The following is a 128565-nucleotide window of genomic DNA, read 5'->3' on the forward strand; positions in this document are numbered from 1 at the left end:
TTGAAAATTGTCCTTTGTGTATTGTCATTTTCTCGACCCTTCAGATGGCTGGGGTTAAAGAACAATTCTCCTGAGATAAGCAAAATTTCATTCTAAATTAGACAAGTAAATGCCAAGTATTTATATTATTGTTAGATTTGTGATATTTGAGGCATTTGGAGGATTAATACGGAATTCCAGGGAGACAAGTGAGATACTTAAAAGTCTAGCAAATTGATTTCTGCATGTAGGGTAAAGGACTGAGATCTTTTGGTTCATGTAAAATAGGACTGGCAAGTACCATAGGTGTCTGAAATTATATCGCATGAAGTTACAAAGTGGTGTCTTGTACCTCTTCCCTGTATCACCCTTCTTCTGGTGCTTAAAGTAGGAACACTGCTTTGATATTTTTCTAGAGTAACCATTGGATGCTTTGTTTTCTTTCTTCTGGAGAAATTTGTGATAGAAATATAGCTTACAGTGAGTCTTGCAGGGATTGAAATTAGACAATACGAAAATATTTTAATGTGAAAATTCCTTCGCACCTATTAATATTTAATAGCAAAAGAGCTGGAGGGCTTTACAGATATCATACTTGAATCCCTTCTTCATGTGCATCATCCTGCTTTTCTATTGCATATCTCAGAATGAATCAACTCCTTTCCATAATTATTTGATGATTTAAGCAGCAATTACAATGTACAAATCAATTTTGCTCCTGTGCTTTGCTATCAGGCATCAATTATTTACTTGCAGAAAGACTTTCACCTAACTTTACTGCAGATTGCCACCCCCCCCCCCAGCTTTACTGAGGTAAGACTGACAAAAAGTATACATATTTAACATATACAATGCAATGGTTTCATATACATTGTGAGATGATGATCACCATTAAACTAATTAACATAACATCACCTCACATACCATTTGTGTGTGTGTGTGTGTGTGTGTGTGGCTAGAAAACTTGAGATTTAGACTCCTAGAATATTTCCAGTATACAATGCATTGCTATTAACTGTAATCAGTCACCATGCAGTACATATCCAAAATTTATTCCTCTTATAACTGAAAGTTTGTACCCTTTGACCAACATCTCCCCATTTTCCCCACCCCTAGCCAGGTAACCACCATTCTACTCTCTGTGAGTTTGACTTTGTAAGATTCCACATATAAGTGAGATCATGAAATATTTGTCTTTCTGTGTCTGGTTTATTTCATGTGGCATAATGTCCTCCAGGTTTATCCATGTTGTCACAAATGGTAGGATTTCCTCCTTTTTAAGGTTACACAGCCAATGGTTATACATAAAGACCTCAGTATCACTAATTATTAGGGAAATGCAAATCAAAAGCACAATAAGATATCACTTCACACCTGTTAGAATGGCCATTATCAGAAAATCAAAAGATAACAAGTGTTGGCTTGGATGTGGAGAAAAAAAAAACAACCCTGTGCACTGTTGGTGAAAATGTAAATCCGTGTAGTCATTATGGAAAACAGTGTGAAGGTCCCTCAAAAAATTCGAAGTAGAACTGCCATATGATCCAGAAATTTCATTTCTGGGTATATATCCAAAGGACACAAAATTAGTATCTCAAAGAGTTATCTGCACCCCTATCCTCACTGAAGCATTATTCATAGTAGTCAAGATATGGAAATGGATAATTTTACTGCAATTTAAGAATTGAGAGTGGTCATGGGGCACCTGGGCAGCTTATTCGGTTAAGTGTCTGTCTTTGGCTCAGGTCAAGGTGTCACCGTTCCCGAGTTTGAGCCCCGTATTGAGCTCTGTGCTGACAGCTCAGATCCTGGAGCCTGTTTCAGATTCTCTGTCTCCCTCAGTCTCTGCTCCTCCCCGCTCATTCTCTGTCTCTCTTTCTCTCTCAAAAGTAAATAAACATCAAAAAGTTTTTTTTTAATAAAAAAATTTTACAGTGGCCAGATTTTCACAAGAAACTATGATCTTTCATAATAATTTCAGGCTTTGATTCTTTTCATTGTGGCAAAATTGTTATTTTCACCTTCTTTTGATTCTTTGCTTGAGAAAGTTGAGGTTGAATCAACCAAAGCTGTATAAAAAAGGACAAAATACTTGGAGCAAATATAGTCAGTTGTGTGTATATGTGTTGTGTATGTCTGTGTGTGTGTGTGTGTGTGCGCGCACACATGCGAGAGTGTTAGAAAAATCACATGGAAATAGGCCTTTTTTCATAGATCATTCTGTAAGCAATTCTGCCTTACCTGGATCCAGAGACTAGGATAATAATACCACATAACTTTTGTCCACTCTGTTTAAGTAATTAAGAGATTAAGTAGAAGAACTGTAAACAGAAGCTAGTTTTTTTTCTTCTTCTCTAAAGGTATTATCCAATTATAGATAAACAATTACATAATTTTTTAATGTGTGTATATACTAGATATTGCATGGGACATACTTATTAAAATATATGATTTGAAATTCAAATTTACTGGATATCTTGTTTCTCATTTATTTATTTTTGCTAAATCTGACAACCCTACACATGAGGAAACATCCAGAGGAGACGAGGATGCAAACTGTGCAGAAAATGAGCATTCCAGGCAAAGGGAACGGTAGGTGCAAAAGCTATGAGTTGAGAGCAATATCCATGGTGTTCAAAGAATAGCAAGAAGGCCAATGTGATTGAGTAAATGAAGCCAAGGGAAGATATGGTCAGAGGGTTGAGAGGAACTGACATTTGAAGGGACTTTGACTTTTATTTGGATATGGGAATTTCTTAGAAGGCTTTGTGCAGAGTGACAGGATATGGCTAGTATTCTGAAAAGATCACTGTGGCAACTATGTTGAGAATAGGTCCTAAAGGGGAAGGATGAGCAAGCAGTGCAGTACTGGGGCTACTGTGAAACTCAGATGAGAAATGATAGTGATTGTGACTAAAGTCCTTGTAGTGTATATTATGACAGGTGACTGGATTTTGGATATTTTGAAGATGTGATTTACTCATGATCTCATATGTGACAAAGAGAAGAGTAAAGGATGACTAGAGTAATACTGTTCTTCTTTACTGAGATATAGAAGGTCATGTATAGAGCAGTTTGTGTGTCTTTGTAAGACCTGAGGGGAACACCTCAGATTTTTTTTCCAACAATAAGATCTCTTTGTAGTAATCTTTGTACTCACTCTTTGTAGTGAGTTTCAAAATTACAAGTTGTGTACATTTTTTTTTGTACGGATGTGACACTCCAATGAAATATTTGAAAATAAATAAACACCCAACAGCAACAAGAAAAACTCAAAATGTTAAAATATGTAAGTCCTGCAAATAAGATCTGAGACTTTATTAAATATCTAAGTATGAATGCTTATAAACCAGCACAAAACTGAATGCAAATTCAGAAAAAAATCACAGGGCAGTGTTTTAACATATCCACCGACTTTATGTCTCCAGATTAAACTAACAACAACTGGGATGTGGGAAGAATAGGTAAGACCTGGTGACTGGTGAGATAAAGGAGGAAGGGAATGTGAAGTCAAACTCCTGTCTTACTTTGAGCCACTTCAAAGATGGCCCTGCCCTTCCCTGAGATGTGAAATGTAGGTTAGGCATAAAGGAGTAGGGAGAAAGTCACCACTGATAGCTTCCTCCCCACCTGCTACTTCCTGTCTTCTTTCAGGGGAGGATGGTTTAGGGAAAAAAAAGAACAAATTTAAATGAAGTAATTTATACAGCTTATTTATGAGCTGCATTTATCATCCAGAAAGTTTATTGTTTCACATATTTTCAATTCTAACAATTATCTTTATAGGTATAGAGTTTTTCCTTAAAAGAGAACAGAAGAAAACCCATATATGTAATCATTATTTTTGGAATTAAGCTGACTGAAAAAGAGAAAGCAAAAGAGACATATTTTGATATAGAATCAGAAATAAACTTTTAAAGAAGAAATATTTTATTTAGATTTTATTTCTTCATCTCTGAAAAAAAGAATAATGTTAAGTTGGTATTTATGCCATATATAAAGTCTCAAAAACGGAATTGGAGTTTCTCTGACTTTATAATTTCAACATTTTCTTTTTTCTTGTAAGTTAATGTTTCTTACATAAACCCCTGAGAGTCAATAGCCTTTTAAAATAACAGAATTGTGATAGGCTTAGGCATTGGAAAAAATTTAGAACTTTCTTTGTATTTTAGTGATTCATATCTGGATATGCAGCATGTGTGCTTTCTGATTATCTGATCAACACTATGTACTCATATTGTCGTTGGAAACTTATACTTGATGAACTTTCTCTACTTCATATTGAGATTCTTTTCTAAGAAGCTTTAAAAAAACTATTACAAATGAATAGTAATCATATTCATTTTCCTTAACTAAGTATAGATTCTGTCTTAAACTGTTTAATATTATCTTTTGTAATACAGTAAGAATAATCAAAAGAAAAAAGAATATAGCGATTGTCATGAGTTAATGACTTTCAGGGTTTTAAATCACTGGAGCAATGTATATAGTTAGAACTCTCATCACTGCTTTAAATCTGTGTTTGAAGTATACTTCAAGTTACTGATTCCTACTCAGCAGAGATTTTCATTTGCCAACAAAGACGCATAAAGCTTTGCTGTTTTCCGGCAATGAATAATTGTAAGTAAATATAAACTGTTTGTAGAGGGATGAAGGAACAGGACATAGAATTAGAATGGCCAGATTGCCTCTGTGTTCTTATTGATAACCTTGCTGCACAAGTGTGGACTCTGGACCAGCAGCATCAGCATTGCCTTGGATCCTGTTAGAAATGTAGAAAGTCAGGTTCCACTGCGGACCCACTGAATCAGAACCTACAAGGTCCCTGGGTGATGTTTATGCCAACTGGAAAAGCACTGGAGAGGGAGCGGCAGAGGGAGGGTAAGGAGGAACAAACGGAAGAGAAGAGGGATAGGGTAGGGGGAGGAAGGGAAGGAAAGAGATCTGGGTGGTTGAGATTGGGATGGGGATTGAGGAGGGATTTGTAGAGAGGAGGAGGGAAAAAGGAAGGGTTATAGATGTTTTAGCTCTGTGTAGTTTTAGTATATATTTTACAACTGTGGTTCTGAGACAGAGGCAAGTATGAGGAGCAGGTATTGGGTTTTTATAATGTGTATGACCCTCAGATGGTTACTCTTCCCTTTTATTCTAAATTTATTTATTTATTTTTAGTAATCTGTACATGCAGGGTGGGGCTCTAACCCACGACCCTGAAATCAAGACTTGTATGCTCTTCTGACTGAGCCAGCCAGGCGCCTCTGGTTACTCTTCCTTTAAGTTGATAACTAATATTTTTAAATATTATAGTAATAATTTCCTTGGATTAATTTAAAGAATAACTTTAATTTTGCAAAGGTGGACTGGTTCTTTCCAGATGTAATGAATTAAAAATTTCTCCACGTATTCATGAAGTGAGTCCATAATCATTTGTCTTCTATAGTTTATGTCCTCAACATCCTATTCTCTTCCTTTATTTCAGTAAAAATATCTCAACAGCTGTCATTAATGCCTGGCCCAGTGGTCTTTTCTGAATGTAAAACTTCGTCTTTTAAACTGTTTTAATCCCATCATCCCATCATCATGTATGATTTATGGAAGTGCCATAGTTTTCTCTTTTATAGATATTTTCTGAACTTCTATGACCAAAAGAAGAATTTTTATATTGAGAAAAATGTGGTTTATTTATAGTACTGAATCAAAGAATTTCAACTAGTCACTCTTTGATAACATATTTTGAGTCCTGTGATATCTTCATATTTCATATTAAGGATAAATATAGCTTGCCAGGAGCTGAATCTTTCTAAAATAGAGATACCGTCATAACATTTCACTTTATGAAAGTCCTTAATAACTTTTTTTTCCCTGAAGGAAACATTTCAAGGCATGTCGTGGTCATCCTGGCCTCCTCTACTCTGGTTCTTGTCAGTCTTAGACCCTTTCCTTTCTGTGCTCATGTGAACCACCTGCCCTGGTGAACCACAGCCCTACCCAGATAGCTAGATGTGTGCTTTGAGCCAAAGAAGCCACTCAGGAAGTGAATCATTGAGAGAATGGGTGGGAAGTTAACAGGCATACAAGATGAGGAAATGCTACCTAGGGAAGTAGACATGAACAAAGGCAGAGAACAAGAGAGGAAGGTAAGCTAAATTTCTGTCAAGTGTTTATTGTCCCTCACCTGATTGTGAGGTCCTCAAGGCCAGAACCATGTCTTATTCATCTTTTTAGTCTGGTCACCCACTTTTCAGAAGCATGTTCAAACAAAGTGGGTTGAGTGATGCATTTTGAGGGAAAAAGTGAAAAGTTCCAACTTCACAGTTGCTTATCATACTTTGAAAATGTAGGTAAATAAGCAATGTTTGCTTGAGACCCAAGAATTCTGAGTTTCATCTTTGTAAACCTGTTAGAAAATAGCAGGGGTATTAGGTTGGGTTAAGAATTTTTGGGGGCGCCTGGGTGGCTCAGTCGGTTAGGTGTCTGACTTCGGTTCAGGTCATGATCTCACAGTTCGTGGGTTCGGGCCCCACATTGGGCTCTGTGCTGAATGCTTGCTCAGAGCCTGGAACCTGCTTTGGATTCTGTGTCTCCTCTCTCTGCCCCTCCTCCACTCATGCTCTGTCTCATTCTGTCTCTCAAAAATAAATAAATGTAAATTAAAAAAATTTAAAAAAAGAATTTTTCAGGAAAAGTCAGATTTTTTTTTAATGTTGCACATACTAATAGGGTTTATTCTAATCATAATTTTCCAGATTTCACTGCAGGCTCATTTTGTTTTTATGCTGGGAGCCCAGCATTTCATTATTTGCAATATCTATGTATTCAATGAAGTACTTTAAAAGTTTTATATCAAGTCTTTAAAATATGATCAACTCTATTGAAATTTTTCAACAATATGTTTATATTAATGCAAATCCAGTTTTTAAATTTATTACTTAGAATTGTAATAAATAATTTTAATTTATTATAGTGTTCCCAGTTTGGAATATTTATCTTATTTATAATGTTAAACATGGGTTTGGGTATAAAGTAATGATCTTGCTTATGTTTCATTGAGTTTCTCAAGAAGAAAACATTGTTTATATAAATGAGTAAATTGATATAATGAAATCAGACACTACAGAGAACTTTTGCAGTCTTAGGGAAAAGATGGAAAGCAATGATAGTTCTAGGCATTTCCACCACATCCAGCCACAGAAAGAAAATAAGCATTTTAGAATTACTTTCTTAGATTATTAAAGTTAACATAATTGCACTGAAGAATTTGGATCGTTTTAGTTGGAAAATCATGTGTTTTTTTATTAAAAAAATTTTTTTCTTAACGTTTATTCATTTTTGAGACAGAGAGAGACAGAGCGTGAATGGGGGAAGGTCAGAGAGAGATGGAGACACAGAATCTGAAACAGGGTCCAGGCTCTGAGCTGTCAGCACAGAGCCCGACGCGGGGCTCGAACTCACGAACCGCTAGATCATGACCTGAGCCGAAGTCAGACGCCCAACCGACTGAGCCACACAGGCGCCCCACAAAATTACGTTTTAAAAAGCTAGAGACTGAAAAAGCAAAATATGTATCAGTGTCTTAAAACTGCATGTTATATCTTCAAGAGAGAAACTTGGAAAGCAACACATTTTAAATTTATTGAAAAACATTTCTATTCTGCTCTCTGCTGACACACAGAATGAATGGAAAAATCGTTAAAAGAAAACTGAATGCATTTTATATTTGATAGTAAAAGAATTCTTGGTTTGGTCTCATTTAAAAGGCATTTGGCAGAGGGTTTAGTAGTTGGCACACTGATCTGTGGCCTGTGTAGAAAACAAAGTAGAGTGATACTGAATGAGGTGTAGAACAAGACCATGCCGCGATGAAATGATACGTTATTAGTATGTGGATTCTGTCTGTTCTTAGCAATATCAAAATTGTACCAATCTGTTTTTCTCTCAGAATAGCCAGCATCATAGCACCTATTAATTCATATGTAACGGTTTTGTGTCACGTCTAGAATTCATAAATAATTTTTTTAAAGTGTTGGGGCATCTGGGTGTCTCAGTCGGTTGAGCATCTAACTCTTAATTTCGGCTCAGGTCATGATTCCAGGGTCATGGGATTGAGCCTTGCATTGGGCTCCGCGCTGAGCATAAAGCCTACTTGGGATTATCTCTCTCTCTCTCTCTCTCTTTTTCTCTCTCTCCCCCTCTCTGCCCCTCTCCCTTGCTCATGCTTTCTCTCTAAAATAAAGTAAATAAATAAAAAATAAAGGTGTAGTGTAGCATGAAATACAATAAATATTATTTAATATAAATATTATTTCCTGTACACATATTCTATATAACATGAGATGTAATAAAGTTTTCCATTATAATGTTTCCATTATTGCATCATACATGATTTGTTGGCAAATATTGTATTTAAAATACTTCACTTTAGTAATCTAATTCAAATCTTCAGTAGGTGCTTTAGGAAAAAATTGATCATTTTCAAGGGTGAAATTTAGTACAGTGTAGTACCAGAATGTCATTCTATATTAAGCCTCTCTCATATACTCAAATAATTAAAAAAAATTTTTTTTAACTTTTATTCAGTTTTGAGAGACAGGGAGAGACACAGTGAGAATGGGAGAGGGGCAGAGAGAGAGGGAGACACAGAATCCCAAGCAGGCTCCAGGCTCTGAGTTATTAGCTCAGAGCCTGACACGGGGCTCAAACTCACGAATGGTGAGATCATGACATGAACTGAAGTCGGATGCTAAATTGACTGAACCACCCAAGCGTCCCCCAAATAATTTAAAAAATAAACATAAAGCCACAATGCCTGGTATATATTAGTACCTCAGTAAATTGTTAATTGATAAACATAGTCTCTCAGTGGTTTTAATCTGTGTGTTTGTTGTTCTTTTGACTTTAAATTCCAGAAAAATACAGACTTGAGAGAGGGATTATTCTTTTCCAGACATTTTCTAAGCATTAAAATTCTAGTTTTCCTTTGAGTTTATTATATAGAAGTTTTAAGTTCTGTTAAGTGACTTTTTTTATATTTGAAATTATGTTGGCAAACTGTTAATAATTTCTCAGCTTGTTAAACACAATAATATATGTCAATGTAGTTAGTAAAAAATAATAGCAAATTACTTCAATCTGAGAAATACAGTAAAACCTTGGATTGTGAACAGTAAAAACTTGTTCTTCCAGTGTTCCGCCAGGTGAGCAAACATTGCTAATAAATTTTAACTTGATAAAAAGCGAGGTCTTGCAATACAAGTAGTACTTGATGCCAAATGGCACATGATCATAGTTGAGCCAATGGTTCTTGAAATTTGCTCTGATATACAAATGCTTTGGATTACAAGCTAGTTTCCGGAATGAATTACGCTCACAAACAAAGGTTTTAAGTGTATCAAAAGTTATAGTAAGGGGCGCCTGGGTGGCGCAGTCGGTTAAGCGTCTGACTTCAGCCAGGTCACGATCTCGCGGTCCGTGAGTTCGAGCTCCGCGTCAGGCTCTGGGCTGATGGCTCAGAGCCTGCAGCCTGTTTCCGATTCTGTGTCTCCCTCTCTCTCTGCCCCTGCCCCGTTCATGCTCTGTCTCTCTCTGTCCCAAAAATAAATAAACGTTGAAAAAAAATTTTTTAAAGTTATAGTAATTGATGCTGAAAGGAATATGCAGTAAGTTTTTTATTTTCAAGAATGTGTTCAGATTACTATGTTAATGTACCATTTTAACAAGCTGTCCTTGCACTCTCATAAAAGGCAAATATAGAGCTTTATAGCACCAATTTGTTTTCAAGAACACTTCCACGTATTTCCAGATCCTAAGTGCTTGTAGCATGAAGTTCCATGATTAATTTGGAAAGTTGTTTACATTACCTACTGAAGTTGAGCGTGTACGTACTTTACGACCAAGTGATTTCATCTCCAATATAAATGACTGATACGTTCAGCAAAAGACATGTACAAGGATGTTCATAAAAGCATTACTCACATAAATGTAAAATTGGAAAGCACAAATGTGGATACATAACTTGTGGTATTTTTACACAATGGAATATTACACAGCAATGAAAATAAATTATTGTTCAATGCAAAAGTGTGCCTGAATCATATAAAATGAAGGAACCAGATGTACAACTGTATTTACAGTATTTTTCTATTTATGTAGAGTTTAAAAATCATATTAGATGTCAGAATAATATTTCTTTTCTGTTTATTATTTAAAAACTCCTAGATTTGGGGCACCTTGGTGGTTCAGTCAGTTAAGCATCCGACTTTGGCTCAGGTCATGATCTCATAGTTCATGGGTTTGAGCCCCACATGGGGCTCTGTGCTGACAGCTCAGAGCCTGGAGCCTGCCTCAGATTCTCTCTCCCTCTCTCTCTTTCTTTCTCTCTCTTTGTCTCTCCCCCTCTCCCACACATGCTCTGTCTCTGTCTTTCAAAAGTGAATAAACATTAAAAAATTTTTAAAAAAGCTTCTAGATTTTATGTGAAAGCATCAAATATAATGCCTGGAAAACAGTAAGCAAATAAAATTTTTTAAAAAGGTCTCTTCCTATGGGAGAGCAGAAGTGCAATTTGGTGCTAAACTGTATCTGTAAACATTCTCTATTATATTGTAGACAAGTCATAAGGTTAGACCAGAAATGACTATTTTTCCATACTCAATTGATTTTATTTACTCAGCAAAGAAATATTTTGGAGGAAAAATCCCATTGATATTTAAAATGACACAGCAATAACAGGAATTAGTATGTGCTTACTAGATTACAGATATATTACATAATGTCATATGACATACACAATACTATTAGTTGAGAAAATAGTTGAGAAATCAATACTAGTTGAGAAAATCAACACCAGAGAAATTTAATAATTTGCTTTGAGTTACAATGTTTTTATTTACTGAACCTGGGATTTGAACCTATTTTATCTGATTCCAGCATCCATACCATATAATCATTAAACCAATACACTGTGCACAAATATTTACACATATTTAATCTGAGTTTATTAAATATTTAAAAGCAAAACAACTTAGAACCTATTTTTATATAATCAGAAATAAATCATAAGTTACCTTGTATCTGTTAATAGTGAGCCTAAATCTGAAGTATATCGGATTACCAGAACATCAGGGAGAGTCTGTTTTATAGTCAGGTGTTCAATACGATTATCACTCTAATCATGTTCATTTTTATTTAAGTACTAAGGAAATTATAGAAAGAAGTATAATATCTATGCTGATGAGTAGAATAACATTCTTTCACATGTTTTGCTGATTTTAATTCTAGATCCTCAAATAAATTCTATCTTTGCTCATTGGTGATACTGGTACCAATGCCCTCTGCTATGAAGGCTGAAAGGTTACCCTTATCAACCCTTTAGAGATTTGTTGTGGATAATGGGCAGGCAGGATAAAAACTCCCACCCTATTCTTTCCTCCATTGAATTTTCTTGGCAGATATATTGGAAACCAATTGGCTATGAATGTAAGACCTTATTTCTGGACTCTCAATTCTAGTCTGTTAGTCTATCTGTTTATCTTTATGTCAGTGCCATGCTGTGTTGATTAGCTTTGTAGTAAACTTTGGAATTGGGAAGTGTGAGCTAACTGTTCTTTCACAAGATTGTTTTAGCTATTCAAGATCCCTTGCATTTACACATGAATTTTAGAATCGTCTTGCCAATTTTTCCAAAAAGGGCAATTTTTCTGGGATTATGAGAATAATTACACTGAATCTATACATCAATTTCAGGAGTGTTACCATCTTAAAATATTGTCATTTGATCCATGAACATGGGATATCTTTTCATTTATTTAGGTCTTTAAATTGTTATTTCAATGATGTCATCCTTAGGAATGATAAACTTGATATCTAGGTTTCATTCAGATCAAGAGATAAAATAAAATGCATAGAAGAGATTTGGAATACAGTGGATTTGCTGGTGACTGACCATGAGTTTCATAGGGTATACTGGAAGGGTCTCAGGAAAGGGTATCAGATGGTTCAGAAAATGAAATATATTAAGCCATGTAGGGATTAAGGTCTAAGGGAAAAGTAAACATTTCTATGGTAAGAAAGGATGTTAATTAACTTTTCATAAATTTATTTTCTATTTAGTTATATTATTTTGAGAAATGGCAGTTTACATATTGTTCCTATTTTATTGGTCTCTTTGTCATTTTCTTATTGATTTATAACCATAGATAGTATATCTATACTAGAAATAAGGTCTTTCTTTTATACACTATATATGTATGTATATGTGTATATTATATATTTATGTAAACATAGGTTTATATAAATTTATATTCATAAATATTGATTTATATTTACTGATATATATTCATATATTTTTTCTTCCTGATATATGGTTTGAGTTTTCATGTTCTTAATGATGATATTTAATGAAAAGTCTTTTTGCCCTTTTAAGTGGATTCCAGTATGTCAAGTTTGTTGTTTGTGCTTTACTCATTTTGTCCAAGAAATCTTTACCCTACCCAAGGTCAAGAATAGCTTCTATGTCTTCTTCCAGAAGCTTTATCTTTTAGCCTGACTTTCAGATTATGATATAATGCAAATTAATTTTTATGTGTTTGAGGTAGAAGACAGTGTTTATTTTTTTCATGCAGATATCCATTCCTTTCAACATCATCTATTAATTAAAACATTCATCTTTTCTTATGAAAATCAATACTTTGTCAATAATTAAATGACAAGATATATGTGGGCCTATTTTTGGAGTCTGTTTTATTCCATGATATCTTTACATATTCACATATTGCCTTATATAATATGCTTAAAATTTGCTAATATACATTCTCTATTTTGTTTTCCTTTTTCAAACTTGTTTCAGCTACTCTATGTTGTGTGTTTCCATATAAATTTTAAAAATAAATACGTTAATCAAGTTCTACCCAAAGAACCCCAATGGGATTTTGTTTATGACTGCATTGAAAGTAAAGATCAGTTTGAAGAGAGTTAGACCATAAAATGTAAGGAAGAAGATAGGGACAAGCATAAATAAAAGCCTAAGAATGCAGTCAAGAGTTCCTGTAAACATTTTAATGCAAAAATTGCAAATGTATTTAAGTTTTTGTTAGAAAGATCCCTTCCCATCAATGGAGAGTAGATTGAAGAGAAAAGGGCTATTCTGGAGAGACTGAGTGGGCTAAAAAAAAGTGTGTGGAAAGGAGAATGAAATCAGGGAGAACTACTAATAGGTCCCTTTCAGTGAGAAGAACTGAGGCAGGGTCAGTGAGAATGAAGTGGGAAAGGACTGATAGAGACAGCTGGAGATTATAGAAGAGACAAGATGTTGTTATTGATAATATTTATTACTTCCCGCCATGCTCAGTCATGATTAGGAAATTTGGATGGAGTTTAGGCTAAAAGTTTGTTATGGAAGTACAAGGTCTCTGATGTTAGTGGATTCAAATTTAGGAAGCAGTGTGTTGATTTGCATTCTGGATGCATCCTTATTTCGTTATAGAGTTGTAACAAAGTTCACCAAAAGGTGGCTTAAGAAGTACCAATCTAGATCATATATCTAATACAATTTTATTTGAATAGAACTTTTCACTGTTCTTCCCTAAGAACCATACACATATTCAGCTACATATTCCACATCTCTACTTGAGTGTCTGCTAGCATCACCTATTCACACGATCAGAATAGATTTTAATCTCTTTTTCTCCCACCCCAAACCTAATTCATTAGCTAATATTCTTTCTCTGCTTTCTCATTTTCACCATCTCCATTTTTATAATCTCACCTGCTACCATCCAAGGCCAAACCATCAGAATCTTCCATTAGACTGTTGCAGTAACTGTGGAACTTGTCTTTGTTTCACCCTTATCCCTCCAGGAGAGAATCTGATGTCCACCCAGCAGCAGAAGTAATTAAAAAAAAAACTTTAACGTTTATTTATTATTGAGAAACATAGAGAGAGAGCATGAATATGGGAGGGGCAGAGAGAAGGAGAGACACAGAATCTGAAGCAAGCTCCAGGCTCTGAGCTGTCAGCACAGAGCCAGATGCGGGGCTTGAAATCACAACACTCCAGATCATGACCTGCTTAAGTCAGATGCTTAACCAACTGAGCCACCCAGGGGCCCCATTAAGTAATTTTTAAAGTGAACATCAAATCATGACACTACTCTGCTAAAAGCACTCTAACGCTTTCTGATTGTAAGTCAGACTAAAATGCAGCACGTGTATACCTCTCTGTCACATTATCTTTTGCTTTTCTTTCTCCTGTTCACTGCTCTAGCCACACTAGTGTTCTGGCTTTTTTCTGAGCTTGGCTGGCTGTTTCTTACTTTGGAGCATTTGTACTTTCAGTTCTCTCTTGATGGAGTATTCTCCTAGAGTTGTATATGACTTACTTCTCCCCTCCATCCAGCTCTCTGCCCAACCCTCACCTGCTCAAGGAAGCTTTCTTTGACTTCCAAAATTATACAGGCTCTGTGCCAGCTTAACTTGTTTTATGTTTTTTCTTCATAGGTTTTAAAAATACATACATTTTATTGCAAATTACTTGTTTGTTGCCTGAGTGCACCTCCAGAATATAAGGTGCATAAGGCAAGGATCTTTGTTTTACTGCCATAGATGATTATCTCCAGCACCTCTATTACATGCATGATGTGTAACAGACACTCAAAAATATTCATTGAATAAATAAATAAGGAATGAAGTGAAGGTAATTTTCTGGCAAATGGATAAAAATTACGGAGATTTACTGTATTTTGCATACTGAATGACCCATAAGACATTAACATTTTTTATATATATCATATATGACAAAGAGAATCTTAAGAGGTATCCAATTAAACATTTCTCTCTGATTCACTGAGAAGATCCAGATAATGTGCTCCTACACAAAAGTGTATTATTAACAATGCTTAAATTTTTGTGTCAAAGTATTTTGAAATTTTCCAAAACTCCCTGTCACAGGACCATGTTCTAGTTTTCTAGCATCTGTTTTATCCTAATTTCTTCGAATGAAATAAATTCTTATTTATTTATCTTCTGCTTAGTGCCACTGTAATGTAGTTTCAATGAGAGTTGGCTCCTTGCTATTTTAGTTCACACCTATGTTTCCAGTATCTAGAATAGCTCCTGGCACAAAGGAGAGTGAAAAGCTATTTAAAGGAGAGTGAAAAGCTATTTACTTAATGGATATCTTTGGAGCAGAGCTTAGAGAATATCATGGTGGGGTCTTATTCCTTTAGATATGTTACTTAGTCTATGATTTGCTATTGTTGGGTCTTTTGTTTTGCAGAAGAAATGAGCTACACTTAGAGAGTGGTAAAGGGTGTGACACCGTATGTGATACACGTATGATAAAAACAAATGGTGACATTAAGGGCAAGCCAAGCAACTAATAATAACCTTGACTGCTGTAGGTAAATCCTCTGGAAATTAAATAAACATGTCAACAAATTGTATGCTTGCAAGAGAGATTTATTAGTGAAAGTAAAGAAATTCAAATTCCAGAGCTGTTGTTATCCATTTCCTTTGGTAGACATGATATAATCCACAGATGCTATCACAGTAGAACCAAACTCATGTGTATAGAACATAGAGTAAGAATTTGATTTGTTAGATGAAGTATATACATCGATGTTCAGGAAGGAGATGTTTCAAAGACCCATATCTGAAGATAAAATATTATTTGGTGTTAGTAACTCAAAATATAAGAGTTGCATAATTTCACTTGACTGTCCTTCAAATTCTTCTCTCCCCACATATTCACTCTACTACTACATCACTATCAGACACTGTTATTGTTGCAAAGAGAGTAAATGCTCTATTTCTCCTGTTTTTGGCTTCATTGCAGGATGGATAGAAATGCATGTCTAGTTCTGACCAGTGGATTCTGAGAAGTTACATGTGCCATTCCTGGTTGTGGCAATTAAGAATGGGCATTTTGCCTCCACTCTGTCTTACTCTGACGTCTGGGTTTTGGAGGCCATGTGTTCTAGAGGTAGTATCAGAATGTGATGTGAGTGAGGAAGAAATAATCTTCTATTATGTAAGACACTAATATTTTCAGGAGTTGTTACCATAGCATGATGAGCCTGTTACAAATAATACAGTGACTTAATTTATATCTAAATAATGGTATATTCAATACCACACATGACATAAACATATATTATTTTTGAAATATAACATGACTAATAATCATGGAATCCCATTTACAGTTTTAAATAGAACTTATTTTATTTTTAAATGTCTATTTACTTTGTTTTGAGAGAGAGAGAGAGAGGGAGTAAGCAGGGGAAGGATAGAGAGAAAAGTCGACAGAGAATCCCAAGCAGGCTCCTTGCTGTCAGCACACAGCATGATGCAGGACATGACCTCAAGAGCTGTGAGATCGCGACCTAAGCCCAAACCAACATTGGTCGCTTAACCTACTGAGCCACCCAGATGTCCCAGAATGTTATTTATTTATTGCAAATATAATCTTTTCATTTTTATTCCACAATATTAGTGACTAAAGGGAAGAATTTGCATCTATCAAGAATAAACAGAAACCAAAAGCAGTTTGTGTGGGTTCTCTGTTGCCCACTAACAATGCAATTTCAGGCAAATTAGCCATCTGGGCTTTAGTGGGCTTATCAATAAAATGAGACAACAATACAAATGATTGTTGTAGGAATTTCAAATGGTAGTTCCAAGGAGAATACTTGGGAAATGGTAGGAGATCAATACATGCTTTGAAGAGATTATATCTGCTGAAAAGGAGAATTGTAGTTAGGTATTAAGATGTATCTGGAAGTATGCTGAATCTGTAATTTGGTATTTATGGGTTAAAGGCTTAGGAAAGAAATCAATATTCTTCTAAACTTACTGATCTTTCTTATGGTTTTATTTATTTTGCAAAGAGCTTATTGCAGGAAAAATGCTTACTTAAAAAATCTTGGAGCAATAATATTTATGCTTATGATTTGCTTACTATGTATACTTCATCTCATATGGTACTCATAACTCTATGGGTCAGTACCAGTATCATTCTTATTTTACAGATGAGGAAAACAAGGCACAAAGAAAGTCAATATTTCGCTTGGACTTTCCTCCTACAAAATGTTGATCCAGGGATATAGACTGACTTGGCCAGACACTAGCATCATAACATTCATATTTTGTATCCTGAAAATTCTATTCCTATCACACATATTCTGTTTGAGTTTATTTGCTTTGTCAAAAATCATTTCAGAGGAGATCTATTACATTCACAGATGAATATGAAGTTACCTTGTGTTCTTTAAATGGGTACAACATTTTGAAATCCATCATCTTCCAGAGAATAAGGCAGATTTTCTTCTAGAGGCTGGCGTTCAAACTGATCAACATTAAAGTCAATATCACTTAAAATCTAAAGATAAAATACACAAAGGAGAAGGAAAATGTTTCTGTTGGCGAAAATAACATTCTGACTGAAGGCTTGCTTATTTTGGTTTTGTGACAGAGTTTTGAATATATTCTTTCAGTGCTTATCAGAAGTATTGCTACCAGTTCTTTCTGACATGAAAACATGCTCACATTCCTATATAGGTTTTCCTGACATACGCCAATGCCTCTACATATTCTATGGGGCAATGGGTAGGCAGAATAAAAACTCCCACTCTGTACTTTTCCAGAAGGTGGCAGATGATAAAAAAGAAAATCCCTATGGGGAGAGAAATCCCCACCTCCCTAGAGAATTTTTGGACTCTTCTGATACCTCTCCAGAATGTTCCAAAACTCCAGGTCATATTACATCATAGTGGTATGATTACAAACATATCCTTGGAATAGAAATTTCTTATTCTTTTAAAAATTTTTAGAAGTTTGTTTTTTATTTTGAGAGAGACAGAGACAGTTCAAGTGGGGGAAGGGCAGAGAGATGGAGAGACCGAGAATCCCAAACAGGTTCTGCACTGATGCAGGGCTTGAACTCACAAAACTCTGAGATCATGACCTAAGGCCAAACAAAGACTCAAATGCTTAGCCAACTGAGCCACCCAGGGGTCCCAAAATTTCTTTTTAAAATGAGGACATTTAAAGGGGCACCTAGGTGGCTCAGTCGGTTGAGCATCAGACTGGATTTCGGCTCAGGTCAAGATCTCCCGCGTTCCTGGGATCCTGCATCAGGCTCTGGGTTGACAGCCCACTTGGGATTCTCTCTCTTCCTCTCTTTGTGCCCCTACACCCCTCTAAACAAACAAACAAACAAACAATTAAAAAAATAAAATGAGGATATTCACTAATGATTCCTGTAACTAAAAGGGAGAGTGTCCATATACTTGCTTTACAATGTCTACATCCTTTTATATCTCTTACAGTATTTTTTCAGTAAGTTCATAGTTTCATTTTAAGCTAAGTAATCATTTTTGTACCTGAATATATTTCCTTATCCAGATTTGAATACTAATGACATGACAAAGATATTCCATCACAGGCAACACAGTAATACTAAAGTTCTACTTTACTATATACCTTAAAATATAATTCATATATTTCCAAACAAGATGTACCATTGGTCCATTACCCAGTTATAAAAATAGGTAGATTGGTATTTCAATCAAGGAAAAAAACCATCAAAGCGCACAGGTAGAATTTAGCATTCATGTTGCCCTCTGATTTAAACTTAAGTGCATAAATAGGAGGAATTTATACATTATGTTGTCTTACAAAGAGCTCAATCAAAAGTAAAGGACTCTAATTAAGAAGCAAATGGAGGTGCCTGGCTGGCTCAGTCAGTAGAACATACGACTTTTGATCTCAGGGTTGTGAGTTTGAGCCCCATTTTGAGTGTAGAGATTAGTTTCAAGGAAAGAAAAAAGAAAAGAAAAGAAAAGAAAAGAAAAGAAAAGAAAAGAAAAGAAAAGAAACAAATGGACTAGAATGAACCTATTTCAGAGTGCCAAATGAATGCATTGGAATACTCTGTGGAAAAAAATGCAAAAGACTCTATTGTCTGAATTTATATTAAAGTTTTTAAAGTTTAGGAAGATAGCATTAATATTATATCACCTAAACTTTTCACAGTAACTATAGTACATAAGTTTTCATAAAAGGATTTCTCTGAGAGTTAAGAAATTAGTTGCTGCAAATGTGGTATTAGAAAATATATAACTAAGAGTTATCTTTAAATGTAAATATATTAAAATGTTACCTCTTCGCTGAGGGAATCATAGTTGCCTTGAACATTTCCCCACTAAAAAAAAAAAAAAACAAAAAGTAGTATACTTCATTTAGTTATTTTAATATTTTAATTTTTAGCATATTTTCTATTAGAATACATAGTTATTTTATATTGAAAATGGCTACAGAAGAAATTGTTAGCAAAATACACTTGTCTGGGTCTCATAATTAATTACATTGTGTAGTCATTAAAAAAGATTATCTCGGAACACCTGGGTGGCTCAGTCAGTTAAGTGTACAACTCTTGATGTAAACTCAGGTTGCGATCTCAGGGTCGTGATGTCGAGCCCCTACCTGGGATCCACTCTGGGCATGGAACCTGCTTAAGATTCTCTCTCTCCCTTTCCCTATGCTTCTCCCCTTACTCCCCTCACACTCTCTCAAAAAAAAAAAAAGATAATGCATTGTGATGCTGATAGAAAATAGTATTTTCTCTGATAATTTTTAATTTCTATTTTGGATTAAGATTTTGACTACGCACACACATATATAAATATAATACACACATGGATGAGCACACCCTATTGTATTTTATTGAATACTCCACTTTTTAGCTGATACCAGACATAATTAACACAATATTTTTAGATGCCTGCAAAGGCCTTGAATAAGGATCATCAAGTTGATAGGATCATATAGGAAATACAGTCCATGTTTTACTCAGATATAATGCATTATATCTTTGATCTAGCATGACAACGATCAATTAAAGTGAAAGTATTGATCCATTGGTCAACGTGGATAAGTCTCAACAACATTAAGATTGGGGGAAAAAAGCAAGTTGCAGAAAGACACATACAATTGCATGTCTTGTTTATGTAAAATTTTAAACCCTCACAAACCCCCCTTTAAGTGCCATATACATGCACGGTAAATGGTCCCCTTAAGTGCCATATACACACATGCTAAAATGCTACAAACAAGCCAGGGGGGCATCTACACAGACTTCATAATGGTTGACATCTGGGATGAGACAAAGGACAATCAAATTTCCAGGGGAAACTTCAGCAGGGCCGACAACATGTGTTTCTTTCACCACGAACTATAAGGTTCAATGTGGTAAGTTGTTTACATTTGTACAATATAAGTGGTGAGAAAATGGATTTTTAGAAATTCCTTTCAAATATTCAGGTCAAAGCAATGCACGTTTCATTACTGAATTTATAACTTAAGACACGGTCTCACCATACACAAATTGCCTCCTTAGACATTTTTGAAAAAACAGTTGTAAAGGTCTCACTCATATTCTTCTTTTACTTACTGTTCTTTGCATGAGCACACTCAAAATACTAATCAAGACCAGGAATTTCATTGTAGATTTCTGTGGGGGAAAAACATTAACGTATGTGCTTCAATAAAGTGGAAATTTATACCGGCAGCAATCATCTGATTGCAAGGAACACAAAAGGGAGAGTTAAAATAAGAAAGGAAAATGAAATGGTCTCATGTGTACACAATGTTTTACCTAGACTTCCTTATTTCCCAAAGCACTTCACTTACGAGCTTTTTAGATGAGAGCAAATTAAGTAATGGATAAGGTCATGTCACTAGAAAATGATTTTCTCAACCTAAACTCTACCTCTTTAGAACTGTCATTGCTTGGGGGTACCTGGGCGGCTCAGTGGGTTAAGCATTCCAGTTCAGCTCAGGTCATGATCTTGCAGTTCAAGAATTCCAGCCCCCAGTGGGCTCTGTGCTGACAGCTCACAGCTTAGAGCCTGCTTCCGATTGATTCTGTGTTTGCCTCTCTCTCTGACCCTTCTCTGCTTGTACTCTGTCTCTCTCCCTCTCTCAAAAATAAATAAAAACATTAAAAAGAGAAAAGAAAAAAGACCTTCTATGGCACACCTGGTGGCTCAGTAGGTTAAGTGTCTGAGCGGAGCCCAGAGCCTGCTTCAGATTCTCTCTCTCTCTCTCTCTCTCTCTCTCTCTCTGTGCCCCTCCCCAACTCACACTCTGTCTCTCAAAAATAAATGAACATTTAAAAAAATAAAAAATAAACTTCTTAAAAAAAAAGAACTGTCATTGCTTTAACTCAGCCTTACCTTTCACTACATTAAAGAATAAATTCATTTCCCTATAGAAAATGCTATTCCATCCTAATTTCATGTGTGGCTAGATTAGCTGATGCTGGTGAACATCTCCAGAACACGTCCATTTTGTATGTTGCTGCCACTCATTTCTATCTACTCTTATTTTTTTTTTAATATTTATTTCTTTTGGAGAGAGCACAGGCTGAGGAGGAGCAGAGAGAGGGGACAGAGGAACCCAAGTTGGCTCTGCGCTGACAGGCTGACAGCAGAGAGCCCAATATGGGGATAGAACTCAGGAAGCCCGAGATTATGACCTGAGCTACTCAACCAACTGAGCCACCCAGATGCTCTATCCTCACTTTTTATACACGCACACGCACTCACAAACACATGTCACAACATTGGCCTATTTAAAGGGTAAATCCTTCCTATTAAGGATGATTAAGCATCGATCTTACACTCAAGAATAAAGGTAGGAAGTATTTTATTTATCAGTATTTCTCCCTATATACGCAAGAGTTTTCAAAAAGGAAGATATCTCTACAACTCACCCAGTGAAGAGAAATAAGCTAATGTAATTATTCTATAAACATTTTTCTGTCTGCCACTCAGAAAAATTAGGTTTCTGAAATTCTTTGATCTAACTGACTGCTTAGGGAATTGTTAAACTCCAGATATTTTGTAGATCTTATAATTACAAGGATTTCACCTAGCATATTTGAGACTACTTCTATAGTTATAATGCAGTTCTGAACATGTTCAGTGAGATTCGAAATATATATTTTTATAATACGTATAATATATTATATATATTTATATATATTTATTTATTATTCTATAAAGCTATACATGTCCTCATCCATGAAGGACCATTCTTTATGCATACTTTTATCCATACCAGCTAGACGCAAGGCTTGACACATGTTATGCCATTAAATAAATATTTCAGGAACATATAAATCAGCTAGCCCTGGTCTCAGTGAAAATATATATCTTAGTCGAATGCATTTGTGAAATTCTTAAGGAAAAAAAGTGCACAACTTCATACTTTATCTAAATTTTTCTATTTATGTGGTGCCCCCCCTCCACTTGGAATAAAACAATTTGAAAGTCCCTTGATGCCTCTCATATACCTGGAGGTAAGGCTATATGAAACTATTATTCACATGTCTGAGGAAAATTACTAGCACCTCTATAATTTATGCTGTGGATAAAGAAAGTTAAAATTCTTAATCTTTCATCATTGTCCTTGCTTCATCTTTTTTTTTAAACTTTTTTCCCAATAGAATTCATTTGGTGATATTCAATTTCACCAGTTCTTTGATGCACAATTTCCCACATTAGTGTCTCTGAAATTCCATTTAAAACATTTTACAATATAATTTTGTATTTAAAAAGTTATATTTCTTTAACACAGAAAGTCACAACTAGATCAAAACATTTCATGGTGCAGGGATATTATTAAACCTTCTAACTTAGCTTAATTGTCTGCATAGCATCTATCTATCTATCTATCTAATCTATTATCTACTTTCTATTTAATAGTACTTAAAGTAATAGTTTGTCATAGGTTGAATATGGAAATGTTATATCATAATTTTCCTTCTTTACTCATAAATGTCTAAACTCTCAGCTGTAAAATTTGATAGCATAATGTTTCTTTTTTTTTCCTTGAACAGACGACCTGCTGTCATCAGCAATAACCACCCTGACCCCGCTAGAAACCTGGAAGAATGTCTGAAAACAAATGCTGTTTATATGTAGAGAAAATAAATTCTAGCCATATTCATCAAAACAGCTCATGGGGGACAAATTAAGCTCTGAGTCGCACAACTTTCAGAGTTTACATTCATGTGAATTAAAAGCCACTTCCAATTTTAGCCATGAAAATATAGGTTCAAATAAAATGTTTATATGAGTACATAATGTAGTTATAGAACATTTTGAAGGAAGCATACAGAGAAACATATTAAGTTCATTGGGCCCATTGTTAAATTGTTTTAGCTGCCACTTTATACAAAATAATATGCTATGCACTGTGATAATTATGAAGAACAGTAAAATATTATTCCTATAACATTCATATTCCTTTCAGGTTTTAGAATCCCAAATTGTACCTTGAAATTGAATAACCGAGCAACAGTTACCATTTAAAAATGCTTTCTGAGATACCACAGAGGGCTTACCTTCTGATTTCACATTCCCCTCATCTACTTCAGAATTTGTCAAATAATTGCATATTCACTAATTCATGTTCTGTTTAGAGCAATGAATATAATGTTCTTATTTTCTTATAATGATCTTAATTTCCAACCAAAGATCTTATAATCTTAAATTCCATTCCTGGTATAATCAATAATTTTTTTCCTCCTGTAGAACATACCTAAAAAGGATTAGAGGTACTTAAATAATTTTTGCTAGTATTACCTGATTCTCAAGATCTGTAATAGGCAAAGAGTCTTTCCAATATGACCTGAGACTCAGCCCCACAGCTATTTAAACAGTTTTTTTGTGTGTGCGTAGGGCAAAGCTGTTATCTTTCTTCATGTCAATCTTTTCATTCAAGCATCCCCAGAACTTTATACGGTCAGTCAAGTAATCATTTCAAGGACCTTTATCTTTTCCTGAAAAGTTTCATCTTTCTATTATAATGAAGAATCATAGCAAGTGTAGGTTGAAACGTCCATTTATGCTATTTTAAATGGATCGCTCAGAGGCTAAGTCAGTGTTTTCTCTGCACAAATAAAGTGAAACATGTCCTCGGTAGAATAGTAGAGTTGCTTATTCTTACTGGAGAAAGGGCTTGCATCGATATCTAGTCTAGATATTTAATTTCTTTGAAATCTTTGTCATAATTTGGACAAGCTGTATATGGCAGTGAGCAGTATCTTAAACTAATGAGATCTGGTGGACATTTCATAGGATCCTTTTGAGTCTTCCATTAAAGAAGAATACCGAATGGGGTGTGATGTATACAGTGCTAGAAGCAGGGAGGCCAGTCAGGAGGTTGTTACAAAAATCTAGGAAATATGTCACAGTTGTATCAGCATGGGAATGTTGACAAACGACTAGATTCTGCATAATAGGAAGTTTCACCTTGATGGATTTAGTGAGAGATCATATGCATAATGTTAGAAAAAGAGCAGTCAAGGATAATACCAAGGGTTTAGTCTTCAGCAAATGGAAAACTAATGTTGGCATTTATTGAAAAAAGATAGAACGGGTAGGGTAGAAGGAAGATTGGGAGATTGGCATTCAGAAGATATAATAGTTGAGATGCTTATTTAACACACAAGTCAAGTCAGACAAGCAGTTAAATATATGAATCCAGAATTCAGAGGTTATATCCAGGTTTTAGATAAAATTCAGGAACCACCATCATGACAGTATTTAGGTGGCATTTAAGCCATGTGATGGGATGAGACCAACAAGGGAATAAGTATAGAGAGGAAAAGGAGAAGCCAAAGACTGATTATCCCTGAGACCCTGAAGTAGTAGGAAATCGGGGTGGGTGGCGGGGAATGGGGGGAAGAAAAGGAATCAGCAAATGTGACTGACACTGAAACCTCATGGAACTAGGAGAAAATGCATAAGAATGTCTTATGCTAGAAGATTGCTGAAGGATATATTTTAAGGTGGTGGGACTGCGCAACTTAAATGCTGTAGAAAGGTCAAGGAAGGTGAGAACCAAGACAAGACCACTGATTTGGTAGCATGGTTATCACTGGTAACTGGCCAGAAATTTGGAGTGAGGTTTAGTTTAGAAACCCTAATGGAGCATGCTTAAGGGAGATTCAGAAGCAAAAGGTCTAGGAAATATTTCAAGTGACAGAATGGCCACAGATATGTATCGAGCAGGGTCCAGTCAGAAGAGAAAACACAAGGATTTGAACAGAAGGAACATAATACAACTGATTGTGTTAACCAGGTAATTAGAGAAGTGAAAAGGCAAAAAAGAAACTTTAGGAAGCACCTACCATCCATGGGTTTAGGGGAACTGAGAGAGGACATGGTTTTAAAAGCTTACTGTTTTGGACTTAGGCTTTTTGGGGCTGGGACCCAGAATTCTGATGATGAGGCACAGACTGGCTACTGTCGCTACCTCTGAGAGGGAGTGATGAGATTGGTTTGGGGTGTAATGGAAAAATTGCAAACGTGGACCAAACGTGTTGCTACTACAATGATTTGTCGCTGCTGTGATAAAGATACATTGTTGGGGAGAGCTCATAGGCAGAGAAAGGAATAGAAGGAGTGTCTGTTACCTCTTTCTGAGTACCCGTTATGGAAAAAGTCTAGTAGATCACTGGCAGAAGGAGGAATGGAGTATGGTTTGGTAAGGTGTTCAGCCTTACCTTCGCAAAGAAGAGTACAGAAGGATGGTTGTGAGCTGAGAGAGTAGCTTAATGACAGTTACAGTTCATCTCTTTGGTTGCTCAGCATTTAACACTCCCTTATACATATATTTTAATTTCCTTACAACAAATGAACTTCATGCCTTCACTTAAGAAGGTCCAACTGTCCTGCATGTTTATTTTGCTTTCTGCTCAGGCTTCAGGTGATTGGGGCTCTTCACCTGAGTTGGGGAAGTGACCTAGACTTTTGTTTCTGGAAGGTCAGGATCCTCACTGGTCCCATCTCTTCTCTTCCATGTTATATAATTTTCCATTAGCTTTTCCTATTAGAAAAGAAGAAAAGAAGCACCAAAACACCCATCCGCACCCCTGGGCTGTAGGCTAAGTGTATCTTGGGACCACTGTCTAGGGAGACCTGATTTTGTGTCTCTCTGTGTGTGCTTATAGATTCAGTGGTAGTCTGGAGTTATCCCAAGTTCAAACTCAGTTGGAACATTTTGATTCTCAAGCATTTATTCTTCTCATGGGACATAAGATCTCTGAATCAGCAGAGTGCAGAACTATGGAGATGAGAAACAACACTTCTATTGACTGGTTCCTAAGCATCAAAGGTAGAGAAGCTACTCACAATTCCACCCCACTATTCCAGAAGCTATGTAGTATAATCATGGTGGAAAAGAATCGTATATTTGAAGCCAATACTGCAGCTTATAAGATAGAAGCTCATCTTTTGGGGAATCTTGGTCTACCAACCGGCACCATAACTGGTTGCTAGTAGAACATTCTATCCACTGTTCTATCAGGCCAGGTGCTTTTGACGATGGGTTACCTGGCAAGACCTGTGAATCCCTTGGCTGTTCTTCTTTTCCTGTGAAATGAGTCCTAGAAGGGAGATAGTATTATGTAGAATATAATTGTGTCAAATAAGGTATTTTGTAAGTCTGTGGATGATGTTGCTGGCAGAATATTATGAGACAGGAGAATTAGTAGCTATCAAGGATACAAACCTATGTCTGTGAGAACAAAACGTTGCTCCTTTCATAATGGGAATAGTCTCATAGAATCAGTCTGTCACCAGCTAGGCCCATTGATTTCTTTGGGGACTGACACCGTAGTGAGGGCTCGCTTTGGTCTCTACTGAGGCCAGGAGTAGTTGAGTCACATCAGACTATATATAAGTGAAAATCCATGTTTTCAACACCTTGTCGGCCTCCATCTGCCATTGTGGTCACTTTTGCCTGAGCCTCTTAAATAAGCTTGTGATGACTGGGGGAAAAGGATGGCCAACGTTCCCAAGCATGCCGTCATGTGCTGTTGAATATTGACAACTTCAAGCCCTTGATTGGCATTCACATCATTTTCCAGAAGCTAAATGGAACAATATACAGCAAAGAAAACTATAAAATTGAGATAACGCCCATAGGGAACTCTGCAAGTGTACTTTGCTAATAGTGATCAAAAGAAGCAAGAGTCAAAATAGGTATGTAGTAGCATTTGTTTTATAAAATGTTAAAAATTAGGCAAAACTAAATGATAGTAGTTTAGGGAATGCATCCAAGGTGGTAATATTAAAAAGAAAAACAGAATTAATTACCTTAGCCCACTAGAAGTTTTTAACTCTAGAGATAAGGAAGGGGGTAAATTGATAAAAGGACACATAAAGGTGTCCCATGAGGTGGTAGAAATGCTTTATAACCTGATGTGAAATTTCCAATTGGTGGTGGCTTCATGTGTCTTTGTGTTAGAATTGTTTACGGTAATGTATATCGAATGGACTTTTTTGAAGTGCCATGGATCTCAACAACAACAACAACAAAGCCTTAAAATGTAAAGCTAAAAGTTTTGACAATTTGAATGTAATAAAACAATGAGGGAGACAAAGAAATTGGAAAAGTTCCTAGTCTTCTGGTTTGGAGGAATTTCCTGTGTCTCAGACCTGATCCCTGTCTTCTCACTCCATGCTTTGTGCTTCACAAAGGACCTGACATCAATTCAGAGCATGAGCATTTACTTTTCACTCACCTAACCCCCGTCAATACAGTCAAAAGAGAAAGAGTGAACAGTAATGAAAGAAACCAAAATATTATTGTAATGATAGGTGTAACTCAAATTTCATACCCTCGCAAATAATGAATCAGAACATTTCACAGTACTTTGCAATAAAAGCATAAAAAAGATGACACTTCCTCTATGATAAAATGTCATGTTTGTTCAAAAATGCCATGTTCTGTTGGATGAAAACTTTTCTTCCACCCTATGAAAAGCTCAATGAAAGACTGTGTTCCAAAGGTGATACTATTATGTCACATAATGTTTCACTAGCAATTATGATTTGAGAAGGTTTTCTATTGTCTTGATATTTACACTTTAGTTCCTCTTCTTCAGCTTGTCTTTTAGCTGAAAATTCTTCCACAGGGCTGCAATTTATACCAAAGAAAAGAGCCCGAGTCTTGACAACAAAATCATGAAAACTGACTTCAACATGTGATCACTAATGTATCGTAAAATATTTAGAAGTGGATAGTGAATATATAATGAAAGAAAAGATACCATTATATCCGTCTTAGTGTCAGATTATTGGCTAATTCAAATTCAGATTAGTCCCTATTTGACTCTAGGACGGGGAGGCAAATTTATCTCAAACAAAAAATTTTCTTAGTTTCTCACTTAAAAAAAAATCTATCTCCTAATGGCTACACAGAATATTAGTGCTAATATTCTGATTCACCATAAGATTTGGGGCAAAATTACATACGCAAGAAATGTTCCTAAGAAATTATTTCAGACTAACTATACGATAAAGGTTTTTAAGAATCCCTTCCTCCTTCATTCCTTAAGTCCTTTTTATCTCATTCTTTCTTTCTCTCTCTCTCTCTCTTTTTGTTAATAAAAAGATATATCCCAGTATATCCCAGGCATTGTTGTCGACCCTGATAACAAAATGGTGAATAAGACACAGAAATTTCTGCCTTATGGAGCTGATTTTTGTGGAGGGTAGATGAGGCTGACAATAAGACAAATACGCAAATAAATAACAACTTATAAAAGGATACTCATAGGGGTGCCTGCCTGGCTCAGTTGAAGAACAAATGACTCTTGATCTTGGAGTCATGGGCTCGAGGCCCATATTGGGTGTAGAGATTACAAAAAAAAAAAAAGTAGACTTTAAAAAACAGAGAACTACTTGGGCGCCTGGGTGGTTCAGTCACTTAAACGTCGGACTTCGGGTCAGGTCATGATCTCAAGTTCAGGAGTTGGAGCCCCGCATCAGGCTCTGTGCTGACAACTCAGAGCCTGGAGCCTGGTTTGTTTCTGTGTCTCCCTCTCTCTCTGCCCCTCCCCTGCACTCTCTCTCTGCCTCTTCAAAACAAATAAATAAACTTAAAAAAGAAAAAAAAAAGATAAGACCACAGGTAGAAAAGAAGAAAAGAGAAATCCACTCTTACTTCTTGCTTCTACTCTTACCCACCATAACTGCCCCCACATGAGCCTTATCCATTCTGCTGTAGAAATGATGTTAAATCAAACATTATTCAAATCATATCACTTCTCTACTTATAAGCCTCCTATGCCTTCTCTATTAACACAGAAGATACATGAAGCCACTCACCATGGACACAAGAATTACCTGTTCTAATTAATGACTTTTCTGACCTCGATTTCTGCCATATTTTCCATCTTGCTCAAGGTCTGAGGGATCTCTGTCTTTCTCCAACTGTTTTGTGTTTGAGCTTATCCAAGAATCTCTGCACTGAGTTTTAAATGGCCAGGTGCTTCGTTACCTGTGGGTCTTCCATAAATACCTTGTTTCTGAGGATCTCTAAATAAGTACCCACCAATCCAGCAGTTTTATGCTCTGTCACTGCCTTCTTTTCTTCATTGCACTATTAGTAGTTCTCTTTTTTTTATTAAAAATTTTTTTTAATTAATTTATTTTTTACAGCTAAAGAGATAGAGTGCGAGTGGGAGAGGGGCAGAGAGAGAGAGAGACAGAATCTGAAGCAGGCTCCGGGCTCTGCTCAGACACTTAACCTACTGAGCCACCAGGTGTGCCATAGAAAGTCTTTTTTCTTTTCTCTTTTTAATGTTTTTATTTATTTTTGAGAGAGGGAGAGAGACAGAGTACAAGCAGAGAAGGGTCAGAGAGAGAGGCAAACACAGAATCAATCGGAAGCAGGCTCTAAGCTGTGAGCTGTCAGCACAGAGCCCACTGGGGGCTGGAATTCTTGAACTGCAAGATCATGACCTGAGCTGAACTGGAATGCTTAACCCACTGAGCTGCCCAGGTACCCCCAAGCAATGACAGTTCTAAAGAGGTAGAGTTTAGGTTGAGAAAATCATTTTCTAGTGACATGACCTTATCCATTACTTAATTTGCTTTCATCTAAAAAGCTTGTAAGTGAAGTGCTTTGGGAAATAAGGAAGTCTAGGTAAAACATTGTGTACACATGAGACCATTTCATTTTCCTTTCTTATTTTAACTCTCCCTTTTGTGTTCCTTGTAATCAGATGATTTGCTGCCAGTATAAATTTCCACTTTATTGAAGCACATACGTTAATGTTTTTCCCCCACAGAAATCTACAATGAAATTCCTGGTCTTGATTAGTATTTTGAGTGTGCTCATGCAAAGAACAGTAAGTAAAAGAAGAATATGAGTGAGACCTTTACAACTGTTTTTTCAAAAATGTCTAAGGAGGCAATTTGTGTATGGTGAGACCGTGTCTTAAGTTATAAATTCAGTAATGAAACGTGCATTGCTTTGACCTGAATATTTGAAAGGAATTTCTAAAAAATCCATTTTCTCAGCACTTATATTGTACAAATGTAAACAACTTACCACATTGAACCTTATAGTTCGTGGTGAAAGAAACACATGTTGTCGGCCCTGCTGAAGTTTCCCCTGGAAATTTGATTGTCCTTTGCCTCATCCCAGATGTCAACCATTATGAAGTCTGTGTAGATGCCCCCCTGGCTTGTTTGTAGCATTTTAGCATGTGTGTATATGTATGGCACTTAAGGGGACCATTTACCGTGCATGTATATGGCACTTAAAGGGGGGTTTGTGAGGGTTTAAAATTTTACATAAACAAGACATGCAATTGTATGTGTCTTTCTGCAACTTGCTTTTTCCCCCCAATCTTAATGTTGTTGAGACTTATCCACGTTGACCAATGGATCAATACTTTCACTTTAATTGATTGTTGTCATGCTAGATCAAAGATATAATGCATTATATCTGAGTAAAACATGGACTGTATTTCCTATATGATCCTATCAACTTGATGATCCTTATTCAAGGCCTTTGCAGGCATCTAAAAACATTGTGTTAATTATGTCTGCTATCAGCTAAAAAGTGGAGTATTCAATAAAATACAATAGGGTGTGCTCATCCATGTGTGTATTATATTTACATATGTGTGTGCGTAGTCAAAATCTTAATCCAAAATAGAAATTAAAAATTATCAGAGAAAATACTATTTTCTATCAGCATCACAATGCATTATCTTTTTTTTTTTTTTTTTTGAGAGAGTGTGAGGGGAGTAAGGGGAGAAGCATAGGGAAAGGGAGAGAGAGAATCTTAAGCAGGTTCCATGCCCAGAGTGGATCCCAGGTAGGGGCTCGACATCACGATCCTGAGATCACAACCTGAGTTTACATCAAGAGTTGTTCATTTAACTGACTGAGCCACCCAGGTGTCCCGAGATAATCTTTTTTAATGACTACACAATGTAATTAATTATGAGACCCAGACAAGTGTATTTTGCTAACAATTTCTTCTGTAACCATTTTCAATATAAAATAACTATGTATTCGGGACACCTGGGTGGCTCAATGGGCTAAATATCCGACTTCTGCTCCAGTCATGATCTCACAGTTCATGGGTTCAAGTCCCAGGTCAGGCTCTGTGCTGACAGCTCAGAGCCTGGAGCCTGCTTCTGATAATGTGTCTCCTTCCCTTTCTGCCCTTCCCCTGTTCACACTCTATGTCTCTCTCAAAAATAAATAAACATTAAAAAAATAAAATAACTATATTCCAATGACAAATATTCTAAAAAGAAAAATATTAAAATAACTAAGTGAAGAATACCACTTTTTTCTTTTTCCTTGGTGGGGAAATGTTCAAGGCAACTATCTTCCCTTCAGTGAAAAGGCAACGTTTTAATATTATTATGTTTAAATATAACTTTTAGTTTTATTTTTTCTAATGCCACATTTGCAGCAACATTTTTTAAATCTCAAGAAAATCATTTTATTAAAGCTGATGTATTATAGTTACTGTAAAGATTATAACTAATGTAGTATTAATGCTATCTTCATACACCTTAAAAACTTTAAATTCAGACAGTAGAGTCCTTTTACTTTTTTCCCACAGAGCATTCAATTGCATTTATTTGGCACTCTGAAATAGGCTCATTCTAGTCCATTTGCTTCTTTTTTCTTTTTAAAGTAATCTCTATGCCCAGTATGGGGCTCAAAATCATGACCCCAAGATCAAAAGTCACCTGCTCTATTGACTGAGCCAGCCTGGCACCCCCATTTGCTTCTTAATTAGAGTCCTTTACTTTTGATTGAGCTCTTTGTAAGACAACATAATCTATAAATTCCTCCTATTTATGCCCTGAAATTTAAATCAGAGGGTGCAAAGTGGTAACATGAATGCTAAATCCTACCTGTGTGTTTTGATGTTTTTTTTTAATTGAAATATTAATCTACCTATTTTTGTAACTGGCTAATGGATCAATGGTACATCTTGCTTAGAAATATACCAGTAATTACAAAGGGCTGAACTTTACCACTCCTCTGTTCCTCAATGATGGGATATCTTTTCAGGTCATCTTTATTCAAATCTGGATAAGGAAGTATATTCACCTATAAAAATGATTACTTAGCCTCAAATGAAACTATGAAGTTATTGCAAAAATACTGTAAGAGATACAAAAAAGATATAGACATTGTAAAGCAAGTATATGGACACTCTCCCTTTCAACTGAAGGGATTATTAAAAAATGTCCTCATTAAAAAAATGTTTATTTATTTATTTTGAGAGAGAGAGAGTGAGCAAGCATGTGAGTGGGGTAGAGAGAGAATTCCAAGTGGGCTGTCAGAGCAGAGCCTGAGGAGGGTTTTGATCTGACAAATCGGGAGATTATGACCTGAACTGAAATCCAGAGTTGGACACTTAACCGACTGAGCCACCTACATGCCCGCAAACAAATGTTTTAAAGTAATTCAGGAAAAAAAGTCAGATTAATGGTGTCATATTTCCACATATTTTCCTTCAAGACTTTATTGAAGTCACCAGCAAATTAAGAGAGAGAAGCAGAGGGTAACAAAATTAATTTAGAAAAGGGCATTCAAAAAAAAAAAAAAGGAAGAAAAGGGCATTCAATATAGTCACTGGTATGTATAATTGACTAGAGGCAAATAGATCATATTCCTACAAGACTTTTTATTGAACTGGATTGTCAAAGAAATCTTGAGCTCAGACTAAAAAAAAAAAAAATCATTTGGCTATTTGAGATCTAAAATAAATTCCACAGCAGAATACAGGCATTGAAAGCCACCAAGGATGGAAAATCCACTTTAAGTGTGACTGAAGAGAACAATGGATCTAGTATTTATTTCCAGAGTGAAAGAAAAATCGGGGAACTTTCCTCATCTCAAGTCTTTATAATTTCTGCTGAGTGAGATTTTACTATTGTTATGGACAGTGATCATTATATCCAAATGGAGGTGTTTTTTTTGGTATTTTTTTTGTTTGTTTTTTTTTAATGCCCATCTCAGTTTTATCACTGTTTATTGGGTATGTTTGTGGGGCAGATAACCTGTCTTTTCGGTTCACTTTTCAGGAGCAGGAGGAGTCCTGAATTTTGGTAGAGAGTTGGAATCCTGAATTTTGTCTTACTTGGCAAGAAAGTCACAGTGCTTTATGCTTGGGAGGAAGAGTAAAATGGATGCTTTTTATTTAGTGAGGGGAGGTGTGCAGATACAGGTTCTATATTTACCAATCTAGTTTTTCTTAATCATCATTATTATTACATTGGGAACATGTGACTGCCTAATAAATAATCGAAGATGGGCAGAAGTGTAGTTCCTTTTTCAGTCCTGGCCACAAAACTTCTTGAAATCTTTCACTTCCTTCCCCTATCAGCTTCCATGGAAGCAGCATATTTTGAGATAATGACATACAGTGAAAGGAACACCGATTTTTTGATTCACTATTTGAAGGAAAAGCCCCTACCAGAACCATCCAACTTCCAATGGACTGTGGTATAATTGAGAAAAAATTATTAGGCGAAACTGCTGAGATTTGGGGTTCTATTTTATAGGAATCAGTTTAACTATTGCTGGAGAGAAGACGTAAGGTAAACAAATATATAAAATCATAAAGGTAGTGAGAAGTCCTGTTATTGCGGATAAGGATTAGGAATTATTCTGATACTGGGAGTCATGCAACTCTTTAGTTAGGGGAGTGACACGATCTAACCTCGGGTTGAAAGAGAGGATGGACGGGCAAAGGTGTCTGCAGGGGCAGCAGTTAGGAAACTGTTGCAGTAATTCAGGTAAGAAATGATGATGGCTTTGGACAGATGGTAGCAGTGGAAATGGTGAGAATGTGTTCTGTTGTGCACGGATCCCAAAGGTAGAACTGACAGTATGTACAGACAGCCTAGATGTGGTTTATGAGTGAAAGGGATGGGTAGAGGAGGCTCCAAGAATTGTGTGGCAGTTTCCTGACATGGAAAGGATAGCAAAAGAGACTGTTTGCCATGTCTTTAGAACACGAAAGGTGAGCAGTTCAGTTTTTACTCCTAGAAGGCTCAGGAATAAGTCAAACTGAATGTTTCTCAAGCCTACCTAGTTAAGGTTGACTTACGATCAGTGATTTAAAAAAAAATTGCACATTGGGGCGCCTGAGTGGCTCAGTCCGTTGAGTGTCCAACTTCAGTTCAGGTCATGATCTCCAGACAGTGAGTTCAAGCCCTGCTTAGGGCTATGTGCTGACAGCTCAGAGCCTGACACCTGCTTCGGCTTTCCCTCTCTCTCTGCCCCGCCCCTGCTCCTGGTCTGTTCTGTCTCTCAAAAATGAATAAACATTAAAAAATTTTTTTAAATGCACTGAAATTAAGTAATACAAATTCCTTCAAGTTATTAACCTCTCAAAAAATTAAATTTCTTTCTCCTTATAAAGTTATCTTTAAAATTAAAAAAAAAGACTCCCTCATTTTTTTATTGCAGTGAGTCTGAGCATTGCATTAGCCCTGCTGGATGGAGTTAGATCTTGTACTCAGCAACAGCAATCAAGGCCATAAATTCTCATTCTTACAGGTTTCCAAGAGAGTTCCCAGAAGTGAGTGTAGTGTTGAGCTCTGTCGTATTGCTTTTGCTTGTCAAAACTTAGTATGTCGGAGGATAGAGAGATAATGAAAAAACTGAAAAGATTAATGTTACCACTATTCTGTAGGCTAGTAGCTAGTTTGTGCCAGTTATTTTAATTTATAACTATGTAAGTGCTGTCATCAGGAGTTTCTCAGATGATTGTCACTTGTAGCTTCATCTATTTCATTGGGGGAAATTTTACCCATGTATATACAGTGGCATTGAGATTTCAAAATTTTTGAGTATTTTTGCATGTTGGGACATTGATGTTATTTAACTTTTATCCAAGGTTTCCTTTGTCCTTTTAGCGTTCCTCCCTCCATCTTTTTATTTAAATTTTATTTACTAACTTTGAAAGGGAGAGAGAGAGAGGGCAAGAGAGAGCACAAGTCGGGGAGGGACAGAGAGAGAATCCCAAGCAGTCTCCAAGCTCAGCGCAGAGCCCAATGCAGGGCTCAAACTCACAAATTGTGGGATCATAACCTGAGCCAAAGTCAGGAGTCCGATGCTTAATCAAGCATCCCAGCCACCCAGGTGCCCCCTAAAGATCTTAATCACATGTTTGTTGCTCCTTTTGTGTTACTAAATACACAATCCTACGATGAATCAAATTAAAGAGATGTCAAAGTTTGTGCCCTTTTGGGCCCCAAAGAATCAAAATTCAAAATCTTTTTCTCAGCCTCTGAATTTTCCGGGTCACTAGAAACCCATGTCACCATATGAACAGCAGGAACCTCACTTCTGGCACACTTTTCCACCAGAAGTAGTGTATGACTCCAGCCTCCCTGTGCCCTCAATTCTTCTACTATTGTATGCAGTCCCGGGGGAGCCTTAAAAATGTTAACTGATTTCTTAATTAAGTTTTTTTTCTTCCTACCTCATCTAGGATCAACTCTATTTGCAGGCTCTCAGTCGTTTACATTTTCTTTTCCCCTGATTATCAGGTTCAAATAGACTTCACTAGGAACTGATTTATGGGGATTCGCGTATTTGTAGATATGACACTGTGAGTTTGCCAAAGCATTTGTTCATTGCCCAAACAAATACAGTCCATCTTCTCATGTCTGAGTTACTCTTTTATCAGCCCAATACCTAATTTCAGCTTGAATTCTATCTGTTGTCACTGTGGTAGGGTGTGAAATGGCTCCAACTTTGTTCTAATCCCTGGAATCCGTGAATGTTACCTTATTTGGCAATACATAGGTCTTTGAGAGATGTGATTAAATGGAATTGTGAATTTAAATTTTGAAATGGAGAGATTGTACTGGATTATCTGAGTGGGTCCTAAATGTAATCAGAATGTATTCTTATAGAGGGAGGCAGAGGAAGATTTGAACACACCCAGGAGGGAAAACCTTGGGAAGCACAGAACAGACAGAGGTTTGATGGTGCATTCCTTGAAGACTGGAATGATGCAGAGGCAAGTTAAAGAACGCTAGCAGCCACAGGAAGAAGCTGGAAGAGCCAGAGCTCTCCAAAAGCCTATCGAGGGGTTCATGGCCCTGCCAATACATTAATTTCAGCCCAGTAAAGCTGATTTTCGACCTCCAGAACTGTAAGAGAATGAATTTTTGTTGGCTTATACCTCCAACTTATTGAGAATTTGTTGCAACAAAAAAATGAAGATAGCCATCATGTTTAACTTCATGCCAGTTTGTGTGTCTTCTAATTTCTAATAAAGTTCTAATTCCATGTACTTTGGTATGCTTTCTCATCCTCCTGCTGATACTTTTCTAAATGAGTAATCTTTGGTAAATCATTTATCTTCTCTGTGACTCATTTTCCTAATGTTTAAGATGGGAATGATAATAATATCTACTTCATGGTTATTATACAAGCTTAAGTTAATATTTGTTAGGAGCTTAGAACAGCGCCTAGCACTGGCAAGCATTATGTAAATTGATATTAAATACATGTGTTATATATATATATATATATATATATATATATATATAATTTATTGTCAAATTGGTTTCCATACAATACCCAGTGCTCATCCCAACAGGTGCCTTCCTCAATGCCCATCACCCACTTTCCCCTCTCCCCCACCCCTCATCAACCCTCAGTTTGTTCTCAGTATTTAAGAGTCTCTTATGGTTTGTCTCCTTCCCTCTCTGTAACTTTTTTTTCCCCTTCCCCTCCCCCCTGGTCTTCTGTTGAGTTTTTCAGGATCCACATATGAGTGAAAACATATGGTATCTGTCTTTCTCTGCCTGACTTATTTCACTTAGCATAATACTCTTCAGTTCCATCCACGTTGCTACAAATGGCCAGATTTCATTTTTTCTCATTGCCAAGTAGTATTCCATTGTGTATTAAACCTCATCTTCTTTATTCATTCATCACTTAATGGACATTTAGGCTCTTTCCAAAATTTGGCTGTTGTTGAAAGTGCTGCTATAAACATTGGGGTACAAGTGTCCCTATGCATCAGCACTCCTGTTTAAACAGTAGATGAAACATTTGGAGGGAAGGATAATGGGGGAGAGCCATGGAATGATGGTTGTCTCCCCTTTAACTGCCTTATGTCACATTTTCAAAAGAAATAATTTGGAAACAATTAAAAAATTCTATTTGTATGTGTGTGTGTTTTTTTTTAGATAGTGTTTATTCAAAAGAAAGACATATTGCCATCATATGTTTAAATCTCTAAAAATTATTTACATATTTAGGAAATAGCCATTTAAAATTTTGGATGGAAAAAGTACATCATAAACATCATTTCTATATAAATGAAGTCTGATGAAAAAATACCACAAGCCAATCAGTATGTGAGACTGGTGTTTTTAATATACTAAATAAAAGTCTTTGGAAAAGAAAGTAAATATTTGTAGATCTCATTGATTTCTGCAACGGAATCTGAAAAAAAGGAAAAGAAGATATTAATTTTATATAATAAAATTACAAAATTACTTACACAGCAAAATTGCTTTTGTTTTTTTATGATTTTAATGTTAAAGGACTCTGTTGAAACAAATCCATGTTATGATTAAAATGCACATTTAAGACAATCAAGTTTTTTCTTCTATCTTCTTGTATATATTATCACAGTCTTATAACAATTTATTTTACAATGCAATTTTAATTCAATATTTTTTATTATTAAAAAAATTTTAATGTTTATTTTTTTCTGAGAGAGAGAGAGAGAGAGAGAGACAGAGTGTGAGTAGGGGAGGGGCAGACAGAGTAGAGGAAGACACAGAATTTGAAACAGGTTCCAGGCTCTGAGCTGTCAGCACAGAGCCTGATGCAGGGCTTGAACTCAGGAATGGCAAGATTATGACCTAGGCCGAGGTCAAATACTTAACCAACTGAGCCACCCAGGAGCCCCTTAATTCAATATTATGTTTTATTTGCATGCATGTATATATTATACAGGATTCCTTTGTGTGAGGTCTTGGGTTCAGATCAACACAATTTTCTGATACTGAATGATTTGAAATAGAATTCCTTCTCTGCCTTGAGAGACTTTTAGAAAATAGCATACTTTCTAAGTTAGAAACTAAGTAAATATAGTAAGAAACTAAACATAAATGCTTACTGAAAATGTGAAATTATTAAATTTGTCTAATATCTTGAACTAGTTCATCAACAATAATCTTTGTCTTATATAATAATAAAATAAGTAAAAACCCAAGGAATATAGTAGTATTAAAATTTGAAGTCTTTTAATTTCCTTGGCAAGAGCTGTCATTAAGAGGCATCACCAACAGTATTAACTGCCATCACATTTGATTTTCAATTCTACTTTAACTGCTGATATCACTTCAGTAGAAATTCTGATTTGACTGACAGTAAAACAAAGCCTTGCCATTTTCCTGTCCAATTTTATAACAGTACAATTAAAGCCGATTTGGGAAGGAATGAAAGAGAACTTGCAATGAGGGTAACCAAGTTTTTTGTTCAACAAGAGTAACCAACTCAGGTGGAATGAGTCCAAATGAGCTTTTTGAACAATGCCTTTCTTCCCAGGACAATGTTTAATGGGGGATGGATGTAGTTTTGTGGGGGAAAGGGGTGGGACTGGGAGATTTCAGATCTAAATGTTTGTGTTTGTTTTCTGAGACAGTGGCTTTTGGTGTGGGGTAAGGATGGAACTTGATTGGGTAGCATACAGAACGATCTGTGACAACTTTAGCGATGGTTCCTCTTCTCCACAATTCAACCCCCATGCCTCCTATGGAAGTTTCTTCCTTACACAGACCACTATTATTTTAGAATATTTATCATAATCAATTTGGATCAGTTTAAGAAAGATCTATCTATGCAGTTCCTGAACTTCTTACACAGGACATGAGTTCATAATTGCAGAGATTTTCAGATACAGGGTATCAATGCCTGTCCACACTCCACTTTCTTGGTTTCATGTCATAAAAATATATTCCCAGGTGGTTTCAAATGATGAGATTTAGTCTATTTAATGTGTGATTTATTTATTTTAATGTTTATTTATTTTTGAAACAGAAGGTGTGAGCAGGGAAGGGCAGAGAGCTAGGAAAACAGGATCCAAAACGGGCTCCATGCTGCTAGCAGAGAGCCCAATGCGGGGCTCAAACTCTTGAACTCATGAACTGTCAGATCATGGCTTGAGCTGAAGTCAAATGCTCAATGGACTGAACCACCCAGGTGCCCCATAAGGTGTGATTTTAAATCTCAGTATCATATATGACTTACAGAAACAAATGATTGTTACTCTCTTCTCTAGAAAATTTCATTTCTTTACCTAAAAAATAAATGTCATGCATGCTAAATATACTTTATTTCATAATACTGGGCCTACATTTTCTGAATAATCTTTATTCTCTAAGAAATTGTATCCTGGTGATCTCTTTATAACTCGTATTTAGAATACTCTATATTGCCATCATATTTAGTTTTTGAAAACAGAGAGTTGTTCAAAGCATTCTTCTCAGTGAAGCTCCTTGATAAATTGCTATGACTACAGGATAAAGTCCAAGTATTTGGCAGTGTTTTCAAGGCCCATTTTTATCATATGTCCTGTTTCTTTTTATCCATACGCTCCAACATTTCCCCTCTACCCCCATGTGGGCCACAAGCCTATGCTTGTAAATGGAAAGTGCTTTAGGTCAAAGCAACCCACTGAATGACTATGTTAATGTGTGGAGCATTGTAGAATAAGCCTAGCTCTTTATACTCCTCTGGTGCCATGTCAAACCAGCTTTTAACTTGATCCTGATCTTTATCAAAAACAAAGGAACAGGAAGAGAATTTGTACCTCTTTGTAGGAAGCAGATGCTAAGAGTATTCCATTAGTGGCAATGTACTGAAGAAATTATTCGCTGGTGGATTTAAGCTCCCATTTCTTTTCTGCCTGTGCCCAGAATTTAGAGTATCTTCTACGTAGTTTGGAATCCCACTTTCCCTTTTATAAAATAGCCCAGTTGCTTGGACCACATATACTAAAACTTAGGGAATAGGTGCTTCCTAAAGATTTTTTAAAGACTGATTGTCTTAAAAAAGTCTAGAGAACTATACTTTAGGTCAAGATGAGTAACAGGAATTGGATTTACACCCTTACTTGAAGCAAATTTTTAAAAATGTACCACGTATATGAGAAACAACAGTTTCTCGAGATCTGAACATTAAGCTAGGAAAGACAGCGATCCCTAAGAGACGGGAAACAAATGAAGTGAACCCTACGATAGTCCTAGCTTACTGCTTGGGGAGTTTCCAGGCCCTCATTAAGGGAGATGGAGATAGGAGCCCAGGAAGACAAGGTACCTGAAATTCACAGGGCAGAGCATCGGAGCAGAAAGAGAGGGAGAAAGATATACATACAAAGATCTAAAGAGGTTATCCTCATATTTTCGACTAAGTATAGATTATTCATATGGATATACCACCTGAGGCCAGGTAAAGAACCACCTGAAAGACAAAATGGAACAATATCTGGTGTTCACATAGGGCAGGGGAAAGTTTTTGATCTCATAAGAGTGAAAAAAAAATCTCAAAATTCACAGGGAGTAAGCTTGAGTACTCAGAACGGTTTGATCCCCATAATGGGAAAAATTAGCCTTAGATAAGAATGTTCCTTTGTTCCTGCTTAATAAGGCTTGTAACCTAATGCCATCTTAAAATAAAGCCCTTGAATATGTGTATATGTGAAGACCAATGGTTTCCCCTAATTTCAAAATAATTACGCTGAGTGAAAGAAGCCAGACACAAGAGTATTTACAGTCTTGTCCTACTTCCGTGCAGTTCTAGAAAATGCAAACCAACCTGTGGTGACAGAAAAGAGGTTGGGATAAGAGAAAGGGGAGGGTGGGATTTTTTTTCTATTGATATGTACATATGTGAAAACTTATCAAAGTGTACCTTTTCAGTACCTATAGTGTGCTGTATGCTAACTGTATCTTAATAAAGCTGTTCAAAATGTTTAAGCTGATATTTGTTTGCTTATGGAGAGATTCAGTTTCTTTCTCTCTCCTTCAAATTCCGTGCATCACAGGAGTTAAGATTTAGGCAACCCACCTAGTCAAAAGTGGAAGGCTCAGGTTCTGGGGCAACAGGTTCGGCATCGTCAGGCTCAATCGCCCCAGGGTCAACTGCAACAGGTTCTGGGTTTGGAGGTGGTGTCGTACGTGTGGATACTTGAGGTATAGCTACATAAGGTTTGGCAGCAGTAGGCAGGGGAGCATTGAGTGAGAAGAAAAGTCCTTCGGGTTTATGTGAGTTAGGGACAAAGTGGGGAGATTCCCTAGGAGGAGGAGAGGGGATCCACCAAGCAGTGGCAGGAAAACTAGGAATGTGGTGGAAGGGGTCTCCAGGAGAGGTGAGAATCCAGGGAAATGAGGGCATCCCTGTATCAGGGTCAGGATTCCCAGGGTAAGGGGGGATTTTATTCTCTGAAGGACGAAAAGGAGGAGCAAAATCCCTGTCTGACATGGGATAAGGAATATTCAGAGATGGGTTAAGTGGGTAATGATTGCCACCATAATCCTAAAGGAGAAGCAAAGAAGTCAGTTAAAGTTTATTGTTTTTATCTATCCTATCTATATATTACTTACGTTATGACTGTAATGATATATGATGAGTGAAGATTATTTTTGTAACAATTCCAATGGAATCTCTTTCTCAAGGCTAATATGCTTCTGTAATTTTTGAATTAGGAGACTAATAATTTCTTGAGAAAACTGAATAAATCTCAATTTAGGGAGAAATATTTTGTGTTTAGGCAAATCAGAGTGTTTTAAACTGCACAATATGCCAGCTTAGGCCAGGACAAAAAGAGAAGGAGAGAGTGTGTGCAGTATAAGATTGGTATTTCCAGGCCTCCTTCTCTGTACCCTCCGCCCAGCGCACTGATCTCATTGCCCGCGCCTGAGAATCCCGAAGTGCCCCACCGAAGCATTCACTTTGTTATACCTCTTCCAGGTGCCCTTTTGATCTCCTTCCCATCCAGCAGCATCCAATTCCATTCATCAAAGCCTAATAACTCAAACTGTTAAGAAGGAAAGCAAACTGGATGTGGATGAGTGACTACTGGCTTTTTTTTTTAATTGAGATATAATTGACTATAGTTAATACTGTTGTATATTTGAAAACTGTTAGGACAGTAGAGCTTAAAAGTATTTGTCACACACACACAAAATAAATAAATAACAAAAGCTTTCACTACAAGGAAAAAGTTGTAACTATGTAGTAATGGATGTTAACTCAATGTGGTGATCATTTTGCAACATATACTGCTGGCTTTCATATTTAGTTTTCCCTGTGGTGTTTGTGTTTTAAATGAGATTATTAATGTTGCTGATGTATTTACTGTTAAATTTCACATGATTTCTTTCAGTATAAGTGTTGACACATTTTCCTCCAGTTGCTATCCAGATTTGTCTATTACATGTATGTAGGATTATCGGGGCGCTGCAAGGTCACAAAATTACGTAGAAATTTACAAAAAGTTAAGACATGTCTTGGTCTCATCTACATGACATTTTATTTCCTATCATAAATTTGTCAGTTTCCATGAGCAATTTTGACACATATTGGTTTATATATCAAGTTCCTAGATTCTTTGATACATTGCATAGTTCAATTACAATTAAGGAATTTAAATGTGTATAACAAAAATATTTTAAAATATAATAAACTATATATATAATATTCTTAATGTGTTTATGTTAATGCTTACCAGTTGATGAACTTATTTCATTTACATGTATACCAAGTTAACTAGTCAACAGCAGACACCATTTATGAACTAGATCCAATTTCATATTTGTTAGAAAATACTGCCTTCTTTATCATCAGTACTTTTCTATTATATATAACTTTATACAACTAATTTTCAGTTTAAAGCATTTAATCTTAAGTGCGGGGAGTGTAACTGGGCAAGATATCATGTATGAATAAGAAAATTACAGGATGTATAAACATACAGGTGCCTATTATTTATATATGCATTTTAAATGAGCCCATCATAGCAAGAAAAGAGAACATGTTTCTAAATTACTTTCCAAGCCTGTCAAGGAAAAACATAATACCGAATTACAGTAAAACCTTGGTTTCAGAGCATAATTCGTTCCAGAACAAGCTAGTAATCCAAAGCACTTTATATATCAAAGAGAATTTCAAGAATCATTGTGATCTTGTAACGTTCAGCATCACATACTATTCGTATTGCAAGACTTCCTCTCGTTTGTTAAGTTTAAAATTTATTAGAAATGTTTGCTCATCTTGCGGAACACTCGCAGAACAAATTACTCGCAATCCAAAGTTTTACTATATTTAACATCATTAGAAAATACTATTTTAAAAAGAAAATAAGAGAGAATGCATTTTAATATCTTGTAATACAAGCAAATATGAATATATTTTTTACCCTTTCACCAGATGTGAGAAATTTCTGAAACAACAAAGAAAATAGTGTTTTATTTTAAACTTCATGCCCCTGAAAAATATTGTTCTTTAGATCTCTACCTATATTCAGTGATCATAACTGACAAAACTCTCCAAGTAACTTGGGATTTTCTTTCTTAAGTGGTGCAGTTTATTTGCCTTGTTTTCCCGGACTATGTAGACTCTTCTGTTATTCTAAATACTTCTTAAAAACTAGATACTGAATAGCCAATATTAATGTTCTATTAGTGCCAATGTTTTCACACAATCATTAAATTTCTCATACATATTTATTTATAAACCTTCATACATAGGGCACCAAATATTTTGGCTTCAATTTTGTGACTAGTTGCTTGTATATACCAGTTATTTACATTAGAACATTATTTTGTTTTATCACAAAATCCCCTGTGACTAAACTAGGCTTTGCAATATAAATTCTCAGAAATTCACAGATGTTTTCCCTCAGCAGCTTTGGGATATATTTAAGCTTTTTGTAGAATGGATATTCAAGGATTTATTTTTTAAAAGTATAAAATGAGTGCCTACTATGTGCTCTCTGAGTGCTAGACATTGGGTTCCTAGGTACTGGAAAGAACAAACAAGGTTTCTTTGTTCAGAGATGATTTCTAGGCCTCCCAGCTAGTCCAGCTTCCTCATTAAAATTTAATATTGTATAAAAACAAAACACATGAATAAAAAGTAAAGTCAGATCTATAAATACAGAGAACAACAGTTGATTCTTGCCAGAGGGAAGGGTAGAAGGGATGGGTAAATGGGTGAATGGGAGAGGCGCCTGGGTGGGTCAGTCAGTTAAGCCTTGCCTTTGACTCAGGTCATGATCTGGCTGCTCATGGGTTTGAGCTCCTCATGGGGCTCTGTGCTGACAGCTCAGAGCCTGGAGCCTGTTTTAGGTTCTGTGTGTCTGGTCTCATTTTGCCCCTCCTCTTGCTCATGCTCTGTATCTCTGTCTCTCATAACAGTAAAAAAATTAAAATAAAAAAAAATGGGTGAATGGGAGAGAGAAGAGAGAGACTTATGAAATGAGTAAGTCATGGGAATCAATGGCACAGCATTGGGAACATGGGGAATGGTGTTACGTAGCACTGTTTGATGACAGATGGTGGCTAACACTGCAGTGAGCACAGCATAGCATACAGAGAAGTTGACTCACTGTGTATGTATACCCCAAACTAATGTAACATTGTGTGCCAACTATACTCCAATAAAAAAATTGACGAAAAAGAATTTAATATCGTATATGATATTTCTTTCCAATTTTTAGGTTTGTTTCTTGAATTACTGAGTTAAAAATGTTTGCTTATGCATCATATTTTCATTTTAAGGTATGATGCGTGATGCACAAGTGATACATGTTCCAGAGTGTTCACACACAGACAAATGTCAGTGAGTTGTATTTGTGACCACACAGTCCTAGACTCTCTTATAATTAAAATATCAATTCTTATAAGAAATTCAAAGTAACACCTCCTACTGTTCTCAATTTTAACGATTCCTTTGCCATATAGCTCATGGTATTAGGTCAAAAGTGTGCACATCCAGACGTATCTCTTGGCTTTCCTTTGCTGGATTGTCATGCTTCTCTACTGCATACTTGTAGATGGTACAAGTATAGTTTTTTCTTAGCACAACTCCTGTTAGCACTTGAGCAAAAATGACAACTTACAAAAAGTCATATACTAGTCAATCGATGAATGCTGTGCCTCATACATAGGGTAATTTGTGGGTATTTTCTGCACAGAAATCATCTAGCTCTTTGGGACACATTCTTCCTATTAGTAATTCCTAGATCATGCTATCTTCTACTGTAATCTTTCATACAGGCAAAATCTTTCTGGATTCATTCCTTAATTTGTTCAAATAAATTTAGTACCTTGTCATAAATTTTTATTGGGCATAAAGAAAATATTTATCACTCTGCAGAGGGAGTGCCCTTACTTAATACTTCTGCTCATTGAAAAGAAATAAAGACCCCATGGAAATACGTTAAACACAAATATATTTGTACTCCATAAACATTTTTCAATCAAATTTAACAGCAACAGTAGTCATAAAAATTGCATTGTAAAGAAATCCAAGACTTTTAAAATGTAAGATACACTTGTTTTTACACTTGTGTAAAAACAAGCACATTCATATGCAAAATGAAAAAAGTTTTACCTCGTTGAACATGGAAGAAGCACTTCTAAAACAAAGGAAAAATTAATTCCCTATGGTTATTTGACAACATCTGCACCCAGATTTCCATATTACTGAAGAATTTGTACAGTCTTATTAGTATAGTTTCTTTATTTTTGAAGTATGAATCACTAGTATAAATTGTTTGTTATTGTTATCAACATATGGTTTAGAACTAAGTACGTGCCCTCAAAATTTTACTTTGGCTGATGGATTTTGGTTTGTATTTTTCTACGTGTACATCAATCTTCCCAACCAACTGAAAGATGATTCAGCTGTTATTCATATACCTGGTTTTACTGCTCCCTTTCACCTCTCAGGTTTTGCTTGCATTATGTGTGTGTGTGTGTGTGTGTGTGTGTGTGCACTTGCACTTGTGTGTATATGTGTCACTTCTTTACAGTTGCAGGATCATATATTCAGTTGTTCTTCAATTAAGCTTCAATATATTTTAGAAATTCACCACAGATTATGCACAAGATAAGAATAAAAAATAGTGGAAAACTCATCATTTGCTATTTTAAGAATAGAATTTAATTAATTTTAAGAGATAGGATAATATCTTGAAATTTGCACAGGATGACAATAATAATTGTAAAATAGTTAACAATATCAAGTAGCATTTAGTTTCCTATTGTATCCTAAGTATTCTGCCAAGCACTTTAGATAATTATTTAATTCCCAAAACGATTTTATGAGGTAGGTGTCATAATTTTCTCCTTTTACAAAGGACGATGTTTAGCACACTCATTGGCTAGGATTAAAATTTTTCCTACAGCTATTTTTTTTTTTGCAGCACAGTCTCATTTGTTTATGCCACGTTGAAGGTTGCTATGTCCATTTAAGCATTAAGTATATTTAAGTATACTCCACCAAATATTCCTTATGACTCTACCTAAATACCTTCAGCAATGAAACATCATTCCCACAGGAAGCCCAAGCCAGCTTTCCATAATTTGAAGACATAGACTCTTAAAATAATCTACATGGGATTCTGATTCCATGTAACTTTATCTTCTCTAGCCCACTGCATTTTTGTACTAGCCTCTTCTCCTTGCTGGTAGCCATTTTCAGTTAACACAACTTTATTATTTTATTTTTTTAATTTCTTTTGAAAAGTTTGTCACAACTCGGGGACCTGGCTGGCTCAGTCAGTTAAGCATCCCAACTCTTGATTTCTGCTCAGGTCATGATCTCTCTGTTCCTGGATCCAGCCCCGTGTGTTGGACTTTCGCAGAGCCTGCTTGGGATTCTGTCTTCTGTCTCTCTTTTCTCCTCCCCCCACTCCTATGTGCTCTCATTCTCTCAAAATATATAAACTTTTTTTTTAAAGAAAAGTTTGTTACAACAAAACTCATGCCTATTAACATGTCTCTCTGAGCTGCACTATTATCAAGACTATAATAACTTATGTCATTAAACATGAATCCCTCCCTATCTACAATTATTCAATGGTTATACTGTGGCTATAATTTTAGAAGTCTATTTACTTACCTTTGTAAAAGCAACACACAAGATGCAGGGACCATAATAGAAGCTTCATTTTGAGTGATCTTATGAAGATTAATTGTATATAGTGGTTGTTTCAGAAAATATACAATATATATCTTAGTTATTTCTCTTTTCCTAGAGAGAGACAAAAGAATGCATGGCTTTATTAGTCTGAAGAAGCACCCTTAGCAGAAAATTTGGTCCTGCTATTAACTACTGTCCCCGTGACCTAACAGGAATGATGCTACAACTCAAATTACCTGCTTTTGCAAATGTCCTTCAATAATTAGGCTTCTAACCAAAACTTCTTTAAGTGGGAGTGAATTGATTTAGTTACATAGGGATACATTTTTGCAATTAATTTGTCATGGAGGGCTTAGCATAAACCATAACCAAGATATGTGCCTTGGTTAGGCTCAATCTTCTTCAAAGATAGTAAACTCAATCTCTAGTTGTTTGATTATTGGTTTATGTCTTCTAACCTTCTTCAAAGTCATAAATTATCTCCCTCTTAACAAAAAGTCAACATACAGACTTTTATATAATTTTATATATTAAATATTTAATAATATATTTAATATATTATTTTATTACTTATAATAATACCATACTATATATATAATTACACATTATTATATATTATATATTTCTTATTTATATATTATATATTATTATTAATATATATATTAAATAATGTATTATTTAATAATATATACAATTTATTTAATAATATATTACAATATATTTTTTATATTACAATATATTACAATATACAATATATTACAATATATTATAATATGTATTTATTATAGACCATTTATATAATAATTTATATAATATATATAATATATATATATTTATATTTATATATATATATTTATACATATATATTTATATATATATTATATATTTTATATATATTTTATATATATATGTATTATTATAGACATTTATATAATAATTTATATATATTTATTATATATTAATATATATATTTATATATTTATATATTTAATATATATATTTATATAATTTATATATATTTATATATAAAATTTATATATATTTATATATAAAATATATAAATTATATATATATAACTATAATATATAAATATATATATAAATATATATATAAATATATATAATATATATAAAAAATATATATAAATATATATAAATATATATTTATATAATATATATTTATATATTTATATATTTTATATATATATATAAATATAAATATATAAATATGTATATATATAAATATATAAATATATAAATATATATATAAATATATATAAATATATAAAAATATATAAAAATATATATATTATTATATATATATAAATATATATTTGTATATATTTATAATTTTTATATATTTTATATATATATATAAAAAATATATAAAATATATATAAATATAAATATAAATATATATAAAAATATATTTTTATATATATTTATATATATTATATATTATATATATATTTATATAATTTATATATATTTATATATAATTTATATATATTTATATATAATAAAATATATTATTTAATATATATATATTTATATATTATATATATTTTATATAATTTATATATATTTATATATAATTTATATATATATATAATATATATATTATAATATGTATTATTATAGACATTTATAATAATAATTTATATAATATATATAATATATATTTATATTTATATATATATATTTTATACATATATATATTTATATATATATATTATATATTTATATATATTATATATATATAATATGTATTATTATAGACATTTATATAATAATTTATATATATTATATATATATAATTTATATATTATATTATATATATATAAATATATATATAATATAATATATATATTATATATATATAATATAATTTATATAATATTACTTAGTACCTCAAATGTGAAAAAATATGAATGCCCAATACGAAGTAATTTATTAGGAATAATAATATCAGGTTCATGATATATTGCCAAATGAATATTCAGATGTTAAATATAGCTAACATATTTAATGGGCTATTTCTAGTTATGGGTGATTTTAAAATAATTTAAGTAATTCATTTTATCTTCTATAGTCTATAATGTTTTTTGTGAAGTGAAAATGTATTACTTGTATGCTAAGTATACAAGCATATTCTAATAATACTCAATGTTTTCAAGTTTTAGTTGAGACTGTGAATGCTTAATTACCTAATTGTAACAAAACCTAGGCTGCAAAATTATATTCATGGGCAAAGCCCTGGAAATTATATACTCCATCCATTTCTCAAAACATATTTTTTATTTTAGGTCACTTGTTTACCTGTTCAGCATGGTTTTGACCACATATTGGATGATCTTTGCTGTAATGTTCTTTGGTATTATACATCTGTTTTTTTGTTTTGCTTTGTGGTTTTTTTTTTTTTTTTGAGAGACTATGTATGAAAGACATCAATAGGTTTTATATTGTTTTTAGGTAGTAAAAATATAGGAGACAAAGATCTGTGCCTCATTCTCTCTCCCAATAAGTAGCACTGAAGAAATTCCTGACAGGCCCGAATACTTAGCTTTTCCTCAGCTATGGATACACTTTCATGTCCTAGATACATTGATATTACTTATCTCTTGTTTTTGCATTTATTTTTGTTTGTTGCTTACCAGCAATTTCATAGTCAAATATCTTGGCCATATTTAGAACTCTACAGGGCATGCGGCACCTCATTTGGAGATGCTTACTTCATCTCTGGCTTTATCTTATTTCCCCCAGTCTTGTTTTGTCCTCATCAAAATACTTATATCTTTTTTAAAAAATCCTGTTTTACTTATTTTGGAAGCTGTCTTAAGTCCTTTCAAAATGGGTTATATTATAAACAGAGGAACAAATTAACCAATCAAACAAATCTCCTAAAATTGTTTACAGTGCCAAAATTCCCCTCTGCTGTATTTTAACGTTTTTGTAAAAAGAACATAAAAATGTTAGTTGGTGAAACAAAAATATCATGAATTTATACCTAAAGAAGATAACATTGTAGCCTTCAATATAGACCAATTATTTTTAAAGTGGCCTGTGCTTCATGGTAGACCCTAAAGATTAACAATATAAAGTTAACTGATGTATTCATTGATCTCTCTAAAACCATTCCTTTTAGCTTTTTCTGGGTTTCTGAAACAAGAGTATTTATTGGCTGGTTCCAGATTTTCATATACATATTATATGACGAATGTCTAATTTGCCATAATACTAATTGTCATATTGTCTAATAATTATCTAATAATTTTCATATTACGTGGCACTAGAATAACTTAGAAGAACCCATCCCTTATCCCACTATTATTTTGGGAACCTATCAATTTGATTATATACAAAGGCTCCAAAACATAGATAAATATAGATTAAAAAGCTATGAGAAAAAATGCATATTCACCTTTTTAAATGTGGTTTGGAAAGAAATTCTATATTAGTAGTTCAAATAATGCCATCTTAAATTATTATATTACAGATAACCCAATAAGCATAGTTTTACTTAATTTATATTTTGTCTTAATGTGGGTATTAAATTAACAAAGCTCTTATGCATTAGCAATTCTATTAAAGATGAATAAGCATTTCTTCTTCATAAAGAATTTAAAGAATAAAGTTTTCCTATAAGAATAATAACAAAGGATAGCTCAATTATAATTTTAGAGTTCTAAAAAAATCAAAAATGGAAAAATTCCAGATTTATCAACGTTTAAAAATCCCTCCCTTGTCCCACTGTCTAAATTTATTTATCTACTCATATATCACTTGTGATTTAGTCTTTTGAATCTTCCAGAAGGAAAAAAAAAAACATTTATGTCTCATTCAATTAATAATTTTCCATTCTCCTTTTCCTCAATTTTTTTTTCCTTTGAATAGCTTTTAAGTGAGAGGGGATTATTTGACCCCACTCTTCAGTTCTTCAGAACATGAGAATTCCTAAGTAGAACAAATCCATCCTTTTAGGGTTTATGTGAACTCCTGAGTCCAGTCTGAACCTACAGAATAAAAAAAAAATCCTGTACTTAGTCTTCTCTTATGTAGTCTTAAAGTGATATTCAGATATGTGGTGGATTAGATTTACACACCACCCTGTGTTACTAACTTCTTCAAACCTGGAGAGAACGTAAATATGACATGCATTTATAGTCACCCTATTAACTGAGACCTAAGGGAGAATCTTTCAATAATGGAAGCATCTTTATATGGGGGTGGAGGGAAGGATACCTTGTTTCCAGGATGGAAACTAATGGCTGTAGATTTGATCTTGCTCTGGACACTGTGCCTCAGTCCCTTTCCTCCGGGGGTACTTATAAGAAGTCTTTAATTTAATGTTACTTCTTTTGTTTTGAAATAAATCAGCTTCATATCTGAAAAAATAAAAACCTATGAGTTTTACTTATTTGGCTGGAAATTATTCCCCTTATTTCACAGCATCATAAAATCAGGGAAATTCCCATAATGTGGCAGTAAAAGACAAATTGAGAACTGTATTAAACTTAAATACTAAATGCATTTTGAAATATTGATTACTGGATTATTGACATTAATTAGAAAGGGTGATGAAGGAATTTTATACTTTATTTTATGTTAAATACGGAATAAAATGGTTTAACATAAATATATTTTTAAAATACCAGTGTGGTGGGGGTGCCTGGGTGGCTCAGTTGGTTAAGCATCTATCTTCAGCTCAGGTCATGATCTTGCAGTTCGTAGGTTAGAGCCCTGCATCAGGCTCTGTGCTGACAGCTCAGGGCCTGGTGCCTGCTTCAGATTCTGTGTCTCCCTCTGTCTCTGCCCCTCCTCTGCTTGCTCTCTCTCTCTCTCAAAAATAAATAAACATTAAAAAATAAAATAAAATAAATAAAATAAAATAAAACAAAATAAAATAAAAGCAGTGTGGTGTCTTTTTCTATATTAGTGTTACAAACATGAATTACCAACTGTGAATAAATATTAAAAACTTAAAGAGCTCTTCTGTCTTGTATATTTATTATTGACAACCATGTATTTCTAGCAATATGCAATATAAATAAGAAATGATAAAAGACAGTACTGGCTGGCAGTGCCCAAGTCTTAAAGTAATGTGAAGTGATTTAGCTTGAATCATAGGACTGTAGTATTTGTTAGAATGAGAGTACCCTCTTTTCCAAATATGTAACTTTCTTTCTGTGGAATCAATTAGCATAAAACCCCCCTCACTAATGACCTCACAGAAGGAAAAGTGCTCACATACAACCATAAAAATTTTAACCGTATTATCTACTAAACTACAACATATTTCTGACATTCAGCCAAAAAAAAAAAAATGATGTGTGTGTGTGTGTGTATGTATATACATGACAAACAGGAAGGCAAGAAAGAGCAGTCTACAGATTAAAAAAAGCAATCGTCAGAACATGGGTGAGTTATTACAGTGACTTGTTGGAACCAACAAACAGAGAATGTAAATAATTTTGAATAATATATTGAAGAATCTAATGGTAAGGTAGACAAGACACAGTATCACATAGGTAATTTCAGCACAGAGAGGGAAACTATAAGAAAGAATGAAATGGAAATGCTATAAATAAAGGTTGACTAACAAAGAAAAAGAATGTATTTGGTTAGCTCATCAGTAGGCTCAGTAAGGCAGCCCAGGAAAGACACAGAAAACTTGAAGATAAGTTTCCTTCTTTCTTTCCTCCCTCCTTCCCTTCCTACCTCCCTCCCTTTCTTACTTCCATCCTTCCTTTTTTCTTTCTTTCCTTTCTTTTTTTTCCTTCCTTTTTTTCCTTCACCTGATCATTCACTTAGACACATAGTACTGTTCTAGACCCTAGAGAATATGAGAAATGCAACCCAGTGGATAAAAAATAATCTGGGAACAAAATTAAAATAAGGCCTTTGGAATTTAAAGCTCCAAAGATGCCACTTTTTTATGTATGAAGAAGTTAAAAAGGCATAACTTAATTAATACTCTATCTCAGACTGTTATACTAAAAAAATGGGTGCTATTAATTCTACTTCATGATTCAACAGGATGGGAAACCTATGGATTATATTTGACAGTTGGATAGAATGGACATGAAAAATAAGCTTACCAGTAGCTTTCTTTTGTTATATACAATATCGTACTTCACAAACAGTAGGTGATTTTAGAATAGTGATGGACCAGAACATACCTTGTGCTTTTGTAGTAATGGAAATAGGATGCCTTTTTCTCCGTTACTGACAGCTACTCTCTTGGAATGGTCAAGGTTTTTAATTTACTAGAGAAATAACAATATACTACTGGGGTATCTGGGTGGCTCAGTTGGTTAAGCATTCGACTTCAGCTCAGGTCATGATCTCAGTTTGTGAGTTCGAGTCCCATATTGGGCCCTCTGCTGACAGCTCAGAGCCTGGAGCCTGCTTCGGATTCTGGGTCTCTCTCTCTCTCTCTCTGCCCCTCCCCTGCTCATACTCTGTCTCTCTCTCTCTCAAAAATGAATAAACATTTAAAAAATATATATACTACTAAATATTATTGCTATAAGTGTGCAAAAATTGGCCATATTTTTGTCATGTTTTCCTACTTCAATATTTTCAAAATCTCTTCTAATCGCCAATGAAATAAACTTGGATCGGGAGAGACTGAATCGTTGACAAATCTTTGAAAATTATTTAGAAATCACCAAAAGGAGCTGTAATAGCTGCTATGTTCCAGTTTAATTTACTATAATAAAATATTAGGTCAGGGGCATCTGGGTGTCTCAGTTGAGTGTCTGACTCTTGATTTTGACTCAGGTCATGATCCCAGGATGGGATGGAGCCCTGCACCAGGCTTCATGCTGAGCATTGAGCCTGCTTTGGATCCCTCACTCTGCCTTCTCCCTCTCCCTCTGCCCCTCTCCCCCACTCACTCTCTCCCTCATGTGCGTGTCTCTCTCTCTCTCTCTCTCTCTCTCTCTCTCCTCAGATAAATAAATAAATAAATAAATAAATAAATAAATAAATTAATTTAAAAAATTAGGTCTAAAATATATAGAATAACTGAGACTTTATCTGAATACTGGATAATGTTTTGGCTACTAGGGAGTCAAGTGAAACTCTGCTTACACATTGATCCTCATATCGCTCACGTTTTAATTTGGGAAGCCAACAAATATATACATATTTAGGAGTCAGCTAGGTTCCCCTCCCTAAATTTGAGGGACAGCAGTTATAGAGCTGAATCTAGAGAACTGGGAGCTGATTTTAATTGGCTGATTACATGTGGCAATTAAAATGGTTAAAGTGGATAAGATCATATAGGAAAAAAATGTACAGTTAAAAAGAAGTGGTTGAAGTCAGAGTCCTAGAGAACATTACTGTTTTATACAAGGAGAGGAGTGCATGCAAAATACCTGGAAGAAATAGCTAAAGAAAGATTTTAAAAAATTACCAGGAAATAAATCTTAATTGATAGTTACAAATAGAATAGTGCCCTGGGGGCAATTCACTCATTTTCTACTACAATTTCCTCATCTGCAAGGAATATTAATCTTTATTAGTAATGTAATGGTAATATTAATAGTTGTAAGTTTAATTGAGGCAAATATATAAAGTACCCTGCATATAGATGCTCAGTCGGTTTCAGATATTATAATAATCCTTATTATTTTTGCCACAATCTATTAAAAAGGAGAGATTACAGAGGAAATTTTTAAAAGCATCAAAAGAGTTATTATCTTTAACATAGAGGAAGGTCACCATATTCGTAGAGACTTGAAGGAGACAGTTAAAGTCAAATTGAGAGTTATCAAGTTATTGATATATTGTACTAGGTAGTGGGTAGTATTTAGGCTGGATGGGCTCAATATAGTCTGTAAAATAAAAACGGAAGTTATTTTCTAGTAAGATGAATTGGAAGCGTAAGAAGAGTTGAGGAAGGCAAATAACTCTAATGCCAACAAGACAAAGTTTGATAAGTGGTCTTTGGTGACCAAAAAAGTTTAGAAAACTAACTTACTTTAGGATTCATCTGCTTGGATGGAGTGACAGTAGAAATCAAGTTCATGTTTGGGTGTTTTCCAGGTAAGACTAAGTGCAGAGAGGCAGGAGGGTTATAGGTACCATCAAGATAATATTTGAAATAAGGATAAAGTCGGGGCTGTATAAGAAAGGGAGTGAGGCCAATAGGGAATAGAGAGAATGGAATATAATCAGAGTGTTAAGGCATGGAGTATTCTGTGAAGACAAAGAACAATTCTCTTAGCTTCTTCCTGTTCCACCATTTCAAAGTATATGTCATATGTTACTTCCTTCTGAAAAAAACTTTGTGTTCGTATTGAGTAAGAAAGGACATGAGGATAAGAAGGATTGGATAGAATGGAGTATAATGGAAGGATTAAAAGATTGGAATATTCTATGAAATCAAAGGAAAAGTCTCAAATTTTCAAATCTTTTCACCAAAGACACATGTCGTATAATGTCACTATCCTGTGTACACCCCTCCCATGTCTTCCCATCACAACCAAATGCATAACACAAATTTCTAAGCTCAATAACCTTCATCTTTATCCCTTATTTTCTGATTTCTAATCTAGTTTTCTTTAACTTTCCCTTCCCTCTGTCTTCTCTGGGTATTTTCATCCAGAGTTTTTCCTTATAATACATGCATGTACCCACTTATTTGCATTTTGTGTTTCTTCATTTGTCAGATACCAATAAAACGGGGGTGCTTAGAAAGTTTGTGTTCCCAATGCCTGACTCCCTTCTTCAGTAAGACAATGTAAACTGAGAGGAGTGAGGGTTTGTGGTTGAGGCTATGGCAAGTTATGAGCATGAACGAGAGAGATGGTAGAATGATAGCTGAATAAAACTTTGAACCCAACTCTGTAATCTGTAGTGTTGTAATCTGTATGTATGTATGTATGTATGTACTGAATGTAATCTGTAGTGTTCCAAGTTATCCATTATGAGAAGTAAAATCTAAGTGTACAGTTATGTCAGTGAGCCAAGCTCATTTAAAGTCAATTGTTACAGGACTCTTTATAATATTAAAAGCCTAGTGGGCCAGTCTGAACAATGGAAATGATGATTACACACCAAAGACTGCAATTGAAATTTTATTTTGGGGGAAAAAAGTGGTTCTATAACTCAGAAAGAATGATGAAAATATCTTAAATAATCATCAGCCCAGTTTGTATGAAACCACAATACAGACCCAATACACTCAACATGAACTAACAGGAAAAGTATAAACTATTCGGGAAATATTCTGCACAGTCTTCCTTTGGCTCAACATTTCTGCCCTATTAATAGGTCTGTCCAAGCATGCTGGTAGTAATGAAGTAATATGGTAGATGAGAAAATGTAGAAGATAGATTTTCCAGCCAAACCTAAAAGAAAAAAAGACAATCCTGTATTACCTATTAGATTTATTTCCAGAAATAATGTATGTCTGTATATAGAACACACAAATATGCAACCATTCTCGTCTGGCAGAATGTTATTATTTATAAACATTTTTAGTTATTTTCTACTACCCAAATGATATCTAGCATGTAGTAGGATTTTAATAACTATTTGTTGAATAATTAATGAGTGGATGAAAGTTAATAGCCAGGTTCTTTAATCTAGCATACAAAAGTAATGTTCATATTTATTTATTAAATGGTAAACATTTACATTTTCAACCAACTTTAATGGAATACTTACTTTTATTTTCCAAAATGTTTATTAGTCATAAAATATTGCTGTTTCCTATATTTTAATTCTTTTGATCTAAGTGCAATATAGATTTTAGTAAAGGAATTTTATTATGATGAATGACTTTGGGCTGATATTTTAAGAAATCACTTTACAATTATTAAAGTCTTCAGAATCTATTGTACATTTTTTTTAGTTTCTCTGTTTCTTTTGTAATTATTGTAATTTTTCTGTCAATTCAGTATCTTCTGCCTTATTCCTGCCCCCCCCCCCCACCATTGGCTTGCTTAGTCTATTTCTAATTATATGAGAGGACTTAGTTGAGGACTTAACTCCAATACATCACTTGATCTTCCTGTACTACCATATCTTCATGCCTCTAACTTAGCATTTAGTACATTGCATTGTCATTTTTGCGTCCTTGTGTAGAACAGAGCTTAACGAGGGCAAATTTGGGATCTTATTTCTATCTCTTTCATGTGTCTCACATGAGAGAGCACATGATCAGCGTTTTAGAAATGTAGAAAATATATAAATGATGATAGCAAGGGGAGTATTGCTATTTATAAAATACAACTGTATTTTCAGCTCTTACCCATAGTAGTTACATTAGTATTTTGTAAGTTTATTTTTATTTATTTTGAGAGAGAAAGATAGAGAACATGTTGGGGAGGGTCAGAGAGAGCGGGGAACAGAAAACCAAGCAGGTTCCTTCTGTCAGTGCAGAGCTGGATGCAGGTTTAAACTCACGAACCATGAGATCATGACCTGAGTCAAAATGGAGTTGGACACTTAACCGACTGAGCCACCCAGGCACTGCTGTATTTTTCTCATAGAAGATTGTTTAGTGAATTTGTCTGACTCTTTTTCATTATTAGAAGGACAAAAATGACATGACAAAGCAAATCAAGTTTGTGACAATGTACCTAAAGTTAAAGTATCCTCTCAAAAAATAGCCTATCTGGACTTTGGGTACAGTGTGGCATTGGTCGTGGAAGGTTTGAGCCCTAGGGCCAGAAATCTGTATTAGACTCTTGGCTCTTCAACTTCTGCGGGGTGATCACTAACAATTTACTTAACCTCCATGGGCCTCAGTTTTCTTATTTCAAATTGGCTGATCATATTAACTACCTCATAGTTTTTTTTGTAAGCATGAAAGTAGTTAATGTAGGCAAAGGACTTAGTGACCAGCACATGGTAAATGCCTTAATACATTACTGTTATTCCTAATTTCTCTGAAGCCTACTTTGCTCTGCTGCGTATAAAAAGAACAAAGCGCTAAATTGAAGGAGACAGAATTCTAAGACAGGAAATAACATATACTGTAAGGAAAATATAAGAAAAATTAAAGGTGAGTACATAAAAGCAACACTAATGTTCATTGGTTTCCTTGGATCTCCACCATGGCTTTAAAGCAGTGGTTACAATATCAAAAAAGTAAACTAGGAAAAGTAGGTTTTGGGTATCAAAAAAAAAATGATGATTTTTTTTCCAGAGAAAATGATGCAGAGAATTTATTTTAAAATGGCTTGACTTGTGCAGGAAACTCCCTTGATAATTATGTATTTTCCAAACAGAAATGCTGAGTCTTCACTTCTTGGCTCAACTCAAAGATATGAGTAAACATCTTTGTGGACATTAAGTTTGTGACAGTTTCTGCCCAATGCCAATGCTTCTGGCTGAATGCATCATCAGCTACAGAGAAAATTTCTTATAATTTATTTTCTTAATTTATTTATTATATGTTTTATAAAATATTTATAAAACACATGAAATAGGTACACAGGTAACTTACATTTATGAATCAACAATTCTTATGCAAAATATAAAATACTTCACAAGCCAAATTATTATTTAATTAAAATTGAAACTACATTGCTTAACGATATTAAGGTCACATTCTTCACAAAAAAATTCTATTTTAAATAATTGTTTATGTTTTAAGCTAAAGGCACTTACCAAAAGAAGTAGAAGCTGTTAATTCAAGATTCTTAAAAGTGTCTCTTTAAAAGAGAAAGAAATGACATGTTTTAGCTAAATGTTTATAATAACAAACAAAAATAATATTTAAATCTCCATGGAAATATTTAGAACGGATTTTAGGCATCTCATAGTCAAACTATAGATACCAAATTCTTATTTTCTCTAATAATGTGGAAGATATCTTTAAATGCTACATGTATATCTAAGAAACTAAATCATGTTTTAAAAATATCTGAGGAATGAAGTGACTTACTCAAAATCAAAAGCTTAGTTATGTCAGGTCTTCTGACTCTAAATTCTATATTACTTATATTAAATTTTCAGTTCTCTGGTTCAATTTCTTGCTCTCTCATTTATTGTTCATGTTGAAAAAGAATGTTTCCTCAGTCACATTTTAAAAAAACAATTAAATGAAAGAGAAATGTTAAATAGTGCATGGACTACTTTTTAGAATTTCAGATACTTACGTAAAATGGAAACAGTATTCTCTGTTAACTACCGCTAAAAACTGCTGTAGGTATCAATTGAAATTTTATAAGCAAATACATCAGAAATTTAAATCTAATGTAAATGCAATTTATCATTATAATTATTTTTATTATAGCTGCATTTGCACCATATCATTTATAATTCAATTTCCAGCCCAGAAATACTTAATTTTGTTTTATCTTCTACTAAATAGAATCTGTTGGAATTTTATTTCTCTATTTCATTTCCTCAGCTTATTTTTACTACAAAAGATAAGTCCACTTTTTAAATTAAAAATGAAAAGGGAGAACTTACCAGAGTAGGGGTAATTTGGTAAGCATTTATCGTATTGTGATTCCATGGTTTCAATGCTGCCTGATATTGCTGAACAGTCTTGAGATATTGGGGCAGGGTGAACTTCTGATAATATTGGTTGATTTTGTTCTAGAAAAAAATGTAAGTAATTGTCCTAATATTTCATGTACCAGAGCATACCTGGACATAACCAAAAAACCCTAAAATTTGGTTTGTTTGGGTAAATTCTAAATGATACTAAAGGACCTAAACCAAAGAAAGCTAATTCATGAAATGTTATTTCTATATTTGCATTCATAGAATGAACTACAGAATTGAGAAGATTCTTGGTTAATTCAGGCTTCAAGCCCAAAATACTTAAAGAAGAAGTACTTGTAAGAAGGCAAGAGGATAATATTCTTTGCTAAAATAAGTTTCTCAGATTGTGGTTGCATTTCCAGGATCAGTAGAAAAACATGGTTTCCTTACAGTCGTATACATAGAATGTGTGATTAGATTTAGTAGAATCTGTGACACTGAACCAATTATTAATCTGAGTGTCACCTTGTAGAAGTAAATGAATTCAATAGAGAGCAATTTGCAGAGAGCCTGTCACCTATTTTATGATTAATATGTATTTCCCTCCTCCATGTTCTATTTTGAAGCATCTATGTGGGCCTGACTGTAGATTACTGTAGGGATTAAAACTGGAATTAAGCACAGAGGCATCTCCCTTCAGGATAATTTCCTGTTTTTCTAAAATGGACAGTTGGTGGGTTTTTAGAATAACCAGGGGATAATGGCTAGGTTGGATACATGCAATGCAATGGTACAGTTGATTCTATGGGAGAATATTTTTCCAACAGTTTTGACAGAGTATAAGGAAGAGTTTTATTGAAATTAGAATTTATTAAAAACAGTTGTTGAGAGGAATGGAGTTCAGCGATGTTCATCTAGTCCAGTTATGTTATAAATGTTTGTATGGAAAATTTACCCAAAGTGTTAGGTACTTCTTTTCTTCTTCAGTCAGCTCAATTTTCTGTTAAAGACAAAAATAAACTGTGATAAATAAAAAAAAAATGGGATGGTATTCAGTTAATTTGGTTTGAATGAAAATTACTTACTTTGGTGACTACTTCAGTTGACTCCTTAAGGAAAGAAAATAAGAATCAGCTTTACTTGGATAGCCCACCAGTAATTTCATCTATGTCATTACAGTAGGGAACTAGACCTAATTATTTTAATAATTAAAGGTCAAGCCATGGCTGCCAAGAAACAAAGTGCTACTTTATAGGAATTTATTATGACTTAAGTGAGTTTTAGTATTCATTATCAGAGCATTCTTTATGTCAACATAAAGATCCTTGGCTGAAAATATGTTTTGTTTAAAATATTCTATTTACATTGTTCATATAATGTCAAATTCTCATACAGTATAGGCAGATGCAAACTAAATAGAGGGAGAATGAGTGAGAGAGAAAGAGAGAGAAGAAAGAAAAATGATGCAGGCCTGTGGAGGTATGTGGCAAAACCTGTTTGCCATTTCCAGAAAGACTACTGTTTTTTCTTAGTGCCCACGGGCCCAAGCTTGAGTTTGAGAGAAAGGGTAACACATGCTTGTGAGGCACTGAGGAAGAAGATGTTGGACTGTGCCTCAGGTCACAAGACTCTGGGCCACAATCCATGCTTCATTTTGTCTTGAGATGTTTTCCCACTATGTTCATGGACTTGACTCATTCTATTACAGCAGGTGTTCTTGTACCTGTGATTTACACCATACATAACCCAAACCAATATTCAACCCCTAAACAATATGAGAGGGAATCAGGGTAAATTGCAAGATCCTGATTTGCCATTGACTTATTTAAAAAATGCATATTTGCAATGAACCAGAGTTCAGCTATACATTATCAAAAGTATGAGATAGAACACTTGACTGTGTACATAATTCATTTCAAATCTCTAAAATGATTTTGAGTCTGTATATATTTATTATGAAGGTTTGTCTTTATTGCCAATATCTCCTTATTGGATATTTTGATATGGCTCTGTTTAAAAATTAGCAATACTTAATTTACTTAAAATAATTAACCAGGACAGGGAAGCACAGTATTTCTCAATAAACTATTAGGTTATTTTATTTTGTCTTATTTATTTATTTTATTTTATTTTATTTTATTTTATTTTTTAAAATGTTTATTTATTTTTGAGAGATAGTGCGTGAACAGGGGAGGGGAAGAAAGAGAGGGAGACAAGAGACAGCAGAATCCCAAGCAGGTCCTGTGCTGTCAACACAGAGCTTGATGTGGGGCTGGAAACCAGGAACCAGGAGATCATCAAGAGTGATGTTTAACCGACTGAGCCACCCAGGTGACCCTTGGCTGTTTCATTCTAAAAGTATCATTTCCTGGGGTGCCCGGGTGGCTCAGTCAGTTGAGCATCCGACTCTAGACTTTAGCTCAGGTCATGATCTCACGATTTGTGGGTTTGAGACCCACCTTGGTCTCTGCACTGAGAGCATGGAGGCTGCTTGGGATTCTGTCTCCCTCTCCTCCCTCCCCACCCCTTTCTTTCTCTCTCTCATGAAATAAATCTTTTAAAAAAGTATCATTTCCCTCACTAGATGAGCTGCTAGAAGATTTCTTAAGAAATAAGATCATGATTATCCTTATCATCATCAAAATTTGGGGACAAAGGTAATTAAATCCTTAGCAGTATATTCTTAATATTCATGAAATTAAAGATCTTTCTGGGGGCACATGGGTGGCTCAGTAGGTTGGGCTTCTGACTTCGGCTCAGGTAGTGATCTCATGGTCTGTGAGTTCGAGCCCCCAGTCTGGCTCTGTGCTGACAGCTCGGATCCTGGAGCCTGCTTTGGATTCTGTGTCTCCCTCTCTCTCTGCCCTTACCCCACTTACACTCTGTCTCTCAAAAATGAATAAATGTTAAAAAAATTAAATAAAAGATTTTTCTCATATTACAAGCATATTAGTACAATAGGTGAAAAAGGACTGCAGTAAAATTTCAGTTAAAAAATAATAAAAACTAGTTTTGTTTGTTTTGTTTTGTTTTAAGAAGCAGTGGAAATCGCATATTTATGCCACAAGGAAGAGTCTTGTTTACATGCAAGAAAGAATTTAAGCTACTTGAGAAACCCAACATTAAAAGGTAGAGAGAAATTGTATTTTTAAGTAACTTAAAAATATCACTCTGTTTTATTAAAAGAAGAGCATTTTATATAGGCCTAATTATTACTATTTTAATATTAGCTTTGAAAAAATATGAATTAAATATAGCTTTATATAGTATCAATACCTTACCATATCAACAGTCTTCCCTGAGGTTTCCTTAAAGAAATAAAAAAAGAATTACTTTATTCCCACTGTATTGATTATACATAATTTACTCTTGAATATATAGGGAAAAAACTCCTCTTTCATAAAGAAGAAGAATATAATTAAACTTATTTTTATTGATTCTTTTAATCGTGGTTACATACCCAAGATCTAAGATCACCTAAGATCTAAGATCTATGATCACGTAAATATATATACATTTAAAAATTTGTTTTTTAATGTTTATTTATTTTTGAGAGAGCAGGGGAGGAACAGAGAGAGAGGGTGACAAGGAATCTGCAGCAGGCTCCAGGCTCTCAGCTGTCAGCACAGAGCCAGGTGTGGGGCTTGAACCCATGAACTGTGAGATCATAACCTGAGCCAGAGTCTGGAGCTTAACCGACTAAGCCACCCAGGTGCCCCTATATTTCTTAAACGAATGATGAATGACATATCTCATTAATGAAACAACAAATAGATAAATAAATCTTATCTGACTGGTATGCATAACTGCATTATTTTCCTGCCTATGTAAATATAAAATAAATAATACTTATTGTATAGCCATAACAAAATAAAAAATAATTTCTTAAATATATTTAGTATAAATGGTTTTGATTTATTTCCTGAGATAAGCTGCCAGATTCCTTTAAAATTTCTTAAATTACACATTTTAATCTTACTTTAAAAATTGTTATATTTTCGTTTCTTTTTTGGACTTTTAAAACTAGGCTATTTCTTGGATGATATGAAAATGACTTTAGTCATTTGTGATATGCAGGAAGACATTTGGAAAATAACACTTTGTATAGATCTGAATGAACAAGAGTCCTTATCGAGAATGATATTTTGGATTCCTCCCACTTCATTTGCAAATTTTAAGATATACACCAGATCTCTTGGTGTGGTAGCAGTATTAATGAGTGACCTTTAAAAAAGCAGTAGTATTAAAATTTTTCATAAAGTCTCCTAGCACAAATCTAATCTTCATATCTTTGGATGTGTACATTTTTTCTCTGCCCTCCCCAAATTTTTCATGGAGATCTGAAGTGCCAATTCTCCTATATTCTGTAAGTCTAAATTTATTGCTTAAGAAAACTGGAACAAAGACTGTTTAGGGCAGTGCATATTAAGTGTCTAATATCTTGCTAGTTACTGAGATATTATCTTTATAGTAAAATGCCTTACCTCACTGGTGGAGAGCTGTTCTCTGTTCTGTATATATGTATATAAAAAAGAAAAAGGGCAAGGGAGATTTCGTTATTTATTTTTCAAATGAAGCAAAGCTCCTTAATACAAAACTGTTTTATAAAACAAAATGGAAGAGTACTTGGAACTTGGGCAAGTTACTTCACTTCCCTGCATTTTCTTACATTATTGTCTTTTTTGCTACATAAAGATAATGATAATCTCTCTCCTACATTAAAGAATTGTTTGAGGAACCAAGAAAAATGATATATGAGCAAACATTAAGGACATGGATACTAAATTTAAATGAAATTACTTATTTTTCATTATGGTTACAATTGTATATGTTACTACAATTTGGACTGTATTGTTTGTAATTTAATTTCTGGACTATAATATTTTATTGTTCTGTGTTCTCAGTTAGAACTTGTTGGGTATCTAGCTATTTTACATATCTTTATCCTGATCTCATCCCTTACCAAAAACAAAAATAAAAGCAAACAAAAAAGAAAAACAGTAAATCAAAAAAGCAGCACTTGGGGCGCCTGGGTGGCTCAGTCGGTTGAGCGGCCGACTTCGGCTCAGGTCATGATCTCGCGGTCCGTGAGTTCGAGCCCCACGTTGGGCTCTGTACTGACAGCTCGGAGCCTGGAGCCTGTTTCAGATTCTGTGTCTCCCTCTCTCTGACCCTCCCCCGTTCATGCTCTGTCTCTCTCTGTCTCAAAAATAAATAAACGTTAAAAAAAAAATTAAAAGAAAAAAAAGCAGCACTTACCACAGTGGGAATAAAGGAATAGGCCCTTCTCTCAATCTGATCCCATGGGTTCATAACAATCTGAGGTTGATGAAGAGCTTGGAGATATTGGAGAAAGTTCAAATTCTGATAAATTTGGTTGATTTTGTCCTAGAAAGAAGGAAAATGATCAATATTGAGTCCAATAATAAGTCCAATATTGAATCTCCTCCATGAGCAAAGCAGGTCTCCACAGAACCAAATTACACAGATAATTTGTAAATGGTGGCAAATTTACCTAACAAAAGAATAATCTAGTCACTTAAAACTTGTTGTAACTGTGTTTACATTTGTAGTAAATTGCAGAATTAAAGAAATCATCTGTTTAATTAAGGCCTCCAGAACAATACCTTGTGTGAAAAGAACAAATGCATAAGGAAAGAAAAAGACATTTTTTTGAATTAAAGGTAAGTGTCTGACATTTCTTTCCCACGTGTATAAAAATTCTGGTCTGCAGTCAGAGAGAACTGAAGTTTAATTCCCTTGATCCTGGTCACTGGAATCCATGACCCTTATCATATTGCTTAATCTCTCTGAGCATTACTTACCATGCAGGATTATAGCTGTTAAAATATATATAAAATATATAGCTGTTAAAATCATAGTACCTACTATTTATAAGAATATAATATAAATAAGGTAAAATGAAATATCTATCATCTATATCTATCTATCATTTAACTATGTCTATCCTGCTCAATAAAAATTCTAGTAAATTCCAGAGCCTTTGATCTGACTCTAAAGATTTTTTTTTAGAGATTAAATATGAAATGACAATAGCATCTTTCCTTAAAATTTTCATTTCATAGAGATTGAAAGTAAATGGGTATATAAAATATCATTTGGTAGAATTGCCTGGGTATAATTATTGGATAAATCCACAACATCAAGAGTGGTACAAGGCAGAATGCTACTGGAAGCATTTTTAACAAAGTATAAGAATGGCCTTTACAGTAATTACAGTTTCCTAAAAAGAGAAGTTTTATTTGGAGAGTGCCATTTTTAGTGTTCAAAGAAAGACTATTTCTGTTTAAAAAAAGTTTAGAAGGAATGTCTATTCTGTAGAGCGATATGATAACAATACTTACCACTTTTTTAGATGCATCTACTGTGTTCCAAACATTTTTAAACATAATTCATGTACATATCATCTAATATTATTCTGCAGGGTCAATATGACTATCTTCACTTACAGTTGAAGAAACTATAGCTTGGAGAAATTAAGTAATAATTTGAGAAATTATGAATGGAACACAAATTGCTGAACTCCAAAGTGTGCGCTCTTCCCTTGTGCCTATGGCAAACTTTTCTAGTTCATAGAGGATGGGTTATATGATGTATGGCATGGAAACCTTTACTCTTGAGATATCTATCTATGATGCCATTGTCAAAAGTTGAGTGGGCAATAATGTCATACTTCAATTATGCTGGTATCTAACTTCCATCATTTAAACTTGAAACTAATCTTCCGAGGTTTGTAACTCTTTCAACATCGGCTGTATAATTGTTCAACACTTATTTTTCTTAAAACACATCCACAAATTTGACAAGATAGCAGCCAGAAATTAAAGTAACAAAAATAGAAAAAAATGCCTACTACAAATTTGGGGGTAAATATCTGATCGGTATACAATGAGTTATGTGAACATTTGGGAGAAGACATAGCCGTAGTTAGATGGTTGAAACTGTGATTTGTATGAGAAATTTACCAGTTGCTGTAGGTAGATCTTTTTTTCCACAGTGGGCTTAGCTTTCTGTTAGGAAAACAAAAGCACTTGCTATAAAAATTCACAAAAAGAAAACACTGCTAAGTGACATAAATCCATTTTGTTTGAATGAACATTGCTTACCTCTGTGAGAACTTCAGCAGACTCCTTAGGGGAAGAAGAGAAGAACTACTGTAACTGCATGACTTCACCTTAGAGTTGTACTAGAGTGGTAAGGGTCAATTTATTGGAATATTTGGGGCCCATGCCACCGCTACTGAGAAATATACCGTTTGTATTATGAATTCAATAAATTAAAACATTCATCATCAGAGCCCTTGCTTTGTGTCAAAGTCATAGAAGATATAAAGTTATTTATAAGTGACCATTGGCTCTCCATTTGAGTTACCAATTTGCAGTTTAAGAAAGAGTAAAACATGCTTCCTAGACATATGTAGAAAGATTTCAGGCTCGGCCTCAGGTCACAGGGCTCAGGGCCACAACTAGGCCTCTTATTTTCCCAGGCATGTTTTCACATTATGCTTTTTGCTTAGATATTTCTACCATATGAGTTATTTCTGAAACCAGTGACCCACACATCTTAATGCCTTCCCTTAATCACCCCCTTTAGACAAGAGGTTCTCAAATTTAAAGTATATCAGAACAATGCCTGGGCGATTCTGATGCTACTAATTGAAAAGTAACACTTTGAGAACTACTGCACTAAGCAATATTGAGAGGCTTTTCAAGATAAAACTATGTTGAAGGCAAATGGTAGGCTCTTGATTTGACATGAGCTTGATTTAAAATGCACTTTTCTCTGGAGTCAGATATCTGATGCCTCTATGAAAGGCACCAATGTACATTGTGGTGTAGATAGCCACTTTCAATCCATTTGGGTAAGTGATTTCTCCACTACCCTATTTGTGACTTTAACAAGTAAATGCACACTTTGCTGGAAATCTGGTATTTCTTGATGAACTTGCTATTTGATGTTAAAAGAAAAGGGCTCTTACTTCACTAGATGACCTGCTAGAATATTCCTTGAAAGATAATAATAAATATCAAAATCCAGCCACCATAAGAAATCCTCAGGATTATTCTTGAATATTAGTAGTTACTGGGGATATTTCTCATATCACCTAGATGGTCATTAATATGATAAGTTAAAAGGATTAACATAACAGCAATAAAACCAGGTTCATGGTTGCTCATTATTAATCACCTTTGGAAAACACGTGGAAGAGATAAAAATGATCTTGTGATTAAATGGAAGTGTCTCAAAAGAATATGGACCAATTTAGGTGGATACTAGTAAGGTGAGCAGGGAAAAATTGTCATTTTTATGAACTTACATATCTCTTCCCAGTTTTATTAAAAGAGGATACTTACAGAAATTCCCAATTCATTTATGTTTCTTGTGATTTCCTTGAAGAGAGAAGAAAAATAATTATATTTTTTATCTCCACAGCATTGTTTATAAACATTTTCTCCTGATCATAAAGGGAAAAATTCCTCTTCCATAAAAACAAATGTTAAATAGATTCATTTTAATTGTATGAGTTTTGTATGAATTATATTAGAATTTCCCATTTGGTGACAAACATATAATCAGCAGTATTTATTGTCATATTTATTGTATGTATTGTATCTCCAGAGAATGTTATATTTATTATTATATCCCTACAGTCTAAACTAGTGTTTGAGACATAGTTCTTGTTCAGTAAATTGGCCAAAAGAATGAATGAATACACAAGATTAATTTAGGCAATGCATGGATAAACTTTTTTTTTTTTTTTCATTTTAGTAGTCACTATTTATTTCATTCTATATTGTAAAAAATATATCAGGTCAACTAACATTTGTCTTGGAAGTAAATATATATTGCTTCTATGATAAATTCATTTAAGTTTAAATGAGTCAATTTGAAGAAAATATTACAATAGGAAATAGATTTTAAAAAAGAAAATGTTAGGGGTGTCTGGGTGGCTCAGTCGGTTGAGTGTCCAACTTCGGTTCAGGCCATGATGTCATGGGTTGTGGTTTCGAGCCCCACATCAGGCTCGCTGCTGTCAGTGCAGAGCCCACTTTAGATCCTCTGTCCCTCTCTCCTGCCCCCCCGCCACTCACACACACTCTCTCTCAAAAATAAATAAACAAACAAAATTTTTTAAAAAAAATTCTTTTTAAATAAAAAAAAAAGAGAAAGGCGAATGTTAAGTTTGAAGCTTTTAGGAATGAAAACCATTAAAAGATAAGTCCTCCATTCCTCACAGAATGTGGAAATCAGTGTATTAGTTGATCCATGCAAAAATATATTTCCTCCAATTGAATTATTCGTAGAATTAGGGTAAGAGGGTGCAATTTTAGTGTCATTCTTTTAAAAAATCTTGGTTTTCAAATTTGATTCACTTGGAATATGTTTTCCAAATCTAGGTTAATGTCAATGTTTTTTTTTTTCAAAGTAATATAATATTTTTGCTTCACATTGTCCTACAGATGTGAAATCAATATATACTTCACAGGATGTGGGACAAATATCTCCCCCCCCAAAAGAAAACAATACCAAGAAAGATCGCATTTACTGAAATGAAGTATAATATTCTTGGTCATAATGTGATATCAAGAAAAATCAACTTCGTGAACAAAGTGTACAGAATTAGGGAAGAAAGGTAAAGATGATGGACCATTAAAAAGAAACTCAAAGATATTCTGCTTTAATAGCATGTCTTGCAGGTTCTAGCCCACAAATCTTTTTCTACTATCCCTTTCCTGTTAGTCCACAGCATTTTGGTAAAGCAGTGGAAAGCCTCACCATTTTTACAATTATAATTAAAAATAATACTCATTTTGGGTTAATGAGAAAATGACCCATGTTTGAGAGAAAAAGATACTTCATCAATCAGGAGTAACAGATTAAAAAATTAAACTTTACCTTACTGAGATGAATGAACACTTTCTTTTCCTGTTTAAATTTCTACAGAACAAATAACTTCTTTTATAGTGTTGATTAAATAAAAAAGTAAAATTATATGTAATTTAAGTTAGGACTTACTTCTTGGGAGATGCTGATAGATTCCTTAGAAAAAGAAAAACAATATGACTTACTTACCTAGATTATATTCATACTAGCAATAAATTGTCAATCAACAACCGTTAGGTAGATAACATTGAGTCTCTGCCTAGGTTAAAGAACAAAATTGATCAAAGTTTCACTCCCTGTATGTAATTAACTTACTATATTTCAGATAATGAGCTCATTCCACACTATTTTCAGTTCTGAATAGCTGAATCAAAAACTTTCCTAAATATCATCCACAGAGAAGAAAAGAGATTTTCTATTTTCACTGTACAATTTCCAATTTTCTTTTATTTTCATTACTTTTTCTTTGGTATTTTTTAAAGAGACAAAATATATCACAGGAGACAAGAAAATCCTTTAGTAACATTGAAAATTCTGTGGACACCTGTTATGCACCTATGGGTAGAGTCATTTGGAAATTAGCACTTAATATGGATCCATAAAAACATGAGTCTTTATTGCAGAAACATAAAATGGATTCACAAAATATACAGTGTTTATCATGACTTCTGAGCGAATACCATTAATATTGAGACAACTTAGGAAAAAACCCAGAAATTTAATCTTGGTAATTAGAATTTAGAGCTTTGGTCTTGGTCTTTATTCATCTCTTTTTTTTTTTTTATGGTTGCACTTCCAATTTTTTTTCTGGCACTATAGTTGTAGTCTTATTGGTAAAAAAAAATATTGTAAAGACTTACAAGTTCAGTGCATTTATGTTTTGACTAGGTGAAAGGACTTTATGTTTTATTAAAATGTCTTACCTCACTGGAGGAGTGATGTTCCATCTTTTGCATTAAAAAAAAAAAACAAATTTCAGTTTTATTGGTTATTTTAAAGTGAAAATCTGTCTTGTTGTTGTTCTTGTATTGGGGATATGGAGCTTCTAGAAATCCATTTCTGGGAATGCTTAGGGTTTAGTGGGATGTTTCCCATAATATTAATAGATAAATCATTTTATACATCAAATAAGTCATTGTTATGGCTTAACATATTTCTTACTTTTAGGAAATGATTGGGTTCTTGGTTTTTAAGTATTAATCCTGTCACAGCCTAAAATACAAATGTAGATGTGCTACAGAATATTAAAATGTTATAACACCATGATATTACATTTTATTTAGTTTATGTTGATTTCTAGATTTAATTAATCTTAAAGAAAAGATTGAGGACAATTACTGACTTAGAGAGAAAGGGAGAAGTGTGGCTAAGACTAGTAGATTATAGGCAGAAGAAATAATCAAACTTGGTGTAAGATTGCTCATTGAAGTGTTATTATGATTATTTTTTTCTATTTACCTAAATGGAATTCTTACCCTAATTTTGCTCCCGAATTGGCTTTGAATTTAAGAAATAACAAAAAAACTCTTCAAGATATATATGTGAGATAGGAAACAGAGGATGCAGAGAATTCTGATCACCTTAAGGTATGGTGCAGTTGTGGGGAGGGAGATATTGGGTATGGAAGAGGGATTGACAGTGGGGGTAGAAGGGAAAGGAAAAAATCAGTTACTTCTGAGGAATTTAGTAGATTCCACATGTGTGTTTTCAAAGCACTTCATTGACATGACATGTCTAGTCCACTGTATCATTTTGTGGTATATTTACTATATTCTCACTGGAAGAATACGATGCCTTGAGAAGTTAAGGGATTATTTTGCAGTAAGTTATTTGGCAGTGATTTTTCAAAGTGAACCACTCTTTAACACATCACTGTTTCCTGTCTAAACAGATTCTGAACTACTGTAACCAAGAATAGTGAAATTCTGACCCTTCCTTGAGAGGTGGTTTTTGAGTCTACATTTTCTCTGTGGCTTTCCTACACTTTTCAAGGTATCCTTGTTTTATCTCAATATATTTCTTACTTTTAGGAAGCGGTTCTTGGAGTCAAAAAATGTTCCCCAGTACATTCAAGCAGATATGGGAGGAAGTTCATGCCTTTTAACCTATAGCTAACATCTCCTTCATCCTATAAGGAGAGTACTTTATAAAAAGTGTTTTTGTCCACCTTGATACCTTGTATAAGGCAAGGCCAATGAAACCTCTGATTATAGGTTTTAAAAGTCACACACTTGTCTCTATTTCTTGCTCCCTACCCTTGCCATCGTCTGCATAAAAGATTCACTCTTCTTATATTTAAATAAGAATAGATAATCATAAACATGTCATTATACTTACATGCTTTGCAAGAGCAGTAGCCAAAAGGCAGGTAAGAAGGAAGAACTTCATGTTTACTTAGTTCTGTAAAATAGGTATATAGCAAGTTAATAAGTTTTAGTCTCCTGGAAAATTACACATTTTCTCAATAATTGTACATTAATTTAGCTTTGTTCCAGGCAATTAGGAAGGTCTAATGAAAACTTTGATAAAAGCAGATTCACTTGAGAAACACATGGATATGAACATGACAAGTTCTTTATAAAGAGAAATTTTATTAACAGAATATAATGTGAAATCTTGGTTTCTAAAATGTCGAAGTTCCTTTTTGGGTATAGCAAGTTAGTAGGTTTTTTTTTTTTGCCCTATATGTAATTGGTTAGTTTACTAACTTACTCATTCAATGACTAGTTGCTACATACAACATATCAGACATGAAGATACAGTGATGAAAAATAAGTACACTCTATCAGGCCATTTATTTATAACTCTTCCTCAATCTTGTGGACAAGGACTATCAGAAGTGTAAAATAGAAGAGAAACTCATGTTTAAACAGATATCAGGTGCATCAAAACATGCAGTCTGGCTCCTTCATGAGAAGTAGCAGGTGGAAATAATATTGTGATGGGTGCAAGGAGGTGTAGGTGCCTCCCAGTCTGAGACAGGCTGCTGAAGCTTGAATAAATCATTAAACATCACTGCACCTCGTATATGTAACAAAAGAGAGACTGCTAATGAGACTGATTTCTGTAATCCCTTCCAGCTCAATCTCTAATACCATGACTATGTGTTAGTCCACAAGGTTTGCTGACTACATATCAACTTCACTTTCCTATTTGTTAAACAAAGAACTGAAAAGTGAAATAATTATTCTAATGCATTGTTTATATATAACAGTGTCTTACTGTCTAGATCAACACATTAAACTGATTATTTTTAAGGAGTAAGATTTTGTTTTACTCAAATAGTATTAAATTTGCTGGTGATCTTTACCTATGCACTTCTGGGGAATGTGTACATATAGGCATTACTCTGTCCTAGGATTTGCATTGCCTAAATTTCTAATTAATTTCTCATTTTTACTAAAAATCTCAGGTATATTTGTTTACTGTTACAAGATGATGCATAGGATGTTCATTTTAGAAGCATTTCATAGTGATAATGCTTTATAATATTATAAACATCATTTTGCCTCTTAAAATATGAAATAAATTTATTTTATAACAGCTTACTTCAATTTTACTTAGACATTTGGTTCTCCAGGGATAAAAGAAATTGGAACGTAGATGCTGAGAGTTAAAGTAATGTTTTTAGCATATTGATAAATGAGAAACATAAAAATTGTTAAAGTTACTGAATACCTGCTATATGCCAGACATTGTAGTAGTTACATTACAAATATTATCTCTGGTCTCCAGAGCAGCTATGTTGGGTTACTGTGTCTGATTAACACATGAAAGAAGTGATCCAGGAGTCCACATCTTAAATACACAGTGCCCTGGATTTCCAAAAACCTCATTATGATGACCTAGCTCTTAAAATAAGACTTTGACACTTCGTAATAAGATAGAGTAGTACAATAAGCATTTTACGGTGTCTATACATCAGTTGTACCCAGAAGCACTGAAAAGTAGCTAAATCAGTAGCTTATGTTCTAAAACAATTTCTCAAAGACCTTAAAGTACACTGACATTAATTTCTTTAAAAATATTTTTAGAACTATGTTATTAGATTTTACAATATTACAATGCATGTAGAATAACAAAAAAGATAAGTGAAAAATATTACCTTGCTTCTTAAATGGAAGACAAGAAGTACAGGCAGTCGGATATCTGAAATGGGTTATCACTCACTATTTAAACCTAGTTCCTCAATGATATGGTAATTCTGTGGTTTAAAATACTTAAAAAGGGTTTGAATTCTGAGAAGCCGTGATGATTAGAAGTAGTTTCTCCATCCAATATTTGTACCACATATTCCAAGGAGCACTTCCACTTAGCTTGATTTAGAACATGATAACAGGAAATGAGGATGTTATAATGTGTAGTGATTATTCCCTGTTTGTGCAGCTTCCCTCTGCCATGTACTGGTTAAGTGGTTCATGATAAGTATTTATTTTTTTCCTAGAGGCACACCAGTGTCCCTTCTTATCTAAAACATCTTGAACAAATATCTAAAGTGACATTTGGGATATGTTAATTAAAATTTCATTAACGTATGAAAAATAATACTACTTATATTTATTGCTTACCATTTGCACCATAAACATGGTTATCGTATGTAAGTCCATGCGATGTAACGGGAAACTCAGCAGTCCTACGAACTAGCGGTAACTTTAATAAGGATTTACAGTCTTAACTTGTCTCAGTAGTTTCTGAATCTGTAAAATATTAATAGTCATGCTGAATCCAATTATAAATTGTAACAATTAGCCACAATTTATGCAAAGTGAATTGGTATCTACATGGCACCTACTTTTTCACAAGTCACAAAATGAAATGGCTGTGGTAACCAATCAGATTACATGTGTACTGAAGGTAGGTCCAGGTTTAAGGAAAATAAAGTATTGTGGGGACTGTAGCCTTCCTGAAAGTTCAAGCCTAGCCTGAAGGAAAAAGCCAATACTCAGCTCCAGTCAATTTTGACATGTAATATACATGCTCTATAGCTGCCACATCTTCCATTTTTTTAAAGATAAGCCAAGCACTTCATTACTTATTCAGAATTCTTTGTATATTGATTGTAACAAATTAAAATTCTTTAAAAATATTGTGTCTGCTGACAGAACCAAAACACAACTGGATCTTGCCCAAGTGCTGCCAATTTGAAATTTCTGGAGAAAATGCTAGTTCCTAGGCTCACGTAATTATTAGAAACGGAGTCATTTTGGAAAACCAAGTCTTCTGATTTGCTGAAGCATTGATGTTTAAGTATCAAGATGGTAAAATCCCTAATAATTTTGTGTAGAAATCTTTGTAAAATTTACCACACACATGACTACACTCTCAACACTAGGGAAGACCAATTATTAATATTTGGTATTAACCACATATAGCTTTTCCCCCATGGGATTATGTTTCATGGAACTGCCATTTTTTCATCTGTTTCAGATTTTTAATTTTTTTTAATGTTTATTTGTTTTTGAGAGAGAGACAAAGCACAAACAAGGGAGGGGCAGAGAGAGAGAGGGGAAGACACAATCTGAAGTAGGCTCCAGGCTCTGAGCTGTCAGCACAGAGCCCGATGCGGGGCTCAAACTCATGGACTGTGAGATTGTGACCTGAGCCGAAGTCAGAGGCTCAACTGACTGAGCCACCCAGGTGCTTCATTTCAGATTTTTATGACTCTTTTTCTGCTGCCTATCAAATATCTTTTGTTTGTTTGTTTGTTTGGGTTTTGTTTGTTTTTGTTTTTGAAATCATTTAAGTAACTTTGTCCTCTGGAGAAGAAGAAATCGGACTTTTCATTGTTGCATATCGGCCACTTTAGTTGGTCTGACACTTGGTTGATATTTAGTAAACGCTTTCATTTCACTTAACCAGGACTACTTGCCTTCAGCAGCAACAGCTTCTGCTCTTATTGCTTTCAGTTTTTGAGACCATAGAAACCAGACAACCATGCTTGTTGATTTCTGTGACTCTCCCAGTAACTGTTCTATGGGTTCCTTCATTATAAGACATGAGTCCATCTGCTCCTCTCCCAACCCCTAAGAACTTACCTATATGTTTATACCCTTCTCCTCTTAAAGTTTTATTTGCTTCATTTGTACTTGCTCCTTTGCTTAGTCTACAGTATCCTCAATTCTTCAGTCTACAGGTCCCATGTCATCATTCTGTGCCACCCACACTGGCTACATTATGCATTTCTCCTTTCACTCATCACCAAACTTCCTGAAGGACTTCATACTTGTAGCTTCTTCCTTCTAACCTTCAATCCATTGCTTCTGCACCAGTTTATCTTCCATTGGTTAGATAATTGCAACGAATTTCCTTATATGTCTTCCATTTTCTTGTTATCTCTAAAATGCACTTTCCACACCTTTCTCACAAATATTTTCTTTCTAAAATGTATGTAACAAATCATGTTACTCAACCAAAACATTTGTATAGTTTCTGATAAGAACAGATACTACACTTGATCTTAGCCGAAAGGTCAAGGAGTGCTGTATGGTTTCTTATACTGTCTACGGTAATGTTTAAGATATTTAACAGAGAATTCAAGATCATTCAGAATCTTCCCAGGAGACATTTCTGACCCCACTTCCTGACATTTCTTATGCCTTATCACAATCTTTCCAGAGCATGCTATGGATCTGTGTTAGAGCACACTATGACTGGGAATGGCCTTCTATCACATTCTCTGCTGTCAATGCAAATGAAATTTGAGCCATCTCTTAAAAGGTCTCCAAAATCTTTGATATACTTGAATTTTTCATATATGCTATCAACAAAATATTTGTACAGATGCTGAAGTTGAAAATGTAGTTAAGACTCTCTACTTAATTCAGTGAACAATTCTTGAGTACTTAGTGTGTGCCAGGAGTTATCCTACGCATCTGGAAGAAAGCTATGAACAAAAGAAAACATGGTTTTCATGAAGTTTATATTTTAACTGGTTAAGATATTAACACATGATAAATAATAAAGCATTGGTTCAATCACTGCATGCTATGGGAAAACTGAATTGAAGATACTGGATAGAAAATAGTCGTAGGGATGAGGTGTTCATTATCTAGTAAGATGGCCATGAAAGGACTCCCTGAGCAGAAAAGTAAAAAATTGAAGGAAGTAAGAAAATAAACCTTGCAGATATTTCAGAAGGAACTCATCTGCAAAGGTCCTAGAATATAAGTATGCCTGGCAAGTTTCAGAAATATTGAATAGACCAGTATGGTTGGAAAATAGTGAATTTGGTGGAAACAAAGAGAAAAAATGAGGCCAATGATACAGGGCTCTTGAGTATTGCCAGGACTTCAAGAAAGCAACTACACTGAATGGAAACTGATGTGAAGCAGAAGATAACTTGGGAAAAAACAGACTGAAGAGGTTAAGAGAAGAGACGTGGCCCATTTAGAGACTGGAATAATAATCCAGACACATGATTATGGCAGCAGTGAGGGTGATGAGAAATTGTCACATTCTAATTATACTTTGAAGTTTGAACAAATGGAATTTAATATATTAGAAGTGAGGCATGAGAGAAAGGAAAGTTTCACTAATTACTCCAGATTTTTGGCTTGATCACCTGGAATAACCTGGTTACCATTGACTGAGATGGAAATGATAGAGACAAGGCTGGTTTGTGGGGAAAACATGAGGAGCTTAGTTTTCTAAGAAGTTAAGTTTCAGGTGCCAATTATAAATTTAATTAGAATATAGAGTAAACAGTGTTCTATTACACTTACTTACCTAATGGAATTGATGACAATACTAATGGACATACTGAATACAAAACCCTTCTCAGTGTCAACTATCAACATCCCAGCCTTTGCTGATACGACTGATATGCAGCTAATAGGAGAATGGAAAGAAAAGGAAACTCTTACCATTAGTTAGAAATAAAAGGCTCAGAGTAGACAAGTTCAGTAGGATATAAATAAACTGAGAGAAAGGAAGTTCTATAGTATAGGAAGTCCTATATTATTTCACTGGGAATGTGTATGTACTTGTTGTCATATGTTTAATACCTTACAGTGATTATATCTATAGTTCATCAAGACACTCACACACAGAATGTCCTTAGGTATAAGAGTGAGGTGGTCCAGAAAGAAAATAATGTGTAGAGGAGTTTGTGCAAAGTTGAGAGAATTAAGAGGTAGGTCATGAGAAAACAGGTACAAAGGCCAACGGTCCTGTGAGAATGGAAGAAAACTCAAACACGGGTTAATAAGAGCTAGGAATAATTCAAGAAATTTCAATTATTAAAAATGTCATAAATAGATTAGTGCATAAAATAAGTGAATATCATTAAAAATGTCAATAATTGGCTAGTGAATGTTGATGCCTTGGAAATAATTTGGAACCTTTCATTAATTTCTAAGTCTGAGAGGAAGTGGCCTCCGGTAGGAAAACAAACATGAAATTAATGTGAGCTGTGAAGAATGATTTGTGAGAAATATATATAACTACTTCTATTTCTATAAAGGTTTAATTCAATATATTTTTTGTATGTTTTGAGAAATCTATTAATACATTCTTATGCACGTTCCAAAAATACTTTTAAATTAAACATCTACTGTCTATTGTAATAGCAATGTGCATGTGTAGTACAAATATAAAGTAATGCCAGGGAAGGAGACAAATTTCAGAATCATGCTTACTGCTGAGGAGCTTGGTTGGAAATGGAACTGAGTGGGGAAAACAACACTTCAGTTGTATTGATGACAATTTCTCTTTTCATTAACTAAGAGTTTTTAAAAAAATTAAGGTATAATTTATGTTCAGTGAAATACACATATTCTAAGGTGTTGGAAGGCTGAGCAGACATGAAAATGAGAGAGACTATGGGGGATCCTGGGGGCTCAGTCGGTTAAGTGCCCAACTCTTGATTTCGCCTCAGGTCACAATCTCAGGGTTCCTGAGACGGAGCCTTGCGTGGGCTCTGCACTGACAGCGTGGAGCCTGCTTGAGATTCTCTCTCTCCCTTTCTCTTGGCCCCTTCCCTGCTCACATGTGTGCATGAACATTTGTGTGCTCTCTCTCAAAATAACTAACTAACTAAATACATAAATAAATAAACATTAAAAGAGAGAGAGAGAGACTGACATGTGGGAGAAGAACCAAAAGTTTGATTGTGAGAGAAAGATTGGCAGGACCTGAGGTAAAGGCCCACAGGAGCTAAGGGTTTATACCTCATTTTGGGGATAGTGGGCAGTATGAAATACTTTAAGCTGACATGTGACATGGGGAGAATTGCATTTTAAATTAATCATCATGGCATCAATATAGAAAAGGACTGAAGGACAGGCAAAACAGAGGCCGCATAACCATCTAAGAGGGTGTGAATAGATTGCTATGTAATTATAAGGGCTAATTTGTAGAAACGGCATTAGGGGTGATGATTAAGACACAGACTGGAGAAATGTTTAGAGCAAGAGGTGGCAGACTGCTAAACAATCAAACATTGCACAACACTTTTTATTCTACTATGAGAAATAAAATTGGGGAAAATTATTAACTTCTTTCTACTGATTTCTTAAAAAGAAAATAAAAGCATTTTTTACTGGCTTTACTGTAGTTCTCTAGCTCAATTGTAAGCAAGGGAATTTAGAGCCAGTACAGTTAAAAATGAACCATATGTGAATTGGACCTGTAAAAATTAAAAGTTAACACAAGGAATATTTTATAATTACAAAACTTACACAACTTTTATATTTCATCTAGTTAAGAAATGTAAGAGAATAGTAAGTGGATTTCTCCTGCAATTTGTGTTGATAATGATAAAAGATTATGGAATGACATTACAACTGAAAATGGAAATATTACATTTCTGCTATCAGCATTTTTTCCATTTTAAGAGGTATTTATGTAGAGAAAAGTGCACCGTTTATAAGTATACAGTAGCTAAACTTTTTATATGCATTTACCTGTGTAACCTCCACTTAGTTCAAGGTATAGAAACTTTCAAGCACAACAGAGGCTCACCCCTAACCCCTGTCAATAATCCATCCAAAAGGTGACTACTGTTATAACTTCTAAATCATGTTTAGTGGCACCTGATTTTGAACTTCATATAAATGGCATTATATAGTATATATCCTTTGTATTGGGTTTCTTTCACTCATATCTGTAAGGGTCATCCATATTATTGCATGTAGTGATAGTTGGTTTATTTCCATTGCTGAGTAATAATCCATTGTAGGAGTAAACTATAAATCATCTATTTTCCTACTGATAGACATCTGGGTTGCTTGCATTTGTTTTTGCCTTTTGTGAATAGCACTGTTATGAACTTTCTTCAGTATGTCTATTGATGGGTGTTAGCACATATTTCTTTTGGTTATTAGAAAATTTTAATGATAAAACTTGTGAAAAAGTGATAATGACTCATGTATTATTTTACTTAGCACTTATCTGCCAGTTTTCACCATTTATTTACATTAAGAACATTGGGTGTTATTCAGAATATAAACTATTAAGAATATCTTAATGAAGTTTTCCAACATGCAAACACTGTTCATAATTTTTGACAATGTCATGATGTAAGAAAAAAAATGCAAACATAGTCCTACTTTTCTTTGGTATTATATTTAAATTAGAATAAGGAAGAAACTTTGAAAAACTGGTCTTTTCCTATCAAAAAATCTTCTTTGCTGGCTTTGGAAAAACATTTTCAAGGATACAATTTTAAACATTTAAATAAGTGAAATTTTCTTCTTTTTAAACAATTAAGATGTTAAGTTTAGTGGTTGAGTAAAACAAGGATGAACAGTTAGTGCGTGTTATTAATAATGCAAAATAAAGGAAACTTTTTAATGATGAAAATAAAAATATAAAAAGGATGCAAAACTTAGATATGAGAATAAAATAGCTTAAAAATGTCATGTCAAACTTTAAAACAATAGTTAATTTTGGGGCACCTGGGTGGCTCAGTTGGTTAAGCGTCCGACTTCGGCTCAGATCGTGATCTCAGAGTTCATGAGTTTGGCCCCGCATCGGGCTTCCTACTCTTAGTACAGAGCCTACTTTGGATCCTCTGTCTCCCTCTCTCTGCCCCTCCCCTGTTTGCTCTCTCTCTCTCAAAAAAAAAAAATAAATAAAAATAAGTAAAAATAAAAAATAAACAAATATTTAAAAACAAAACAAAACAAAAGTTAATTTTGCAAAAAGACTATGGAAGCCAAGAGATAACATACATAAATTCTGAATATAAATTCTGAATTTACCTTGAGGCTAAAAGTATAATTAATCATGGGGTGCTTCAGTGGCTCAGTTGGTTAATCATCCAATTCGATTTGACTCAGGTCATGATCTCACAGTTTGAGATTGAGCCCCATGTGGGGTTCTGAGCTGACAACATGGAGCCTTGTTGGGATTCTTTCTCTTCCTCTTTCTCTGCCCCTCCCCTGTTTGTGCATGCACACTCTCGCTCTCTCTCAAAACAAACAAGGAAACAAACAGATTTAAAACTACAAACAAAGGTATAATTAATCACAACAAAATATATTTTAGACTTTTAGGTAATAAATAAACTTACAAGCACTCACAAAAATAAATTAGTAACTCATCCTCCCTATTGGAAAGTGTCCTTTTTTTGGATCATTAAAAAAAATCTATATAACTATCTATATCTATTTATATCTATATCTCTATATCTATATCTATATCTATATCTGTATCTATCTATACCTACATATGATTGAGGGAGCTAAATAATTTAAATAAATTATTTTGCATTTGTTTTCTAAGTGTTCTAGCTAAGTAGGCTTCCTTTAAATAACTATTGAATAAATCTGACTTTTAAAATATGCATTGCTAAGTCATGTACAATGTTCATTCTAATGTGATTATATTCTTTTTTTCCCCAGTTTTTCTTTATTCACTTTTTTTCTTCTCTCTCTGTCCCTTCCTTTTTATATTTCCTTCTCTACTGTTTCAAACAATAGATATTCAGCACTATTATAGGCACTGAGATCACATTACTGAGTAGATAAAAACATATGGATAAAGTGAACATAAGGGATTTGGAATTAAAATTCAAATAATACTACTTTAATGTAAATGGAGATGTTTATAAACCACACTGAAATTTACCTCATCCTATATTTTATATTGGAATACTAAAGTGTTATATATTCTGTAAGGTATATTCAAATTACACTTAACAAAATAGGAAGTATGTGGAAAATGTTTGACATTCAAAAATAACAACTGGTGATTGTAAGCAAAGGAGTGGCATTCTTATTTTATGTATTATCTTATATTCCATGACTAGTGGGTGATCTTAAAAAATCGATAGATCAGAATTTATACTGCTGTCTTCAAATAAAGAAGGAATGATTCATTTTCCTCCAAGACTAAATACTATGCCCTTGAAAATTTCAAGGTGTTTTATTTATAGAATAGCTCAACAAAGAGATACTGATACCTCAAAGAATGGCACTCTAAGGGTGTAACCCATAGACAACTGTTTTAATGAATTTTCTTGTTCTGTTTTGTAATCTCCTTTAATGACAAGATGACCTTTATTATCAATTCATACTAATGAGAGAAAGCTGGAGAGTCCCTGACAAATTCTTAGAGTATATTTTTAAGCCCCCAAAGAGCTTAGATACACATAATATTACCGTTTCATTCTCTTGTAATATAGAAATATGAGAGGAAAAATTTGAAACAATTTTTGAGTGCAACTACATATAAGATACAGTTTTGAGTACAACGAATTCAAATGAAAACATATCGACACTGTGCTCAAGGTACTTACATATTAATCTGGGACATAAACAAATATACAGAGACATTTAGGAGATAGTTGAGTATATTTGGGGAGTCATAAGATATAGATAGATGGTAGTTAATGTGGGTAAGTGATATAGGAAAAATGCAATCAGATAGGAAGTAGACCAAGGTCAGGGGCGCCTGGGTGGCTCAGTCGACAGAGCGTCCGACTTTGGTTCAGGTCATGATCTCACAGTCTGTGAGCTCGAGCCCCGCATCTGGCTCTGTGCTGAAGGCTCAGAGCCTGGAGCCGGCTTCAGATTCTGTGTCTCCCCCTCTCTCTGCCCCTCCCCTGCTCATGGTCTGTCTCCGTCTCTCAATAATAAATAAATGTTAAAAAAAATTATAAAAAAAAAAAAGAAGTAGACCAAGGTCAGAACCTTAGAGAACATTAATGTTATTTATGGGAAAAAGAAGATGAATCCGTGAAAACACCTGGAGGAAGTAACTACATGAAGAGATTTATGAGGAGAATTTCCAAGAAGACAAACATAACTAACAGAACTGAATAAAATAGGCATTACAAAGATAATTACTTATCTCTTTCAGCTTCAATTTTCTCATTTGCAAGATGTTATAATAACAGTTTTGAGGGAAAAAATGGTGAAAAAAAATGCATATAAATCACACCGCACAATAAAGTTGATCAGTAAATTTTAGAATTTATAACTGTCATTCTTATTTTTATCATTGTTATTATCATAATAAGAAAATAGATTGAGTAGGGAACAAACAGGCAGAGAAGTTCCCTTCAAAGTAGAGGAGAACCACACATCTTTTGAGACTGGAGAAAAAGCTAATATTCAGATATAGACTGAGCTATAGAAGGCTCTGACTAAAAGGTTGATTGTCTATAGGTCTCAATATTTTCCACAAAGGAGGGCAATGAGAAAAACTATTAGAATAAAGCAAGTATAGAAATGAATTGAAATGTGGACACCTGGGTGGCTCAGTCGGTTAAGTGTCTGACTTTGGCTCAGGCTGTGATCTCACAGTTCGTGGGTTCGAGCCTCACATGGGGCTCTGTACTGACAGCTCAGAGGCTGGAGCCTGAATTGGATTCTGTGTCTCCCTCTCTCTCTGCCCCTCCCCACTCGTACTTTGTCTCTATCTCTCCCTCAAAAATAAATAAACATTAGAAAAATTAAAAAAAAAATAAATGAATTGAAATACTGTGTGGCTATAAAATATCATCTTTCATATTTTAAAAATATTATGTGGAAGATGGACACCGTGTATCAGAAGGAAAATCCACAATTTTGTTAACTCTATCCATTTCCTCATATATGGAGATAAATGTAGCAATAAAAATGGAGCCTTGTTACTTATTTTGACTATTTAAATTAATATTGTTAGAAAACTGGTTATTCTGGTTACAGTGGCCTGGTCTCTAAATATGAGGAATGGAAATAGAAAGACCACACAGATAAAAATACATCCGATGAAATATGGCCCTTTGTAGCAACATGGATGGAACTGGAGAGTGTTATGCTAAGTGAAATAAGCCATACAGAGAAAGACAGATACCATATGGTTTCACTCTTAGGTGGATCCTGAGAAACTTAACAGAAACCCATAGGGGAGGGGAAGGAAAAAAAAAAGAGGTTAGAGTGGAAGAGAGCCAAAGCATAAGAGACTCTTAAAAACTGAGAACAAACTGAGGGCTGATGGGGGGTGGGAGGGAGGGGAGGGTGGGTGATGGGTATTGAGGAGGGCACTTTTTGGGATGAGCACTGGGTGTTGTATGGAAACCAAGTTGACAATAAACTTCATATATTGAAAAAAAAATAAAAATAAATAAAATAAGAAAATCCATTAGAGAAAAAAAAACAGCATCCGAAATTTTAATGTTTTGGCAAGGGATGTGGGCTTCTGTGTCTCAGCCAGAGGCCTAGACACTGCAGTTAAGCGTCAATACAGTTAAAATGATAGCACAATCCAGATCTAGCATATCCAACATGAACGGAAAGGAGGCATACAAACAATACAGACAATGTTACATACAATCTTCCTTTGGCTCAGGAGTGTTGCCTTTTCAACAAGCAAACATATTGATATATGAAGTGATATGATAGATAAGGAAACTATGCAGAAATGACTTTTCCAATCAAACCTATCAATAAAGAGAACATATAGGATTAGCTATAAAATTTATATTGCAGAATGTACGTATGTAATACATATGCATTGTATGTGTACATATATGTATGCTTAATACATATAAGCATGCAAAGATACATTCTGGCTTAGCAGAAATATAATTGTTTATATGTATTACTAAATAATATTTACTAGTGCCAGATATTTATTTTAATTATTCTTTTCTGAAATATCCAGATGAAGAAAGTGGTCTAGGGATCATAAACTAAGCAGTTGCTGGATTTCTAGAAGCATTTTAGAACATTACAACCCCTAGGATATGTTATCCCAGAACTATTCAAACATTGTTTTTTCATGATATGGTAATTCTGTGGTTCAAAATACTTAAAAAACCAGTTGAATTCTAAGAAGACACTATGATTAGAAATTTTTTTTCCAGATTACTTCCCTACAGATTCCGAGGAGTGCTTTAACACAGTTTGATTTAGAACGTGATAACAGGAAACGAGGATGTTGTTATGTATAATGATTACCTATATTTTGTGTGAAGTTTCTTCTGCTATGAACTAGTTTTTTGATTGAAGAAAAGTTTCTTTGTACTTTTTCTTCTTTTTGTCCTGGGACCTCCTTTCCTGTAAAACAGTATGGTGTTTGGATAAAAATATTTCTCTAATGCTTTTCCAGCTGAATAAATATCTGGAATGAATTCTTAGTTTTCTTTTTATCTCTTGTTTTGCTTCTATAAAAATGAAATAATGATGATAAAAATAACAATATTACCTAATGTAAAGACTGTTGAAAAGTTGGTAATAATGAGTATAAAATACATATATATTTCTATGGAAACCACTAAAGAGGATTACAAATTCAAAAACCTACATTGACATTGCAGGTGATATAAATGTATAATGAAGGTCCAGGTGTAAAAAAAATAAGACATGGTGGGACCATGGCTTCCCTAAGAGTGGTCTTCATCTTGTAAAATGAAGAGTTAATAGTCTGCTCTAGAAAATTTTGACTTATACAATTAATGTCCTTGTCTTAGTACATCTTCTAATTTTGAAGGATAGGAAAATAGTTAATTTATTCATTGTATATTGTGATTAAAAATATTTGAAATATTGTGCAAACCAATCAAACACAACTAAGTTTTGCCTAAGGGATGCCAGTATGAGGCTTTTATGCAAAATACCTGTATATAATGGTTTGTGTTTATTGGAGAGCTAGTCATGTTTGGAAAGCCAATATGCTGGTTATCTGGCAAATGCGGAAGCTTCATTATGTTAACTTATCATTTTGTGTAAGAGTTTTTCTAAAATTTATCCCACACACTATCCTTGTAAACAATAAAGGACAATGTACATGAAATTTAGCAGCTGGTGACAAAGTGCTTTCTCTTAAGGTAGTATTGTCTAGCACTTAAAAAATTGTGTTTGATTTTACATCTTCTTTGTTACTGTCAGTCAATTATGTTGCATTATATCAAACTATTTCACTAAATCACTTTTCCATCCAGAGTGGAGGAAACCGGACTAAACCATCTTTGTAGTTCCAGCACCTGCGCTGACCTGGCGTGTTGTGCTGTTCAGTAAATTCTTTACTGCCTCGCTTGCTTTTTGAGCCACCTCTATGACTCTTATTTGCGACTTCTAATTCAAAAAGACTACAACTCACGCAACCGTGCTTTTCCAATTCTCCCCCCTCTAAAAAAGTTTTCTATGACTTAAAAATTACTGAGTGCCTACCTCCTTGTCTTCTCTCCTCTAAGACCTTTTCATGTGGTTAACTTCTTTCTCACGTATCTTTGCTTCCTTTGTACGTGATCGTGATCATTCCCTAAGTCTACAATGTTCTTTGGGATTCTCTCTCTGCCCCTCCCCTGCTCTCTCTCTCTCTCTCAAAATGAATAAAACAAACCTAAGTAAACGAATAAATAAACAAGCACCTGGGTGGCTCATTTGGTTAAGCAGCTCTTGATTTCAGTTTAGGCAATGATTTCACGGTTCATGAGTTTGGGCCTTGTATCAGGTTCTGTGCTGGCAGTGAGGACCCTGTTTGGGGTTCTCTCTGTCTGCCCCTCCTCTGCTTTCTCTCTCTCTCTTTCTGTCAAAATGAATAAAATAAACTTTAAAATAAATAAATAAATACAATGTTCTTTAGTTCTCTCTTATCTCAGATACCATCCCTTCAATTTGTGCCCCCGCAAGTCACACCACGAATTCACTCTTTGCACTGACCCCCCTCCCCCCCTCCCCGCCCCAGCTTCTTGGAAGACTCCATGAATGTGGTTTCTTCTCCCTAACCCTCCAGCCCACTGCTTTTGCACCAGACATCTCATCATCTCCTGCGTGGACAGTCCCTCTGGCTTCCAAATTGGTCTCCAAATTTTCATCAGTCATTTCCAAAATATATTTCTACAGCACCCCCACAATACTTTTTAAAACAATGGATATTTCAGGTAACTTAACTGCGTAAAAACATTTCTCTGGCTTCTTATCATGTCTGAGGTAATACTGAAGCTTTTTCACGTCATATTCAAGGCCCTTTGAATTTTACACAGCAGATATTGGTGGTTCCCATTCTTGTTCATCCGGTGCCATTCCACTCTTCCTGAGAACACCACGGATGTTCACATCTCTGTGACACTCCATTTTGCCTCTGACCAAGGATGCCCCCACTGACTTTCCTGATGGGGTACCCGATAAATTTCTGTAGTCTTTCAGATCAAGTTCAAATTTGAACACAGCTGTGAAAATATCCTGCAAATACCACAGAACCCAATTCCTTATATTGTTTATGTAAAATGTCTTCTATTTAATAAAAGCAATAAACAAAAATGAATATGAAGTTAGAAGCTGCTATATAACTGAAGATTACTAAATACTTACTGAGGACTTAATATATGCTAGGAACCCTTTTACACATTGAGAATAGACAGTGAACAACAGTGGCAAAAATCTCAGACTTCATGGAAGTTATACACTAACTGGAAGGAGACAGAACAAATGTGATAAGCAATAGGTGGTGGGTTTGCTAGTGATATATACTAAGAGAAAGATGGTATGGAGGAAGATTAGACGTTTTGGTAGGAATGTATTTCCAGTATTAGGTAGTGTGGCCATGAAGTGCCTTCCTGAGCAGAAGAGTAAAACTTCAAGGAAATAAAAAGTAGAGTATAAAGATAGAGAGAAGGGAGCACTCCAATCCAGGCCATGGGACTGGCCAGAGAGGGGAGCACACCTGGAACACTTAAAATACAGCAAATAGAACCAGTGTGGTTGGAATTGAGGATATTTGGTGAATCAAGGTCAAAAAAGCAAAAAGGGCCAGATAATACAGGATTTTTAGGACACTGTAAGGACTTCAAAAGGCTTTTAATCCAGAAAACAGCTTCTGGTGATGACTGCATTTCAGAGACTACATTTACCCTCATGCCTTAAGTAACTTAAGAGAGAAAACAATATATGATATCTCAATTTTAATATATTGTACATTAGGAATTTAGAATGTATCCTCCAGAGAAGAGAATAAAGGCAAGATAAATCCCGTGATTGCCCCAGCCTGTTGGCTAGAGAAAATTTACCAACTGTACACAGCAAGGTGGTGCCTAAAAGGAATCCACAATTCCCCTGACTTGAGGAGAAATCGTTGAGATTAGTGTAGGCATGGGTCTGCAATTAACGTAGCCAAACACTGAGAAGGAGAACATTCTAAAAGCAGGAGAAAACTTCCCAGAGAAAGAATACTGGAGATCTGAATCTTCGGCTGACGTTTGATTAGTAGAAATAAATGTGAAGGAACCCCATGAGGCGGGGACTGAACATCAGAAAGGAGCATGTATATAGTCATTGGGAAACAGATCAAAGAGATGTGATCAGTGACAGACCTGATATATATTGGTATATGTGAAAGATGAAACAGCAGAGGAGAAAAAAAAATCACTCATTTCTCTTAGGCTAAAGTCGATACAAGGACAGGTGAAATTAACTAAAACTCAGGAAGAGAAACAAAAAAAAGTTCTATTTGGAGTTTGTTAAGTTTCAGGTCTTGTAGGGCTGGTTCAGGACAGAACACACAACACACTCAACTCAACATTCTACCAGCTTCCCTTCATCTCCCCTTCTTTCCTCAGCCCCTGAGTCTCAGCACCCTCCTTTTGTTCCTTTCAAATGTCTTTGGCCCTTCACATTTCTCTCTGCTGTGTGCAACCCTGTGGGGTTGGCCTTTAGTTTGGGCTGCTTTTCTCCGGAAGAGAAGCCCTGTCTGCATGAATTTTGGTGAATAAAACGTTCTATCTCATAAAAATTGTCATTCAGTGTAATTTGTAAACTTTAAGCTGTCAATATTTACAACCAGTAAAGTATAGCTAAAAAAAGCACAGCTGAGATTTTCTTCTAAGCCACTTGCTAAATGTGCATTAGTTTTCCTTATGTGTATGATTAAAATTAAAGGCAAGATTTTGATTAGTATTCTAGAGGTTTCATGAAAATTGGATGAATTGGAATGTCTTCTAGCACAGAAGATTTCGAGGATAAAATGAAATTGCTTAGATGATTTTCATGCCCCTTAAATAACCACCCAGGTATGTTAAGAATTGCTATGTCATAAACTACTTTATTTCATAATCATTGTCCCAGAAGGTTATGAAATAGCACTGTGTGTCTTTTCTTTAGAAATTTTGGTACAGTAAAGACTATTATGAGTTTGGGCCTATAATGGTTGCAGAAAAATTATATTGGGAATCAAAATAAAGATGGGTGGAATGGGTTCAGTTGTGTCCCTCCCACAGAAGATACACTGAAGCCACTATCCCCAGTAACTTAGAATGTGACCTTATCTGGAAATGGGCCACTGCGGATGCAATTGTGATGAGTTCGTATTGGAGTAGAGTGGGCACTTAATCCATTTGACTGGTGTATTCCTAAGAAGAGAGAGACTCACAGGGGGAAGATTGCTTTGAGGCAAGAGAGGCAGAGATTGAAATAAAGCATTTACAAATCCAAGAATTCCAAGATTGCCAATAAATTGCTAGAAACTAGGTAGAGGTGAAGAAAGATTGTGCCCTAGAGATGTCAGAAAGAGCAAGGCTCTACTGATAGAATATGAGAACATAAATTTCTGTTGCTTTTAGCCACCAGTTTTGATATTCTTTTATGCACCCCTGGAAACAAATACAATGAGAGAACCAGTAATTGCTTGATAAATCAATTTATTATTAATGACAATTTTCTTTTTAAATTTTATAATTTAATTAAAACAGAGGGAAAAAAAAGGAAATTTCAAATAGGAGACTTCCATGACTATTGTTTTAAAAATATTGATCATTGATCTCAGGTGTGGATTGTTCATGTAATACTATTTGATTAGAATTCTCTTTTGTTTTGAAAAGTTAGAATTTATTGATGGGTCCAGTTTTTTGGGGGGGGGATTTTTTTTCTTTTAATGAAAACATTATATAGAAAAGACGCAATTATATAGAAAATATTTATTTTGTAATATCACGGCATGTCTGAAATAGCTATAGTTTTAGCTACAGTAAGAGCTGGCTTTGATCTCTAATAACTAAAGTAGAAGTTTTAGTTTTTGAAGTTTTGTGATTTTGCTTTGAGCTATTGGAAGTAGTGATCTGGGAAAGAATGGAGATAATGGATCAGAAAGTCATCAGGACTAGAACATCAGGCTTCCAAAAGCACTATGATGATGATACAATCCAAAGAATAATGATAATATGAAAGCATAATAATAAGAGATATTTGTACTTTCTTTGGGTTTCCTAGCACCTGAATCTCTCCTATGCTTCGAGACTTCCTCGAAGTTATTCCAGTTATTTTTAAATTCTGATATACTACAGTCCTTCCAGTTATTTTTAAATTCTGATATACTACATACCATAATAAAAGTAAAACTGTAGTGTTTTAATTACTTTTCAAAACATGATTTTAAAAGCACTTTGAGAGTGTTTATTATATCCGGGCTACAAAATTTTGCTAGGTGGGTAAAGGACTTTTGAATAGGAAGAATCATCATGAAAGACAGCAAATAGGACTTTCCACCAAGCCTGTGGATAAAGAGAAAACATTCTTTTTATTAAATTTGAACTACAGATCAAGTCATTGCTAATATCCTTATGCTTTCTTGTTTTTTGATTTGTATCTAAATATATTCCTCTGTGACTGACCAGGTGTTCACAGTTGCCCATTTGTTACCCTTTACTTGGTCTGGATTAGAGGCTTAAGAGGCTTCTCTCCTTCCTATAGGCTCTGAGCTCTGTTTAGCCCAAGTCTGAAGAAGCAGTAAGGATGGAGTGTGCCCCCTTATCAACTTACCCTGAGAATCAGCTAACCACAGTGCACACTTTCTCTCAGATCCTACTGGTTTCCCCTGCTTGCCCAAGCTCCCCTCAAAAGTTTCTGCTGATCTTTGCTTACTTCTCTTTAGGCAGTGAAAGAAAAGGTTTTTCTGTTGGATTTTGAGACACTTGGCAGATTTCTGAGATTTAAGCATTCTCCTCATTTAGGCAATGGATTTTGTTCTGAATAAAGTCTTTCCTTAACTAAGTTTGGGTTTGTTTTGATTTGACATGACACAAGATCCCTTACCAAAAACTGGGCCTTGGTTAAAATCATCCACAGAGGAAAGCTGACTAGAATTGTTCTCAAGTACTTATATAATCAGACTCTGCTTTAGAGTAAATTGCTACCATCTCTATTAGTTTTAATTTTCCTCAAGCTTTTATATCTCATCCTGAATTATTTTGGTAGTTTCTCAACGGCCTTCTTCATTGTCTATCTAGATTCCTCTCTCTCCAGCTGCTATAGACTTGCTGGTAAAATAGGCCTAAATACTTCTTTCTGAAATGATTTTCTGTGTGTGTTTTTACATCCATCTTTAAAACTAGATAATGAGCTGTGGAGTGCAGAGCTTCTGGCTAATGGTATTTATATCTCTAATGGCTGTCTCACTGTTGCTCGTGATCTGGTCAATTAATAGCCCATGCCTGAATGAACATGAATTTCATTTCAAACCTTATTTTCTCAAATAATGACAGAAGGATTTATATATATTTCCAATTGTTTCTTTCAATCTTTTAAAGAACTCCTTGATTTCCATATCTTCAAATTTACTATGCAAACTAATTACATACTAAGTAATTAGATTTCTTGGTACTTTAGGGGGTTAAGGAATATTAAATCATTATTGAAAAATTGATTAAATGAATTTTTATCTTTTTTGTGCCCTAGTCACTTTTCAATCTGAATACTATGATTTCACACTTAACATAGCCAGAGTATTTTTAACATTCCCTACTTAGACCAAGCAAAACATAGGCACACGGCAAAATTCCCTGGGGGAAAACACCACCACCACCACCACCACCACCACCACCACCACCAACAACAACAACAACCAAAGCCAAGAAACAGATGGGAAACAGTGGAGCACTGTCTTTCTGAAAGGAATATTGCTGAGCACTTTTACTTGCTAATGCAATGTTGACAACTTCATCCATTTTTTTTAATCCTTCCTTGATTTAGTCTTTCATTCAACTCATCGTCAAATCTGTTGATTGCCTTTACTAAGGGTCTCTTTCTCATATTTCATGCAGACTCTTTCTATCACCGACCTATTTCTCTCTCTCCATCCTCCAGCATAACTATAGCCTACTCGTTTCATCCATGTTAATCTCTCCCAAACAATATTTTATTTAATTACATAAATTTCTTTTAAGTTTATTTATTTATTTTGAGAGAGATGGACAGAGCATGAGCAGGGGAGGGGCAGAGAGAGGGAGAGTGTGTTTGTGTTGTCAGTGCAGTGCCGGACATGGGGCTTGAACTCACGAACCGTGAGATCATGACTTGAACTGAAATCAAGAGTCAGTGGCTTAACCGACTGAGCCACCCAGGCACCCCATCTCCCAAAAGATATTTTAATATATCCTTCCTTGATCAAATATTATTCATCTATTACTTAATGGTTAGGGAGTCAAGTTCAGATTCTTTGCCCTATCTTTAATGGCAATAGGGAATTAAATTTGAATGAAAACCCCATGTGCACTTAATTATAATTCAAATCCTTGGGAACTATTTTTACTCTGAAATGTAGGGCAATCTTATTTTTCCCCCAAAATATTGCTTAATTTTATGGTGAAATATTGAATCATTCATAGAATTCATAACATTCAATGTTGAGTTAGATAAAATTGACATTCTAAAAACAAATTGGTAATACCTCCTTTCCTTCTTGTTGCCATTATATTCGACCAGTTGTCCCTATCCTATTGCTTGTCAGAATCCCCAAGGAAAAGTTTCAAACTTTATTGTGTTATGAATCTTATAAAAATATAGGTTCTGATTGTATAGGTCAGGGTGTGGCCTCAGACACTAACTTTCTGACAATTGATACAGCTGCTATAAAGATTAAATTTTAGAAGAAAACGTTTTAAACAATATTAGGCACAGATTTAGGGGCAGGGCAGCCTGCCATCTGCAATTACAACAATTCTGACCAAGGTCGTTTATGTAATGTGTTTTAATAGTTTTACCAATTCAATGAATTGGCTGAATATCATCATAATGCCTGTTTTGTCCATGAGAAAATGAAGATTAAGAAAGATTAGGAATAGCTCAAGGTCATGAAACAGTAATTATCATAAGCAGGACGAAGATAATTGTGTTCCCATTCTCACATCCCAGCCCTTAACCATACCAGGACAGAAGATTTCTTTTGGAAACATGTTAGTAAATAACTTAACATTTTAGGAGAGCCACACCAGCAACTGGGGCTGCTTTTGGTTTAATACCTGGCTTTTGTTTTTTCTTGTTTTCATGTCACCATTGATAGTTCTGAAGAATATAAAATGTTACTAGACCCAATTTACCTCTGGAATCATATCCTGGGATTACCGAGCAAAATTGAAAGGAGCTGGATAAGGAACTGGTATGTCATTTATTGGAAGTATGCAAGGATATTGATGTGGCCGATTTAAATATCATCTCTAGATAGAAACAAAATAAAGGGACAATTGCAGAGAATTGAGACAATGACCGTGTAAACCTATTTCGCAATAATTTTCATTAAAAACTTAGGTTGTTAATGTTGGTAGGAACTTATAGATCATCTACATGATTGTTTTTTTTTAAACTTGGGTTAGGCTTCCCTTTTTTAAATGTTTAGAAGAAGATAAAAATGAGAAAACATTTACTTTTTACTGTTTGTTGACAATTTTGCCATTTCATAATACATGTGGGGCCATTGATTATAGCCAACCACTTACAAAAGGTTTCCATATTCTTTATAACATTACCTTCAAGCTCCTACTTCAAGCTTCCTACCCCCTTGAATATTCCAGGGAGAAGGAAAGTTACTAATCCAGGTCAGGTGGAGCTGCTACTTTGACTTTTGACTTATAATAAGCTTCCTCTCTCTTAGTAGTCCCATATTCTTTAATATTAACTCTGTTAATCCAAATGTCCCTCATCTCTCTTTCTAATTCTTTTTATTTGGTGCCAATTGGCCAATTTTGGTGCCAATTTATCTATTTATTATATTACTAAGAATTTTTGAGACCTTATCACACTGATATGACATGTCAAAATAATAAGGGATATCAATAGTACATTTTACTAAGAAAAATGTTAAGTAACTGAGGTTTTCTATCTTACTTAACATGGTCATTTAACTTAACCTAATGACTTTATCACTCTCCAAAAGAATCAGAGGGTGGAGACACCACCTCATACATGTTATTAGCAGCCTCTATGCTCCATTAGGCATGTATCGTACTTAAAAGAATTAGAATTTCAGCTATTTTTCTGGCCAATGCAATTATTTGTCAGACAGAGATACTTAAGTATCAAGAGAATAGTTGGCTTCTTCAGGGTGGCCTTACAAGTTTCCATTTAATTGTTACTAGTTGCACAAGACTTGGGGTCTTTTACCAGTGTATCATAAATAAGTAAAATCAATGTGTACTTTAATCATTAATTATATGGAGATGATTCAGAGATGAGTATTGATTCTTCTCATAGAATAAATATTCACAAACAGAATATGTCTGTACAATACCACATTATCAAGGGAATACTCACAAACCATGGAGGATACCATCCATGTTTCTGGTATGTTAATACATGCTTAATTATCAAGTTTACCAGTGAATGAAAGTGTCTTACCTCTTCAGATGAATCAGATCCCTGGGAAAAAAGAAAAAATAATAATGAACATCTTTATTTTATAACTCCAAATTGAGTGTAAAAATGCACCAAGCTGCCATAATTATGATTCAACATAATGAAGACAAAGTCTTAGTTGCTGATACACTAAACTAGTTTTTGTTGTTGTAGTTGTCTAATGACATCTTTAAAATGGATGAAGAGTAGGTTTTGTTATAGTTAATTTATTATGTTTAATATCAACTCACACTTGCCCAATTTTGTGTGTGTGTGTGTGAAAGGAAGAAATACCAGTCATGTATGAATGGTAGAGAAATTGAAAAGCTACACTTCGGACTTGTTTAAAACAATTTTTTTAACAGATATGTTTCATGTAGGTTAAGAGCTACTTATATGAAAATGTTTTATGTGATAATAGAGTCTGGTATTATGTTTTTCTCTATTCCTGAATTTTTATTTTTCCAACTTCTGTCATTTTACAAAAAATAAATTTACTGTGATACCATACACAATCTTTTTGAAACATCCACTAGACTTTGTCGGATTAGTTGGAAAAGTATTATTATTTCTTGATGAATTTCTCTGTAACTAGACACAAAGAATACCAAAGCAAAAGGGACCATTAATTTGAAAAGAATAATAAAAAAAAAAAAGATAGAGGGAGGACAATGAGGAGTATGTGAAGGAGGAGGAAGAGGAAGAAGAGAGGGAGGATGAGGGGAAGGACATAAGGAGGAGGCTGACGAAGAGGAAAAGAGAGAGGGGACTGAAGACGTTAGGAGGAAAAGGAGGAGGAGAAGGAAGTGAAAAAGGAGCAGGGGAATCAGGAGGGGTGTAGGTAGAGTAAGAAGACAAGGAGGAAAGGAGAGGGCTGAAGAGCAAAAGGGGAAGGAGGAGAAGGAGGAGGTTAGAAGATGGAGGAGGAAAGGGAGGAGGTAGAGGAAAAGGAAGAAGTGGAAGAAGAAGAAAGCTTCTAACAGGGCAGTTTTACCTGGTGACACACAAGTAAGTGACAATACAGGCAGGAGCTCCTGAAATTTGTTTGGCCTAGACCTTATAATATTTAAATGTCTTTTATTAGCTTCTCAGTCCCACATCTTTATGAAGCTCTTTAAAAATTTTTATTTTTACATTAAATTGATTACATTTGAGTGTCCATGTTAGTTTAGTGTGTGTGTACCCAAGATTTATTCTAAATCCTTAATGAACATATTTAGATTGATTAAATGAAAATGCCCATATAAAAACTTTAAAATTGTTAAAGCCATGTTCAGGAAAATGCAAACATAGGTGAAAATACAATAAGGAGAATCCTTGGATAACTACTGAAAACATATTCTTCAAAATTCCCGGATGTACTTACGATCATGGCAACCATGAAAGCCATGATAAAGGCAAAGACAAGGATCTTCATATTTGGCTGAGTCCTGTGAAAGCATATGTGAAAATCAGTAGCACATTCATTCCTATATTTATAATACTGGAAATGCAAAGACAATTGAAACACATTGCCTGACATCAGGGAACCTTAGAGACTGGTGGGGACCTTGATTAGTAAAGATAAGCACCATGATATGGAAATAGGGCTATGGAAACACTCAAAAGGGACATCTTGAACAGACCAAGAGGATGGGGGCATTAAAGTAAAGCAAAAGCGAAAATTGTGCTAGGCTATATAGGATAAGTAAGGAGATGTGCTGGGAGCCAGCCAAGAGACACAAACGAGAGAGAGGATTGCATGTTGGAAATGACATCACTCAGCATGTAAGGGGGACACTGATGGAAACAGACTGGCTCCTTAGATTGTTGTGAGATTATAGGGTCCACAGAATGACAGGAAGAGAGTTAAGGCAGTGTTTAAAGAAATGTTTAGAAGGAAAAAAGGCAAGCAACAGGGACTGATTTTATAACAGAGTGCAGCAAAATGAGCCAGGTTCCTGGCTTGAGAATGGTGTAGATGATGTGACCCCGGTATTAGAGCATGAATGATACCTGGCAGAGAAAAATCAATTTGAAAAGAAGTTTCAGGGAGAACATCTGTAGATACTTTGACAAATTGAATTTGTAAAAACGATATGCTTCTCCAAATTTTCTTCTTTAACCAAATTAATGCTATCTCAGATTATTTGGTATTGGTTTGTAATTCTCTCTATGCAAGTGAGCACAATTTTATTGCTGTTGAAAAAGAAAGAAAGTAGATTATTTCTGAATTGAAGACATATAAATGAAAACATTTTCAAACTATAAAATAAATAATAGGTATTGTCTTTTTTTTTTTTTTTTTGAAGCCACCAGTTTAGGTAGAACAAATAGTAACAACTTATGTCTAGTGATGGAAGAGACTGTTTTTCTGCTAAGTAACTCTAAATATTAAACATATGAAATAGAACTAAGGCTGATGGCATTTTCCATGTTCCTAACTGCTTATTTGGCCTTATTGGTTTAAACCAGAACTGTTACATTACATTAAACAAATTATAAAAATTAAATCTTCTTGGTGAAGTTTTTCTATCATCTACTAGTTAAACCAAATATTCAGTCATATGATACAATATAGGGTGTAACTTTTAGTGTTATTACTGGCATTTTGTTGAAAGTAGAGGATTGAGAGAGATTTGCAGAAGGCAGTCTTGCATAGATAGATAGATGATAGATAGATAATAGATACACAGAATGATAGATAATACATAGATAGGATGATAGATAGATGATAGATAGACAGAGGTGGGTCTTTGAAAAAATATTTCTCAAGGAACACAATGATAAATAGTATAAACTTTTTAAAGCCAAATTATGATTAAAATGAAAATGAGTTAAATAAAAGAAATTATTAAATTAAATAGTCCTTTATGCCATGTTAATGATGCAGAAAAACAAACTATTTTGAATGATGAAAAGAACAATGAAAATGTTATGGACAATTAATTAATGCTGGGAATAAAGTAATATTTAAAAAAAAGATGATTTAAACCTTTGAAATACACACATTTCCAAAGGAGAGCTGACACTATTCAAGAATTCATTTTCTCATGAAATTTAAACTCCAACTTTAAGCTAAAGGTAAAAGTAATTATTAACAAAGTCAATGTCACATATTTAGTCAAAGAAATAAAAAGGCTTTTAGAAAATCCCACCAGCAGAGGTGATGGACCATATCTCTTCTATTTTCCACATCATTCTCTTTATACAATCATTGCTGTCAATTCAGAGGCACTGAAATCCTGAACTCAAATTTAGATCCTCACATCAGGTTATTATGTCTTTCAATTGTTTCTTTACGACAAATTCAGTCAGTAATATACATTTAAAAAATTTTTTTTCCAATGTTTATTTATTTTTGGGACAGAGAGAGACAGAGCATGAACGGGGGAGGGGCAGAGAGAGAGGGAGACACAGAATCGGAAACAGGCTCCAGGCTCTGAGCCATCAGCCCAGAGCCCGACGCGGGGCTCGAACTCACGGACCGCGAGACCGTGACCTGGCTGAAGTCGGACGCCCAATCGGCGGCACCACCCAGGCGCCCCAGTAATATACATTTTATAAATGGTGTTCAACTGATTCTAGCAAACAAAGATAAAAATAAGACATCATATTTGATTGCACATGAATATATTACCTGATATCCAAGGTAAGACTCAAGAGTCAGAGGCTGAAATTCTGAAGCCCTGAGAGATGATGTGCTTTTCCTGAGAACTTATTTAAATACACTCATCCTCCATGTGTTATTCTAAATCATGTCAAATATGAGATCCTATTATAAAACAATAATGCCGAAAATCTGTCCCCATAGAAACCAAGATAAACAGAACACAGTGATTCACAATAGAAGGTTGTAAAGCAGATGGCCAGGAAACAAATGGATCCATTCAGTAAGAATCTCAGTGCTAGTCTAGGCATTTGTAAATAAGACAAAAGGAAAAGTTAGGCAAAAGAGTCAATCAAGTGTAAAATGATGGAAATGGAAAAAAAACTTTCTTTGGAACACCATCTACCTTATTCCAACAAATATACGTCTGAAATAGAACTACTCAATGCCAAAAATGGTATCATTTAAAAAATTTTATCTGTCTAAAATGTGGTGGCAACTGTCATAATAAAATTAGTCTTCACTTATTTCAGTATGTTTGCTGCAATTTATTAAACTGTGCTTTTATTCTACTGACTTTGGAATATTTTAAATCTTAATGTGTATCCAAAATTTGGCAAAACTCACTAATCCACTAAGTGCTGTATGACAAAATAATTCTTATTTTCAAATCAAATGGCCATAGATGCTTAGTACCACAAATCTCACAGGTAACTGAAGCTATTTGTGGATTTAATTTATTTCCTCTGAATCTTTAAGGGTTCATGTTTCTCTGTGAAAACCATGTGTACATGATTACAGTAGATAGAAGGGAAGTTTCCTTTCACTTAATCTCTAGGTAAATTTGTATAACAATTCACGTCTTTTCTACTGGTTAAATAATTCACTGTAGTCAGAGCCGAATATGAGAAAATCACTTTAGGGTTTGTAGATTTTTTGTCCTAGTCCATTGTTACTCAAAATGTGATCAGAGGAACCATCAGAATCAGAATCACCTGAGAGTTTGTGGAAATGCAAGTTCATAGGCCTTCTTTCAAGACTGACTGCATCAGAATCTTGGAGGCAATTATTTGTGTACCATAAAGTTTTAAAAACCAAATGATAGACTCATAAATGTATCATTTGTTTATAGTTATAGACTAGATACTATAAAGAACATTTAAGGTTTAATTATTCTCAGGTGTTTTAAGAAAATATTCATTAGGTAAATCTTCTGTGCTATATTTGAACCATCTATTAGAAATTGTTGTTATTCTCTGGGTAGTATACAAAACATTACAAATGTTTTATAAGGTGAAGAAAGAATTGTGATCAAATTCAATTTAAATTATTTTATATTCTTCATTGATTTCTAAGCCCTATAGATATAAGGTTTCTTCTCAAATGCAAAGCAAAACTAATCTTTAGTATATTCTCAATGGAAAAAAAAGATATATAGGGTTTAGTAAGTATAAGTCTGATTTTTAATTTTTTTTTAATGTTTATTCATTTCTGAGAGACAGAGAGAACAGAGTGTGAGCTGGGGAGGGACAGAAAGAGAGGGAGACAGAATCCAAAGCAGGCTCCAGTATCTGAGCTGTTGGCACAGAAACTGACACGGGGCTGGAAGTCACTGATTGCAAGATCATGACCTGAGCTGAAGTCGGATGCTTAATCGACTGAGCTACCTAGGCACCCTGAAACAGGTCTGATATTTAAAATAAGTCCTGCTTATTAATTTTGGAATTGCCATATGACTTCCTTCCTAAGTATTCTCTTTCTCTGTCCCTCCAAGTCTCACTTACTTTCTTCTTTCACTTAGGAAGAGAAGCATGGAGATTATGTGTGACAGTGGGAAACAAGAAGGTGGAATTTAAGCACTATAACCTTTTTGTATTTACTATGGTGCCACCCTCAGGGACAGTAGTTCATTTTATAATATTGATGGGCCAGAACATGTCCTGATATTTTATAATTAAGTAAGACAGTTATCATTTCTTCTATAATCAATCACCATTCTGTTTGAAAATGCCAGGGTTTACATTTACAAAGGAAAAATAAATAAAGAGCTATTGCTATATCAAAATGTGACATTCATTTGGAGGCATTATTATGTAAACAATGATGGGTATTTGTGGTGGTATTTTGCCGGATATATTTTCTCCCTCTCTTTCTTCTCCACATGTTATTTTTCCTCCTTGTTCTTCATTTGTCTCACAATGAAAAAGTCTATGACAAAATCCATGATGTTTATTTATTTAACGTAAAAAACATTTTGTGCATATTCTCTTGTGAATCATGAAAATGAAGAGGGAATCCACAGTAGATTAGCAGATGTAGAGGAATGCGTCAGTGGTCTGGAAGACAGGGTAATGGAAAACACCCAAACTAAACAGCAAAAAGCATAAAGAATTTTAATAAGTGAATATAGGTTAAGTGATCTCTTAGACAACATAAAAAAAATGATCATTTGCATTATAAAGGTCTAAGAGGAAGACAAAGAGAAAGGGGCAGAAAACTTTGTTATTTATTTATTTATTTATTTATTTATTTATTTATATTATTTGAAGAAATAATACCTCAAAACTTCTCCAACCTAGCGAAAGAAATGGACATCCAGGTTTAAATGCATAGAGAATTCTGGACGAGATGAACCCATAGAGGTCCACTCCAGGAAACACTAATTGAAATGTCAAAGATTAAAGATAAGAGAGAATTTTAAAGCACCAGAGAGAAGCAAATGTCACATACAAAGGAAACACTGTAAGTCTATTAAGTGATTTTTCAGCAGAAACTTTGTAGGCCAGAAAAGAATTGTATGATATATACAAAGTGTTGAAAGGAGAAACTCTGTAACCAAGAATACTCAACCCTTCAAGGTTATCATTCACAACTGAAGGAGAGATAAAGAGTTTCCCAGAAAAACAAAAGGTAAAAGAGCTGGTCAACACTAAACTAGCCTTATAAGAAATGTTAAAGGGAGTTTTCTAATTGGAAAAGAAATGACCATAATTCGATGTACGAAACTGTGGATAAAAAGATGTAAAATATGATAGCATATACATAAAAAGTAGAAAGTAAAAAAAAGTTTTTTTTAGCATGTGTTTGAACTTAAATGATCATCAACTTAATATAGACTGCTATCCATTCAGGATGGTGTTTATAATACTCACAGTTAACTGCAAAACCCCAAACTTATAAGAGATGCACAAAAAAAAGAGAGAAAAAAACCTGAACATAACTACAGAAATCCATGAAGATTGAGAGCAAACAAGAGGGAAAGAATTGGTATATACACACACAGGTGCATGTACACATATGCATGCACACACATACGCACAAACACAAACAGGAATATTACACTGCCATAAAAAGAATTAGATGCTGACATTTACAGCAACATGGATGGACGTAGAGGGTATTATGGTATGTGAAATAAGTCTAATAGAGAAAAACAAATACCATATGATGTTACTATATGTAATCTCTGAAAACAAAGAAAACAATGAATAAACATGCAAAAAAGGCAGATTCAAACCTATCAATTCAGAGAACAATCTGATTGTTTCCAGAGGGAAAGGGGTGGGGATGATGGACAATGGGGATTGCTAGTTACATGCTTCCAGTAATGGAATGAATGACCCATGGGAATAAAAGACACAGCATAGGGAATATAGTCAATGGAATTATAGTAGCATTCTATGGCGACAGATGGTAGCTACGCTTGTGGTGAACACAGCACAACATGTAGAGGGGTGTTTCTGTGTTGTACACCTGAAACCAATGTAACACTGTGTGTCAAATATAATCAAATTTTAAAAAGAGAAATGGAAAAATTAGATCTTTTGTTCCTATAGCATTATAGGATGTGTCCTTTTATCATAAGAGAAAAATTGTTTTGTAAAATAATTTCAGCACTATTTGCAGTGGCAGAAATATTGTCAGTTCATGGACTGTTGTGTCTTCAGAGTCTTAGAATAATGTCAGGTATGTAGAACCTACTCTATGGATATTTGAATAAATAGATTTAAATATGAAATTAGGCAGTACATGAATAGAAGAGTTTTCAAAAACTTTTTGTTTATATTAATAAGCGTCCAGGGGCACTTGGGTGGCTCAGTCGGTTGAGCATCCGACTTCAGCTCAGGTCACGATCTCACAGTCCGTGAGTTTGAGCCCCGCGTCGGGTTCTGGGCTGATGGCTCAGAGCCTGGAGCCTGCTTCCGATTCTGTGTCTCCTTCTCTCTCTGCCCCTCCCCCATTCATGCTCTGTCTCTCTCTGTCTCAAAAATAAATAAAAACGTTAAAAAAAAATTTAAAAAAAAATAAGCGTCTGAAAACTGTACCTGTAAGCACATAGTAACCTTGTGACTTGGGTTATGATTATATAAAGTTTCTCTTAAAAAAACACTGGTAACCAGTCTTGGGTAAAAATATTAGATTGTCAAAGGCAGGGAGTCCATGTGAACTCTTAAATGAGGGTTTAAAATGATCCAAGATGAAGCCCAGGTGAGTGGGAAAGTGTTGATGCCCAGTGGAAACAGGTGGGATGGAATGCTAAGGGGTAACCTCAAAACAAGATGATTCTTTGAAGTCCAGCAAAAAGTCCTCTTGATGTACTTGTTTCCCCTTCTCCAATATACCTCACAAAGTGACTCTTTAGGCACAAATTGCAAGGCCATCAAGGCCTTGTCCCTGCCCTTTGAGCGCCTCCCAGCCCTCACTGCTCTCAAGCCATGCTCAGCTCCCTGGCGTTCTCTCCTTACTCTGCACAGAAACCAGCCTCAGTGAGGTTGCTCTTTCTGTGCTCTTCCTCTGATGATTAGAATGTGAGCACCGTGAGGCCAGGATCTTTGTTTGGTTTTCTGTTGTACAATAACAACCAGAAAACATGTTTGGCATATCATATGTGCTCAACATTTGTTGGAAAACAGTCTAACCACCAATGGAGGGCCTTAAAATGTTTAGGTTCTCAGTGCCTGACTCGCTTCTTATTGGGGTGATATTGTGGGCTCTCGTGTGGGCAGACAGGGACTGTGACTGCTGACTTGAGAATTTGGGTGAAAGTTGTTTGGAGTAGACACATGGGAGCAGGAAGAAATCACAGAGATGTTACAGTGAGGACTAACCTGTGCTGAGGAACCACTGTAGTTGGGCCTATACACTGAAGCTTCTAAGGCATTAAGTCTACGAGGCACATGTAAGATAGAAGGCCCTGTGAGTTTACAAAGTTACTCCAGTGCCGTCCACATGGCCTTAGTTAGTTGTTAGAGAACTGGTTATTGTGGTAATAGTTGTCTGGTCTCTAAATATGAGGAATGGAAATAAAAACACCACACAGATAAAAATGCATCTGAAATTTTAATGTTTTGGCAAGAGATGTGGGGTTCTGTGACTCAGCCATCATGCTGCAGAGTTCAGTTAATCGGTCGATACAGTTAAAATGATACCGCAATCCAGATCTAGCATATCCAACATGAACCGAAAGGAGGAATACAAACAGTGTTACACAATCTTCCTTTGGCTCAGGAGTGTTGCCCTTTCAAGAAGCAGTCAACATATTGGTATGAGGTGATATGATAGATGAAGAAACTATATAGAAATGATTTTTCCAGTCAAGCCTATAAAGAGAAAATTCTAGATTAGCCATAAAATTTATATTCTAAAATATGCATATGTAATATGTGTACATTGTATGTGTACACATGTGTGCATAATACATATAAACATGCTAACTGACATTCAGACAAGTAGAAATATAATTATTTACATTTAATAATAATTAATATTTATAAGTGCCAACAGAAAAGATTCTTAGCACGCATTTATATTCCAAATGAATAAATGATTGACAGATAATAGCCAGATTCTGCAATGGTTCTATTTACTACCTGAAATAAGTGAGAAATATTTATATCTTTTAACACATTTGAAGGAATATTTTAATTTCCATCTACTGTTTTCAGCATAAAACACATTACTACTTCTTAAATGACTGTGTCTTGATTTAAGCTGAATCTATCTTTAAACACTTGTATTAAGCAAAATGTCCTTTGAATTTTTTTTAAAATCTCTGTAAAAATAAATCCTTCATGCTTAATTTTATTAGATGCTTTTATGTATAGGTTTATTTTGTAAATCTTAACACTCAGGAAACTTCTTTATAAAGTTGTTTCTCTTTCTGAAGATAAAGTTGAGGATATGTGAGTCAGCATCTCATTTCTATCTATCAAGTCTCTCAATTAGTGGTATTCATGATAAGCTATTGCAAAATATAAAATGAATGAATGAATGAATGAATGACATCAAAGTGAATGTTCCTATTCAGAAAATACCACCACAGCCAAGCTTTTATCCATATCAATCATGTTTTTTTCTTCACATACAGTTATTTTGAAAAGTAGTCTAATCCCTTTTCATCATCAGGAGGACCAAACTGGTTCAGAGAACCAAGCTGTGGACCAAAGCCATGAAAGGTAAAAACCACCCCTCCATGTCATCTCCAACTGGCATGTGTGTGCAGCGTAGCCTCAGTCGTGGAGAGTTTCAGAGGCAGGACACTAGGGCTTGACTCCTGGGTTGGAGTCCTGCCTCTTGCACTGATTACACGCACTGTGATCACGGGCATTTTTTAAACCTCCCTGTGCATTGTTTACACCACCTACAAATTGCTGTTAATGGTACTACCCTCAATGATGTGAGCATGACAGAGGGTTTAGAACTGTGGCTGACGCATGCCAAGCACTCAGTAAATATCAGGCTTTACCACAGGATTTGCCATTGCCCATTTTGCCAGGTTGGCCACTTTATTATTTATTATTTTATTATGAACATATATGGGTATTGACCAGGAATTTAAATTTGAAGATGTAACTTAAGAGAGTTGATGCTAGAGTTCTCTTCACAAAAGAGAACTTTTTTTGTTTTTGTTTTGTTTTTGCATCTATATGAGATGATGAATACTTGCTAAATTTATTACAGCTATTTCACTTCCTTAATTTCAAGTGTTTTTATAAAATAAACTAATACATTCTATATCTTCTCATCTCAAAGAATGGCTGCCAGAATCAAGCAAAATGTATACACCAGTGATTAGGAAATTAAAATTCAATACAATCCAAATCTTTATCACTATTGTTATGATTTTACATTGTTATGATTTTACATTGTTAAATTTAACTATATGATTTTTAATTTTAACTGCTGGCCTAGGTTTTAAGTTAAATTGGATTTAATTTCTATGTGAGAATTTAGGATTTTTACTTATTTTATGTCTTTATATGCTTTTTATCAGAAGGCCAGAAGGGGCACCTGGGTGGCTCAGTGGGTTAAGCCTCTGACTTCAGCTCAGGTCATGATCTCATGGCTCCTGAGTCTGAGCCCCTCATCAGGCTCTGTGCTGACAGCTCAGAGCCTGGAGCCTGCTTCAGATTGTGTGTCTCCCTCTCTCTCTCCCCCTCCCCTGCTCATGCTCTGTCTCTCTCTCTCTTATTCTCAAAAATAAACATTAAAAATATTTTTAAAAAGGCCACGACATCTTACTTATTTAAAAATGAAACATACCAAAGTGAGAATGAATGGGTAAGTATTTTCCTTAAGGCGATTCCAAGGGTTCAGAGCTATCTGCTGTGGATGAACAGCCTGGAAATAGTGGGGGAAGGTGAACTTCTGTTGATACTGGTTGATTTTGACCTACAGAGAAATAAAATTATGAATCACTACTCACATAATCTCTGGCAGGGTGCAAAAGACAGAGGCAAATGAACTCTAGCATTACCTATTTAGATAACTTATAAATTATTCTAAGTAGACCTGGCAAAAAGAGAGTGAAGTTACATAGAAATTACTGTAAACATATTTACATTATAATATTGAAAAAATCTGATGGGCATAGAGATCTGGCATATTGCCAGTCACATATTTTATGTACATAGAATCTTCCTGCTTTCAAGTTCTTTAAGCCTATTCCATAAGCCTTATCATAGGTTCTTGTATGGAATAAAAGTAGAATTAAAATAACTATGTTCCAGAGAATAATTTCCAGTGCTTATGAATGGGAAGCTATGTTTTGAATTGCAAAGGACCAAGTTTTGGGTAGATCCATGGCTATAATACACAATTCAGAAGAATGCTACTGGAATCATGTTGACAAAATATAAAGGGAAGTCTAAATACCAAAGATAATTTCCTAAAATCAGACTGGTTTTCAGTTGGGAGGATTATGGTTGGAGATCACTGAAGGAAATCCTGCTTCCGTTATAAAACCTCCAGAGGACATTTCGACATTGTATAGGACGAAGATTAGAATAATACCTAATGCTGTTGGTGCATTTATTGTGTCCCTGGCATTCTCTTATGTAGTTTTTGTATATTACCCGAAATGATCTTCACAAAAGCCCCTCAGTCAACAGTGTATTTCTATGTTTACATTTCAGGTGACGGTAGTGTAGCTGACAGAGATTACGTACTTAAGAAATGTTACACACATAAAAAGTGGTGCAGCTGGAGTTGGAATACAAATATCTTGACCCCTAGCCTGTGTCCTTTCACTGAGATACATGTGTCTCCAGCCACAATATTTGGTCTAAGAATGCCTGTGGTTCCAAAATAGTCTCCAAAAGACATTAGTTTTGAGACATCAGGTCATGGCATACTGTCCAAGAGAAGATGAAGCATAGTCACTATACATGGGTTCCAGGGTAGGTTGTTTGGAAAAACCAAATATGATCCATTTTTGAGGTGTGCAACCATTTCAAAGTCACTCAGATAATTGCTCAAAGTCATTTTTCTTAGAGATCAATCCATACCGAGCCACAAAAACAATGATTTCATATCCAGGATGGATACAGAAATATGTGACAGAAATATGATTTATGTTGAATGTGATGTAAAACATTTATTTGGAATGAAATTATTTGTTATGACTTATTTGGAATAAACTATAATTTGGGTGAAGGAAAAGTATAAGTTTATTAAAAGTTACCAGCTGTTTCAGGTAATTCTTTTCTTCATCATTCAGCTGAACTTCCTGTTAAGACCCAAAAGCAACTTTGGTTATAAAAGCACAAAGGAAATCACTACCTGAGAAATTAAATGTATTTCATTTCAGGAAACACTGCTTACCTCAGGGGTCCCCTCAGTGGATTCCTTAGGGAAAGAAAGTACAAAGCAGCTTCACTTGGATGACACAACTGTATTTGCACCCAGTTACTTACGGCAGAGGAGCTAGGGCTGATGGAACACCTGAGAGCCAAGCCACTGTTTTCAAATCACAGTCCTAATTTGTGATGTCGGATTTAACCAGGAGCCAAAACACCGAAACTTTCACTGTGAGAGCCACACTGTGTGTTAACATACTAACACGTTGCTGAAGGATGTTTTCTTAGTCTCCTCCATGCGCATCCAAACAAGGAAGAATGACCACCAAGCGGAGCAGATAACTCATCGAGCGCACAGAGCTGGTGAGGTGTGAGGGAAATGAGAGCCTGCAGGTCATTTCTGGAAGTGGCATGGGCTCTCAGGATGAGATCAGACGTGAAAGGACAGGAACGGTTCCTAGTATGACTCCTAGGGCTCTGATGAGGAAGACCTCTGTCCGGGCCACAGGCCACAGGACACCGGGCCACATCCAGGCTTCACCACCTCGCAGCAACCTTCCCATGGTGCTCCCCACCCAGCTCTTTCTGTCACAAGAGGTACTTGTGTACCACTCACCTACACAGCTCTACTGACCCTCTCTGCTATTCAATCTCCTAAATCATGTGGGGAGAGGAAAACCATGGGGAAAGCAATTTTCAGACTCTTTTGTTCCTATGGGCTCTTGTTAAAAAGTGACGTTTCCAAAGAGTCAGAAGGAAAGTGCGTATTTATCTGAGAAGTTACACTAGAACAGTTAATCTTGGCGAAGTAATACTTAGTGCCATACCCCCAAGTAACTTTGAGTTGAGCATTTTTGTCACATGCTTTTTCTTTATCTTCGTTGTATATTTTGATGTTTGTTAAAAAGTTGGCCGCTTCTCATTTCTGTGAGATAACATAAGAGCTGAAAATGTGCTGTCCTGGAGAGACCAGTTGTTTCTTTATTTTAAAAGAAAGCAGCTTAGAAAGTGAGCTGCTAAAAGTCTTCTTAAGAAATTAAAACGATGAGTAAAAGCAACCAAACTCTAAAGACCATGAGAGCGGAATCTGCAGCATTGCCATGTTGTTTGAATTGCCAGTAGAGATAGGCAAGGGTATGTCACCAACATGACCGTTACTGTGACAAGCAAAAATAAGCAATAACCCGAGGGAAAAAAAATGAGGCTTTCAAAAAATTGTAAAAATCAGTCCGATTTTTAAAAGTAGTGTAAAAGACAGAAAATATAATTAGATGTAAATGAAAACATCGGATGGAGAGAATTGAGAACAATTATAGGAAATACAATCCAGGGGCCAAAGAAAAATTGCATTTCTTAGGCAATTAAAACGATGATTTTTGGGTTTATTAAGAGACCAAATTTGCAGGCATGCCACTTCTTCTCATTAACATTTTAAACCCGATGTAGCAGTATATAAAATAAAAACAGCTTACCATATCAACAATCTTCCCTGAAGTTTCCTTAAAGAAAGCAGAGAAAAGTGAAACCCATTTCATTCCATCGGGTATACAGAATTTCCTTTGGAATACAACAAGAAAACCAACATTCCATAAAGAAAGAAGAATAATGCATTCATTTCCATTCTTCGAGTTGTACCTGAGTTCCCCAACCGGGAAACACACTGATTGTGTTGTATTAGAATGCAAACTCCAGGTGGAATATGATTCCCTTCTTTTAGTTGTTGTATCTCCAAGCCCTAGAGTCATGTAAGGAACATAGTACTTGAGAAATACATATTTCTGAAATAAATATCTACTTGAATTTAATGACTTCTAGTATGAAGTGTGCGTTTAAATGTGTGTGTTTGTTGCAAAGTACAGTAAGTGGGTGTTTGTATAGAGAAGCATTTCTTCAAATCTGTGTTTTGGGTGGCTTTTATGTAAAATTTCTACTAGAATAAATTTCAGGAAAAATATTTGCTCAGCATTTGCTTACATGAGCAAAGATAGTCACAATAAATGAAAAAGCCAGGATTTTGTAAAAATCAAAACCACGAAATGCTGAGATCACCTCTCCTCATGGGACACATGGATTTTAGTTCATGATTTGAGTCTTGTGCTTCTTAAAGCAAGGTACATGCCATGTATTTTATAACCATTATGACATTTGAAAATAACTTTAAAAGTTGATTTAATTTTAGTGGTTCTGACTCACCTCCTGGGAGATGCTGGTAGATTCCTTGAAGAAGAAAGAAAGAAACAATGCATTTCAGTTATGTATTCATATAAATGTCATTTTGCCCCAAGCAGCTTCCCACTTTCTCATAAAGGAAGTACAAGGAGCCAAAGTAGGCCTAGCCTTAGGTGGTATCAGGGTGTCTTTAGGCATTTAGCTTATGCAGCATTGGTAGGAAGATATTTGGAAATTAGAACTTGACGTATGAAGTTGAGTCCTTACCCCAAGTCGGATTCCTCTCAGCCATTTTGTCAAATTGAGGATGGGCACCAGGACTCTTGGAGTCACATTATTATTCAGTGACCTCTAGCAAAGGAAATGGTGTTGAACATTTTTGCTCGGTCCCTTAGCACACAAATCTGATCTTGCTCACTTTGACTATGTAGGGTTTTAGTCTGCTCCCCTAAATGTTTGTGATCATTGCCACAATTTATGTCTTCTTTTTCTGTAATTCCCTAACCAACTTGATGCATGCAAAATAGAAATTGAGAATCAAGACTGTCTTGTACAGACCTTAATCTCTGTTTCTGGATGCCATGTTTCTGTCCTCACAGGAAAGCCCCTCACCTCACTGGAGGACAGGTACTCTTTTTCCTAGATAGAAACAAACATAAGTTTCAATTGTATGGTCCAATGAAATGACTATCATGTGGAAATATCGTTTCCTTTTTAGGAGGACTTTAGTTGAATTGGGCTTCCTTTGCCAAAGTCTCATGGTTTCCTACATAGTAATACACAAATAACTCTGTACGTGAAAGAAATTATTGTCCTAACTTAACGTATTTTTATATTTAGGAGCTGCTTGAAGTGTTGCATTGTAGATATTAAAGTTGCCATAGTTTTTTAACGTACGATATTATCGGTGGAAATTAGACAATAGTACATGAGGAAATACTACAGTAATTTAACATAATTATGGGTTCTCAGGTAGGAAATATACACTTAGTTTGATGATCAATGCTAAATATATAATATTGGGCAGGTGTTCTCTATCAGAGGCAAGTCCTAAAGATGAAAGCATTTTCTTGATATACATCACTGACATAAAATTCCAACCGTGGCAGAAGCACTTGTGTATTAGTCACCTGCTAGTGACTGCAGTTCATGATTAGGTGAGCAAAAGTGTAGAGGAGAAGGAATGACTGAGGCCACCTCCAGAATCATAAAAAGGGAAGAAGGTGGTTAAGACTAGTGAAGTCTATGGGAAAAGGAACTGTTGTCCCATGTAAAATTGATCACTGAAGTAGCTTGCTTCTCTTTGCCTGCATTCAATTTATTAGCATTTGCAATTGTCTACCTCCTCTTGACTATTGAATTGGCTTTAATGTTAAGGAGACATCAAGTCTCATCAAGTAAATGAGGCAAGAAAGATTCTGAGTGCCTTAGGTAGATGGTGGTCTTCTGAGATGTAAATTGAGGGTCAGAGGAGGGGTTGGTATGGAGTTTCTTAGGCTTTGCAGAGTGAAAGAGTAATTGGAAATTCTCTTTAAGTGACAATTACATAACACTGACATATTATATGTATATAGCTATTTTTATTTACTCTAAGATCACTGAAGTTTTTTCCTATGTAAACTGGTAAATTTCACGTGCTATTGACATATGACTTCACATAGCTTCCTTGTTTTACCCAGAATGAATGCTATGGAAACAAGCTGACTTTCTCATCCTATTTCAGGTGGGGTCACTGCTTTCTTTGTTGGTTAATAGCTCAAATCCACATAATCTATGGATTTTGCTTCCCAAATCTGCCATCTTCTGGACACAAGAGTTTTTGCGCCCAAATGAAGAAACATTTTGACCTTTAGGTTGTTCCTTAGGCATGTGGCATTCAAACCAAGGTACTAAAGCTTACTTCTCCTCATGGTGGTGATGGTATCTTTAACCTCCATTGGTCATCTAAGCAAATCATTCCCATTCAAGAAATAGGAAGCACAGAGAGGGAGGTGATTTCCCTAAAGTCTCATATCTTGTTCATGGCAGGTCTGGCACTCTTTTCCAGGACTTCTGACTCCACATCTCACATCGTTTACAGTTAAGTGCCCTCTCCTATGGTCAGTTTCCTGCTCTGCCACTTAGTCCTTGTGTTTGACAAAGTCCCTTAGCCAAAGATGATTTATGAATGCAAGTGGAGATGTGAACTGGACTGTTGACAAATGATTTCATGTCTTTCATTTCAGTTCCCTTAGTACAATGGAGATGATATTCTCTTGGTCTGCCTCCTTCAAAGACAACTGCCAGATTCAAGTAAAATGACCTAGAAATGAATACTTAGGACAGTTCAACTTATTCTTACTCAAAATTGGTATTACTAATGCTATATTTATAGCGTTTTGAGTATATGATTTGTGGCTTCATTTCTGACCTAAATAATTACACTTAAGTTTGTTGCACTTTCTACATTTAAAGGGATTGACGCATTGTTTCTCTCCTGTTAATTTTTTTTCTTTTACAAGAATGTCAGAAACCAACAAACAAAAAGTAGAACTCACCAGAAGGGGAAATAGATGATAGCCATTTGTCTTAATGTGATTCCATGGGTTCCTAACACTGTGCTGTTGATGATAAGCCTCAAGATACTGGGGAAGATTCCATGCCTGATAAAACTGGTTGATTTTGCTCTGTAAGAAAAGAAATATGCCAGTATTTAACATCAGAATGGAATCTTTTCTATGGGCCAGAGCTTATATGGACAAGACAAAGTGAATTAAAACTTGATTTCGATAAAATCTCAGTGATGCCAAACTGATCAAAGACATTTCTAACCCAAAATTGACTGTTACAGATATTTACTATCTCCATTCATGGAGTGAACTTCAGTGCTTGCTTCTGTAGCACATACACTAAAATTGGAAGGATACAGGGAAGATTGGCTTGGCCCCTGCACAAGGATGGCATAGACTGAACCTCAGAATTAAAGATGCAGTCTAGCTACTTGAACGCTTCCACATGGAAACAACTGAATGTACAAAAGGAATAGAAAGTATAAGAAATGGAATGGAGAATCGTTTAAAAAATCAAACAAAACCACCATCTGAGTTTTCATTTCTGTTTCCATAGCTGGTTAAGAAAGCCTGGTTCTCATGTCACGGAACACTCACCTTCTATTCATAACCTGTTATGAAGTTACCCTTTAGTGAACTGATGATATATGTGGAGTGATTTGGATCCTACAGGTCACATATGTCTAGCTGAACAAATTCTACCTTGATTTGGCTTTGGGTGTTTGCCCATATGTTAGTGTAGAAATTGAATGTGAAATCACTTAATTCTTAGAAAGATTCACTTCATACTGATGATAAGAAAATCAGTATGTAAAAGTCAACATGTCTTTAGAACCGCATGTGGATAAGTGTCAGATGGACACATGATTATAAGGATGATAGAAGGAATGTTATTAGAAATATCTAGAAAGACTAGTAGAGCTATTAGAATGTTCTAAGAATAAATGGTTTCATTTGAGAGATCTCGCTTTTAAATGCTCAATGGGAAGCAGTTCTTGTTAGAATGCATTTAGAGCATATTTTTCCTATGTGTATAAATTCAATAGCAATTGGGACCTTTGGTGCACATTTTTGTGTTTCGAGGATTCTGTTAAATAGTTTACATATCTAACTCCAGAGAGGGGTTACCAGATCTCTTACAGTCGAGGTAATAATAGTCAAAAGCTTTTTACCTTAACATATCAGGTTTTGCTACTTGAAAGAGAAGTTCAGTGAGCAGTTATGTACTTTGAGACCACAGTGATAGATCACTTAAATTTAAGAACACTCTTCCTGAGGCTTGTAACTCTTCCTAATTTATTGGGTCATACATTTTACGGAAAACTTCTGTTTGTTAAGATAATCTTTACATATCCTGATCACAACAATTGAACAAAGTAATTTTTAACACAAATTTGGTGTGAACTATGTCATAGAGAACATCCAATAAGTGGTCATCTGGGAGAGAAAAGAGTTGTCCAACAGATTCTTTCACTGGAAGTAATTAATTATCTGAGAAATTACCAGTTGATTGAGGTAGACCTTTTCTTCCTCAGTCAGCTCAATTGTCTATCAAAAAATAAAGCACATATTAGACAAAGATAAGCAAAACCCCAATTCATAATATTGTTAAGTTAATTTTTAAAAATAATGATTACTTACGTCAGTAGGGACATCACCAGTTTCCTAGTGTGACAAATAAAGAAATAGCTTATTTAAATGACGTAGCAGTAGTTGTCTGTAAACAATATGGTAGAAAGGGAGGGGCAATAACTGAATAGCCAGAGTCCAAGCTACTAGCCTGAGAAATCAAGTATATATTAGCAATTAAGTAAGTGAAAACTATTAATTTTCACAACTGTCTCTCTCATTTTGCGCCACTATAAAACCATGACTCTAAATGTGTCTTATTTCAAAAACATTATCAATCTTAAGTTGCCAATTTTACATGCTGACAGTGTAGACAGGTGTCCCCAAATAGCAAAATAGACCAGGTGGGCTGTGTGGGAAATGAGGCCTTGTGGCTCTTTGTGGAAATGACAGTCATGGCCTGAGACTCTCAGTTTGCATCTGGAATGTGGAAGTGGACAAAAGATCAAGCAAGTTTCCCAAGTCATAAGCTGGGAAGAATCTAGGCAGTGCCCAAGGCACAATGGTCTGGACCGTGACCCATGAAGATGTTTCCTGCTCCTTCGGAACACTCTCACACTGTGACTTTTGCTACCATAGAAGGTGTTTCTTGTACTGGTGACCTACACATGTCTTTGCTCCAACGCTCAACTCAAGCTCCTTAAAAGTGGTTCCCAAAGCTTAATGCGATCCATATCACATAGTGGCCTGCCTGAAATGCAGATTGCCTAGTTGCAACTCAAACTTTCTGATTCAGTATGTGTGAGGTAGGGCCGATGACTTTGTGTTTCTCATAATTTCTCAGGTGCTTCTGATATTACTTACATCGTGACAATCTGTATGAACTGCTTCTCTAAAGAATCCTGAGAAGTTTTCAAAAGTGAAACCACAGTGAAGGCAATTGGCAAGCCCTTGATTTGGCACAGGGTTGATTTAAAATGCAATTTCTTATGGATTCATATACGTATTTTCAGAGAGATCAGGGTAGAACAAACAATTCTTCTCAGGAAGATTGTCAATTGCAGTCACCAAAGATATTTTTAGAACTTTTCCATTACATCCTTTAAATGTTTAGACGTGGATTTGCTAAGGATTATCAAAGTACTGACTAACACGAAAGCTGCCATTTCTTGAAATAGCTCTTTGGCTTTAACATAAACAGGATCTTACCTGACTAGATGAACTGGTGGCAGATTCCTGAGAAGTGAAAAGATAATATAATAATACAATCTGGCACAAAAGAAATTGAATCTTCAACATTATTTTTGAATATCAGTAGTTACTTTATATGTGCTTCGTAGTAATTACCTACTTGATGATTAGTAGGAAACATTAAAATGTATTGAAATAGAACACTTAAATCGATTTTTAGAGATAATTATTGCAGATGACCTTGGTAAACCAATGGGAAGACAACAATATACTTTATATATGCTCCTCATGCTTTTATTTTAACACGTACTTATTTTAATGTATATTAGAAAGTATATAACCAAGTCAATCAAACCAGTGACTTGGGTAGACTTGATAGAGACTTTCAATTAAAAGCAAGTTTAGTTACTACTAAAAGGGTAAATTTTTGAGAAACTATAAATATCAACCTACCTCATCTAAACACAAAAGGATCAGGTCAAGGACTGTGTTTCCCCTGACAACTAACTGCGGAGGAATTTACTGGATATGTTGATTAATGCGCAAATAAAAATTCAATTAATTAGTCCTCAAATTAGGACAAGTGCATGGTTTTGCCTTGTTTTTCCAATATTCTTGATATCGAATATATTTGTCATCTCTGCTAACGTGTAACTTTACTCAAAGCAATTTTATACTAAACAATATGATGACATTTAAAATCAAGGTTATTATCTTAATGGGAATGCAGCAAGTGTCCTTGAGAGCAGCCAAAATCAGGGCTGATCTAATCTTGATTCAAGAGAGAGCTGCTTCTCCATCATCTCTATATCGAATTTTTTTGGCAGAAAGTGATGCTTATAAAATATAATGGTCATGAGGTCCGGAATTGGGACGGAGAAGGGAACGTGATGGACCATATATAAGAACCCCTGTAGAGAAATGGCATTTTGAAAACTTGGGTCACAAATGGAACACAAATGCTTCCCTGGAATCCTTTTCACATAGTTTCACAACAAATAAGACCATGAAAACATCACCCATTTCACACTCAGAGGTGAACAAACACTACTTATATGAGCAAAAGTGAAAAGAACATAATTGTTAGAAAAGATACCATATTCATCAAGCAAAAAGATATGAATGAATAACTTTTACCTGATTGGTTTGGATGACCACATTATTGTCCTGCCTATATTTCTGCAAAAAAATACATACTGTTTATTTCAGAGCCTATGTGAAAATGAAAAAGTACTTGAAATGTATTTAATGACAAGAGTTCTGACTTACTTCTTCAGAGAGGATGGCAGATTCCTTAGCAAAAGAAATTGATAATGAATTTTTATTCCTTAATTATGGAATTGTTACTTATCCTCCCTAAGAAAGTACCCTTTCACATACATTATCCAGGATGTCAAGATAAAATATTAGTCTTTGACAGAATTAAAAAGTGAATTTGACCTAATTTTTTTCTCCTTAGATACCTAGCTCATTATGTTTTAGTTAAGTAACTTATACTGCACTCTCGTATTATAAGATTGCACAACTACAACATTTTTGCAAATACTGACAGCAGGGAAGAAACAATTTATTACTCCTCTGCATAGAACACTTTCCCTTCTTTCTTTCTCTCTTTCTTTCTCTCCCTCTCTTTCTGCCTTCCTTCCTCCCTTTTGTTCTTTTCTCTCCTTTCTTTTTCTCTCTTTCTTTCCTTTTATTTCTCTTTCTTTCTTTCTTTCTTTCTCTCTCTTTTTGAAATGGAATACAAAGCAAGGGAGCAGGGTAATTCTTTGAGTGACTTTAAAGAACTTTTGTGCACATGTTGTGTATCCCTGGGCAACAAGAAAATTAAGAAATTAGCACTTAATGTGGATTCAAATGTGCTGGAGTCTCCTACTCCAGAAGAGGATAAAATAGATCCTGTCATTGCGTTCACAACATGCAAAATGCTCACTGTTCCTCCTGTGCTATTATTACTATTATTGGATAGTGGCTTGAGAAATAAATGAAAAAAAAGGTATAAATCTCATACTAGTATAAGTGGAAGCACAGAGTTTGGTTTACTCTTTTCAAATTTTGTAGCAATTGACTACACTTCTTGTTTTTCAGGATTCCGTAGCTCTAGCGTTATTGATCACAAAAATGAGGATAATTAACCCAGTACATGTTATGTGCTACTAGGTGCCAGGAATTGTCTTCACAATAATGTGCCTTACCTCGCTGGAGGAGAGCTGCTTTAGCTCCTATATAAATAACAAAAACAGACAGAAATTTAACTTTTATGGCTTATTTAAAATGCCAAGGTGATTCTCTGCCTCTACTGTTCAATAGCAATGATTAAAACAATTTCTTTGTAACCTAGGGAAATAGGGAATAGAAATCAGGCCTCCTTCAAAATATTGTTCCAAATACAATCAGTAAACAATGATACTGTTACTTATAAGTTGCCAGGACAACCGTGACAGTCCTTTTGAATATCCTGATTTAGCACTGGCTAGTGGCACCTCCCAAACTGTAGCCTAGTAACCTTGTGGATTAAGAGGTATGATTAAGGCCAATGACTCTGTAGAAAGGAAAGCAGGAGGGTGATTATGTCTAGTGGAGTTTAAGAGCAAAGAGGTCATTGATGCTATATGGTATTGATAACTGAAGCCTTTTTGTTGTTTTTTGAAGTAACTTGTTCTTATCAGAAATAAGAGTCTCACTTTAGATTTATTCTTAAATTGGCTACAAAGGGAAGAAGGCACAAATCCCTGTCTGCATGTGTCTCCTGGATGTGGGGACACACGTTAGGGCAAAGGCTCTGAGCACCACAAGGAAACTTGCCCTTGTCACACATTTTGATGTTGGGGTGGGAGGGAAGTGGGCATGTGAGTTCCCCCGAGAACAGTGTGGGAATAATGCTGATAGACCGGCATGATATATACTGAAATACATACGTAAACATGTGTATGTATATCTGTGTTTGTGAAGCTCTTTCACATGCTTTGTCTCTGATATACTCATTATTTTGTGACATGAATGTTACTATTGTATTCTCGCTAGGTCATTGGGTGAATAATTTACAAAGTTTCCACTCGAATCCAGAGCTACAAATTGTCCCCTGTCACTGGTCCTTGTTTTGTATTTTAACATCATGATTTCTCAACTGCTTGTATCAAGAATGGTGAAATTCTGTCATTTCATTGACAGCTGACTGTCAAATTCCAAATTGTAGTGGTGAGACCTGCTTACAATTCGAGAGACATGCCAGGGAGTGGAGAAAGCTCCTCTGGAAAATTCCATCAATTAGCCAACATAGGATGCAGGGGAATTTATGCCTCCCTCCCTATGGCGATAGCTTCCTTGTCATTATCACGAAATCACTTCATAAAGGTTTGTTCTTCACAGTCTGCATAATGCAGGCCCGTACTATCCTTGGTCATACATTAAAGGGTTACATCCTTAGCCTCCCTTCCATTGCAGCCCACATCTACATCTTCTGCGTGTAGTAAAAAGGTCACTCTGGTGTATCTAAGGAAGAAAAGATCCCATTATATGTCCCATTATCCTTACATGCTTTGCCAGAGCCACAGCCAAAAGGCAGGTAAAGAGGAGGAAATTCATGGTTACTCGGGGCTGCAAAACATATATGGAAGACCAAGAAAAGATTTCAGCTTCTACAAATTACATTCTCTGACATTTCATGTTCTATTATTATCTTTACACCAGGTAATGGAGAAATGGCACCGAAGAGGACTAAAAGTAGATGCTTTTAAGGAGCTCGTGAATATGAATGTATCACAGTTTATTTTGGAAGAGCCATTTATGTCGTTCTCAATCAACAAGACATAATGTAATGCCATGCTTGCTGAAATGTGGAAGGTTCATTCAGACATAGTCAGTTCAAGGGATTATTCTCACTGACAGGCCTTTCGTGAAGATCAACTATCAGAAACACAAAGCACAAGAGGCACTCTTTTAAATCAGACACAGGAGAGGCAAAATGCAGCCTGGCTCCCTCCTAAGAAGTAGCAGGTGGCAGTGATTGGGTTAGACATCACGTGTCCTCCTAGTTCCAGCTTGACCCTGGACTTGGCTGCTGAAGTGTTCGCTAGCCTGGGATAACATTAGGTCTCATTGACCGCATCCAACAAATGGGACTGTGACTCTAAGTTTGCCTCCAGCCAGCTCACTCTCTAATTCTATGGCTACAAACAAATCCATGAGGTATTTGACCGATTTTTTTCCCTGTGATTAAGTGAATAAGCAAAGATTAAAATAAAGTTATTCTGTTGTATTTTCCATATATTTTACTTATCATAGTTTGCATATTTAAAATCTACTTTGAAGAGTAATTTTAATGTTTACCCAAACAACTTCACAATGTTTATGACCCATACTTATGTGAATGAAGATGGCATATATGTACATGTACTAAATTATCTGTCTTAATCCTGGATTGTATAATATTAAAATAATTCCAAGTCTATAATATAAAACCTCTCGGCTTTACACTGAGTAGTAATGGCATAGAGTTGATGTGATATTTTTCTCTTCTAAACAAAAATAATGTTTCGTCCATACGGTATGCAGAAGACATATTTCACATTGCCAAAGGATTATTTTAAATTGTAAGGGATATTTCATTGCTTTTGATGAAATAAGTGCATTTTATATATCTGTTTGCATATCATTCTTAGTTAGAGATTGTATTTCACATAGGTGAAAGAAATGAAACGTGTAAAACTGCGAGTTCTTAATTAGACATATATTTAACATGTTAGATGGACATTTGAAAGAGTTGTAGGGATTCAACAACTGCTATACGGCAAATACTGTGCCTGACTCCATATAATATTCAAAGTGTTCTTCAAAATAGCTTTGTGTTTTCTGTATCATCTCCAATTTCTAAATAAAAATATGGTCCCGGAACTACACACCAAATAATCAGTTGCTGGCGATCTAGAAGCCTGGTACTTTGGTCCTTCCTCCAGAAAGAAACATTGTACTTTATGAGATAGAGAGTCATGGGAAATATTGCAGTGTCTACATATTAATTGCATATTTATTTATTAATTACTTTATTATTTTGTTTTATTTTAGAGAGAGGAAGAGTAATTGATGGAGAAGTGCAGAGGGAGAGAGAAAGAGAGAAACTGAGAGAGAGAGAGAGAGAGAGAGGGAGAGAGAGAGAGAGAATCTTAAGCAGGCTCCAGGCCCAGTACAGAGCCTGACACTGGGTTTGATCGCACAACCATGGGATCACGACCTGAGCCAAAATCAAGAGTCAGATACTCGACCGACTGAGACACCTAGGAGCCCCTAATTTCAAAACAAAACAAAACAAAAAAAAAACCCAAAAAACTAAAAAGAAGATAAATGATTAGCTTGTATTAATTTAAAGAAAATTCCTCAAAATTATAACTTTTTATAAGTACTTAAATGTTTTTTAATATGTTTGAAATATCTTTTACCAGGCCATCATAGGAGAGAAAGAACATATATAAACATTACCTTGCTCCCCAAATGGAAGACCAGAGGACCAGGCAGGGAATGGTCTCTGATGGGTTATGTCAGTACTATTTAAATGTTGTTCCTCCATGATATGTTAATTTTGTGGTTCAAAATCCTTAAAAAGCCAGTTGAATTCTAAGAAGTCCCTCTGATTAGAAATTGTTTTTCTTCCAGATTTTTTTCCCCCGCAGATTCCAAGGAATGCTTTAACATACTTTGATTTAGAGCATGATAGCAGGAAATGAGGATGTTGTAATCTACAATGATAATCTGTATTTTGTATGTGGCCTTCCTCTGCTATGAATTAGTTTGTTGATTCAAACAAGTTTCTTTTTTTTTTTTTCCTTTTCTCCTGGCACCTCCTTTGCTGCATAAGAATATGGTGTTTTCGACAAAAAAATAGTTCTCGAATGCTTTTCCAGCTGTCAAATACCCTGGAAAAAAATTCTGGAATGAATTTTTTCTTTTTCTCTCTGGATTTTGCTTCTATAAAAACGCTATCATCATAATAAAAATAATAATATTGTCTAATCTAATGTAATAATTTTACAACTTGGCACTAATGTGTATGAAGTGGATACATATTTCTATGGAAATGACTAAAACGGATTACAAATTCATAAAACAACATTTTCATTGCAGGTGTTAAAAATGTATAATAAAAGTCCAGGTGTAAGAAAATAAGATATAATGAGACCATGGCTTCCCTAGGAGTGCAAGCTTCTTGTGAAAGGCAGAGTTAATACTCAGAAGACTATTTTGACTTCTACAGTTAATGCCCCAATCATGACATGTCTTCTAATTTTTAACATTAGGACAAGAGTTGAATATTTATGTGAATCTGATTTTCATATATTGCTAACTGTTTAACACGTTTGAAATATTGTGCGGGCCAATCAAACACAACATTATAGCCCCTGCCTAAGTGCCACCAGGATGAGACTCTTGTGCAAATGCCTATATGTAATTATTTGTGTTTATTGAGGAACTAGTCACATTAGGAAACCCCATTTGCTGGTTAGCTGACAATAAAGGTTTAAGCTTCAAGATGTTAACATATTTTTTGCAAGAGTTTTTCTAAAATTTATCATGCATACCATATACTTGTAAACAATAAAGAACAATTAGAGTATATGGTACTTAGCTGCCACTGAGAAATGATTTCTCCTAAAGTCATAATTTTTGGCCTTAAAAAATTGTGTTTGATTTTCCATTTTCTTTGTTGCTGTCAGTCAATTACATTGCATTGTATGAAACTATTTCATTGAATCACTTTTCCATCCAGAGTGGAGGAAACCTGACTAAACCATCTTTGTAGTTCCAGCACGTGCCCTGACACCTGGCATGTTGTGGTATTCAGTAAATTCTTTATTTTTACAGCTGGCCTTGCTTGCTTTTTCAGCCACCTTTTTGACTCGAATTTGATACTTTAAATTTCAAAGAGACTGGAGATCATGCAACCATGCTTTTTCATTTCTTTAAACGCCAATGAACTTTACTTTTTCTCTGACTTACAAATTACTATGAATGCACATGTACTTGTCGTTTTTCCTCTAAGACCTTTTCCTGTGGGTAACTTCTTTCTCCTATATCTTCACTTCCTTTGTTTGCATTTGATCATCCCCTTAGTCTACAATGTTCTTGAGTTCTCTCTGGTCTCTGTTGCCAACTCTTCAATTTGTGCTCCCAGGAGTCACACCACTAATTCACTCTTTACACTGACCCCGCAGCCTCTTGAAAGACGACATATGTGCAGCTTCTTCTCACTAACTTCCCAGTCCACTGCCTCTGCACCGGACATCTCATCGTCTCCCGCACAGACCGTCAGTCCCCTCCAGTTTCAAACAGGTCTCCAACTTTTTATCAGCCATTTCCAAAATCTATGTCCCACAACGCCCTCACAAAACTTTTTAAAATAATAGATATTTCAGGTAAGTTAACTGCCTAAAAACATTTCTCTGGCTTCTTATCACGTCTAAGGTAATACTGAAGATTGTTCTAATCATCTTCAAGGCCATCTGAATTTTGCACAGTAGATATCTGTGGCCTCAATTCTTGCTCCTTGTTGAGTGTCATTGACCCTCTTTCCTGAGGTCACCATGGATGTTCACATCTCTGTGACTCCACATTTTGTCTCTGACCAAGGTGCCCACTCACATTTTCTGTGGCAATACATGATAACTTCCTATGTGTTCTTTCAGATCAAACTCAAAATTGAATACACCTTTTTATTTTGTTTTGTTTTTAAAACTAGAAACACTTAATCATTTAAAAAATGTTTTTAAAGTTTTTATTTATTTTTGAGAGAGAGACAGAGACAGAGCATGAGCAGGGGAGGGGCAGAGAGAGAGGGAGACACAGAATCTGAAGGAGGCTCCAGGCTCCGGGCTGTCAGCTCAGAGCATGATGCGGGGCTTGACTCACAGAGTGTGAGATCATGACCTGAGCTAAAGTTGGATGCTTAACTGACTGAGCCACCCAGGTGCCTCCTTATTTATTTATTTTACAGGTTATTTCTTTATTTGAGAGATACAGAGAGAGAATGAGAGAGAGAGGGAGAGCAGGAGGAGCAGAGGGAGGACAGAGAGAATCCCAAGCAGGTTCCACACTGTCAGCATGGAGCTCATTGTGGGCCTCAAGCCCATGAACCATGAAGTCATGACCTGAGCAGAAACCAAGAGTCAGATGCTTAACAGACTGAACTGCCGAGGTACCCTTTGGATACAACTTTGAAATTACTCTCTAAATATCACAGAAACACAAATCCTTATATTTCTTGTACAAATTTATTCTATTTAATAAAAATAATATATACATATAAATATAAGATTGACGCTGATATGTAACTGTAGTTCATTTAAGGTCGCAGACTTTGAGTCTGGAGTTCTCTTTTGTCCAGCAAGAGAGCAGATGAAGAATTAAATATGAGAGAGGTTGATAGCTAGGAGGAGACAAGAGCCCCGAGTGAGGGTCCTTGCTCTGTACTTATTAGGATCAGAAGGCTTTAAGTGTGATGGATGTGCAGAAAGAGACAATGAAACAGTGATCATTAACTCAAGTGTGTGAGAGAATGGGATTTTGATGCTATGCAGTGTGAGGGATTTGGGTCAATACAAAACAAAATCAAGGCACTGAGCAGATGGCTGTTTATGGTAGGTAGTAGGCACCTTGTCTGTTTATCTTAACTTGCCTAGGGGATAAGACAGAACGTGCTACCTCAGGGTCAACAAGGCACTTGTTTTTTTTTTTGTTTGTTTTGCTAACTAGTTCAGGGCAATTTCACCCTGCTGCCATGGTCTTTCACCCTGTTCACCTGTTTTTGGTCTTTCACCCTGTTTACCTGTTTACCTATTCTCCAATGCTTTCATCTTGTGGAAATGGCTTCCTGATCTATGCTTTTTTTCTATAATGGGGTTGCTTTTGCCCTGTGGCCGCTTTCTGCTCTAAGCCTTGTCAACCCACTGGTGCAAGCTCAGGGAATTCCTAAACTTATTCCTCATACTTTAACAAATAATTATTGAGAGCTAGTATGTGCTGGGAGCTCCAATACACACTTAGAATAGACCATGCAGACAAGCAGCAAAAATCTTAAACTTCAGGGAAGTTATACTGTAACTGGAAAGAGACATAACAAACATGATAATTAAATAATAGGTGGTTGGTCTGATTGTGATATACACTAGGAGAAAATTGATTTGGAGAAGGGAGTTAAGAAATTTGGGAGGGAAGGCTTTTCAGTATTAGATAGTGTGGCCAGGAAATGCCTTCCTGAGCAGGAGAGTAACAACTCAAGAACATAAGAAGTATACTATAGACATAGCTGGGAGAAGAGACTCCACTCCGGGCCGTGGGAGGGGAGCACGCCTGGTACTCTTAAAAACTACAACAAATAGAACAGTGCAGCTGGAGTTGAGATATTTGGTGGATGAGTTCAGAGAAGCCATATGCCCAGGAACTACAGGATTTGGGGGCATCACGATGACTTTAAACGAGTTTTACTCCATCATTTAGCTGCTGGCCATAATTGTGTATCAGGACTAGATTCATCTTCTTGCTTTAAAGAACAAAAAAAAACCCCTCAAAATATATGATACAACAATTTTAAGACCTTATACTACAGGAAAGGAAAATATAATCCCCAGGAAGAGAGAGAAAAGCCAGATAAGTCCTGTGATTAAGCCAGCTCATCACCTGGAAAGAATTTACAAACTGTGGCACAAGAATTTGGGGCTTTGGGACGCCTGGGTGGCGCAGTCGGTTAAGCGTCCGACTTCAGCCAGGTCACGATCTCGCGGTCCGTGAGTTCGAGCCCCGCGTCAGGCTCTGGGCTGATGGCTCAGAGCCTGGAGCCTGTTTCCGATTCTGTGTCTCCCTCTCTCTCTGCCCCTCCCCCATTCATGCTCTGTCTCTCTCTGTCCCAAAAATAAATAAACGTTGAAAAAAAAAGAATTTGGGGCTTTAAAGCAATAGGCAATTCCCCTCAGTGGAGAAGAAGTTGTTGAGATTGCTGGAGGAAAGGACTGCACTTGATGTAGCAGAATACTGAGAAGGAGAGCATTTCAAAGGCTGGAGAGGACTGCCCAGAGAAAAGACTTCTGGACATCTACAGAGGGTTGCTATTATTCTTCTGCTGAGTTTTCACGAGTACAAATACATGTGAGGAAACCCCATGAGGCTGGGGGCTGTACATCACAAAGGAGCATGTTGTGCAATCCCTTGAATCCCTTGAACTCAAACGGGACTAAGATAGACCATGTTAGCTACAGCCAGGGTGGAAATAGCCTGTAAAGCACCTGGCATTGGTAGCATGCTTTAATAGAAGTGTAAATTTATGTGGAAATGAAAGCCTCTAATTGCCTCGATTGTCTAATAAAGCTTAAAAGCAAGCCTCTACAGTGAAAAATTGTTTACAGGTAGCTTCATTGTGACCCACAACATAAATCAATAACATTCAAGGGAATAAAAAAATATTCAGCACCCCCTCTCAAAAAGGCAAAATTCAATGCTTGGCATCCAGTCAAATTTACGTGGCATGGAGCAAAGAAGAAATATATGACTCACAATGAAGAGAAGTTTACATTGATAGAAACAGACTCAGCAGTGACAAATATGATAGAATTAGCAAACAAGCCTATTAAGAATCTTAGTGTAACTGTATCTGATGTGTTTAAGTAGAGTAAACCCTGAGTGTATTCGAAACACATGATGGTAAGATGAAAAGTACACTGAATGTAGGTAGTAGCATGTGTAAATGAAAAGAGTCAGGAACTTGAATATATAGCAAAAAAGTATCCAAAATAACATGGTAAAAGAAAGTGCCAAAAGAAAAAACAGTCCCTTGAAATATCTCTGGGGAAACCGTTTGTGAATACATATGTAATTGTAACAAAGAGGAAAAGGAAGGAACAATATTTGAATAAATAAATGGCTGACATTTTCTAAATATTAGGAAAGTCTGATACCATAGATTAAGAAGCTCAACAAAATGGCAGGTGAGAGAACATGAAAAATGTACATCAAACAACATAATCAAATTGCTTAAAAGCAGTTATAAAGAGAACATCTTAAGTAGCCAGAGTTGCAAAGATGTAAATGACAACTGACTTAATTTAAAAAAAATAATAGAAGGAAAAGAGAATAGGAAAACTTTTTAAGCACTGAAAATATATCTGTCAAATAAATAGCACTCAATCCCATGACCTTGGGATCAAGAGTCACATGCTCAACCTACTGAGCCACCCAGGTGACCTGAAATTATACTTTGAAGTGAAGATACAATAAATCTTTCATACTCCCAAAGGTGAAAAATCAATGACAGCCGGCTTACTTTGTAAGAAATATTAAAGGAAATCCCTACAGGTAGAAGTAATAACACCTGGAAATCTGTAAACTACTCAAAGGAAGCACATTAGAAATAATAGAAATAGGGTAAATATGAATCGCCTTAATACTTACGTCTTAAAACTCTATAAAGGGTAAATGTTTTTTTTTAAAAATAACAACATATAGGACAGTCTGCAACACATAGAAAACTGAACATATAAGGCAACATCACCACAAAGGGTGTGAGATGGAAAAGGAAAACTATCCTTGTAAAGTTCTCTTTAGAAGGACTATTGTAAAAAAAAAAAAAAAGATAACAAGTGTTGGTGAGGATGAGGAGAAAAGGGAATTGTGGAGAAAAGGTGTACAATGTAAATTGCACATCTATTACAGAAAACAGTAGGGAGGTTCCTCAAAAAGTTAAAAATAAAACTGCCATTAGATCTTGCAATCCCATTGGCATTGACTTGAAATTAATATGATGCAGTATTTGATTTGTACCTCAATGAAACACTGTGGTTGATCTATTAAAAAACTAGAACTATCACATGATCTAGGAATTCCACTTTGGCTATTTATCCAAAGCAACTGAAATCAGGATATCAAAGAGACACCTACATTCCCATGTTCATTGTAGCATGATTGTGTAGCAGCAGCCACAGTAGCAAGATGTGGAAATAGAAGTGCCTTGATGGATGAATACAGAAAGAATATGGAGTATATATACACACTGGAATATTATTCCTCTTTTTTTTAATGAAATCATGCCATTTGGGGGAACATGGGTGGTCCTGAAAGATATTGTGGTCAATGCAATAAACCAGACCTTAGAAACGCTTAGAAATGCTTAGAAAGATAAGCATTGTGTGGCCTCACTTATTCGGAGAATCTAAAGAGTCAAACTTACAGAAGCATAGGGTAGAATGGTGGTTCCAGGGGCTGGTGTTGGGGCAATGGGAACGTGATGGTCAAAAAGCACTGTTGTGGTCCTGCCTGATAAGCAAGTTCTGGAGACTTCCTGTGCAGGGTAGCAGAGTATCTATAGTCACCAAACTGTACAGCATACTTCCAATTTGCTAAGTGATTAGATCTTACGCTAAGGGTTCTTACCACAAACATGCACACAAAATTATAATCGCAATAAATGATGAAGGGGATGGGAGAAAATGGGAGGCAATAGATAGGTCTCTGATTTTGATAGTGGTGATGGTTTCCTGGGTGTGTACTTATCCCCCAACTCATCAAATTGTATACGTTAAATGTGTACCGCTTTTGCATCTCAAACTCTATCTCAGTGAAATGGTTTTAAAAATAAAAAATAAGTGGGGCGCCTGGGTGGCTTGGTCGGTTAAGAGTCCGACTTTGGCTCAGGTCATGATCTCACGGTCCGTGGGTTCGAGCCCCGCGTCGGGCTCTGTGCTGACAGCTCAGAGCCTGGAGCCCATTTCAGATTCTGTGTCTCCCTCTCTCTCTGCTCCTCCCCTGTTCATGCTCTGTCTCTCTCTGTCTCAAAAATAAATAAACGTTAAAAAAATTTAAAATTAAAAAAAAATAAAAAAATGTTTGTATTGTTTTAAGCCCCTAGATTAGTGATAATTTGTTGCAGCTGCCATAGGAAACTAATACAGGTGGTGTGGGGGTATTATAAATAGCCTGGGCTTTGGAATCCAAAGGACCCAAATATTGATTTTTTTTTTCTCTAACAATATACCTATTGTGCAATTTGGGATGAGTAACTTAATTCTGTTCAGTGCTGGATTCTTTCTCTGGATGTAATCATACTACTTCAGCAGGATTGGGTGCACATTTAATAAAATTACTTCTGGGAAAGCATAGAAAGTGATAATCTCAAGTATAGAAACTGTTCTTACCACACACCTGCTGCCATTTTTAAGCTTTTGCTCTTTGTTAGACTGTGTATATGTGCCTTACGTTCGTTATTACGTTAATTCTCCAGCAACACCTTTAAGTTGTCATCACACAAGAGAAAATAAGGTTCAGACAGGCTTAATTCCTTGGCCAGAATCATGTCACCAGGAGATGAGAGCCATAATTGAAACGTGAAAAAAATATGTCCATGTAAGGTTATCTACAGGAGAGGTAGGCCACACTGATCAGATTCTTTAAGGCTCATACTTGAAAGTGCTCTCTTTCGAAGAAAACCACAAAGCATAGTTATTTCTAGATGCCTAATTTATTCATTGTGTAACTGAGACATATGTCATTGGAGTCACACTGC

At 35.1% G+C, this 128565-nt stretch overlaps 2 protein-coding genes, 4 long non-coding RNA genes, 1 other non-coding gene and 1 pseudogene across 11 annotated transcripts; 2 read left to right on the forward strand and 6 right to left on the reverse strand.

The window, feature by feature from the left end:
• Positions 1-15422: 15422 nt before the first annotated feature.
• On the reverse strand, positions 15423-55917 carry LOC109499450. 2 transcript variants are annotated; one of them, XR_006597028.1, is made up of 7 exons: positions 55488-55917; positions 51743-51885; positions 47481-47612; positions 20423-20482; positions 19133-19174; positions 17230-17350; positions 15423-15625 (listed from the first exon to the last, which is right to left on the reverse strand). It is a non-coding gene; the product is annotated as an uncharacterized LOC109499450 (long non-coding RNA). The 2 variants fall into 2 exon arrangements; XR_006597029.1 differs by lacking the exon at positions 20423-20482 and having other exon boundaries at positions 55488-55914.
• LOC109499451 lies at positions 30121-36624 on the forward strand. Its single transcript, XR_002741521.2, has 2 exons — positions 30121-30181; positions 36242-36624. It is a non-coding gene; the product is annotated as an uncharacterized LOC109499451 (long non-coding RNA).
• Positions 55918-56579: 662 nt separating the features above from the next.
• On the reverse strand, positions 56580-81211 carry LOC109499452 (alpha-S2-casein-like). Of its 4 annotated transcripts, XM_045056251.1 has the most exons (16): positions 81061-81211; positions 74428-74556; positions 72197-72259; positions 70783-70806; positions 69992-70015; positions 68329-68364; positions 67081-67104; positions 66940-66984; positions 65213-65341; positions 64438-64464; positions 63235-63261; positions 61039-61062; positions 60909-60953; positions 59936-60064; positions 59129-59172; positions 56580-56859 (listed from the first exon to the last, which is right to left on the reverse strand). In XM_045056251.1, exons 3-15 carry the CDS (start codon positions 72245-72247, stop codon positions 59161-59163), a joined length of 597 nt encoding a protein of 198 aa, XP_044912186.1. In that variant the 5' UTR covers positions 72248-72259; positions 74428-74556; positions 81061-81211; the 3' UTR covers positions 56580-56859; positions 59129-59160. The 4 variants fall into 4 exon arrangements, with proteins under 4 accessions (XP_044912186.1, XP_044912187.1, XP_044912188.1 ...); XM_045056252.1 differs by lacking the exon at positions 70783-70806; XM_045056253.1 differs by lacking the exon at positions 66940-66984.
• On the reverse strand, positions 76224-76340 carry LOC111560379 (annotated as a pseudogene).
• Positions 81212-90646: 9435 nt separating the features above from the next.
• On the reverse strand, positions 90647-98630 carry LOC102902634. Its single transcript, XR_440167.4, has 6 exons — positions 98504-98630; positions 96880-97062; positions 96251-96314; positions 94888-94908; positions 93594-93710; positions 90647-90770 (listed from the first exon to the last, which is right to left on the reverse strand). It is a non-coding gene; the product is annotated as an uncharacterized LOC102902634 (long non-coding RNA).
• A 5181-nt stretch (positions 98631-103811) lies between these two features.
• LOC111560051 lies at positions 103812-109051 on the reverse strand. Its single transcript, XR_002741525.2, has 5 exons — positions 109023-109051; positions 107576-107599; positions 107436-107480; positions 106016-106144; positions 103812-104073 (listed from the first exon to the last, which is right to left on the reverse strand). It is a non-coding gene; the product is annotated as an uncharacterized LOC111560051 (long non-coding RNA).
• Positions 109052-110256: 1205 nt separating this feature from the next.
• Positions 110257-122304, reverse strand: LOC102901003 (alpha-S2-casein-like). Its single transcript, XM_023253406.1, has 10 exons — positions 122221-122304; positions 118563-118625; positions 117224-117250; positions 116298-116321; positions 116166-116207; positions 115047-115073; positions 113910-113933; positions 113772-113816; positions 112257-112385; positions 110257-110358 (listed from the first exon to the last, which is right to left on the reverse strand). Exons 1-10 carry the CDS (start codon positions 122302-122304, stop codon positions 110257-110259), a joined length of 567 nt encoding a protein of 188 aa, XP_023109174.1.
• On the forward strand, positions 112584-112691 carry LOC111560306. The gene has a single exon (XR_002742063.1). It is a non-coding gene; the product is annotated as a U6 spliceosomal RNA (small nuclear RNA).
• Positions 122305-128565: the final 6261 nt, after the last annotated feature.

The sequence above is a fragment of the Felis catus genome, chromosome B1 (genome assembly GCF_018350175.1).
Source record: "Felis catus isolate Fca126 chromosome B1, F.catus_Fca126_mat1.0, whole genome shotgun sequence".
NCBI classification, from domain to species: Eukaryota; Metazoa; Chordata; class Mammalia; order Carnivora; family Felidae; genus Felis; species Felis catus.

Excerpts from the sequence above, each read along its gene's own strand:
- LOC109499452 (XM_045056251.1), bottom strand. The coding sequence starts at position 72,247 with ATGAAGTTCTTCCTTCTTACCTGCCTTTTGGCTACTGCTCTTGCAAAG. Across the intron at positions 63,262-64,437 it reads AACAGCTCTCCACCAGTGAG|GAAACCTCAGGGAAGACTGT; the intron begins GTAAGGCATTTT and ends TATTTCTTTAAG. Across the intron at positions 60,065-60,908 it reads AGAAGTACCTAACACTTTGG|AACAAAATCAACCAATATTA; the intron begins GTAAATTTTCCA and ends ATTTTTTTCTAG.
- LOC102901003 (XM_023253406.1), bottom strand. The coding sequence starts at position 122,304 with ATGTCCGGTGCAGAGGCAGTGGACTGGGAAGTTAGTGAGAAGAAGCTG. Across the intron at positions 116,322-117,223 it reads AGCAGCTCTCCTCCAGCGAG|GAATCTGCCATCCTCTCTGA; the intron begins GTAAGGCACATT and ends TCTTTTGCTAAG. Across the intron at positions 113,817-113,909 it reads CTGGTGATGTCCCTACTGAC|ACAATTGAGCTGACTGAGGA; the intron begins GTAAGTAATCAT and ends ATTTTTTGATAG.